This window comes from Hyperolius riggenbachi, chromosome 4 (genome assembly GCF_040937935.1).
Source record: "Hyperolius riggenbachi isolate aHypRig1 chromosome 4, aHypRig1.pri, whole genome shotgun sequence".
In the NCBI taxonomy this organism is placed as follows: domain Eukaryota; kingdom Metazoa; phylum Chordata; class Amphibia; order Anura; family Hyperoliidae; genus Hyperolius; species Hyperolius riggenbachi.
Window position 1 is genome coordinate 483,974,698 of NC_090649.1, and position 144,179 is coordinate 484,118,876.

Genomic DNA, 144,179 nt, shown 5'->3' on the forward strand with positions numbered 1-144,179 from the left:
ACTGGGACACTGGGGGCCCACCAAAGAAATTTCAACCTGGGGCCCACACATCCCATGATTGTGGTGAAAAAAGGGCGTGACCATGCACCGGAAGGTGGGCGTGGTCATGATGTATTATGGACAGGGCCAAATGTACATGATCTTAGCAGCATTGTAATTCAGAGACACTGCTGCGCATCAAAACTTTGCATAGAGTCCCCTCCTTCAATATAAAGTAATGTCCTACTTTGCAGAGGTTGCGACCGCAGAGGTTGCAACCGCATCGGGGCCCTTGGGCCAAAGGGGCCCCTAAGGGCCCTCCCTCAACTACAGTATTACCTCTCTATTGGTCCTGTGCTCATAATAATCACTTCTATAGATACTTTGAACAGTGGTAATAATTAACAAGCTATTTCCCATCCCTTTCTTGCACATCTGACACTGTAGTTGCCATTGGCAGGTTTTGGTGCGTCATTTTAATTGTTATGTATAGAGTGCTTGGGGGGACCCCATTGTAAAATTTGCATCGAGGCCTACAGCTCCTTAGCTACGCCACTGCTCTCAGCACGAGTGATTACAGCACTGAGAAGAGAATTTTTGTGCTGCAGGCAGCAATTGGAGCTCTGTCAGACAAGGGGGGGCACCAGAGACCTGGAGGGGGGCCCACCGAGGGAAAAAACTGTACTACTGTGGCCCAGTCCAACCCTGGTCTCAAGACGCCACTAGATGGCATCATAGATATGAGTAGAGTTGGGCCGAACCTCCGATTTTCGGTTCGCGAACCCTGTTCGCGAACCTCCGCGAAAGGTTCGGTTCGCGAAAAAGTTCGCGAACCGCAATAGACTTCAATGGGGAGGCGAACTTTCAAAGTTTTAAAAAATTCTATACACTGCAAAAATGATAGAAAACATGTTTCAAAAGCTCTAATGCCTGGAGTCACACCTAATTGAGTGAAATACACTTCACTGCTCGAGGACCCACCCTCCCTCCCTCCTCCAAGCAAGGTCCTTTATACCATTTGCCTACCTACACTAATTAGTTATGGAACAGCTGCTACACACTCTGCTAGGGAGTTTTTACTCTCCCTCCTCCCTCCTCCCTCCTCCCTCCTCCCACCTCCCTCCTCCCACCTCCCTCCTCCCACCTCCCTCCTCCCACCTCCCTCCTCCCACCTCCCTCCTCCCACCTCCCTCCTCCCACCTCCCTCCTCCCTCCTCCCACCTCCCTCCTCCCTCCTCCCTCCTCCCTCCTCCCACCTCCCTCCTCCCTCCTCCCACCTCCCTCCTCCCACCTCCCTCCTCCCACCTCCCTCCTCCCTCCTCCCTCCTCCCACCTCCCTCCTCCCTCCTCCCACCTCCCTCCTCCCTCCTCCCACCTCCCACCTCCCTCCTCCCTCCTCCCACCTCCCTCCTCCCTCCTCCCACCTCCCTCCTCCCACCTCCCTCCTCCCTCCACCCTTCAACCCTTCAACCCTTCAACCTATTCCCTCCTCCCTCCGGGAGGAGGGTGTCTTCTGGCAGGGAATTATACTTTTTTAAAAGCCAGTATATATCATACCATAGCTGGGAATCGAACCCAGATCACACTGCATGGTGGACACGTCAGTGCATCACCCTAAGCACTGTACCACTACAGTAGTAAGTGAAGCTACCGTAAAATGTACCATTAATGCTCAATGCAATAGAACCATTAGGTTGCTTAAAGGAGAACTGTAGTGAGAGGTATATGGAGGCTGCCATATTGATTTCCTTTTAAGCTATACCAGTTGCCTGGCAGCCCTGCTGATCTATTTGGCTGCAGTAATAATAATAATTATAATCCAAACATTTGTATAGCGCTTTTCTCCTGTCAGACTCAAAGCGCTCAAGAGCTGCAGCCACAGGGACGCACTCAAGAGGCCACCCTGCAGTGTTAGGGAGTCTTGCTTTGAACTCCTTACTGAATAGGTACTTGACCTAGCCAGGATTCGAACCCTGGTCTCCCATGTCAAAGGCAGAACCCTTAACCAGTACACTATCCAGCCACTGTCGTGTGAATCCCACCAGAAACAAGCATGCAGCTAATCTTGTCAGATCTTACAAAAATGTCAAACACCAGATCTGCTGCATGCTTGTTCAGGGTCTAGGGCTAAAAGTATTGGAGGCAGAGGATCTGCAGGATAGCCAGGTAACTGGTATTGCTTAAAAGGAAATCAATATGGTAGCCTCCATATACCTTTCACTACAGTTCTCCTTTAAAGGGAACCTTAACTGAGAGTGATATGGCTGTTTCCTGTAAACAATACCAGTTGCCTGGCAGTCCAGCTGATCTTTGTGACTGCAATAGTGGCTGAATCACACCCTGAAACAAGCATGCAGCTAATCCAGTCTGACTTCAGTCAGAGCACCTGATCTGCATGCTTGTTCAGGGGCTGTGGCTAAAAGTATTAGAGACACAGGATCAGCAGGCGATTCAGGCAACTGGTATTATTTTAAAAGGAAAAATCCATATCCTTCTCCGTTTAGGTTCCCTTTAAGGATTTGTAGCATAAAAGCCAACTCACATTGGCTGGGATTCGAACCTGGGTCTCTCTGTATGGTGGACAAGCACACTATCCACTATACCAACTGAAGCTGGCCTGAAAATGCTGGCCTGAAAATGCTGGCCTGAAAATGCTGGCCTGAAAATGCTGGCCTGAAATTGCTGGCCTGAAAACAAGCTGCATGCTTGTTTCAGGGTGTGATGCAGCTTGTTTTCAGGCCAGCAATTTCAGGCCAGCAATTTCAGGCCAGCAATTTCAGGCCAGCTTCAGTTGGTATAGTGGATAGTGTGCTTGTCCACCATACAGTGAGACCCAGGTTCGAATCCCAGCCAATGTGAGTTGGCTTTTATGCTACAAATCCTTAAAGGGAACCTAAACGGAGAAGGATATGGATTTTTCCTTTTAAAATAATACCAGTTGCCTGAATCGCCTGCTGATCCTGTGTCTCTAATACTTTTAGCCACAGCCCCTGAACAAGCATGCAGATCAGGTGCTCTGACTGAAGTCAGACTGGATTAGCTGCATGCTTGTTTCAGGGTGTGATTCAGCCACTATTGCAGTCACAAAGATCAGCTGGACTGCCAGGCAACTGGTATTGTTTACAGGAAACAGCCATATCACTCTCAGTTAAGATTCCCTTTAAAGGAGAACTGTAGTGAAAGGTATATGGAGGCTACCATATTGATTTCCTTTTAAGCAATACCAGTTACCTGGCTATCCTGCAGATCCTCTGCCTCCAATACTTTTAGCCCTAGACCCTGAACAAGCATGCAGCAGATCTGGTGTTTGACATTTTTGTAAGATCTGACAAGATTAGCTGCATGCTTGTTTCTGGTGGGATTCACACAACAGTGGCTGGATAGTGTACTGGTTAAGGGTTCTGCCTTTGACATGGGAGACCAGGGTTCGAATCCTGGCTAGGTCAAGTACCTATTCAGTAAGGAGTTCAAAGCAAGACTCCCTAACACTGCAGGGTGGCCTCTTGAGTGCGTCCCTGTGGCTGCAGCTCTTGAGCGCTTTGAGTCTGACAGGAGAAAAGCGCTATACAAATGTTTGGATTATAATTATTATTATTACTGCAGCCAAATAGATCAGCAGGGCTGCCAGGCAACTGGTATAGCTTAAAAGGAAATCAATATGGCAGCCTCCATATACCTCTCACTACAGTTCTCCTTTAAGCAACCTAATGGTTCTATTGCATTGAGCATTAATGGTACATTTTACGGTAGCTTCACTTACTACTGTAGTGGTACAGTGCTTAGGGTGATGCACTGACGTGTCCACCATGCAGTGTGATCTGGGTTCGATTCCCAGCTATGGTATGATATATACTGGCTTTTAAAAAAGTATAATTCCCTGCCAGAAGACACCCTCCTCCCGGAGGGAGGAGGGAATAGGTTGAAGGGTTGAAGGGTTGAAGGGTTGAAGGGTTGGAGGTGGGAGATGGGAGGAGGGAGGTGGGAGGTGGGAGGTGGGAGGAGGGAGGTGGGAGGAGGGAGGTGGGAGGAGGGAGGTGGGAGGAGGGAGGTGGGAGGAGGGAGGTGGGAGGAGGGAGGAGGGAGGTGGGAGGAGGGAGGTGGGAGGTGGGAGGTGGGAGGAGGGAGGTGGGAGGAGGGAGGTGGGAGGAGGGAGGAGGGAGGTGGGAGGAGGGAGGAGGGAGGAGGGAGGTGAGGAGGGAGGAGGAGGAGGGAGGAGGGAGGAGGGAGGAGGGAGGAGGGAGGAGGGAGGAGGGAGGAGGGAGGAGGGAGGAGGGAGGAGGGAGGAGGGAGGAGGGAGGAGGGAGGAGGGAGGAGGGAGGAGGGAGGAGGGAGGAGGGAGGAGGGAGGAGGGAGGAGGGAGGTGGGAGGCCAATTAAAATCTCACTAGCAGAGAGTGTAGCAGCTGTCCCATAACTAATTAGTGTAGGCAGACAACTGAGTCAAATGGTATAAAGGACCTAGCTTGAAGGGAGGGTGGGCGGGGTCCTCAAGCAGTGTGTTTGACCATAACATGTCTGCTGACAGTGAAATGGAGGGTAAAAATTTTGTTTTTTGATGCGAACTGGGCGAAGCGAACTTCCGCAAACGTTCGCCTGCGGGAGGCGAACGCGAACCACCGAAGTTCGCCAGGAACCGTTCGCCGGCGAACCGTTCGGCCCAACTCTAGATATGAGACACAACGATTGCCACACAGGAAGAATCCCCGATCATTGCACTGCTGACACATTGCTTGCATGCTCCGCTCCACAAGCCGGGGGACACGGTAAGTCTAAAGGCAGCGCACTCTGTATGCCATGCTGCAGGGGATGCGAGGCACAGACACAGCAGGGAGGCAGCTGGCAAGAGCAGGGTCACTAGTGCACAATCGTTACACTCCTCTGCCAGTAACAAAACCTGCTCCACCATCCCTTCCGCTCCACTGACTCGCATATAAGCCAAGGGGGTAACTTTTCAGCACATTTTTTATGCTGAAAAATTTGGCTTATATGTGAGTATACACAGTAAATTAAAAAGTATAAAATGAACCTTCCAATAAGGGAGGTTCATTATACAGTGTGCCGTGGGGGAGATAGGCATTACTTACCTACAGGGGTTGCCTCTCTAGCTCTGTCTGTATGGGGTTTGTCATCTTCCCCAGGGAGCGATCATAGCGGACGCAGTTTGAAGCTCCCGCGGTGGTGTCATGGCCGCACTGCATGCCGGGAGATGTAGTCCATCAATGTGAGTATCTCTCCCAGCTGGGAGATGTACTTATATCCATGAACGACATTTCCCAACATACACTGTGACAGCCAGGAACGTGCAACACAGCTGAAAGCTTAAAGAGTGTCTGAAGCGAGAATAGATCTCGCTTCAGACCTCATATATAGCAGGGGCACTTGTGCCCCTGCTAAACCGCCGCTATCCAGCGGCTTAACGTGGGTCCCTGTCCCCCCAAATCCCCTCCGTAATGCGGGGGAGCGCTTCCACATTGGGGCAGGGCTAGCCACCTCAGCCCTGCCCCATGCGCGTCTGTCAGACGCGTATCTTCGCCTCTCCCCCGCCCCTCTCAGTCTTCCTTCACTGAGAGGGGCGGGGGAGAGGCGGCGATGCGCGTCTGATAGACGCGACTGGAGGCAGGGCTGCAGCCGTTAGCCCTGCCTCCAGGAAGGGAAATTCTATGACCAACCTAGCGACCAACTTTTGCGGGGGGGTGGGTTGGGGGTGAAGGGACCCCCGTTTAGCCGCGGGATAGCGGCGTTTTAGCAGGGGCACACGTGCCCCTGCTATATATGAGAGCTGAAGCGAGATTTAGTCTCGCATCAGTGTCTCTTTAAAGCTGGGGTTTCTGCAGTTGCTTCCTGGGGAAGATGTTAAACAGGAACTCCAGTGAAAATAATGTAATAAAAAAGTGCTTCATTTCTACAATAATTATGTATAAATGATTTAGTCAATGTTAGCCCATTGTAAAAGCTTTCATCTCCCTGATTTACATTCTGACATGTATCACATGGTGACATTTTTACTGCTGGCAGGTGATGTCAGTGGAAGGAGATGCTTCTTGCTTTTTTGGCAGTTGGGAACAGCTGTAAACAGATGTTATTTCCCACAATGCAACGAGGTTCACAGACGGGAACCTGCCAGGACCATGGTCCTCACAGTTTCCTGTGGGAGGGGTTTCACCACAATATTAGCCATACAGAGCCCCCTGATGATCGGTTTGTGAAAAGGAAAAGATTTCTCATGGGAAAGGGGGTATCAGCTACTGATTGGGATGAAGTTCAATTCTTGGTCACAGATTAAATGCCGTATGGATGGGTGTCTAGAAAATCAGTTCCCCGTAGGTAAGTAATGCCTATCACTCTCCCCCCCCCCCCCCACACACACACACACATACACATACAATGGTACATTCTAACATATACCACCCTTATGGGAGGTGGCTAAAAATGGGACTTTAAGGTGTAAAAATATCACCTAGGAGAAAACTTGTGAGAAAAAGTGAATTGCAGTCTTTGTTTGTGCCTAACCTTAACCACCTCTAAAGTAAAGGCCTTCCTGACTCCAAACCATTCGCATTGAAATCAGGGATGAGCAGAAACTACGCTAGTGCGAATTTACGCATCGTAGTTTGCTTCTACGCATCGTAGTTTGTAGGTGAAGTTTCAAAACTACGCTTACGAATTTACACGTAGCGAAGTACTGCTATGCGTAGCTTACGGCAGCAACGCGTAGGTAACATGTGTATTGCGTAGTGAACTACGAATGCGTTACTCGCTTCTAATTTTCTGCGTGCGATTGTATGCTTACAAATTTATTCATTGGAAAGGGGAATGTACGCATAGAAGAGTTCCCAGTTTAAGCATTTAAAGAGGAATTAATGCGTAAAATTTTCTGCATAAGCATCCGCATAAAGTACGCTTCGCACTACGCGTAATTGCGTATTTTAACGCGTAGTCATACGAAACGAATATTTGATTTCGAAGCTGTAGTTTGGCGAAGCGTAATTGCGTAAAGTATACGTAGTTCCAGCGTAGGGAAGTTGGCTGACTACGGCCATCCCTGATTGAAATTAGCAGTTTCACGAAAATACAGGTGAAACTCAAAAAATTTGAATATCGTGCAAAAGTCTATTTATTTCAGTAATTCAACTTAAAAGGTGAAACTAATAAATGAAATAGAGTCATTACATTCAGAGCGAGATATTTCAGGCCTTTGTTATAATTGTGATGATTCTGGCTTATAGTTTATGGGAACCCCAAAATCTAAATCTCAGCCCATTAGAATATTGTAAAAATGTTAAATATTATCGGCTCAAAGTGTCCGACTCTAATCAGCTAATTCATCCAAAACACCTGCAAAGGGTCCCTATTTCATAGATTAGTCTCACCTTTTAGATGAGTTACTAAAATAAATGGACTTTTGCGCAATATTCTAATTGGTACTTATCCGTTAGCCGGGCGCATCCGGCAGGTGGCGCTAATTACTATTCCCCATCCAGGCCGACATGGATAGTAGGAAAAGCTGTAACTCTGGTGGAGTTTTGTCGCCACCTAGAGGATGCGCCCGGCTAACGGATAAGTACCTTCTAATTTTTCGAGTTTCACCTGTATAATGAAATATTTGCATTGTGCTAATTTTGGCAAAAGTGAGAGATTTCTTAAAAATGTGCCCACCCATTGACACATGCGTGTGGTGAAAATGAATTTTTGCATTCATAGCCAAAAAATGTTCGCACTTTTTCTCATCTGTGCGAACACATGTTTTTCTCATGCCTGCCTATTTACGTAAATGTGTCATCTTCCACAAAAATTATGATGAAACAAAAATCACCATATTAGCTCATCGCTCAGACACTACTATAGCCAAAGAGATCAGCAGGGCAGCCAGGCAACTGGGATTGTTTAAAGCAGGAGCAGTGGCGTAGCAATAGGGGGTGCAGAGGTAGCGACTGCATTGGGGCCCCAAAGGGCCCTCCCTCAACTACAGTATTAGCTCTCTATTGGTCCCGTGCTCATAATAATCACTTCTATAGATACTTTGAATATTGGTAATCATTAGCAAACTGTTCCCCACCCCCTTCTTGCACCTCTGACACTGTAGTTGCCATTGGCCATTGTAAAACTTGCATCAGGGCCCACAGCTCCTTAGCTACGCCACTGAGCAGGAGGATTAGTCATACTATGCCAGGGAAAAAAACACATATATAAGTAGATACATACTTGATCTACTTACAAAACACATGTGTTGTACTGTCCACGTTTTTATTTCAGTGAATTTTATATAGTAAATGAAGAGAATTCTGTTCCTGGTGGGGGCCATGTCTTTTGCCCACCGTTTGAGGCTAAATAGTGATGTCATTTCTTCCCTTAACTTTTTTTTTCTTTTCTCCTCCAATCACTGAGTCACCTCAGCCTTGCTTGTAAACTCAAGTGAGCAGAGGATCATGTTTTAGCTAGGCAGCTAGGCAGGGAAATAAAGAGAAGAGCGGGAATATATTATAGATAAAAAGAACCCCCCAGCATGCAACTTTTTGGCAATGGCTATTAAAGGGCCAGTGCTCCTAAGGTGTGTGATAACTCCAAACCATAACAGCAGAAAAAGTTTTGAAAGTTTTGAATGCAGGATTAGCATCTTTATTACTTAACACACTCAGACCTGTTGCTGTTGAAATTTGATTTTTATGGTGACAATGCCGCTTTAAAAGGAAATAAATATGGCAGCCTCCATATCCCTCTCGGTTCAGATGTCCTTTAATGAGCACCTTTAATCCCTCCAAGTGTTTCCAATTCAAGGCAAAAAGGAGAAAATTAGGCATGTATTGAGCTCTAAGCCTCTCAGTCTGACGCAAATGTAATTACAGGCCAAGCTCTTTACAGCCCATGAGCCAATTTCTCAGAGAGAGTCTTTTTGCGGCCAGCGAGGGATTGATGTGTTTGTTTGAGAAATGAAAATTGTGCCAAACTGGCCCCGAATCCGTCTTAGCTCAGAGTATGAAGAGCACAGCTGTGCAGGGAGAAACGCAAATACCATTTTTAAAGCAAATAATTGGTCAGTCAAAAGGATTAGTGAGGTTATTAATTTTAAGTCCCCCCCCCCCCCCCCACCACCACCCACCAGCGAAAATACTGAATCAAGCTCACGACTGAATGAAAAGGGCTCTTTTAGAAACCAAAAATTCTTTATTTTCGATAGCACTGTGATGAAAACAACCTGAAGTCAATAAAAAGTGGGCAGTTTAACCATTTCAGCCTGCGGTTTTTTTTTACCTTATGCATCGGAGCAATTTTCACCTCCCATTCATGTGCTAATAACTTTATCACTACTTATCACAATTTATTGATCTATATCTTTTTTTTCCGCCACTAATTAGGCTTTCTGCGGGTGGTACATTTTGCTGAGAGCCACTTTACCGTAAATGCATTTTAACAGGATTAATAAGAAAAAAATGGAAAAAATTCATTATTTCTCAGTTTTCGGCCATTATAGCTTTAAAATAATCCACGCTACCATAATTAAAACCTATGTATTTTATTTGCCCGTATGTCTCGGTTATTATACCATTTAAATTTTGTCCCTATCACAATGTATGGTGCCAATATTTTATTTGGAAATAAAGGTGCATTGTTTCCGTTTTGCGCCCATCACTATTTACAAGCTTATAATTTAAAAAATGTTTGTAGTATACCCCCTTCAAAAGCATATTTCAAAAGACCCCTAGGCAACTAATTATGTCTTTTTTTTTTTTAATTGTAATTTTTTTTTTCCCAACAAAAATTTTATTTGGGGAATATTTTGGTGTGGGACATAAATAGCTAATTTTTAATGTTTGTATGTGTGTAAATTGTAATAAAAAAAATGTGTAGCTGTAGCTTTACTATTTGGCCACAAGATGGCCACCTTCGTTTTTGGTTTCCCTCCTTGTACTTCTCCCTAAGCAGAAGTACAAGGGGGATGCGGAAATTCTTCCGGGCAGAAGAACTGAAGCCTCACGGGTGTGAGCGCTTCGGTTTTTCTGCAGGGAAAAGGGATCGGTGATCAGGAACCATGTTCCCTTTCACTGATCCCAGGGCTACCGGGGGACACAACGGGGATCGCGGGCGGGAGCGCGCCGAAACGCGACACCGCATCAGAGCAGCCGCCCGGACGTGAGCTTCACGTCCGGGCAGCAGAAATAGTTAAAGTGACACTGAAGCAAAAAAAAACCTATGATATAATGAATTTTATGTGTAGTAGGGATAATGGATAGAACATTAGTTGCAAATAAAAGAGTCTCATATTACTATTTTGAGTTAAATAGCTTTAATAAACAAACAAACAAACAAAAAACATTGCGTAATTCTGTTTGTTATATTTGCAGTTTAGAAACCACACTTTGGCCTCGATTCATAAAACTGCCTGCGAGCGGGGAAAGTCGAGCGGGGAAACACCGCTGTCGGTATTTCCGCCTTCAGGGTGGTAATTCATAAAAATTTAGCTACTTGTGATATACGTGCGGAGATACTCCGCTGTAGGCAGGCGTTAGGCTGTCGGGAGACGTGCGGAAACAGGGGAAGCAGGCGGAATCCCTCCGTGCGGTGTTCTCTCTGCAGCTGCTTGGGAGGTCTGTCCCATTCACTGCAATGTATTCCGCACGCTTCTCGCCACATCAGAGGTAGCGGTAATACCCGTCCGCATACCGCTACCTCTAATCTTTATGAATTGACATTTGTTACTGTTGCTGTGATAATCACCGCGCAAGGCGGTGATTGATCACTCTGCTCGCAAATGTCGGCTTTTCATGCGGAAAAAGCCTTTATGAATGCATATTTTGGTGTGTGGTCGGTAAAGTGAGCGTTTTTTTGCATTTCCGAATGCGGGAATGCTTTATGAATCGAGGCCTTTGTCTTTTAAGCTATAAAACAGAAATAATGACCCTTTGAACTTTCCTGCAGTAAAACCTTATCTCAAGCTGTCTCTCACTTTTTCTTTGCTGTTTTTGTGCTTCAGAAAACAGGACTGTATTCAACCCAAGTTGGGTCAAATACCTCAGTGGAGCTCTTTTGCATAGATAACAACTGACGTTTTTTTTTTTCACTCTCCCTGTACTGGAAACAATATGAGACTCTTTTCTTTGCTACTAATGTTCTATTTCTTAGCTGTACGACACATACGATTTATTATATCATACGTTTATTTTTGCTTCAGGTTTGCTTAAACGTGCCTGGGGTTTCTTCCAGCCCCTGCAGGCCTCCTGTTCCCTCGCCGTCATTGTGCGATCCTCTGCTCAGCTGCAGCGCCCTTCTGACCGTTTCCGTTCGCACTCCAGTGAATGGGAGCATCCTGTCCTTGCGCAGTACATGAGCATTGCTACTGTGAAATGCACAGGACTGTTCCGGCCATGAATGTGAGTATCTCTCCCCAGGGCCGGTCCTGGACTCTCTGCTGCCTGAGGCAAAGATCGTGAAGGCACCCCCCCCCCCCCCCGGCCGACCCCCCCCCCCCCCCTCCCGGCCGACCTCTCCCCCTCGACCTCTCCCCCACCCCCGGCATATCGGACTTCAAAAATACAAAAATACGGGGTCTGCAGCACAAGTAACTATTTTTGATTGGTTTATTTAATTTTTGTGGGCTAAGCACAGCTATTACTGTATATATAAATGATTTATGATGACCATTATATGAAAAATAGAACATTTTATCATATTGTTTATTTTAATTCCAGTTTAAATTCATTAGGAGTGGGAGTCGGAGTATTTTTTCCCGACTCCAGGTACCCAAAATTACTCCGACTCCAACTCCACAGCCCTGATGAAAGGACTCAAATTAAGGACCATTTAATTTAGTAATTCTACACACAAGTGAAATGCTGTCATCTGGCATGGCATTAACCCCTGCAGAGTGACAAAGGCTGTTGCAGAAAGTGTAGGCCCTACTGTTTGGGGTTCAATGTGGATGTACCATCCTAGGGGTTACCTTTACACTGGATCTGCTGGTGTGTGTCTCTGCCTCCATGCTCTGCTTGTTCTCCCTCCTGTCTATCTTAGTGGAATTAAGCCTGAGACACTTTCAATTACGATTAGCCAATCATTGACCAATTTTACCACCTGCCTCCATGTACTATAAGGGATACCTGCATAATCTGCTCATAGTCTTCAATATCTGTTGCCCCTCATACTACATGCAGGTGGTAAAATTGGTCAGTGATTGGCCAATCATAATTGAAAGTGTGTACCAGGCTTTATGACAATAAACCCCTAATCTAAGTAGGTGCTATGTAAGCATAAGTGCAGTCGCAGGTTGCAACCTGTGCTTAGATGAGCTCTTGCGGTGAAAATGCAAGATCGCTGCAAAAGTGTCAGTGCATGGAATAAAGTGCAGAAGTGAAAGAGTAGAAATCCTTACCCGTGTGTAGGTCAGGAGGGCGGGAGACAGCCTAATCAAAGCCCAAAAAATAAATAACAGCAACAGAATGATATATATCCCCCTGCAATGCAGGGCCCCAGCCTGTATATGCAGCCTGGCCTGGGCCTGCACATACCAATACCACACACCCACTAGACATTACCAGTCTGTCTACCACACATGACAATCATTCCAAAATAAATACCAGTCTGACTCAGACTACGGCTACCATATTTATATATATCAATATGATTGATGACGTCACTCACATACATTCACATACAAAAAAAGGAATTCGACCCGACCGTGAAACTAAGGCAGAGCGGCCTGAACCTCGGGCAGCAAACTTACTCACCGGCGATGGTGGGGTCTGGCGGTAATGATGGCGGAGGGCAGGGGTCGGGCATGATCCAGGCCCAGCATCCATAATCTTGCGCTGGCGGGCAGCTGCAGGCGGCGAGCTTGCTCTTCCATCTCGCCGGGGGGGCAACGGCGGGCACATCGTTGTCACGGTCACAGCGGCACTCAGTGACCGTGACTACTATCATAGCGGAAGGCAAGCAGCGTGACTCTCACTTCCAGTCCTGTATTCTGCCTGGCGCCCACCATCAAGCAGGCGGAGGCAGCGACAGCGTTCAGGTGCGGCCTCACAGTCACAGAGGCCTGCTAGTAGGCGGCAGAGGCAGAGCTCGGAATCCGGCATGGTGGGTGGGATGCGGGCGGCACGTCACGTGGCAGGACTGGGTACCGGGTCAGTCACTCACGATTGACGATTCTTCGGCGCAGACTTGACTGCAGTCAGAGTCTGCAGCCAAATTGAGGCTTTTAGGCGGGCCGGGTAACCAGCACACACTCCAGTCTGAGCAGTCTCTCCAGAAGGCAGCAAACCAGGCCAGTCACTTCCTCTTTATGGCTCCTTGTGCTGCCCCTCCACTTCCTGCCGCCTGAGGAACTCGCCTCACCCCGCCTCATGAGCGGGCCGGCCCTGTGTGGATCCCATTATAGGTAGGATCGCACACTACATTAAAGCAGTTAAAAAGTCTGTCCTCGTTCCTGACCCCAACCCATATGGAGATTACCTAGATACTGGGTTGTTTGAACCGCCATTTGCCTCATGGGAGATTGGGGCCTTGTTGGAAGAGTTTGATTTCGATTGGAAAGCCTTTTGCGATTTTTATATCGCAAAGAGCGCGGATGACCTGAATGATTGTCTCGACTCTATGTACCTTTTGATCAATTCTGATGAATGTGATAAGTGTGATGTGGATCTGGTGATTTATGTGTGGCAGACTATTTTGGACGAATTGCACACACAACAACCAATTATTTCCAATAAAGAGACACCATTGTCACATGATTATTCCTGTCTTTCTGGGGTAAAGCAAGTGAGTTTGGACACTGTGCGACCTGAAATGAATGGGTGTGCCTCGACTGTGGACACCTGCGTGATTTCTGATGGAGTTTCTCCCGTTTGTTTAGAGGTTAAATCTGTGCGATCTGATGCCTGTTTCTCAGATGTTCCTGTCGATTGTGATCGGCGTGAGTGTGTCAGTTTTGTCTATGATTTGTGGGATCCCTTGTCATGTAAAAACAGATCTTCTTCTCTCAGTACTACTTTAAGATCCTTCATCTATGATCTTGCTATGGGGAAAATTCCTAAACTATGCAGTTTCAAGAGTAAAATTAATATGATTCCTCATGTTGTTGTCACAACTTACCCTAACATCGTTCAGTATGAATGCTCAGACCTAGTCAGGTGTGAATGGGAGCCCCCGTTCCAGAAAAAACAGCTCGAAGCGTTGGCGTATGAATTGGAGAACGATTCAGAGTCGTTTTGTGAGTACTACATTGCCAGAAGTGAATCTGTCTTGAGAGCATGTATAAGTTATGCTTCCGCCGTAAGAGAAAAAAAGGGGTGTGAATTTGACTTTGTGAGTCCGCTGATTTGTATGTGGAAAATGATTCTGAATGAATTACGTGTACGTCATTCAGGTGACGTTTGTAAAGGTACATTGTCAGCTGGCGTTTCTGAGATCCAGCAATCCAGCCTGGAAACCTCAGAATCCCTGTCTTTGGAGTGTTCGGTTTCGCAACCTAAAGCGATTGTGGATTCGCAAATTTTGCGTTCTGTCTCCTCGGATTCGACATCGTTAGCCGAGTCTAAGAATGAGACAGCACTTTGGTTTTGTGAACCTGATACTGAAGCACCTTTGCTCTGTCCAGAGAAGATGTCTCTGAGCCTGCCCTGTATCATGAATAAAGACATTATGTCCACTCGCATTGACATTTGCGAGTCTGATTCTGAAGTAAGTACTGACTCTCCACCCAGTAATCTGGATGAGTCAATATTACCTTGTTTAAAATCTCCTGCAGTGTCCCTAGAGGCTCGTCTAGGTATTGCAACCATTGTTACCTGTTTCTCTGCTATTTTGGAATTGCAGTCTGGTTTGACTGCTATGGAGGAATTTCCCTGCAGTGAAACGAAACTCAGAAGGCCAGAGTTAGTTTCACTAGATATTTCTGTGTATGCCTGTCCTGATGATGAAATTCAGTCTCAGTTTATGGTGGAACCTTCCTTGGGACATCTGCCCTGTCTGCAAGATAAAGTTCCAGTTTTGCCCTGTAACATGGATAGTTCAGAATCCTTCCTAGAAAACTTGAAAAATGATGTTCCTGAGGTCTTGTTTGATGTTCTGGGGGTCTCCGAGTTCTTCCCAAAGGGTGCAGAACTTGTAGGAGATGTCTCCTGCCCCCCAAGTCCTTCTGAGGTGTTACCCTCTTCCGTAGGCATTGCTGCCTTGCTGGCTACCTTTTCAGCTCTGATGGAGCTTCACTTATATGTAGTCAATGATGATATTATTGTCACAGAAATTTCTGAATTTGTATCCGAGTCTTCTTTTGAAAGTCCAGTGCCCGTGACCTCCACTCATGATGATTCTCTGCCCGGTACTGGTTTTGGTCTTGTCGTGCCGGACTCTGAGGTTGGCAGTTCCCCGACATGTCCTGAGGTTTCTCCTGTGCTGGTGTACCCCAGTGTGCTCTGTGACCCAGAAAGCCCAAGTGTGCCTCGGTTACCAGCGTACTCAGATGCTTCCTCGGTGGAGACATGCTCTGATATGGCCTGCCTGCTTGCATGCCCAAAAGTGGTCCCTGAAAGTCTTGATCTTGATGGGTGTCCTCGTAATTCTAAATCCGGAATTGTCATTGGTTCTATGGGGGTTCTTGGTAATTCTCCATGTGAGCCTGGTGATTGTTCTGCCCTCTTGGGATCTCTGTGGAGCTTCAAAAGGTTCTGGGAGATTCCGGGAGAAATTTTGCTTGGTACCCTGGATAAGATCAACGGTGGCTTTTGTGTTGTAAGGGACACTTCGAACAGGTATTGTGGCAGGTTTGGTATTTTCGGATGCTCCTTGGAAGGTGGTGGGTATTGTCTGGAGGGTGTCGATGGCTTCTTCTCTGGCGTTCACAGTCCTGATGGGTGTTATACTGAGACTGGTAGTACTGATGGGCATGTTTCGGTGGCTTCTGTTTCCGATGAGGTCGGTTTCGAGTGGACTGACTATGGAATTTGGGAGCTGTGATAACAAACGAAAAAAACCACAGAGACACAGGGAGCCCCTATAGTGTATTAACTTCGCAAATCAGTCTAGAAGTAGATAAAAAACTACTCACAAGTGTGGGTTGCTGATAGGCAACCACTTAAGTACGCATGTGGGGAAGTCCCGTCCCCACTCGGTCTTTGGGATAGAAGGTCGCAGCTCCTTAGGAAAAAGTTTCTTACCACAAACTTGTGGCAAGAATAGCACTCCAGCTGAGTGGGATGCTATACATATACAGGAAAATTGTAGGAGGCGCCCTTGTTGTAGGTAGAATGTTGTTTGTACACAGTGCAGAGTATAATGGTTAAGTAAAACCGCCTACCTTATGAACCGACACTTCACTCAGTAGGGGTAACGAATAACATTTATTGGTAGAATGCACTCAGGACACGGCATAAACCGCTTCATCAGGTCTATATATGGTGCTTTGGGAAAAAGAACATAGCAATAATGGACACTCAGTACGCTACCATAGTAAAAACATAATCTCATTAGTCAAAAAATAAATAAAATTACAATTCAGATGAGTAGAGAGTATATGGATTAAATAAGTAAAATATAAATAAATACATTGCAGTTATATTTGCTGTAGATCCCAGGTTTAAAACCATGTAAACAAAATACCATTAGTGTGTGTATATGTATATCTATATCGTTCTAGGTTTGTATTCCCCTTATCAGTAATTGTGACATGTACGGATCCAGGCTTCCCCATCCCGTTCTTTATATGAAGGGGTCCTAATGTGCTAGGTACATTTGTACCTCTCCGGATACAGTCACGGCCAACTCCCGCCCGCTGAGGCGAGACTGGCCAATCACATAAGTGCAGACACACCCCCAAACCAGTTAGAGATACGAGACAGCCTATGTTGACAGGCCTATCTACCTATCCACGATTGTATCACAGGGCGGACAACCCACCCCCTCATGTCCACGCCGCTCTACCATTCTCTCTCTACCAGAAAAGGGATTACTATATCTAGGAGCGCTCAGCCGCAGTTCGGCTTGGCGCCCAGTCCGTTTACTCCTAAGATCAGGTTAGTGTCACTACCTTACCATTTCAGCCCGCACTGTTCTATAACTGACTTTTATACATAGGAGGATAAGAACAGCGCAGAGGGATTCTTCTACCCACCACCTCACTCATATTGCTCTCTACAGGCTCTCTCCTTTATTTAGCTAGTACATTGGAGTCACACTACTTTTCCACATTAGGACCCCTTCATATAAAGAACGGGATGGGGAAGCCTGGATCCGTACATGTCACAATTACTGATAAGGGGAATACAAACCTAGAACGATATAGATATACATATACACACACTAATGGTATTTTGTTTACATGGTTTTAAACCTGGGATCTACAGCAAATATAACTGCAATGTATTTATTTATATTTTACTTATTTAATCCATATACTCTCTACTCATCTGAATTGTAATTTTATTTATTTATTTATTTTTTGACTAATGAGATTATGTTTTTACTATGGTAGCGTACTGAGTGTCCATTATTGCTATGTTCTTTTTCCCAAAGCACCATATATAGACCTGATGAAGCGGTTTATGCCGTGAAACGCGTTGTCCTGAGTGCATTCTACCAATAAATGTTATTCGTTACCCCTACTGAGTGAAGTGTCGGTTCATAAGGTAGGCGGTTTTACTTAACCATTATACTCTGCACTGTGTACAAACAACATTCTACCTACAACAAGGGCGCCTCCTACAATTTTCCTGACTCTGGAATTGGACCTTGTCGGGCTGCCCCGACCTTCATGAGTCTTCTGTTAGAGTGGTTTGGAGATATCAGTTTTGAGGGTCGTCTGGAATTCGACCCTAGAAGGGGGGGTACTGTGAGAATCTGCTCAGCTGCCTGTGCAGACAGGCAGCGTTTTGACCACTGTTCACGTCTGCATTCTGCAGGTCTCTTTAAGAGAGACCTTCTGTCAGTTGTGCAGCTTGTGTTGCTGAGGAATTTGCATACATTAGTCATGCAAATCCCTTACCTGCCTTATTTTGATGACTGGCACTATAAAAGCATTCTGCTCCCAGAATGCTTTGCTGGACATTTCCCTTTCATGGTCTGTTCCTGATGGACACTCCTGGAGTGTCAGCCATTCCCGTTTGTTAAAGTTATCTTAGTGTAATTCGTGGGAATGCACTAGGCAGGTTCCCTAGTGCAGTTAGGATTGCATTATCTGTTTTGCCTGTTCCGTCTGTCTTGTGTTTGGATCGCACAAGCCCTAGCGTTAGCGGCTGTGGATCCTTCTGATTGAGTCTGGAGTGTAGATTGGAACAGCGGTTGTTTCTGCCTACCTCATCTGTTCTGTCTGCCGTGTGTTTGCATCGCACTCGCCCTAGCGCTAGTGCTGTGGATCCTTCTGTTCTGTCTCCTGGGATCGCGCTAGCCACTTTTCGCTAGCGCTGTGGATCCTTCTGTTCTGTCTTCCTGGATCGCGCTAGACACTTTTCGCTAGTGCTGTGGATCCTATCTCTCGCTTGTCCCTGTTTTCGTGTGTCTGTCTTGTCTGATACGAACGCTTGCTGTAGGCTCGGTGAGATAACCGTTAAGCAAGCGCTCGCGTTCTCTGTTTCGTGTTTGTCTGTCTTTGGTTAGTTAGGCGTGCTTGTCTCTGTTGTGCGTAACACGCGGAGACCGCGCACGAACGCGTGAACGCGTGCACTGTTGCGAATGAGTGCGGTGTTCGCGTTCAGCTAGCGTTTGTTATTTTCCTTATCTTTCTCTTTGTATGATTTTCTGTGCCTTTGCTACCCTTGTGTGCTGTCCTGCTCTGTCTTGTGTCTCTATCGGCAATCGCCAATCTTGCGATTGCGTTCCCACTTTGTTTCCGCTGTTGTGTGTTCACTGTCGTGTTGGGTGGCGGCTGGTTTTGTGCACACACATACATCCTGTCCCTGTGCTCTTTCTCTTTAAGGGCTCTTCAGCCCCGTTTATCGGGTTCTGTACAATTCCCATCTGGCATCTGTGGCTGTGCAGCGGCGGTGTTCGCCTGCACTCCGCAGCGCCATCTGCCGGTGGGAATTGCCCTCTGCGGGTGCATAGCACCTAGCCTGGGTTTCCCTAAATTATACGCTGGTGGAGGGTTTTCGTTGTGTCAGTGCGCGTCTTGTGCGCTGACCACGAAAACGACCCCGCCGTCGTTACAGAATGTCCAGCCCAAAATTCCCAGGGCACACGGAACCTTCGATTTGTTTCAGATGTCATTGCCTGAGGCAAAGGCATATGTGGATCCAGGGCCGGTCCTGGACTCTCTGCTGCCTGAGGCAAAGATCGTGAAGGCACCCCCCCCCCCGGCCGACCCCCCCCCCCCCCCTCCCGGCCGACCTCTCCCCCTCGACCTCTCCCCCACCCCCGGCATATCGGACTTCAAAAATACAAAAATACGGGGTCTGCAGCACAAGTAACTATTTTTGATTGGTTTATTTAATTTTTGTGGGCTAAGCACAGCTATTACTGTATATATAAATGATTTATGATGACCATTATATGAAAAATAGAACATTTTATCATATTGTTTATTTTAATTCCAGTTTAAATTCATTAGGAGTGGGAGTCGGAGTATTTTTTCCCGACTCCAGGTACCCAAAATTACTCCGACTCCAACTCCACAGCCCTGATGAAAGGACTCAAATTAAGGACCATTTAATTTAGTAATTCTACACACAAGTGAAATGCTGTCATCTGGCATGGCATTAACCCCTGCAGAGTGACAAAGGCTGTTGCAGAAAGTGTAGGCCCTACTGTTTGGGGTTCAATGTGGATGTACCATCCTAGGGGTTACCTTTACACTGGATCTGCTGGTGTGTGTCTCTGCCTCCATGCTCTGCTTGTTCTCCCTCCTGTCTATCTTAGTGGAATTAAGCCTGAGACACTTTCAATTACGATTAGCCAATCATTGACCAATTTTACCACCTGCCTCCATGTACTATAAGGGATACCTGCATAATCTGCTCATAGTCTTCAATATCTGTTGCCCCTCATACTACATGCAGGTGGTAAAATTGGTCAGTGATTGGCCAATCATAATTGAAAGTGTGTACCAGGCTTTATGACAATAAACCCCTAATCTAAGTAGGTGCTATGTAAGCATAAGTGCAGTCGCAGGTTGCAACCTGTGCTTAGATGAGCTCTTGCGGTGAAAATGCAAGATCGCTGCAAAAGTGTCAGTGCATGGAATAAAGTGCAGAAGTGAAAGAGTAGAAATCCTTACCCGTGTGTAGGTCAGGAGGGCGGGAGACAGCCTAATCAAAGCCCAAAAAATAAATAACAGCAACAGAATGATATATATCCCCCTGCAATGCAGGGCCCCAGCCTGTATATGCAGCCTGGCCTGGGCCTGCACATACCAATACCACACACCCACTAGACATTACCAGTCTGTCTACCACACATGACAATCATTCCAAAATAAATACCAGTCTGACTCAGACTACGGCTACCATATTTATATATATCAATATGATTGATGACGTCACTCACATACATTCACATACAAAAAAAGGAATTCGACCCGACCGTGAAACTAAGGCAGAGCGGCCTGAACCTCGGGCAGCAAACTTACTCACCGGCGATGGTGGGGTCTGGCGGTAATGATGGCGGAGGGCAGGGGTCGGGCATGATCCAGGCCCAGCATCCATAATCTTGCGCTGGCGGGCAGCTGCAGGCGGCGAGCTTGCTCTTCCATCTCGCCGGGGGGGCAACGGCGGGCACATCGTTGTCACGGTCACAGCGGCACTCAGTGACCGTGACTACTATCATAGCGGAAGGCAAGCAGCGTGACTCTCACTTCCAGTCCTGTATTCTGCCTGGCGCCCACCATCAAGCAGGCGGAGGCAGCGACAGCGTTCAGGTGCGGCCTCACAGTCACAGAGGCCTGCTAGTAGGCGGCAGAGGCAGAGCTCGGAATCCGGCATGGTGGGTGGGATGCGGGCGGCACGTCACGTGGCAGGACTGGGTACCGGGTCAGTCACTCACGATTGACGATTCTTCGGCGCAGACTTGACTGCAGTCAGAGTCTGCAGCCAAATTGAGGCTTTTAGGCGGGCCGGGTAACCAGCACACACTCCAGTCTGAGCAGTCTCTCCAGAAGGCAGCAAACCAGGCCAGTCACTTCCTCTTTATGGCTCCTTGTGCTGCCCCTCCACTTCCTGCCGCCTGAGGAACTCGCCTCACCCCGCCTCATGAGCGGGCCGGCCCTGTCTCTCCCAGCTGGGAGATGTACTTATATCCATGAACGACATTTCCCAACATACACTGTGACAGCCAGGAACGTGCAACACAGCTGAAAGCTTAAAGAGTGTCTGAAGCGAGAATAGATCTCGCTTCAGACCTCATATATAGCAGGGGCACTTGTGCCCCTGCTAAACCGCCGCGATCCAGCGGCTTAACGTGGGTCCCTGTCCCCCCAAATCCCCTCCGTAATGCGGGGGAGCGCTTCCACATTGGGGCAGGGCTAGCCACCTCAGCCCTGCCCCATGCGCGTCTGTCAGACGCGTATCTTCGCCTCTCCCCCGCCCCTCTCAGTCTTCCTTCACTGAGAGGGGCGGGGGAGAGGCGGCGATGCGCGTCTGATAGACGCGACTGGAGGCAGGGCTGCAGCCGTTAGCCCTGCCTCCAGGAAGGGAAATTCTATGACCAACCTAGCGACCAACTTTTGCGGGGGGTGGGTTGGGGGTGAAGGGACCCCCGTTTAGCCGCGGGATAGCGGCGTTTTAGCAGGGGCACACGTGCCCCTGCTATATATGAGAGCTGAAGCGAGATTTAGTCTCGCTTCAGTGTCTCTTTAAAGCTGGGGTTTCTGCAGTTGCTTCCTGGGGAAGATGTTAAACAGGAACTCCAGTGAAAATAATGTAATAAAAAAGTGCTTCATTTCTACAATAATTATGTATAAATGATTTAGTCAATGTTAGCCCATTGTAAAAGCTTTCATCTCCCTGATTTACATTCTGACATGTATCACATGGTGACATTTTTACTGCTGGCAGGTGATGTCAGTGGAAGGAGATGCTTCTTGCTTTTTTGGCAGTTGGGAACAGCTGTAAACAGATGTTATTTCCCACAATGCAACGAGGTTCACAGACGGGAACCTGCCAGGACCATGGTCCTCACAGTTTCCTGTGGGAGGGGTTTCACCACAATATTAGCCATACAGAGCCCCCTGATGATCGGTTTGTGAAAAGGAAAAGATTTCTCATGGGAAAGGGGGTATCAGCTACTGATTGGGATGAAGTTCAATTCTTGGTCACAGATTAAATGCCGTATGGATGGGTGTCTAGAAAATCAGTTCCCCGTAGGTAAGTAATGCCTATCACTCTCCCCCCCCCCCCCCCCACACACACACACATACACATACAATGGTACATTCTAACATATACCACCCTTATGGGAGGTGGCTAAAAATGGGACTTTAAGGTGTAAAAATATCACCTAGGAGAAAACTTGTGAGAAAAAGTGAATTGCAGTCTTTGTTTGTGCCTAACCTTAACCACCTCTAAAGTAAAGGCCTTCCTGACTCCAAACCATTCGCATTGAAATCAGGGATGAGCAGAAACTACGCTAGTGCGAATTTACGCATCGTAGTTCGCTTCTACGCATCGTAGTTTGTAGGTGAAGTTTCAAAACTACGCTTACGAATTTACACGTAGCGAAGTACCGCTATGCGTAGCTTACGGCAGCAACGCGTAGGTAACATGTGTATTGCGTAGTGAACTACGAATGCGTTACTCGCTTCTAATTTTCTGCGTGCGATTGTATGCTTACAAATTTATTCATTGGAAAGGGGAATGTACGCATAGAAGAGTTCCCAGTTTAAGCATTTAAAGAGGAATTAATGCGTAAAATTTTCTGCATAAGCATCCGCATAAAGTACGCTTCGCACTACGCGTAATTGCGTATTTTAACGCGTAGTCATACGAAACGAATATTTGATTTCGAAGCTGTAGTTTGGCGAAGCGTAATTGCGTAAAGTATACGTAGTTCCAGCGTAGGGAAGTTGGCTGACTACGGCCATCCCTGATTGAAATTAGCAGTTTCACGAAAATACAGGTGAAACTCAAAAAATTTGAATATCGTGCAAAAGTCTATTTATTTCAGTAATTCAACTTAAAAGGTGAAACTAATAAATGAAATAGAGTCATTACATTCAGAGCGAGATATTTCAGGCCTTTGTTATAATTGTGATGATTCTGGCTTATAGTTTATGGGAACCCCAAAATCTAAATCTCAGCCCATTAGAATATTGTAAAAATGTTAAATATTATCGGCTCAAAGTGTCCGACTCTAATCAGCTAATTCATCCAAAACACCTGCAAAGGGTCCCTATTTCATAGATTAGTCTCACCTTTTAGATGAGTTACTAAAATAAATGGACTTTTGCGCAATATTCTAATTGGTACTTATCCGTTAGCCGGGCGCATCCGGCAGGTGGCGCTAATTACTATTCCCCATCCAGGCCGACATGGATAGTAGGAAAAGCTGTAACTCTGGTGGAGTTTTGTCGCCACCTAGAGGATGCGCCCGGCTAACGGATAAGTACCTTCTAATTTTTCGAGTTTCACCTGTATAATGAAATATTTGCATTGTGCTAATTTTGGCAAAAGTGAGAGATTTCTTAAAAATGTGCCCACCCATTGACACATGCGTGTGGTGAAAATGAATTTTTGCATTCATAGCCAAAAAATGTTCGCACTTTTTCTCATCTGTGCGAACACATGTTTTTCTCATGCCTGCCTATTTACGTAAATGTGTCATCTTCCACAAAAATTATGATGAAACAAAAATCACCATATTAGCTCATCGCTCAGACACTACTATAGCCAAAGAGATCAGCAGGGCAGCCAGGCAACTGGGATTGTTTAAAGCAGGAGCAGTGGCGTAGCAATAGGGGGTGCAGAGGTAGCGACTGCATTGGGGCCCCAAAGGGCCCTCCCTCAACTACAGTATTAGCTCTCTATTGGTCCCGTGCTCATAATAATCACTTCTATAGATACTTTGAATATTGGTAATCATTAGCAAACTGTTCCCCACCCCCTTCTTGCACCTCTGACACTGTAGTTGCCATTGGCCATTGTAAAACTTGCATCAGGGCCCACAGCTCCTTAGCTACGCCACTGAGCAGGAGGATTAGTCATACTATGCCAGGGAAAAAAACACATATATAAGTAGATACATACTTGATCTACTTACAAAACACATGTGTTGTACTGTCCACGTTTTTATTTCAGTGAATTTTATATAGTAAATGAAGAGAATTCTGTTCCTGGTGGGGGCCATGTCTTTTGCCCACCGTTTGAGGCTAAATAGTGATGTCATTTCTTCCCTTAACTTTTTTTTTCTTTTCTCCTCCAATCACTGAGTCACCTCAGCCTTGCTTGTAAACTCAAGTGAGCAGAGGATCATGTTTTAGCTAGGCAGCTAGGCAGGGAAATAAAGAGAAGAGCGGGAATATATTATAGATAAAAAGAACCCCCCAGCATGCAACTTTTTGGCAATGGCTATTAAAGGGCCAGTGCTCCTAAGGTGTGTGATAACTCCAAACCATAACAGCAGAAAAAGTTTTGAAAGTTTTGAATGCAGGATTAGCATCTTTATTACTTAACACACTCAGACCTGTTGCTGTTGAAATTTGATTTTTATGGTGACAATGCCGCTTTAAAAGGAAATAAATATGGCAGCCTCCATATCCCTCTCGGTTCAGATGTCCTTTAATGAGCACCTTTAATCCCTCCAAGTGTTTCCAATTCAAGGCAAAAAGGAGAAAATTAGGCATGTATTGAGCTCTAAGCCTCTCAGTCTGACGCAAATGTAATTACAGGCCAAGCTCTTTACAGCCCATGAGCCAATTTCTCAGAGAGAGTCTTTTTGCGGCCAGCGAGGGATTGATGTGTTTGTTTGAGAAATGAAAATTGTGCCAAACTGGCCCCGAATCCGTCTTAGCTCAGAGTATGAAGAGCACAGCTGTGCAGGGAGAAACGCAAATACCATTTTTAAAGCAAATAATTGGTCAGTCAAAAGGATTAGTGAGGTATTAATTTTAAGTCCCCCCCCCCCCCCCCCACCACCACCCACCAGCGAAAATACTGAATCAAGCTCACGACTGAATGAAAAGGGCTCTTTTAGAAACCAAAAATTCTTTATTTTCGATAGCACTGTGATGAAAACAACCTGAAGTCAATAAAAAGTGGGCAGTTTAACCATTTCAGCCTGCGGTTTTTTTTTACCTTATGCATCGGAGCAATTTTCACCTCCCATTCATGTGCTAATAACTTTATCACTACTTATCACAATTTATTGATCTATATCTTTTTTTTCCGCCACTAATTAGGCTTTCTGCGGGTGGTACATTTTGCTGAGAGCCACTTTACCGTAAATGCATTTTAACAGGATTAATAAGAAAAAAATGGAAAAAATTCATTATTTCTCAGTTTTCGGCCATTATAGCTTTAAAATAATCCACGCTACCATAATTAAAACCTATGTATTTTATTTGCCCGTATGTCTCGGTTATTATACCATTTAAATTTTGTCCCTATCACAATGTATGGTGCCAATATTTTATTTGGAAATAAAGGTGCATTGTTTCCGTTTTGCGCCCATCACTATTTACAAGCTTATAATTTAAAAAATGTTTGTAGTATACCCCCTTCAAAAGCATATTTCAAAAGACCCCTAGGCAACTAATTATGTCTTTTTTTTTTTTAATTGTAATTTTTTTTTTCCCAACAAAAATTTTATTTGGGGAATATTTTGGTGTGGGACATAAATAGCTAATTTTTAATGTTTGTATGTGTGTAAATTGTAATAAAAAAAATGTGTAGCTGTAGCTTTACTATTTGGCCACAAGATGGCCACCTTCGTTTTTGGTTTCCCTCCTTGTACTTCTCCCTAAGCAGAAGTACAAGGGGGATGCGGAAATTCTTCCGGGCAGAAGAACTGAAGCCTCACGGGTGTGAGCGCTTCGGTTTTTCTGCAGGGAAAAGGGATCGGTGATCAGGAACCATGTTCCCTTTCACTGATCCCAGGGCTACCGGGGGACACAACGGGGATCGCGGGCGGGAGCGCGCCGAAACGCGACACCGCATCAGAGCAGCCGCCCGGACGTGAGCTTCACGTCCGGGCAGCAGAAATAGTTAAAGTGACACTGAAGCAAAAAAAAACCTATGATATAATGAATTTTATGTGTAGTAGGGATAATGGATAGAACATTAGTTGCAAATAAAAGAGTCTCATATTACTATTTTGAGTTAAATAGCTTTAATAAACAAACAAACAAACAAAAAACATTGCGTAATTCTGTTTGTTATATTTGCAGTTTAGAAACCACACTTTGGCCTCGATTCATAAAACTGCCTGCGAGCGGGGAAAGTCGAGCGGGGAAACACCGCTGTCGGTATTTCCGCCTTCAGGGTGGTAATTCATAAAAATTTAGCTACTTGTGATATACGTGCGGAGATACTCCGCTGTAGGCAGGCGTTAGGCTGTCGGGAGACGTGCGGAAACAGGGGAAGCAGGCGGAATCCCTCCGTGCGGTGTTCTCTCTGCAGCTGCTTGGGAGGTCTGTCCCATTCACTGCAATGTATTCTTGCACGCTTCTCGCCACATCAGAGGTAGCGGTAATACCCGTCCGCATACCGCTACCTCTAATCTTTATGAATTGACATTTGTTACTGTTGCTGTGATAATCACCGCGCAAGGCGGTGATTGATCACTCTGCTCGCAAATGTCGGCTTTTCATGCGGAAAAAGCCTTTATGAATGCATATTTTGGTGTGTGGTCGGTAAAGTGAGCGTTTTTTTGCATTTCCGAATGCGGGAATGCTTTATGAATCGAGGCCTTTGTCTTTTAAGCTATAAAACAGAAATAATGACCCTTTGAACTTTCCTGCAGTAAAACCTTATCTCAAGCTGTCTCTCACTTTTTCTTTGCTGTTTTTGTGCTTCAGAAAACAGGACTGTATTCAACCCAAGTTGGGTCAAATACCTCAGTGGAGCTCTTTTGCATAGATAACAACTGACGTTTTTTTTTTTCACTCTCCCTGTACTGGAAACAATATGAGACTCTTTTCTTTGCTACTAATGTTCTATTTCTTAGCTGTACGACACATACGATTTATTATATCATACGTTTATTTTTGCTTCAGGTTTGCTTAAACGTGCCTGGGGTTTCTTCCAACCCCTGCAGGCCTCCTGTTCCCTCGCCGTCATTGTGCGATCCTCTGCTCAGCTGCAGCGCCCTTCTGACCGTTTCCGTTCGCACTCCAGTGAATGGGAGCATCCTGTCCTTGCGCAGTACATGAGCATTGCTACTGTGAAATGCACAGGACTGTTCCGGCCATGAGAGGGCTCAGTAGCCCCGCCAGTGACTGGGCGAGTCGTCCAGTTTTCAGAAGGGGGCTGAAGCTGACCGAAAATAATTTTTCAAAAAGACTTTATAGTTTTTGAGAAAATCGATTTTAAAAATACAAAGAAAATGGTTTTTAAACTGTCATTTTTCTGAGTTCAAAAAACAATTTTTCTTGACATTTTTAAAAACGATTTTCTCAAAAACTACAAGGTCTTTTTGCAAATTCTTTTTTTTTTTTACTTGTACCTATTCTCCTTAACATATGTAGCAATTTTGGTGTCAATAGCATGTATGGGGACTTTGCTATTAACCACAAAGTCGGCATGAAATTACGCGACAATTACGCGAAATTACAAATGACTATACTAAATCAATCGAATTTGCAAATCACAACTACGTATGGGTGTAATTGCAAACATTTTATTGAAATTTAGCATAATCATAAATGAGCTGATTTCCACAATCACTAGCTGGGCCCGTTATAGCCCTAATGCTATCGTCTGTGCCCCACGCATGGGGCGTAACTAGAAGTCACTGGGCCCCCTGCAAGAATCCGGACGGTCCCCCCTCTCCCCTCCCCCCCCCCCCCCCCCCGGTGTCCACTCAGGGCCGGTTGGGGGAGGAGGGCAGGAGGGGTCGCAGCATGAGGGGAGAGCATTGGACAAATTGATTTCTAGGTCTCTGAATTTCTGGTCCTGTGACCATGTCTCACTTCTCCTTCCTCTGTAGGCTAAAGCAGAAAGCAGATATGATCACATGATCCCAGCCAGCCATTAGTGAAGAGCCAACTTTGCCGTTTGCCCTGAAAATTATAACAAAGTCAGCAAGGTGTGAGAAAAGAAGTTTTTGTAAAAATAAATATTTTCACGAAAGATTTGAACTATGCACATGTCTGATGCGATGTATTTCCATGAAAATTCCTTCTGTAGTTTTTTTAAATGAGAAAACAATTTCATGAATTTTGTAAGCTGGTCCTACAGACCATTCAGAGGGCTGGTGCACACCGGAGCCGTTCTGAAGCGTTTTTTTTAAACCCTTGCAGGGGGAAACCGCTTGGCTAATGAAAGTGAATGGGATGGTGCACACCGGAGCGGGTCGTTTTTTCCACAAACGCAAACTCGGGGGCTGCAGCATTTTTTTAGATTTGTGAGGCGTTTCTGCCTCAATGTTAAAGTATAGGAAAGTGGAAAACAGCTCTGAAAAACGCTAGATCAGAGTGGTTGTCCAGGTTTTTTTTTACATTAGCTGTTCAGTAACGGTTTTACTGTAACAATATATGAAATCTGCTACACAAAAACGCTCCAAAAAACGCTAGGCATGTTTAGAAAACGTCTCTAAAGGGGCCCATACACTCAGCCGATTTTCTGGCCGACCGATCGATCCCGATCGATCGATCGATTGATCGTTTGCAAATCGGTTGGCCAATCGACCGATCGATGGCCGATTTCGATCGATTTCGATGGATTTCCGTCGACCAGGCAGGATGGAAAATTTAGGTCGATCTGATGAAATTGCTTATCAGTTTGCATTGGCCTTAATGGAAATCTGATGGCAAAAAAATGCCATCAGATCGAATTTCAATAGATTTCAAACTGAAATCTATTGGAATTCTATCCTGGTAAAAAATGTTCTAAAAACGCATCAGATAGATCATCAGATGCATTTCTTATCTATCTGCTGCCAATCTGACGAGTGTATGGGCACCTTAATCATGCCTAGAATCGCTCTGAAATCTGCTCCAAAAAACCTCCAATGTTTTGCAGATCTGCCAGAGGTTTTTGGTGTGCACTGGGCCAGAGACTTGAAAATCAATCACCTGATCAGACTGAGGAATACCCAGACAGCTTATGGTGAACCAGACTCAGCAAGAAAGCATAAAGGGCTTAACGAGACCAAAAAGCCCTCTATTAAAAAGCAATGCTCAATGTAATTTTGCCTTCTAAAGACAGAAGGTACCGTATTTTTCAGAATATAAGACCCTACAGATTCTAAGATGCACCTAGATTTAAAGAGACACTGAAGCGAAAAAAAAATGATAATATTATGATTTGTATGTGTGGCACAGCTAAGAAATAAAACATTAAGATCAGATACATCAGTCTAATTGTTTCCAGTACAGGAAGAGTTGAGAAACTCCAGTTGTTATCTCTATGCAAACAAGCCATTAAGCTCTCCGACTAAGTTAGTCCTGGAGAGGGCTGTTATCTGACTTTTATTATCTCAACTGTTCCTGGACTATTTACTTTTCCTCTGCTAGAGGAGAGGTCATTACTTCACAGACTGCTCTGAAAGACTCATTTTGAATGCTGAGTGTTGTGTAATCTGCACATATTATAGAATGATGCAATGTTAGAAAAAACACTATATACCTGAAAATAAAAGTATGAGAATATTTTCTTTGCTGCTAATCTTCTAGTAATTATTCATAGTACACAACCAATTCACTATATCATATTTTTTTTCCGCTTCAGTGTCTCTTTAATGGGCGAAAATTAAAAAAAAAATAAAATACTAACTTTAGTGTGTCTATGGGTCAGGGGCGTCTCATACATCTTTTCAATTTTCGCAGGGGGGCCCAAGATTTCTAGTTACACCCCTGCCTGTGGAGCTGCAGGACCAGAGCGAGGGGGAGAGAAGCGTGATGGCAGGATGAGGTAAGTATATTCCAGTGGCAGGAACATATCGTACTTGCGAAAGTTCAGCTTTAAGTGAGTGACTGTGATTTCCCATGATGCATTACTCCTAAATATGCCAATCATCTCTTTATGCCCCTTAAAAAGGAACCCTAGTGAAAATAATGTAATAAAAAAAAGTGCTTTATTTTTACAATAATTATGTATAAATGATTTAGTCAGTGTTTGCCCATTGTAAAATATTTTAAATCCCTGATTTATATTCTGACATTTATTACATGGTGACATTTTTACTGCTGGCAACTGGAAAGTGATGTAGCTGCTGCTTGCTGTTTTGGCAGTTGTAAACAGCTATTTCCCACAATGAAACAGGTTTCACAGACAGGAAACTGCCAAGTGTACGTACTCAGAGTTTTTGTGGGAGGGGTTTCATCACAATATCAGTCATCAGGCACCCCCTGATGGTCTGTTTGTGAAAAGGAATAGATTTCTCATGTAAAAGGGGGTATCAGCTACTGATTGGGATAAAGTTCAATTCTTGGTCAGAGTTTCTCTTTAAAGCTAGGCTGCACATTCAGAACCGCTGGTGTATAGTGATCAGATTGATGCTATGTTTCTCCACACATGTTCCTCCTTGAAGAGGATTTATGTACAATAAATTGAGCGCCTCTATTTTTGGGTGTTAGTGGAAAGTAGAATACGACTTTGCTGATGTCATAGCGAGCCTGTGTTCCGTCAGCTCTCAAACACAACAAAACTTCAGCAAATATATTGTTTTTATACAAATGTTTGTGCAAACAAATTCCAATGTGGTTTAAAAATATATAATACACATCTATTGTATATAACAATGTATGCAACAGTAACGTCATATCATATATTGTGAGGTTTATCTGCAAACCAAAATACTGTACATGGGTCCTAAAGCTTTTCTTAAAGGGCTAAAATGAAGTAGAATAAATCCAGTGGCTGCTGTTATCTTTATTCCCTTTAGTTGAAGCAAACCTGAACTGTAAAAAAAAAAATCTGTTGAAATAAACAATTTTATCTAGTCCTTTTCCTGAATGCTGAAAAGTTGAAAAACGATCGCCTAGGTGAAAAAAAAGTTAACTGCATGTGGGCCTAGCTGTAATGTAGGTCTAACTTAGGTAGCACGGTGATGTAGTAGTAAGCACTCTCCAGCTAGGGCCCCCGATGCGGTTGCAACCTCTATTGCTACGCCCCTGCTACTTTACATTGTATCAAAGCATAGCTCCCAACTGTCCCTCTTTTGGAGGGACAGTCCCTCTTTGGGAGCCCTGTCCCTCTGTCCCTCTTTCACCCTGATTTGTCCCTCTTTCAAGACTTTGTCCCTCTTTCTATGTAAATATATATATTTCTCTACTAAAAATGTGTTTGATTGACTCTGAACTTTATTCCCATCCTTTAAATTGATAATATTACCGTACTAATTTTAAAATGTTAATATGAAGGAAAATGAACCAGGATAGAAAGGACTAGTGTGGTTTGAATTATAAAACAACATATTTTTCTTATGACATCTTTATGGTATGTGTGACTAGTGGTGTGACAGGGGCGTGATTAGTGGTGTGGCAGAGGTGTGGCTTAAGTGTCCCTCTTTCTCATCTCAAAAAGTTGGGAGGTGTGATCAAAGTGTCATATCTTCTGTGTACTCACACAAAAAGATATACTGTAATAAAATATTTACAAAAATGTGAGAGGTGTACTTACTTTTGTGAGATACTGTACTCTCATGCTGATCCCGTGTCAGTTGCACCAATATTGTATTTCATATATGAGGGCTCTTTCACACCAATAATCGCGATACGCAATCGAAAATGCAAATGTGTTTTTTTGCATTATGTGTTTTGCGATTGGAGTTGCCCAGAGACATTGCCTGATGAGTGCTAATGACTAAATAGAGTGCACCTGTGTGTAATCTAATGTCAGTACAAATACAGCTGCTCTGTGATGGCCTCAAAAGTTGTCTAAGAGAATATTGGTTGCAACAACACCATGAAGTCCAAAGAACATACCAGACGGGTCAGAGATAAAGTTATTGAGAAATTTAAAGCAGGTTTAGGCTACAAAAAGATTTCCAAAGCCTTGAACATCCCACGGAGCACTGTTCAAGCGATCATTCAGAAATGGAAGGAGTATGGCACAACTGTAAACCTACCAAGACAAGGCCGTCCACCTAAACTCACAGGCCGAACAAAGAGAGCGCTGATCAGAAATGCAGTCAAGAGGCCCATGGTGACTCTGGACGAACTGCAGAGATCTACAGCTCAGGTGGGGGAATCTGTCCATAGGACAACTATTAGTCGTGCACTGCACAAAGTTGGCCTTTATGGAAGAGTGGCAAGAAGAAAGCCATTGTTAACAGAAAAGCATAAGAAGTTCTGTTTGCAGTTTGCCACAAGCCATGTGGGGGACACAGCAAACATGTGGAAGAAAGTGCTCTGGTCAGGTGAGACCAAAATGGAACTTTTTGGCCAAAATACAAAACGCTATGTGTGGCTGAAAACTAACACTGCACATCACTCAAAACACACCATCCCCACTGTCAAATATGGTGGTGGCAGCATCATGCTCGGGGGGTGCATCTCTTCAGCAGGGACAGGGAAGCTGGTCAGAGTTGATGGGAAGATGGATGGAGCCAAATACAGGGCAATCTTGCAAGAAAACCTCTTGGAGTCTGCAAAAGACTTGAGACTGGGTGGGGGGGGGGGAGGTTCACCTTCCAGCAGGACAACGACCCTAAACATAAAGCCAGGGCAACAATGGAATGGTTTAAAACAAAACATATTCATGTGTTAGAATGGCCCAGTCAAAGTCCAGATCTAAATCCAATCAAAAATCTGTGGCAAGATCTGAAAACTGCTATTCACAAACGCTGTCCATCTAATCTGACTGAGCTGGAGCTATTTTGCAAAGAAGAATGGGCAAGGATTTCAGTCTCTAGATGTGCAAAGCTGGTAGAGACATACCCTAAAAGATTGGCAGCTGTAATTGCAGCAAAAAGTGGTTCTACAAAGTATTGACTCAGGGGGCTGAATAATTACGCACACCCCACTTTGCAGTTATTTGTTTGTAAAAAATGTTTGGAATGATGTATGATTTTCGTTCCACTTCTCATGTGTACACCACTTTGTATTGGTCTTTCACGTGGAATTCCAATAAAATTGATTCATGTTTGTGGCAGTATTGTGACAAAATGCAGAAAACTTCAAGGGGGCCGAATACTTTTGCAAGCCACTGTACCTGAGGCATCCTTCAGGCCACCGTAGGCTGCGAGGTCCCCCGGCGTCCTCCTGGCTCCTCCCCAGGTCCAGCTGGCGGCCTCGAACCGATACTTCCTGGATTAGGCCATTCTGCGTCATCACGCAGGCCGCTACGCATCATCACGGCAGCCGGCGTGACAGTCCTGCGCATGCGTGGTTTTCTAACTCTGAACCGCGCATGCGCAGGACCGTCATACCGGGTGTTTGATGACGCGGAGCTGCCAGATCCAGGAAGAGTCTGTCCAACACCTGGCCCGGGTGTCGCCGGTAACGGAGCCTCCAGCGGGAACCAGGGAGGAGCCAGCAGGACGCCGAGAGTCCTCGCGGCCCATGGTGGGCTGGAGAAAGCCCCAGGTAAGTGAATTTTTTTATTTTAGGTACAGGGTCCCTTTAAGTTATGCACAATCCTTTGAAGTGCAGCATGATATGATGGTAGTGCGACCGCGATACTTCACTAGAGTAGCGTGCGTTGGCTTGTATTAACTCGCACTGCTTGAGCGCATTATCATTAGTGAATCAGCCCCTAATAGTCTCTCCCATGCAGCAAGATCCTCATGATATCGGGAAAGCAAAAAATAAGCTATGAGTACTTTTGTTATTTTAGTTTCTATACAAGTTATGTAACCCTTCCCTCATATAATATGGAAGGAATCCAATATTTACCTCTGGACGATTTTATCCAGCCATACATTTGAGATGACAGATTTTGTTAATTTTTATATTTCCGAGACATCCAAAATGTCTGAGTCTCCATAACAACATTCAGAAGAGACGCTGCCAGGAAGTTACGGTAATATACAGCAGGAGATTGTCGGCATAAATAGCCACTTTATACTTATACAGCCAAAATGAAATACTGTTTATATCTAAATTCTTTTTCTCTACGACCAGATATTCCATAAGATAATTTTCTAATTTTCAAAATAGACAAAGCACAAAGATTAAGGACAAAGGTCTCTCCAATGCTGAACCCAATTTCGCACACCTCCTAACTTTTTGAGATGAGAAAGAGACAATTAAGCCACACCCCTGCCACACCCCTGATCACGCATACCATAAAGATTTCATAAGAAAAATATGTTGTTTTATTCAAACCACACCAGTCCTTTCTATCCTGGTTCATTTTCCTTCATATTAACATTTTTAAATTAGTAACATACCAATTTAAAGAGAACCTGTAACAAAAAAAAGTTCCCTTGGGGGGTACTCACCTTGGGAGGGGGAAGCCTCAGGGTCCCAATGAGGCTTCCCCCTCCCCTGTAGCTGCAGGCAATCCAGCGCTGGCTCCTCCGAAGTGTCCGTCAATCCTCACTCGACAAGCCTGACATGGCATGATATATTCACCTTCCCTGGCTCCAGCGGGGGAGGTGTTGCGGCTCTGAGCATGGAGATAGGCGGAAATAGCCGATCTCTGTCGGGTCCGCTCTACTGCGCAGACGCAGGAGACTTGAGCCTGCGCAGTAGAGTGGCCCGACAGCGATCAGCTATTTCCGCCTATCTCCGAGCGGAGAGCCGATACTGCGCCTGCGCTGGACCCGGGAAGGTAAATATTTACATCCCCGATGTTAGGAGGGGCACAGCAAGACCGCCGTGGGACAGAGGAGGACGGGGGAAGCCTCGATCATATCCGAAGCCTTCCCCCACCCGAGGTGAGTACCCCCCAGGGGAACTTTTTCTCCTTATAGGTTTTCTTTAAAGGATGGGAATAAAGTTTAGAGTCAAGCATATTTTTTAGTAGAGAAATGTATATATATTTACATAGAAAGAGGGACAAAGTCCTGTAAGAGGGACACAGGAGGAAAGAGGGACGGAGGGACAGGGGCTCCCAAAGAGGGACTGTCCCTCTAAAAGAGGTACAGGTGGGAGTTATGCAATTGCAGTCCAGCACTACAGAAGTCCCATCACTCCTCCTGGGTCAGACTCGTGGCCCATCTGCTACCCGGGCTGATAGTGTCCACCAATGGTGTATCACTGTTAGAATTGTTCAAAAATAACAGTGACACCTCCAACCTATAAAAAGGGGAAGATCTCTCCAATTCCTGCATGAAGTCTTCTGAATGCTTGCCAGAGATCCTTATGGTGTGAGCTGTCTGATGATTTCAATGCCATTGAGGTTACAATTGCTCCAAGCATGGCCCCTTCATTACAGTGACCAGATTTTTCTAGACTCATCCTGGGGCGGGGAAATGGACGTGTTCATGACCATGGTGGAAAAATAGGCGGAGCAAACTGTAATGTAACTCTGAGGCAGTGGGCCAGAGTTTCCTCCCAAAACACAGATAGGCAAAGTGACCCTAAAGGTAATTAGGCAATGTTCCCCAAACACATAAGAAAGCAATGTTCCCATAATGATGTGGTGAAATGGGAGATTTGCATCATGGATGTCAGTCCTGACATGACTATGTACTCTGTAAAGTGCTGCAGAAGATGCAAGTGCTACATAAATAGATAATAATGATATGGCGGGACATTAGACTTTGACGATGGCCGGGATTAGATTGTGAGCTCCACCAGGACATGACTACATTCTCTGTAAAGTGCTGCCTTAGATGCCAGTGCTTAAATACATAATAAGGGGGGCCATAATAAGGACATTATACTATGACTATGCTGGGATTAGATTGTGCCCAAAATCTGCAGAAGCTGCTGATGCTACAGTATTAGCACACCATTTAATAATCATAAGCTCCCAAAATGCCAAAAGCTGCGACAATAACCCCAAAGTAGCAAATGCAGTCTCTATGACCATCAAATAATAACTGCAGCAACTGTTACCTTTGACACATGAATGGCAAATTTGCAATAACCACCGACAAATGAAATGCAACTAACGTTACCTCTGACACATGAAATGCAGCAGAAAACAATTACTTCGACTTCACAAACAGTAAATGAGGCAAATATTACTTCATGCGGCCACAGAGTCCCATGGCTGGGACACCCGGCGGCCAAAAGTGGGACATAACCTGGGACACATTGCAGCCTGGGACAAGGGACCCTGAACCTGGGACGTGTCCCTGGTAAAATAGGACGTCTGGTCAGGGTAGCTTCATCCTTGGCCCTCCACTTTCACCAGAGCCAGGACAAGGTCCTCCAGGAGCCAAGGCTGAGACACCAAATTGCGCCCCTCCATCCCTCCCACCCCAGTTGTCACACACTGATTGCTATTAGACTAAGAGGGCCACAGGGCCCACAACCTCCCCAACACCTTAATATCTAGTTATCTGGCTTGCAGTCACTGCCATTATCCCCTTTTCTTATTTCTTTCTGCTTCAAACACAATTAGGAATGACAGCTGAATGAATTCTGCGCCCCCTCCTACACTGCGCCCTGAGGCTGGAGCCTCTCCAGCCTATGCCTCGGCTCGGCCCTGACTTTCACCCTTTCTCCACTTTCAGCCTATGGAGGGGGCGGTGAACAAAGGAAATAGGTAGAGTCTGGCCAGCCAAGCTCTTGGTGGCTGCATTCAAAAACCTAGAAGTCCACACATGCAGATGAGTGAACCGTTAGTCATATGATTATGCACAGGTCCCCTCGAAATAAAGGTTCAAGCAAATCTGAAATGAGAAAACTCCCCCATGAAGCGATGAACTAGTCAAAAACCCGTCAGTTCCGTCAGATTTCTACTACCTACTGTAAGTGACAGGAAGATAGGAGAAAAGTAATGTATAGCTCATTTTACTCTGGGGAAAAAACGCACTTATTATTTGTATGTGCTCACATGAATTTTCAATTTTTTTTTTTTTTTTAACGATAGTGGTCCTTTAACCTCCTTAGCGGTAACCCCGTGTGTGACACGGGGTAAGCCGCCGGAGGGTGCCGCTCAGGCCCTGCTGGGCCGATTTACATAATTTTTTTTTTGCTGGACGCAGCTAGCACTTTGCTAGCTGCGCCAGCACCCCGATCGCCGCCACCGCGCGCCCGATCGCCGCTATCCAATCAGTGCCAGGCAGAGCCAAGGGGTGGATCGGGTCTCCCAATGACGTCCCGACGTCGCTGACGTCGGTGACGTCATTCCGCCCCGTCGCCATGGCGACGGGGGAAGCCCTCCAGGAAATCCCGTTCTTTGAACGGGATTTCCTGATCGCCTATCGCCGGAGGCGATCGGCGGGGCTGGGGGGATGCCGCTGAGCAGCGGCTATCATGTAGCGAGCCCTCGGCTCGCTACATGATTTAAAAAAAAAAATTTTTTAAAAAAACTGCTGCGCTGCCCCCTGGCGGTATTTTTCATACCGCCAAGGGGGTTAAGAGTTTTCCCTCTTTCAATGCTCCATGGGTAGCAATGGTAGGAATGGGCAGCAATGGTAGGAGCCAGGAGGATGTGTGAAACATCTGCAGGATCCAAAGACTTCCTTCATAAAGCAGCAGAGCAGTCATACTATCCCAGTAAAAAAACTAACAAAAAAAAAAAAACACATACTGTTCATAAGTAGATAACTACTTCTACTTGCATACCACATGTATTGTACTGTCCACGTTTTGATTTCAGTGAATTTTAAAATAGTGAATAAAGAGAAAGTGTTCCTGGCATTTTCCATTTGTATTCCCTCTGACTCAATCCTGATGTAATTTCTTTTCTTAGGGCTGGTGCACACTACGGCCTAGTGCACACCAGAGCGGTTCGGCTGCGTTTTGCGATCCGCTTGCGGCTGCGGATACGCTTGGGTAATGTATTTCAATGGGCTGGTGCACACCAGAGCGGGAGGCGTTTTGCAGAAACGCATACTCCCGGGCTGCTGCAGATTTTGGATTGCGGAGGCGTTTCTGCCTCAATGTTAAGTATAGGAAAAACGCAAACCGCTCTGAAAAACTGCACTTCAGAGCGGTTTGCCTGGCGTTTTTTGTTACAGTAGCTGTTCAGTAACAGCTTTACTGTAACAATACATGAAATCTACTACACCAAAAACGCATCACAAAACCGCAAAATGCTAGCTGAAACGCTACAGAAAAAGAAGAAAAAGCGTTTCAAAATCTGCTAGCATTTTGCGGAACTGCTAGCGGTTTTTGATGTGCACCAGGCCTACAAGAGCTTTTTAAACGCTAGCAATTTTAAAAGCTCTCTTTCTCCTAGAAACTGCACTGTCTTAGTTAGCTTGCTTTTTAAACACGTGAGCACAGCATAGATCGCATTTCAGCAGCTCACTGAACTGCCCTCAGCCAATAAGTGGAAAGCAGCAATGTGGGAAGGGTGATGACAAGCTTCCTTCTCGATGGCAATACCAAATAGAGCCATGCTGACTGAGATTTATTACAGCAGAAACCTTTATGTTTATATTGGAATGCTTGCAATGCAGGGTCAGGTTGCAGGCTGCATAATAAACATAATGGGTAAATGAAATAGATTTTATGGCTGACAATCCCACTTTAAGGTAAGGATCTGTTTTTTAACTTTAGGTGCTCCCCAGTCAGGTACACTTTAACCCTATCCAATACCTCACCCAATACCCTCAGCGCTAAAACCACTACTCAGCCATGATGATCTCTGTCACATGACTACACATCTGACATGTGTGATGTAGCCAGAAGCCCTCACCTGACACAAGCAGCAGAGCCATCACCTGCTTCAGAGCGCTCTGCCTTCCACATCAATTCTGCATTCGCCAGTAATCTGTCCCTCTTGTTTGCATGCTTGTGGTTGTAGCATGAGATCTCAGACACATCCCGGCCATCATTTCACATTTCCCCTACTTAGCGGTTATTGAAGTGCGCTACATTCCCTCCCCCATGTGACACGAGTCTAGCGAGGACAGTAATTTTCCATCCTAACCTCCCCTTTGCTCTGGCGGTGGTACCTGAAGCACAGAGCATGCTAATGAAGAACCCAGGCAGTAAGCTTTGAAAGCGGATGGTTTGCTAATTGCTTCCTGCTTTACATTGGAATATTCAGACAAACTCTGCTGGGCAGCCTCTGTGCGGATTAACATGGAATGACGCTGAATAGAAAGTGGAGGCTCTCAACAAAATTAAAGTGGCACTCCAACCTAAGCTTTGAGCTTTTGATAAACCTAGGAAGGGTTAGGGCTGGAGCCCACTAACACAGTTGTGAGGAGTTGTGTCCACTTTTCAGCAACAAATCAATGTTACAGATGCTGAAAAGCGGACACAACTGTGTTAGTAGGCTCAGGCCCTCAGAGCCTGCCTCTTTGCCTTGCTACCTTGGTTATGGCATGTACAAGTACGTGTAAGGAAACGTGAAAAATCAGCCGCCTCTACTCAGCGTGAGGCGGCTGTTTCCATAGAGGGCATGGCGGAACGCGGAAAAACCGCCGGTCAGCAGAGACATTGCAAAGCAGTACTAGTGTGGCTGGGACTGATAGTCCACCTAGGTTCAGAATGACGCGCGTGCGCGCGGAGAGGCAGAACTTTTATAGCAGTCAGAGAAGGGTCAGCTGACCAGGCCGGTCAGCTGACAATTACAGCAACTTTCATTGGTCCAGCACTTAGGGGAGGTGCTGGAGAGCACTGGTGTATATATACTGGGTGCTGGGCATTCTCTGGTTGTCTGGCGTTGCGGTCACAACGTGGTAGCACTCAGGCCTTGTCTGTATCTGTGTTCTAGCATAGTTTCCAAAGGTGTTGACATCAAGGCGTTCACACCTTAGCGTTAGAAATATTACCTGTATCATTTGTTATGACCTTTTGCCTGCCTGACTATTCCTCTGAACTCTGATCCTGTACCTTGCTATTTCTGATATCCTGTTGCCAAACTCTGCTCGTTCCTTGACTCTGCATTTGCCTTCTGACTCTGTACCTCGTTATTCTGATTCTCCGTTGCCAAACCCTGCCTGTTATTGGATTCCGTATCTGCCTTCTGATTCTGTGCTTTATCTGTCTGTGTGTTGACGACCTGGCTTGGCCGACCTCGAGAACTAGCCTTACTGTTAGAGGCAGTTCCCAGATCTGTTAGTGACACTCCCTCATTTGTGTCACTCACACTCTGTCCTTCCTACTCTCTGCTTAGCTCCTCCCCCGGGAGAGTCTAGGCCTACGGAAGGAACTTACTTCTGTGTGTACTCAAAGTATTACTGTTGCACTAACACTCACTCGTTACTCAGGTGTCCAGAGGTTAGAATATATATCTGATTATCGGTGATACTGCAGATCATCAATAATCGGGTATATTCTGCATTCTCGGTGATACTGCAGTTCACCGGTAATCAGACCCTCTCTGTGTTACACCGATCGTTACAGTACGGCCATACTGCGCAGGCACCGGAAGGGTGCACCCCTGCGCAGTAGCACGGAGCTGCTTGTGCAAGGAGAAAAAAGCGGCTCTGTTTTACATCACAGGAGTGGGCCCTACTGTCAGGGGTGTAACTAGAAATCCCTGGGCCCCCTTGCAAAACTTTGTATGTCCCCTCTCTTCCCTCCATAAAAGGGGATGAGATAGTGGTGGACTTACCTTCCCACAGAAGACTTAATAGGTCGGAGTCAATGTAAAAATAACCATTTATTTCATACTCTAATAAAAGTTGTTGCAATGCGTTTCACAGGTTTCTCGTCCGCTTCATCAGGCAGAATACAAAGGAGTAGACTGTTTTCCATCAGTACAGGCCAAAGCACCTCTGTCTACATGTGTAAATGTCTCAGGTTTATTTTAGTATTTGCATTTAAAAGTGATATAAATGAGCATCTGAGCCCAAACCGACAGAAATCACCTGCTTCAGGGCTAGAAGTTCTGTCCCTCCACCAGAGGCGGGACAAGGTCCTTCAGCACCCAAGGCTGAGACAGCAAAGTGCGCCCCTCCACCCCTCCCACCCCAGCTGTCACACACTGATTGCTATTAGACTAAGAGGCGCCCCAGGGCCCCCAACACCTTAATCTCTAGTTTTCTGGCTTGCAGTCACTGCCATGTATCCCCTTTTCTTATTTCTTTCTGCTTCAAACACAATTGGGAATGACAGCTGAATGAATTGTGCTCCCCCCCTCCTACACTGCGCCCTGAGGCTGGAGCCTCTCCAGCCTCTGCCTCGGCCCGGCCCTGCCCTCCACTCTGAGTGGCGTTGTTCTTTATTCTTCTGCTCCATAGACTGTAATTTTCCTCTTCTTAGTGTCAATATTTGACCAATACCCGCAGTCTGACATTCCTCATACGTTTACAATACATTTATCCAGACGGGTTGTCGTTTACCTTGAGAGCAGCTGCGCTGAGCACTCATTGGCCCGCCAGACTCGACTCTCACAGGAAGCCAGCCACTGTTTACTGAGAAGGATGTAATAATGGCCTTTTATCTATTCAGCTTCACCAGAATGCCATTTAATACCTGATCCCTACAGAAGGGGTCACGTATGTGTAGCCATTCTCCTGCATAAGAAAACACTGCATTGATTATTATTATGGTAATTCTCATGTCAGAATTATGGCTGTCATTTGCATGCGTTCCTATAAATGTAATATTTTCTGCATGCTCAGAGCACCACTATTGTGATATTATACTTCTTCTGCTCTTACGTTCAGGAAATCAGGGCTGTTTTTAGGCATAGACAAACCAGGCACAGCCCTGGAGTGACACCTGCAGGAGGGGGAGCAACAGAGCTATTTTTAGCATACGTTGCTATAGGAAATTTATACACCACTGACAGATTGATTCAAGCGGATCCGAGATGAAAAACTAACTATAACAAGTAACTTGTCTATATATCTTATCTAAAGTTCAGATAGTTTACACAGCAAATTTAGCTGCAAACAGCTTTAATAGAATATGATTATTTCTTCCTGTGATACAATGACAGCAGCCATGCTGTTTGTAAACATTACACAGAGGCAGGATTATCTGCATCTTGAGCAAAAAAACCTAATCCCCCCTCCTCCTCCCTCCTCCCCTCTGCCTCTGAAATCTCTGGCTAGTAATACCTCCCCCTCTTCCTGCCCAGACTGAGCTCCCATGAGCCATTGGTTCTCTGAAAAACTATGGGGGGTGGCTTGTTTCTTTATAGGGAATTAGAGTATTAAAACAAAAACAACAAAAGTATTGGGCTTGAGGAATGCCTTATAAACAATAGGAAAGGAACACAATTATGCATTGAGTAAAAGTTTATCTCGGATACACTTTAAGGGCCTGTTTCCACTAGCGTCGTGGATGCGATGCGACCGCTCAAAACTCCCTGCCGGATACACGGATGGGGCATCATGCGGCTTCCCGTCGGCGACATGGGGAATCGGATGCATGTTGCGGAAAACTGCATAGCCATAAATTTCCCCACATCGCATCGTACCAGATCGCGGAGGTGAATTAGCGCCAATGGAAACGACTCCATTGACATGAATTGGTTGCATTTTCCTTGCGGCGCGATGCGGTTCAGTGATTGCATCGCACTGCGCGTAGTAGAAATGGGTAGGCAATGATTTTAACATCTAAATGGGCACTGCTGATTAGCATAACGAAGGAGATGAGAATAACACAACAATGAAATGGCTGGTACTATTAAAGACGAACTTCAGACTAAACAAACATACTGTCATTAAGTTACATTAGTTATGTTAATTAAAATAGATAGGTAATATAATCTCTTAACCACCCTGTTTTAAAAGAACAGGCAAATGTTTGATTTCATGAGGGCAGCCATCTTTTTGGTTGAAAGGAGGTGACAGGGAGCATGAGACACAGTTCCAACTGTCCTGTGTGCTGATCACCTCTCCCAGTTGCTAGGCAACGTGAATAACAACATAGGAAATCCCATCATGCTTTGCACAGCATCAGGGAAAAAAAGCCCGGGCAGTTTTCTTTGATGGGTTGAGCATAGCTAAAAATGCAGCTAAAAATGATGCTTTGGTAAGAAAAACAAAGTTCTGATGCTGTGAAACTGTTAAAGAAACACCAAGCCTTTTCAGTTCTGCCGAGTAGATTTTTAGTCCGGAGGTTCACTTTAAGCTACACACCCCGTATAGCAATTATAGGAGGTAGGGTGAGCAGCACGCATAGTCCACAGCAACAGAAGAGCAACAATACAACAAATGACAGCTGAATTCAGTGCAGGTGCATCACAAAGCAGACCCCAATGCACATCAAGACGGACTTTGCAAAGGATGGGCTTTAGCAGCAAGAGATCATCAAGAGTGCTTTTGCTATTACAGAAAAATAGGAAAAGACACCTGTTGTTGGCCCTTGCCATCCTGCACGCTTGATCGGTCTAAACTTGGTTTGAGGAACATCATTCAAAGTTTAACCACTTCACTAGTGAGTGTTTTTTCCCCTTTTGGACCAGAGCAATTTTCACATTTCAGCGCTCCTCCCATTCATTTGCCAATAACTTTATCACTACCTATCACAACAAGACGATTTATATCTTGCTTTTTTCTACACCAATTAAGCTTTCTTAGGGTGGTACATTTTGCTAAAAGATATTTTATTCTAAATGCATTTTAGTGGGAATAATAAGAAAAAAAAATGGAAAAAAATAATTATTTCTCAGTTTTCGGCCATTATAGTTTTAAACTAAAACATACTGCTGTGGATAAAACACAAATGTTTTATATGCCCATTTGTCCCGGTTATTACAAAATTTAAATTATGTCCCTAGTACAATGTATGGCAACAATATTTTATTGGGAAATACATGTGAATTTTTTTCAATTTTGCGTCCGTCACTAATTAAAAACCCTTATTTACAAAAATAACAGTAATATACCCTCATAACAAACATACTGTATTTAAAAAGTCGAGTCCCTAAGTAACTATTTATGTATTCTTTGTTAAATGTCACTTTTTTTTTATTTATTTTTTGTTTTTTGTTTGGTTTTTTTTGGGGGGTTGTTTTTTTTTTTTTTATTTGTTTTGTTTTGTTAACTAAAACCATGGCATCTCATTGATGCCAGTGATCATTGATCACAGGCACTTAGATCGGTGAATGGAAATTCCCATTCACTAATCTGTGTACTAATGGGCAGCGATGAGAACGCTCAAGAGCATGCAGAGGCACGCGGTGGTAGCCGTATTTTTACGGTTATTACAAAATTTTAATTATGTCCCTAGTACAATGTATGGCAACAATATTTTATTGGGAAATAAATGTGAATTTTTTTCAATTTTGCGTCCGTCACTAATTAAAAACCCTTATTTACAAAAATAACAGTAATATACCCTCATAACAAACATACTGTATTTAAAAAGTTGAGTCCCTAAGTAACTATTTATGTATTTTTTTTAAATATCATTTTTTAATTTTTTGTTTGTTTGTTTGTTTTTTTTGTTTTTTTTTTAATTTGTTTTGTTTTGGTAACTAAAACCACGGCATCTCATTGATGCCAGTGATCATTGATCAGAGGCACTTGGGAATTCCCATTCACTAATCTGTGTATTAATGGGCAGCGATGAGAACACGCAAGAACATGCAGAGGCACGCGATGGTAGCCGTATTTCTACGTCCCTGGTCAGGAACTGCGGGACATAGATATACGGCATAAGTGGTTAACCTGCTTCCAAGGCCAGCTTAGTCCTCTGACTTCAATCCTATTGAGCATTTACTGTATATATATCCCATTTCATTCCAGCTGCTTTTGAATTACCTTGTTTGCTGCACAATTGATTTCCTAAAAGCTGGCTGCCTCACCCCTCATTGCCATCAATAAACAGGGAGAACTAGTGGCAAACCACCTAACACAAGCAGAAAAGGCAGAATATCTCTCAGTGTAACCTCTGTAGCTGCATTTAGTGCTGTGACTCAGCGCTGCGGCGGTGATTTACAATGGGAGAATGAATAACATGGACCAGCGTGCTGCTGCTGCTGTTGTGTAACTTTCTTCGGAGGCTGGAAGCACTGGAGCATCAGAGATGCAGGTCAGGGAGTGACTAATGCGCTGTGTAATCTACTTCACAAGAACTAACTTCTGCATTACTTTGTTCACCAACCACTGCTCAGACAAAGGCCGGGATTAAAGGATGATTATTTAACAGCTTTATAAAGACATCCAAGATTATTAGAGTACATAGAAAAAAAAAAACCATTTAGTGGACTGCAACAAAAGATGAATCAAGTAATGGTGTATTCATGGTTTCAGTGCTCAGTGTTATTTCGGTGACAGTGCTGGCGTCAGGGGCATGACTACAGATCTTGGGGGCCCACTGGCGTAACAATAGGGCTTGCAGCCCCTGATCCTGCGGGGGGGGGCCCGGGCCCCTGATCCCGCGGGGGGAGAGGGGGGAGGGACTCTCCCCGCCGACTGTGGCCAGGGCTTTCCCATCATGCTGCCAACCCTCCAGTCCCCACAAAACGGCCCCAAGCGGGCCAAAAGTTTGATGGGCCCTCTAATATTCCCACCCATTCCCTCACCAACCCCTGCTTACCCTCACAGCCTGGGGGTCAATCAAGCAAGGGTCCTAAAACAAGTGTAGCCATCAGAATCTTCACATCCATAACAAGTATAGCCACAAAAACTCCTGATCTGAAGGATGGACCCCTTTAGTGGAGGGTGTGAAGTAGTAATTGTGGCCCCCTAAGAGCTCTGGGCCTCCCTGCTCCCCGTAGCTACGCCCCTGCTGGCAGTGCAGAATTCTGACAAAATCCATATTAGGGGGACTGAGAGACAGCCCCATATCCAGGTTAACAATAGTGCACCATGATTCATTAATGTCAGAAAGCCCACACCCCTCCACGGCAAAACCATTGTGGCATTTTATTTTCTAAAGTTTTCTGAGGCCACCCCCACCTGCTTGCCACAGCCTGCCCCAGGTTGACCGCCGCAGCCTAATTGGCTGCTACACAGGGGGTGGGCTACGGCAACACAGGTGAGGACTTTAAAGAGACTCTGTGAGAAAAATACAGCAAAGTCCCCATTATCCAGAATTCAAGCAACTGGAAGTCTCAACTAACCGGCATGCCTGAGGAATAATGGGGACTACACCTTTGGGGCGTTTGGGAAGGGGGGGGGGGTTTGGAGGCACAATATTTACCGATCCTCCAGCTACGTCTGGCAGTCTCCCCGTACCTCCCTGCAGGCGTCTTTACAGTGCGGTGCATGGAAGCTGCATGTCACATGACCCACGGCTCAGCTGACATGCCGACTTGTGTGGGGACGCCAGAAAACTGTTAGGAGCCCGCAAAGAGGTATGGGGAGACTACCTGACATCGCTGGAGCCCTTGTCATGAGCTTCTGGGGTCCCAGTGCTGAAACAAAGAGGTGGTGGTGGTGGGGAGGGGGGGGGGGGCAGAGGAAACCTCTAGATTATTCATAGGCTTCCCTATACTTAGGTAAGTACCCATTTGGGACACTTTTCCCTTCAGGTACACTTGGAGCAACTATGGAATGTGGCCACTATCGTAATCTGGAGAAAAGACAACCTTTTGGATTTCATGCTAGTCCTGTCGAAAGCAGTGCTGTGCTGTTCCATTTCTGTAACTGGTATTCCGCTTTCACCCTTCGTAGCCTCGCCATGCCTCTATTTTAAGACCTGGCGCCTTTGTCAGAAGTCTGGATAATTTGTTTTTCGGCTGCCTCTCATCCAGTCTTTCTACCGTGTGAGATAAATCTCTGATATCTCTTGGCTGCTCCTCAATCCCCCGCCACAAGCTGTCTCTCAAAGTTTCCTATCAGCTCGATTACCCGGCTCGCCTTCCGTGCATCTTCTATCAGTTTCCGGCATGGGCTTTTGATAAATACCGTGGAGGCAAATCTTGTTTTGTCCATCATTGTCGGCAACCATCAACAGTAACGGAATTGTCAGATTATTCATGGACAAACGGCGGGAAGGCAAGGTGCGGGCAGCGTGTTCATTACTCATGTAACAACTTGTGTCCTCTCCTCATTCACATCAATCAGTAACACTCGGAGTTCAGAGCTGCTGGGGATGGAAGCAACTTGGAATGAAGGTCACCTTCATAAGTGGAAAGACAAAAAGATTCCACAACTTGGAAGAATGTCTGTTTATTACCATAGTCTCTTCAGGTCAGGTTCCGGTAACAGAGACATTTATCAAGCAGATGGTACAAGGAAGTCTATACCTTGCTCCATGGAAACGAGCTCTTACAAAACATTTTTTCCCTATGTAATCAATGGTAATTAATGGTTATGTATATATTCGAGTATAAGCGGAGTTTTTGAGACTAAGCCTTTATCCTCCCGTTAAAAATAGGGGAGGGTAACTGGCAGCACAGGCCATGCCCCCTCCCATCACTCTGTGGCCAACCGGCCACAGGGACTGTGAGGTCACTGGATAACTTTAAAGGAAAAAAGACCCTTTTAAGTTGACAGCTATGATTATTGAGCTATGTCAGGGAGTGGGGTGGGAAGTCCTGGTAAGTGACTTTAGGGCAGAGTGACCCTTTAAAAAAGCAGGGACAGCCGTTCAACCTCAGGAAATGAAAACACCTATAAGTAGATAGATACTTGTTCTACTTACATAACATATGTAGTACTGTCCATGTTTTGATTTCAGTGAAAATTCATAAAGAAAAAATGGTTCCAGGCATTTTCCATCTTTACTGCCTCTGACTGAAGCCAATCCTGATCTTATTTACGCCCTCACTCTTTTTTCTCTCCTCTGCTTGAAATGGTGCATTGCCAGCCCTCCTCCCCATTGAGCTCTGTCTGTGAAAATGCACTGTCAAATCTAGTTTGCTTTGTAAACACATGTGAGCACAGCATAGATCGTATTTCAGCAGCTTCTGTAGAGGGGTGAGGTGTATTTCCCTTCTCAACCTCGTATCACACTGAACTACCCTCAGCCAATCAGTGAAGAGCAGGAAAGTGGGACAGGAGATAACAAGCTTCCCTCTCCCCGGCAATGTACCAGAATAGAGCCAGAGTTAAGATTCATTACAATAGACACATTTATGATTATATTGGAATTCTTGCAATGCAAGGTCAGGATGTAGACTACATAATAAACACAAAGCAGTGGGTAAATGGAATTTGATTTTATGGCTGACAACCTCGCTTTAAAAGCGTAAATTAGAATTAATCAATCGCATTTCTCACATGAACAGTAAAGCTACGGCGAGTAAGATTTTCTCCGTTCCGCTGCCTATAAATCAGGTTCTGTTTTTTCGGAGCTGTCGACCCACACTGTACTCTGCGCGATCTGATTTACCGGTGCTAGCTGCATTAAATGGAATCATGCCAAGTCCACTGATGTTTTAAACAGGTTTGACAAACAGGCTGCCGCTCTGAATGTTTTCAGCTTCACACAAAAATGATTCGTCTGGAGCTCGGGAGGCGAGAAACTTCCATCCCAGAGGCGCAGCAGAAATCTTTCGTAACGCAGCGCTGTACTGCCGCGATCTGCAGGCTAATACATCACATTAAGTGGAGAGGCTCTGTTTTTATGCGGTGATAAAATTATTTTATTCAGATGCGATGCTTAGATGTTAGTTTCCTTTGTGCCAGTTGCTTTCATTAGAATTGACCACAGTGATATATTGGAGTAGTGTATAGCCTTCAACGGAAAGAATGGATCTGTAGATCGCCTCTCCTAACTCACGGTTCCTCAGCTCAGTACCCTCCAAAAATTTTAAGGTGCAGTCTCAATTTTGGTTGTGTTCAAGTTGAAGTGAAGAATGGCCTCTAAGAGTTAAGTACGGCAATAGGTCAGCATATACATTTCCCCCAAATAACAATTAGGGAAATGGTTCTCCCAACCTAAAAATGTAATCAGGCAGCAGAATGCCCCTCAAAAATAAAAGGCTGCTCCCCCCATACAGCCCCCTAGATATAGCATACATGTCAAACTCCGGCCCGCTGGCCAAATCTGGCCCTCAGAGCCACTACATTTGGCCCCCAAGGGGTTTCCCCACTTTGCATTATGTTTGGCCCACTCTAGACCACCAGGGAATCTATACTGGAGGTGAAGTCATAGATCACCAGGGAAGCCATATGGGGGAGGTAGGGAAAAGCACTAATTACTAGGGAACTGTATAGGGGAGGATGGGGGCCATTAGACAGCAGGGATCTGTATAGGGGAGCATGGGGCCACTAGACACCAGGGAACTGTATAGGGAGGATGGGGGCCACGAGACACCACTGAACTGATTAGGGGAAGGGTGGACCACTAGACACCAGGACACTGTATAAGGGAGGAAGAAGGACCACTAGACACCAGGGAACTGTAGAGTTGGAGGGGGGCAATTAAACACCAGGGAACTTTATAAGGTAGCCACTGGCCAGTAGACATTGAGGTTGGCCAGCGGCTAAGTCTCAATGTTCAATTTCGGCCCACTCTGTATTTGAGTTTGACATCCCTGAGATATAGCTTACCTTTCTTCACACTGTCCAGCATCAAGTCTCCTGACCCCAAACTGATCTGCTCTGTTCCCTGTCCCCCACATCAAGTGACACCTGGCCTGGTAACTTTGGGAGTCGGGGCTTACTGCGCATGCACGGCCCAGCCGCATGCGCACCCCATCACACTCTCGTCGCCGGAAGAATGCTGCAGGATGCTCCAGGCCGCAGGAGCACCGACTGGCTGTATTATGTAAATTATGTAAATTGTGGAGGAACAAGATGGTGGAGGAGGACAGCGAAGGACTGAACAGCATAAAGGGGGCTAGAGGAAGCCCCAGGTATGTATAAAGCTTATTTTATCCTTCATCTCAGGTACACCCCAATCTATTTAACATAAGAGGCGCCCATGGCACGTGCCATACCTGCACCCCTCTAGGTATGCCTCTGACTCAATCCTCAGTACATGTTTTGTGCAAACCCACAGAGGTAGTTAATCAGCTCTAATTACCCTCAGACACTAATTACCTCACCGGTAGGGATGGCCCTGCTTAGGAAAACTCATGGAGAAGCATGTGATCAGTTTGATCAACTGATAGATTTGTAAGGTTCTGATTTGCTGGTCCTGATCATGTGTTAAACCAGGAAGTCATCACAGCAAATCAGAACCTTACAAATCTATCAGCTGATCACATGCTTCTCCATGAGTTCTCCTAATCCCTACATACCGGTGAATGTTTGGGGTTTTCTGTAAACAAACATGCACTGTTGGGGCTACTTGAGGAAACCCTTCCCTAACTAACCTAACTCTGCGACCAGAGTCAGAAATTATGGAAGCCCATTGCAAAATCTTGATCCACCTGAAAATAAAACATTATAAGTTATCTTTGTGCACCACATAGCCACTCTACATAGGAAGATAGAGATACCATCAGTATTAGAAAGCCCCTAGTATAGGTAGCTACAGTATAAGTAGCTAGAGCTACAGGCTGTATCGGTTGCCAGAGGGGTCCCAAGTATAGGTAGCCAGATTAGCCCCCAGTATAGGTAGCCCACCAGGTATAGGTACTGTCCCCTGTACTCCCACCCAGAGTAAGTAGGAGGGAAGTGAGATACCTTTTCGGTCTTCACCCACAATCTACCCTCTTAATGCATCTAAGTGTCTATGGTAACAGCACCCTCTGTCATCATTTAACTAACCTGATGAGAGAAGGCACAGTAGTCATGGATACAAGGACATTAGGAGAAAAGTTGATAATTGGTGGAGCCTACAGAGGTATGTTACTATCCTCCAGCATTCCGCTCGTTACTCTGCACTTCAGGCAACCACCTTATTAACGGCCAAGACCACCGAGCCCCCCTGGGCTACAGACCCCATAACAGTTTTTACTGTTCTATTGTCCCTGCTCAATGTTACATTCATTAAAGTATACCACAGCTAAAATCTATGAACTATTGACCCTTTGTATCTCATTCCTACTCTCAAGTCATTTTCTGCCAGGAGAGTGTTTTATGGCTTTAATTCCTTATCAGTGAGGATTACTATAGACCGACAACGTCCTGATTGGAGAGAAACTGTGATTTGCATTCCTGATGTTTAACTCTTTCAAGAAGAGAAAGGATGAAAAAGGAACACAGCATAGTTATTTGTGTGCTTAGCACTGTACATACACATGTCTATCTCATCTTGTCACATGTCAGTTCGGGTATCCTTCTTTAACCACTTCAGCTCACAGGCCATTTTACCCTTGCAGGCAAGAGCCATTTGAGTTTTGAAAGGGGTTCCAAACCAGAAAGTTCTCATTTTCTTTTACACTTTTTTTTGTTACTTTTGTTATTCTGTATGAAGATGGACCCTGATCGGGGTTATGTCCATTCATACCAGGCACTGCGATTGGCTCGGGGAGCGCTTGTTACCATTCTTGCATACGCGTGCCCATTTGCACCTACACTGGACACAGATACACATCCAGTTAGACTTTAGCAGCTTCTATCTGGACGACTATATTCATCCAGATAGAATGGAGTGGTTAAGCATGTCCAGAAAATCATAGCTGAAATGCAAAGGTAATTTTACATAAAGTCAATGATGTATGTCATGATGATATTTTTTTCATGAAACTGGACATTTTAATAAAATTCAGGTCACAGAAATGTAGCATTATAACTTTGGAAGTACAGTCTGACTTCCATCGGTCTACTATTAAAGCTCATTTTCATAAACTGTACCTCTGCACTGCTATTCTGACCCTTTCTAAATAACCCGATTCCTGCGGTAATACGATGTGGAAGAAGTTGGCGTCTTTTAAATTCTATTCTCCTCTGTGACTTCATTTAGATGTTATTATTTTTTTTATTTAGACAAGAAATTACATAAGCACTTTTCCAAAAGCTGAATAAGCTATTAAGAGTGTTGAAATCTTTCTGCAGAACTTCAGATCTGGGCAGATATCTTCTCTTTAATTAACCAAATAATTTGTAATCATAAATCCGCGCTATACGGCTCTTACAGGCTCAACGAGAGGTTTCTTTCCAATAATTTTTATAATAATAAAAGAAAAGAAATTAGACTATAACTACAGAGTTACAGAATAAGATGAAACTAAAACAAGGGCTGGTTTACACTGCAAGAGCTTTTTCTACGAGCTTGTGATTTTAAAAGCTCTTGCTAATGTAATGCTATGTGTGTGTTCTCACTGGAGCGATGTGATTTAGAAAAAATCCCCCATAGAATTTGGAGGAGCTTAAAGCAGTAGGATCAGCCCTACTATTCCAGGGAAAAAAACACATATATAAGTAGATAAATACTTGATCTACTTACATAACACATGTATTGTACTGTCCACGTTTTGATTTCAGTGAATGTTATATAGTAAATGACGAGAATTCTGTTCCTGGTGGGGGCCATGTCTTTTGCCCACAGTAAAGGCTAACTCGTGATGTCATTTCTGCCCTTTACTTTTTTTCTTGTCTCCTCCAATCGCTGAGTCGCCTCAGCCTTGCTTGTAAACACAAGTGAGCAGGGGATCAGGTTTCAGATAAGTAGCAGACAGGGAAATAAAGGGAAGAGGAGGAATATATTATAGATAAAAAGAACCCCCAGCATGCAATTCTTTGGCACCGACTACTAAAGAGCCAGTGCTCCTAAGGTATATGATAACTCCAAATCATAACAGCAGAAAACATTTTGAAAGTTTTGAATGCAGGATTAGCATCTTTATCACTTAATACACTCAGACCAGTTGCTGTTGAAATTTGATTTTTATGGTGACGATACCGCTTTAAAGTTTTTTTCACCAACAGTTCTTTCTTAACAAGGACGAGAATGCCCCAGGAGGGTCTTTTTTCGGCTCAGGAGTATGGACTCAGGACTAAAAGTACTTTTGTCCCCCCCAAGTCATCCCGTTATAGATGTTTTTGCCTCTAAATTGATGGAGGCGATCCAACATATGGAGCGGGATTTTCGAGGTGGACACATACGATACAGACCGAATATGAGCCATTTGGAAAAAGCAGCATTTATGGACTTACACAATAATCCGGATATTACCATCAGAAGCGCTGATAAGGAGGTTGGGGTGGGGGGTGGTGGTCTTAGATACTAGCTATTATAGAGAAAAGATTCTGTCACACTTCGGTCACACTGCGGTTTATAGAAAGCTATCTGGGGATCCCTTGCCAAACATTGGCAAAGGAATCTTGACCATTCTTGAACAAGCTTATGTAAAAAATTTAATTGATGAAGATCTCTGGAAGTTTCCCTTATGTATCCACCCTGCCACCCCCCATTTCTGTATTCTGCAGGAAATTCATAAGAACCTAAACTGGCCGCTGGTGAGACCCATAGTGGCTGGCGTGGGTTAGATTTTTGTCCCTTTGGCAAAATTCCTGGATAGACTACTTCAACCAGTTGTAGTCTTATTAGGCTCGTATTTAAAATACACTTTTATGTTTTTGGACAAACTCAACGGTGTCTCTGTTGAGTCTTTGGAGATTTTACGGTGACACTTGATGTGGAGAGCCTCTAGACAAATAACATTTATATCACGCTTTTCTCCTGGCGGACTCAAAGCGCCAGAGCAGCAGCCACTAGGGCGCGCTCTATAGGCAGTAGCAGTGTTAGGGAGACTTGCCAAAGGTCTCCTACTGAATAGGTGCTGGCTTACTGAACAGGCAGAGCCGAGATTTGAACCCTGGTCTCCTGTGTCAGAGACAGAGCCCTTAACCATTACACCATCCAGCCACCACATGGTGGGGGTGTAGAGGCCGTGGACTGGTTTCTCCTTAAACAATCTGATCTCTCTGTGGAAGAAATACAATTTGCATTTTCACCTATGCTGATTTATTCATGGGCATCTATGAGGAGGCATTTGTTTATCCTCATTGACACTTTCATCAGCAGGCTTTTGTGCTTGTTAAGGTATATTGATGATTTTTTTTTGTGTGTGGAGGGGGCCACAGGAGGCCCTATCAGCCTTTAAAGCTGACTTAGATGATATGTGCCCTTTGATCATATTGACTGCCCATTTGATTTCAGATTGTATAGCTTTTTTGGACACCGGTGATTTGCAGTGGTTCTTGCCTCGTGACTGACTTTTTTGTGAAGCCGACCGATTGCAATTCTTTGTTAGAGTTTATGAGCTTTCACCCTAAGTCCATGAAGGAACACATTCTGGAGAGCCAGTTCCAAGGCGGATTGTCAGTCACAAACCCTGATTTGAGAGAGACATGCATTCTTGAAATGAAGGATAAATTCAGACAACAGGGTTACCCAGAATATCCTCTTACTACTAGACCTTCTAGGAGGAAACTGTCAACTAGTCCGAGACTACCCTTTGTTGCCAGATACAATCAGGGCCGGATTTGTATTTCTTACCGCCCAAGGCCGACTATTACCAGCCGCCCCAACCGAAACCGTATCCTACCACCTCTCTCCACACACACCCAAAAAACTTTCGGCCGATGGTGTCCACTATTGCGGCTAATGCCAAGGTCTCCATGGCAACGTGAAGTGAATCAATCACGTCACATGGGGGAACTGGTCAATCAAGCGATCTACAGGTGATGGGCATGGTGGGAGCCATCCACCACACACGCATAGTCAAAAGTGGCTCACAATTGGACATTGGGTGGGGTCAGCAACACGTAAAAGTGAGTCCTGTACCCACTGCTGTCTCCAGGGTAACAGCGCTGGCCATCAATAATTAAGAAATGGGTACTGTGAAAGGCTGCTTTCTGTATTCTGTACTATTTGCTGGTGCTGCCCCTGGTCCTTTCATCCCCCACGCCAAGTGCGTGAGACCCGGCCTTCTGTAACTGCCTGCAGCTGCAAGTCATTGGACAAGGTCTGGCTTTTTGCTAGTCACACACTGTTCACAAACGTTTGGTTAACGGACTGCAGCTGCCTGTAGCACAGCACAGGCAAATGCCAGCTGATACTAATAGTGCAGTTATCCTGATCACTTTCATTTGTTTGGACACTTGCAAATAATGCCCACTGTCTGCAGGCCGCCCCTTGTTTATCTGGTGCCCTAGGCCATGGCCTATGTGGCCTTGCCAGAAATCCGGCCATGGATACAATACCTGCAGTCTTATCTATTGTTAGGCAACACTGGGGCCTTTTGCGACAGTGTTTTCCTCATGTGGCCAACAAGTTTTGCCATCTGCCCCTTTTGTCTTTCAGAAGTGCAGGGACAAAGTAAAATGGAGGGCTTCTTCACCTAGAAACAGCACTTTCCCTTGGTTAGACTGCCATCTTTGCAGCCACATTCTGAGGGGGGATATGTTCACGCACCCATCTAGATGTATAAAGTTTGAAATACGTGGGTTTTTTTTTCACATGCAATTCTTCTTACAGTATATGGTCTGTCTTCTTAAATGCCCGTGTGGGTTGGTCTACGTGGGAGAGACCACACAGAGGTTGCGTGATTGTATCTCCTCGCATAAATCGGCGACCAGTGCCGGCAACTTCAAACAGGTCATCTCTGGTCATTTCAGACAATGCTGTCACATGGTGTCACAACTTAGGAGGTCATATAGTAGATACTGTCCCAGTAGACTTTAAGGGTGGAGTTAGAAAGAAAGAGCTGTTAAAAAGGGAGGCAGGATGGATTAGACATTTTGGGACTTTAGGCAATGGAGACCTCAACAGAGATTACGATCTTTCGTTCTGCAAATAGTTTACATATCTGTATATCTATGGTTTCCCCTCGTGTCACTGCATGGCTTGTTTTGTGGAGTGTTTTCTATATTCCTTCTTTTGCCTCTTTGTTGGGGGTGGGGGCATTTTTAGAATGCTCGATGACGTCCTTATTTATGCATTTGTTTAGTTTTTTTTAATGCGAATTGTATTCAGTATGCAGTGGGGATTTGTAGTCTTACCAGTTTTTTCTTCCCTTGCCCCTTTCAGGATTAAAGGATACCCGAAGTGACATGTGACATGATGAGATAGACATGTGTATGTACAGTGCCAAGCACACAAATACCTATGCCTTTTTTTCTTTCTCTGCCTGAAAGAGTTAAATATCAGGTATGTAAGTGGCTGACTCAGTCCTGACTCAGACAGGAAGTGACTACAGCGTGACCCTCACTGATAAGAAATTCCCCTTTTTAACCTATTTCTTGCTCTCAGAAACCATTTTCTGCTGGGAAAGTGTTTTATAGTTGGAATTTCTTATCAGTGAGGGTCACACTGTAGTCACTTCCTGTCTGAGTCAGGACTGAGTCAGCCACTTGCATACCTGATATTCAGCTCTTTCAGGCAGAGAAAGAAAAAAAAAGGAACACAGCATAGTTATTTGTGTGCTTGGCACTGTACATACACATGTCTATCTCATCACGTCACATGTCAAGTCGGGTATCCTTTAACTCACTATTTGGTTTTGTTATCGATACGCCTATTGTTATTGGTACAAGACACAATGTAAGGGCTCTCCATAGTGTGCCTGTAACATTGCCTATTAGGTCTCTAGTATTGTGTTGCCATGACAGTATTTCCTGTGGTGGCGCGTGACCTGACCTCAATGATGCGTGACTTAATATTTTTTGGCAGGTTTTTCTTATATCTTTCTGTGTGTTACGCTTTGTTTATATGTATATGTTTATATTTTCTTTTAGTGCCCGGTTACTAGGTTACCGCTGAGATGGCGGTGCACAATCATTGACGTCGCCACTCATTCAGCGGTATCTAGGTGGATTCCTAGTTACTGATTGGCCCGCACATGACGGGGGATAAAGAGTGTGTTACGCCTGCAGTATGCGGAAGTTTTAATGCTTGCTCGTGTCAGAGCATGGCTCTAAACGCATTACGTATGGTGTATTACGCGTGACGTATGTGGAAATATCCGCACATGCGCATATCGCTAAGCCACGCGCCGTGTATGTTTCTACATGGCGATGGATGGGTGCACAACATGGAGATGGCGTTTCTTTGCTGTCACGCTACCACCTTTCTATTGGTGAGTTTAAAACTTTGAATTTGAGAGGGGTGGGTCATTATACCGACGGTTTATACCGGTTACTTGTGTCAGCTCTCCAGGCCAGGAACACTCATGATGCTGAATGAGGCGACTTCCTCAGGTGGCGAAAGTCTGGGGGTGGCGCAAGGCTGGCCATGGTGGGGGGGGGCGCCATGACTAGGTGGTCAGCGGGAGGGAGTAGCAGCGCAGGAAGGAGGAGCAGTGGGCAGTGCTGGGGAGGGGGGCCAGACTCCCCCTCCCTCACCTGGGGCTCCCCCTTCCCCACTCCTCCAGATATTACAGGCAGCGCCAGCGGGAGCATGGCAGTGGGCGGGGAATGGTCTCCTGCTTCAATGCCGCCGACTACGTACTGTGATGCATGCATGCTCACACGGAGTGGATTCCTGTTTGGAACGCGGAAGGAAAGTGAGTAATTCATTCCCCGCCCACTGCCATACTCCCGCTGACGTTGCCTGTAATATCTGGAGGGGGGAGCAGTCTGATTGGTTGATGGGTGTTCTCTAATGGGTATTTGAACACTTATGGTGGCATTTGTATCTTGAGAGAAGCCAATACAGCTTGAAGAAGGACAATTGGTTCGAAACAGCGTCTGTCACTGTCAACTACAGAAGTGGTGCTGCGGAATGCTTTGTTTCTGGTCTATGAGCCTAGAGTGTTACAGGGTCCTCTCCGCTGAGCACATGTCGTCTCCCCAGTGGGTGCTGTTGTACTACTGAGATGGAGACATAAGACAGTGCACATTGCCAAAAATTAAGCGGAAAATGCATAGGTGGACACTGGGCCTTATGGTGTTTGATTATTTTTTCTTTAGCAGCTCTTGCCATAGAAACGTTTATGGTATTCGCTCGCTTTTACGCTTGGCGTGGCACCAAATCCACTGGTCCCAAATTTGCCTACTTCGAGTCATTGGGCATTGATATTTGCTCAGTCTGTGCAATCCTTTAGCACCTATTAAATCAATTTGCTGAGACACTTTAGCCACCGCAGGGACATCCTCTCCATAATTAAAGGGTCTAAAAATATGACTTGTTTGTTTGTCTTCAGAACCATGGAGAGTGAATAAGAATAAAGAGGGGAAAAGTGATGTAAACAGATTCCATGACAGGAATATTTCGTGAACAGCGCAGTCAATTATCCATTTTTTACGGTCTGCTTCTTGGAGGTGCAGCACAATGAATGCCACTCCACTTAAAGTGAACCTGAAAATAAAATGATTTAAAATAAATTGAATGATGTACCTGCAAATGAATATTACATACTTACCTCAGTTCTCTCAGAAGCTCACCATTTTCTTCTTACAGTGATTCTTTCCATGTCTGACAAGATTTTATCAGAACTGAAATATATCAGTTGCTGTCTGAAAGGAAAACTGATGAGCAAGGTAATGTTCATGTTTCCCTATGGCTCAAGTGGGAGATGTTACATTTTGACAGTGTGCTTACCCAGAAGCTGTTATGGGGCAGTGGCCATTTTCAAAATGGAGGATGGAGAATTTCTTTGATCACAGTGGACAGACAGGACGCAGGAGAGCAGAAATAGATTAAGGAGTAGACTACATAGGAGGTAAGTATAACCTGTGTATGTTTATTTTGACTTTTAGTTTTCTTAGTAATACAGATGTACAGAGGTGTAATTTTTTTTTTTAAAACTTTAAAGCATAGGGGGGTCAGACACAAGATGCTGTGTTGTTATTTCAACAAACAATTTAATTACATACTCCAGGTAAGTGCAACGCATTTCACGGTCATGTCCCACTTCATCAGGCAATAACAGGAGCACTAAAACAACTCATGCAGTCTAATGGTCAACTTAGCGCCTCTGACCATCAGACTGACCGTTAAGGCTCATACACACATCAGACCATAGTCTTTGGAAAATGAAAGATCACAGACCAATTTTACCCCCTTTCGTGTAGTATGAGAGCCATACCTTCACAGTCTATTCTATGGAGCTGAACTCCCCATCAGATAGAAATCTTGGCAAGATGCTGCACACAAAGATGCTGTAGACATTCAAAAGATCAGTATCTGCAAAAGATCCGTTCCTGCAAGAGATCCGTTCCTGCAAATTGCAATCATAGTCTATGAGATCTGCAGATCGTCATACACACCTTGTTTAACAGACATTCATCTGCAGATCAGATCCACCAGGTTGGATCTTCAGATCTGCAGATGATTGTCTGATCTGCAGATGAATGTCAGTTAAACAAGGTGTGTATGATGATCTGCAGATCTCAGACTATGAATGCAATGTGCAGGAACGGATCTTTGGCAGGAACGGATCTTTTGCAGATACTGATCTTTTGTGTCTGTACAGCATCTGTGTGTGCAGCATCTTGCAAAGATTTTTTCTGATGTGGAGTTCAGCTCCATAGAACAGACTGTGTAGGTATGGCTCTCATACTACATGGAAGGGGGTAAGATTTCTGTCTGATGGGGAGTTCAGCTCCATAGAATAGACTGTGTAGAGTATGGCTCTCATACTACATGGAAGGGGGTAAGATTTCTGTCTGATGGGGAGTGCAGCTCCATAGAATAGACTGTGTAGGTATGGCTCTCATACTACATGGAAGGGGGTAAGATTTCTGTCTGATGGGGAGTTCAGCTCCATAGAATAGACTGTGTAGGTGTGGCTCTCATACTACATGGAAGCGGGTAAGATTTCTGTCTGATAGGGAGTTCAGCTCCATAGAATAGACTGTGTAGGTATGGCTCTCATACTACATGGAAGGGGGTAAGATTTCTGTCTGATGGGGAGTGCAGCTCCATAGAATAGACTGTGTAGGTGTGGCTCTCATACTACATGGAAGGGGGTAAGATTTCTGTCTGATGGGGAGTGCAGCTCCATGGAATAGACTGTGTAGGTGTGGCTCTCATACTACATGGAAGGGGGTAAGATTTCTGTCTGATGGGGAGTGCAGCACCATAGAATAGACTGTGTAGGTATGGCTCCTATACTACATGAAGGGTGGTAAGATTTCTGTCTGATGGGGAGTTCAGTTCCATAGAATAGACTGTGTAGAGTATGGCTCTCATACTACATGAAGGGTGGTAAGATTGGTCTGTGATCTTTCATTTTCAAAAAACTATGGTCTGATGTGTGTATGTGGCCTTAGACTGCATGAGCTTGTTTTCTGTGCTCCTATTATTGCCTGAAGTGGGATATGCCCGCGAAACGCGTTGCACTTACCTGGAGTATGTAAATAAATCATAAAGCATCTTGTGTCTACCATTGGGCAGGTAAGTCCACCAACTAACCCCCCATGTTTTAAAGAATTTTTACACTTCTGGCGCCTCTGTACATCTGCATCACTACTGTGCCCACCCCTGGTGGAGGGGATTTGGCCCTTTTCTTCCGAACTACAGAGAGCGACTTCTTAATCCTGAGTGGGGACAGGTCTAATGTTCCCCACCTGCCTATATAGTGGTTACCTGGACGGTAACCCAGATTTGTGAGTATAATTCTGTACTTACATCTTCACTTCCACCGTTCCAGCACATATTACACTATATTGGGCTCTCCATGTCTCTCTTTTTTCTCTCTTTTAGTTTTCTGTTCAGGTGACAGGTCCACTTTAAGAAGAAGAAACATTGATTAGGCTTTCACAATTTATCAAGGAATCTGTGCTCGTTTAATGTTATTTGCTTTAAATTACTCTCGAGGCGTTTGATTTAGTGCATCAAGAAAGAAAAGCGTATTGTGCATATCAAGCAACCTAGACTTGTTTTTTCTATAAGGACATTAAAACAAAGCTCTAAAATTAGGTATGTTGTTTTCACCTGCGTGGAATACTAATCTCACCTCCAGGTATCGTTTCACTTCCTACTTCCTCTCTGCCTCTCGCTAATCTTCACTGGTATATTCCACAATATAAGGATTAGTGAGATTATAAATATGCAAAATGAACTCAAAATTTCCTGCAATAGGAGCAGGATGTATGGGGGCATTTCAGGTCATTACGATGGGCAGATGTTCACTATTTACCAATGGGCTGGTAGCAGTGTAGTAGATATGCAAATCGTCTTGGTAACTGCCCATATATTTGTAGACATTGGCTACAGTTCACTAAGCTCATCTCCTGTCTTACTCTTTAATAACCATTCTGTGCCGTTTTTACTGTTATCACTAAGTATCACTAAGTATTCACTAAGCAATTTATATCAGGCAAAACTTAAAATAAGGATTGTGTCCTTAAGTTAAGGAGTGGATTCTAAACTTAAGGTTTCAAAAGACCTCCCCGATGATCTACTTGAGAACACATTTTCACGCACGTAAGAAGTTTTGTGAAAATATGTAAGTAGGAGAAAACTCGCTGTTGAAAATGCCTTTGGCAAAACTTCAACCTCATCCCTCATAAATAGATAGTTACTTGGCCTTCTCCTGGAGAGCTTGTACTGTCCTTTAGATAGGGAAAGGGTGACCTAAAGTTAGCCGAAGCTGGTACTGCCATAGCAACTAGACAAGTATTATGCCACATGGCGGGAATCCTGACCTAAAGCGCATCGACATCGGAGGACAGCTAGATAGTCACCTAAAATAATATGAATTATTATTTCAAATGACAAAAATCTAGCAGACAGCTTATGTCGATGGTTTTTGTTATTGTGTAACAACCCCAGGCTTATCTAAAAGACAAAAGGAAACCAGGAGCCCTATGGTGCAGAATTGTGTAAGATTCAAAAAAGCAAAATGCTAAGGATGTATGTATTCACAAAGGTGGGTTGCATATGCTTGCAACCACCATCAGAGCAGGCAGGAAATTAAACACCCCAGCTCGGTTTTCCAGGTCTGAAACAGGAACTGGTCGGCCATACTCGGAATGTTCTTTAGGACAAACTAAAAAAACTATCACCTCTAGAGAGGCATGACAAAACACTAAAACAGGGGTGAAGGCGCCCAATGCATACATGATAGGCTAATAAGCTGTTGATCTTATAAACAGAGAGGTAATCTTACCTTTCTTGAAGAATTTGGAGCAATTTATTGAAAAAAGATCTTTTATTTGAGCACATAAAATTGACATCGCATTTCGAGGGTGCTTACCTGCTTCCTCATGTCAGTAAAAAAACATGTACCTTAATTGCTGTGGCTATGCATGCTAGCACAAGGCTAGGAACTCATCATTTGTGTCTGAATGTACGCTTTTAGGTACATTTTTGAACAGATCTAAGGAGAAAAATATGCACATAGCAACTGTTAAACAACAAAACACAAAACAAAGTAAACATTTATTTTTTTGTTAAGATGGGATGAATAATTGCTGGGCTGGACAAAGAGACCGCGGACACACACGTACACACAAATGCATTTGTATTAAACACATTCATACAAATCCCTCATTGCAGCTGGCAGATTAATTAACAGGACCATCTGCGTCGCATAAAATTATTGATTTTTGTTCCAACAAAGTTTATTCCAAAATGAAACCATTATGGTTTTAGCTCAATTACCTTCCATTGTTGTAGAACAAACAGGCTTGTAAAGGCGTCAAATGTCCAATAGATGGATTATTGTCCCTTATGGGAATTGTTCTTTTGACGTATTTTTCTCATAGACAACCATGTTACTTTGCTGAAGTGTGAATAGATTTTTAATGGTATTATTTACTTTATAGGGATACATTTGGGTGAGTTGTATAAAGAGCTTTTTGAATTATGTAAAGTTGCATTCTTTGGTGTTGTGTTTACAAGAGACACTAAAAGACACGCCTCTCTATACTCTAGTAAGGAGCAGGGCCGGTTTTGTACTTTTTACTGCCCAAGGCCCACTATTAGCAGCTGCCCCAGGACCGACAGCATCCTATACTACCCCCCCCCAACATAGCAGGCAGGGGCGTAACTAGAAATCACTGGGCCCCCCTGCGAATATTTGGATGGGGCCCCCCCCCATAGGTGCCAAATAATCGTAATGGGGCAGCGTTTCACTGTAAATTAATTGTAAAGTGGGCAGCATTTTACCAGACAATTTCATTAATAAGCAATACCAGTTGCCTGGCAGCCCTGTTGACCTATTTGGCTTCAGCAATGTCTGAATTACACCAGGAACAAGCCTGCAGATAATCTTGTCAGATCTGACAATAATATCAGAAACACCTGGTCTGCTGCAAGCTTGTTCAGGGTCTATGGCTTAAAAGATTAGAAGAAGATGATCAGCAGGGCTGACAGGCAACTAAAATTGCTTAAAGGGAACCAGAGATGAACTGTATTAAAAAAATGAAAAAGCTTTTATACACACCTGGGGCTTCCTCCAGCCCCATAAGCCTGGATTGCTCCCACGCTGCCGTCCTCCGCTGCCTCTATCGCCGCTACCGGGTCCCGTCACTTCCGGCGGACGCGGCCAATTGTACGCAAGAGCAGGGACTCCCTCCATAGCCTTACGCATTTGCCTGCGTAGCATGGAGGCGCATGCGTAAGGATATGGAGGGAGTCCCTGTTCTTGCGTACAATTGGCCGCGTCCGCCGGCAGTGACGACTGGCTCGACTGGCCGAAAGTACGGGACCCGGTACCGGCAGATAGAGGCAGTGGAGGATGGCGGCGTGGGAGCGATCCAGGCTTATGGGGTTGGAGGAAGCCCCAGGTATGTATAAATTCTTTTGTCCAACGTCTCTGGTTCTCTTTAAAAAGAAATAAATATGTCAGCCTCCCTATCCCTCTCACTTCAGTTGTCCTTTAAGGTAAAATGGGACAAAAGCAAGGCAGTAGCTTTGGCTCCACTGACGGTCTTTTTGGGAAGCTGATATGGGACAGGAGTCAAAGAAGGTGGCAGCTGGGCCCTTTGCTCTCCACTGGGCCCCAGGCACCTGCCTAGGTTGCCTTGTAGATGATCTTGCTCCGCTTTCGGGCGGAAAAAGAATAAAAGAGACACAGCCTAGTTATTTGTATGCTTGGCACTCTCATCATGTCACCTCGGGTACACTTTGAATACTCCTGTCTTTTTCCAAGCATCACATCCAGAGGTTATGGGAGTATATTAACCCATCAGCAGCTTCAATAGCGTTATCCTGTTTGAGATAAGTGCATTGCTTTTTAAGTCACTCAGAACTTATGGGGCCCATATGCAATTCTCTTTTTCTACTAGGAGATAATTTTCATCATTGATTTTAAATAACTTTCCAGCACATTTCAACTAAAAAAGTACCAAAAAGTTGGTGAAAAAGTACTATGAAAATTATTTCGAGGATTTTCTTGCTTTGCGGTGGCTTAAAAGGCATTTTATTGACAAGTTTGAATATCATCTAGGAGAAAAAGTGAATTGCAGATGGCCCATTGTGCTGTAAATTCTTGGAATGCTTTGATCTCTCTTTCTGCTAGCACAACATATAAAAACTGAGAGCAAAAGTCCTCTTTTCATTTCTCACACTGCCCCCTAGCGACAAATTGCCATACATTTACGTTACAGCAGTACTAATTAAAAGCAAGGAAATATAACAAATAAGAAATAAAAAAGGGTAAAAATAAATTGGCCTGGAGCACTTTCAAATCTCTAAATAAATTGGCAGCTAAAGCCATTGTGCATGCATACAAGGACTATCACTCAAAGGCATCGGGACTGGTTCCCTTAGTTGACAGTTGGGGGGCCAAGTCCTGTACAGATTAGTTGTCAACCAAGTGTTTTGTTGCTATCGAAGGAGGAGCGATGGCACATGGTGCAGTGGGCAACGAAGCATCATAGACAGGCCCGGTCCTCCCATGATGCCAAGTGAGGCAACTTTCTCAGTTGGCAGAAGTCTGGTGGCACCACCAGGCAGAGACAGGAAATGAAAAGAGTGCATGGCTAACCTATACTGGGGGCAACTGTACCTGGCTAACCTATCCTGGGGCAATTGTGGGTGGGAGTTGTTGGGGAGGCGCCCAATGTATGCCGCTGTGATATCGACTTATTTGCAGCTGATTATGATTACGCAAAATTTTACATAAATTTTCGCATTTATGCTTATACGTAATTACGGTTTGATTTTGTATAGTGATTCGTAATTTCGCCTAAAATTTCGCATAATTTTCACGTAATTTCGTGCCGACTTTGGCAGTGAATAGCAAAACCCCCATATACAGTAATTACATCAAAATTGCAACATATGTTAAGGAGAATATTGGGTATAAGTAAAAAAAAAGAATTTTCCAAAAATACCGTGTGGTTTTTGAGAAAATCGTAGAAACAAAAAAATGACAGTTTAAAAACATTTTTTCTTTGCATTTTTAAAATCAATTTTCTCAAAAACACTTTTTGAAAGTACTCAATATTCTCCTTAACATATGTAGCAATGTTGGTAGCAATAGCATACAGTGGTGTGAAAAACTATTTGCCCCCTTCCTGATTTCTTATTCTTTTGCATGTTTGTCACACTTAAATGTTTCTGCTCATCAAAAACCGTTAACTATTAGTCAAAGATAACCTAATTGAACACAAAATGCAGTTTTAAATGATGGTTTTTATTATTTAGTGAGAAAAAAAACTCCAAATCTACATGGCCTTGTGTGAAAAAGAAATTGCCCCCTGAACCTAATAACTGGTTGGGCCACCCTTAGCAGCAATGTGCACCACAAACACTTCTGGGTAAATAATTTAAAGTGAATGGAGCACCATTTTTAGCCTCCAATTTTTAGCAAATCAATAGCACATTAAACATGCATGCTAACAATCTAGTTTATTACAAAAAAATACCACCTGCCTCTTATTTTAACATTTCAATGTTTGTTAGAGGCTTTTTATTGCCCTAATTCCATGGCCTGCAGTCCACGGAAACAGTGGCAGATAAGGATAAGCAATGAGCAAATAAAAGCTGTCATCAGCAGAAGGGGTGGGATGATAGGACACTGTACTACAAACAGTTTAGAGCAGAGATGTCAAACTTAAATACAAAGTGGGCTGTAATTGTACACTGGGACCAAGTTGAGGGCCAACCTCAATGTTTACTGGCCACCTTCCTCCCTTATAAAGGTCTTGGGTGTCTAATGGCCCCCCTCCCCTATACAGTCCCCTAGTGTCTAGAGGCCTCCACCCTCCCCTATACAGTTCCCTATTGTCTAGAGGCCTCCACCCTCCCCTATACAGTTCCCTAGTGTCTAGAGGCCTCCACCCCCCCCCCCCTATACAGTTCCCTATTGTCTAGAGGCCTCAAACCTCCCCTATACAGTTCCCTGGTGTCTAGTGCTTTCCCCCTACCTCCCTGATATGGCTTCCCTGGTGATCTAGGGCTCCTTCCCCACTATAGCCTCCCTGGTGGTCTAGAGTGGGCCAAACTTAATGCAAAGTGGGGAAACCACATGAGGGCCAAATTGAATGGCTCTGAAGGCCAGATTCGGCCCATGGGCCGGAGTTTGACATGTATGGTTTAGAGAGTCACACTTGATTACATTCACACCTCCCCCTAGATAAATAAGATGAGAGGGAAGGGAAGGGGGAAATGGCAGCTCCTACAGCTATTAGAAACCAGGACAAACTGCAGAAAAAGAAAAGCTGCTTGGATCCCTTTTAACGTACTTGATAAATAAAAGGGATTCTGATTCCCTTAGGAACATGCTTGAGAAATAACAAAGTAATTCCCCTTTTCTTATAGTTTTTCCAAAGCCCCTGAATCTTGCACATTGCATTCATTCCCCCTGGAAAGGGGTTATGCCGATCTCAGAAATCAGGCCACTTGGCATTCAATTCTCCGGTGTAAAGATCCACCTGGACTCCGTGCGTAAAAACATTGCCTGTGTCTCCTCCTCTCCTGGGCTTTCTTCTGTAATATGTCCTTTCAAGGTAAGGCTCTCCACATCTCCATCATAAAAGACGAAGAACTGCCGGGCCACTGGGACTCTTCCATCAATGTCCCTGATGTCCCCGAGGTGCTCAACTCTCCGTATTTCCAGTGGGTGTTTTGTCTTGTCTATGTAGGTCATGGCACCAGAGTACATCCGATCTGAATCACAAGTTATAGTACTTTGGATTTTGAAGATCTAAGTTACTTTGGCATTGTTTGTGTTTTGTTAACACTTGAAGGACTACTGAAGTGATAATATGCGGGCTGCCATTTTTTTTCCCTTTTAAAAAATACCAGTTGCCTGGTAGTCTTGCTGAACTATTGGGCTGCAGTAGTGTCTGAATCATACCAGAAACAAGCATGTAGCTAATCTTGGCAGATATGACAATAATGTCAGACACACCTGATCTGCTGCATGCTTGTTCAGGGGCTATTTCTGAAAGTACTAGAGGCAGCGGATCAGCAGGATAGCCAGGCAACTGGTATTCCTTGAGGCCGGGTACACACATGACAGAAACTCTTGCGGAGCGACGGGAAACGCTGTGTTTTATGCAGCAATGTTAGTCTATGGGACGCAGAAGGACCAGCGTTGCACTTGTGATTTATAGTAAGCATGTATTTATCTAAGAATTTATATAGCGCCGACATATTACGCGCACTGTACAGAGTAGTTAGTCTTGTCACTAACTGTCCCTCAGAGGGGCTCACAATCTAGTCCCTACCATAGTCATATGTATGTATCGTGTAGTGCATGTATCATAGTATAGGGCCAACTTAGGGGGAAGCCAATTAACATATTTGTATGTTTTTTAGATGTGGGAGGAAACCAGAGTGCCCGGAGGAAACCCACACAGACACAGGGAGAACATACAAACTTCATGCAGATGTTGACCTGGCTGGGATTCGAACCGGGGATCCAGCTTTGCAAGGCGAGAGCGCTACCCACTACACCACCATGCTGCCTGCATTCTGCAGACACTGGTAGTGTTGCATAATTTGCAGGCTGGCTGCCAAAACGCACATAATGAAAGTCTATGGTAACGCATAGGCATTGCATTTTCAATGTGTTTTTAATGTGTTTTTAATAAAAAATTAAAGATCTCTGACGTATTTCCGCTTCCTGTTGTCTTCCTATTGGTTTGCATATATGTAAATGTAAAAATGCATACATACGCATTAGTGAACCGCAAATGCAATTGAACGCATGCAAAACGCTTGAAAAACTGCGTGAAAAAAATGCAAAGTGCAAACGCACCAAAAACGCAGTAAAAACGCATTACACTAATGCAAACGCACCTGCGGAAAACGCCAGATTTTCACGCTATGTCATATGTAAACCTAGCCTCAAAGGAAATAAATATGGCAGCCTCCATAGTTTTCTCACTACAGTTGTCCAAGATAAAACAGCATAAAGAGTCGCACATCATCATAACTGGGCACTACTGTATATTTTTATTACAGTAGAGTCTCAATTATCAGGCACAGGCGGGGATATGTGTGCTTGCTGGTTACTTGAGAAGTCAAGCAGCCAGTGTTAAATATAACACTACCCTCCCCTGTGACTAAGGGCAGAGTACTGCACAGCGGTAACAACTTACAAATGCTCCTGGCGCCGGTCTTCTACTCTCCCGTAGCTCCTAGAGGTTTCACGGTGTCCGCCATGCATGGCTCACGTGACCTGATGCAGGTCAGCTGACATGCTAGGGAGCCACACAAGGACACTGCAAACAGGGAGGGATTTAAGCCAAGGCCACATAGGCCATGGCCTAGGGCCCCACAGGATCAAGGGCGGGTGGGAGGCAGGCTATACTGGGGGGAGGGATTGTTACCTGGCGACCTATACTGAAGAAAGGGAGTAATCATGTTATCTATATGGAGGGGGAGAGTCATCTGGCTTCTTATACTAGAAGGAAGGGGGGAGGGGTCATCACACAGGCGTCTCTCCCACCAGGCAGCTATAAATTTTTGCCTAGAGCGGCAGGAGGAGCCAGGAGCGCTGCTGAGTAGTAAGAGTAGAAATGCCTCTCAGCCCACTCAGGTATCAGTTTACACAGCAACAGCTAACAGCAGCGCCTGACTGGACTCATAACTGATTCACTGACTGATTAATTCAGTTCCTTCAGCTCAATGATTCAAAGAACCACAGTAATGAGTCAGTGAGAGAAGGCTCTGAGTACAGCATCAGCTCCTGAGTCCTGACTCTTCACTCTGATTCACTGATTCATTCAGTTCTTCTCTCTCTGCTACTGGTAACTGAGTGGATGTAGAGACTAAGCATAGCAGGATTGGCAGCCAGGCATGGACTGCCCCTCAGGCTGCCTTTTATTCAGTGATTTAGGGCTGGTCAGGTGTATTCAGGTTTGTTGTTGTACACTGTACAGCAATGTAAAACACTAGGCTAGCTGATAAAAGTGCAATTAGAGGACAGGCAAGCTGGTAAATATACACAGCATGATGCAGAGCTTGCCTGGAGGGTCTGTGGGAAAACATCTGTCTTGTCTCTCCCCCTTGTTATAATGACTGCATGTGCAGATAAGGTGTTAAACAGGTTGAAAAGTTTTGACAGTCCCTAGACTACAAGAGGGCTGCTTTCTGACTTTTGTGGGAGACTGGCAGGGACAGCAGTCCTATTACTGGCAACTAGTCTCTGTGTAATGTGGGACTGCAATACAGATTAGCTCTCTGCTCCATCTCCTGCTATTCTCAGTCTCCCTCCACTCCTCCTCTCGCTGGGCTAGTGCACGACAAAATCGCAATAGCAATCGCTAGCAATTTGCAAATGTGACTTGATAATTTGGGCTGAGGCTGCCATGATAACGGGCCTCAAGTCTGTTTCCCCACAGGCCAAAAGGTCCCAGTCCTCCCCTGGTAGCAGCATAGTGTGTGTGTGTGTGTATAGTGTATATCTAGTGTGTGTGTGTGTGTGTAGTGTGTGTTGTGTGTACTGTGTGCATGTGTGTGTGTGTGTGTGTGTGTGTGTGTGTGTGTGGTGTGTGTAAGTGCATGCCGCAATAAGTATTCCTTATGGTGAAGTGCTCTGCTGCATTACAACTATTTTCTGGTGAACCCATGCCGCAATAAGTGAATTTTCTGGTGAAACGCTGCTGTATTTTCGGGGGTCTTAAGGATGGGGTTCACCACAGGGGTGGTGTTCACCATGGGGGTGGGGGGTATGGGGCTGGGGGGGCAATCACGGGGGGGGAGGGGGGGTTGGGAGGAGGCCACAGGATTTCTCGCCTGGAGTGACAAAATGGCTAGAGACGCCCCTGGATCAGGCTACCTATACTGGATGGAAGGCGGGGTCATCAGTCTTAACTGTAGGGGGAGAAGGGTTATCTGGCTACCTATACTAGAGGGAAGGGTCAACAGGCTACCTATAGTGGAGGGAGGGGGAAGGGTAATCTGGCTATCTATATTGTAGGGGGGGGGGGCTGCTGACAGTGGCCTTGGGCGGTAAAGAGTACAAATCCAGCCCTGGCTGCAAAGTCTCTGGGAGCTACAGCAGAGAAGAACACTGGCACCTGGAGCATTCGATACCGTGGCGCAATACTCTGCAAACTGAGGTCGGAACGCCCCCATTGTCCCCTGGCAGGCATGGCGGTTAGTTGAGACTGCCGGATGTCTGAGTTCCGGTAAACCGGGACTCTGCTGCATAAGATAATAGTAATGAGAATATAAAGATACTATAAATAGCATGAAAGCTCTATGTACTGTATACAGTAATAATTCATGATCTACATTCCGTTCGCATGATCTGCAGTGACTTCACGTGATAATGATACTTAGCACGTGATAATAATACTTAGCACCTGCAAAGCCTTTACACGTGATAACTGAGTTATCACACTTGAATCGAGCCCTAGGACAGTCTATAACATGAACACAGGTCTGCGCACCAGCCCAGAGCTGAATGGGTTCCGCCGAGCCCGAGCAGTGCCTCTGTGCGCCTGCGCAACTACGCTCACTCTCGTACAGGGGCACCGCCATTAGCTTTGGGGATCCCATCGCTGGAACACCAAGATGGAAGGGGACAAGGGAAGCCTCTGGAGGACCCAGAGGATTCCCTCTACTGAGGTAAGTATATCAATTTTTCCTCCAGATATCTCACAGGTTTGCTTCGGGCCCCTTTTAACACTTGCCTTGAGTTACCGTTCTACCGCAGGATAACACAATGGCAATGCAAGGCAACGGAGCTTAGAACACTCACCATGCCGCGTTGTGCTGGAAGTTACCGTTCGGCCGCTGACCCGCAACAAAGACAACAGCATGTTACTGCGATGATGCAGCAGTGGCGGAATGCAAGTCAGTGGTTGACGCAGAAAACTTAAATACGTTGCCAGGAGCAGTGCGTCGCGCTTGTGCAGAATGACGCAAATATGACGGGGAAGCTGGAAATCCCAGTGATGTACTTATTGTCGGGAAGGGAGTATGTCACGCGGCGAGGGTCGAATAAAGTTTGTTGTGGAGCGATGCAATGGGCAACGCAACACTACGCATTGGCCAGGTGTAAAACCGGCCTGAAGCATTTATTTGCTTACCGATTACAAGTGAAGTTTACAACAAGTAAAACTATTTTAATAAGAATGTAATACAACATTTATATTTACCCAGAAGTGTTTTTTTTCCCCCCAAGATCTCTGGAGTAGCTAATTGGCATGGAATCGATTTGCTTGGAAGGAGATGGCTGAGCCCGAACTGCTTACCATCTGCAGAGGATAGAGCAGCGGGAACGTCTTGCCAAACGAGCGCAGAAATAAGATATTGGGATTTGGGAGAGTGATGTCGCCTTGTGACATACAAAGAATAGAAGAATTGCCAGGATGTGATATTGACAATTATCGCCCACCACCATGGAGGAAAAACAAAAACTATTCATAATGAGCATAACATTCAGAGCAATCAATAAAGCATCATATACCTCTGGGTGCCAAAATGGAGCGCATTCCTTGCAGGTTTGTGTTGCTTAAAGGACCTCTGTCGTGAAAATTTTAAAATTTAAAATACATGTAAACATATGCAAATAAGAAGTAAGTTTCATCCAGAGTAAAATAAGCCATAAATTACTTTTCTCCTATATTGCTATGGCTTACAGTAAGTAGTAGAAATCTGACATTACCGACAGATTTTGGACTAGCCCATCTTCTCATAGGGGGTTATCGGGGTTTTCTTTATTTCTAAAAGCACTTAGTGAATGGCAGTTGCTCCGTCCAACTGCTAATAAAGTGCGCAGCGAGCAGGGAGGCTGGCCAGCATCTTTGTATTAGTGTTGGGCGAACAGTGTTCGCCACTGTTCGGGTTCTGCAGAACATCACCCTGTTCGGGTGATGTTCGCGTTCGGCCGAACACCTGATGGTGTTCGGCCTTTTAAGTTCGGGTTCGCCCCGAACTTCTAATGGCCGCCGAACAGGGCCGAACAGGGCCCCTGTTCGGCCGAACAGGGCCCTGTTCGGCCGAATACTGCCCCCCTATGGGGTCGCAGGCATAAGGGGGGGAGCATGCCCCGATCGCGGGGGGGGGGTCGGAAATTCCCCCCACCCCCTCCGCTAGCGCTCCCCCCTCTGCCCGCTTCCCCATTCAAAAGTTTAAGCAAAGTACCTGTAGTGGATGGCCTGGCAGTGGGCGGCACTGTGGAGTGAGGAGGAGGAGTCCGGAGAGTGACGAGTTGAGGGAGGCCGGGCAGCGGGCGTGAGGTCAGAGAAAGGGCGGAAGTACCACAAGGGTACTTCCGCTGAACCGCCCGCTGCCCGGCCTCCCTCAACTCGTCACTCTCCGGACTCCTCCTCCTCACTCCACAGTGCTGCCCACTGCCAGGCCATCCACTACAGGTACTTTGCTTAAACTTTTGAATGGGGAAGCAGGCAGAGGGGGGAGCGCTAGCGGAGGGGGTGGGGGGAATTTCCGACCCCCCCGCGATCGGGGCATGCTCCCCCCTTATGCCTGCGACCCCATATGGCCCCCAAAAGCTGGATGTTCGGAAAGTTCGGGGTTCGGCCCGAACATGCCGAACATCTCGGTCATGTTCGGCGAACTTTCCCGAACCCGAACATCCAGGTGTTCGCCCATCACTACTTTGTATACATCTTTTTCAGGGAATGTCTTTATCTATATATATAAAATCGGATGTATGCATGCATGTATGTATGTATGTATGTATGTGTGTGTGTGTGTATGTGCCGCGATCACGCGAAAACGGCTTGACCGATTTGAACGAAACTTGGTGAACACATCCCTTACTACCTGGGATGATATGTTCTGGGGGTCTCGCGCCCTTAATGCACACGTGGGCGGAGCTACAAACAGCAAATCAGACTTCACCCATTCATGTCAATGGAAAAAATTTTAAACGCTGCCACAGTAATCAAGCCACAGTCCCCACACTTGGCACAGTTGGTCACTTGGTGACTGAAGTTATAAATCCAGGAAAAGTGGGCGGAGCATAAAACAGCCAATCAAAATTCAGCCATTCATTTTAAATTGGAAAATGTAAACTGCAGCCATTCTTAGACTGTTAATCGCAGGATTCTCAGACTTGCCACACTTGGTCACTGGGTGAATGAGATTAAGATTCAAGGAAATGGGTGGAGCCTACAACAGCCAATCAAAATTCACCTATTGCTTTTAAAGGGGAATATTTAAACTGCTGCCATTCTTACACTGTTTATGGCAGAGGCTTCAAACTTGCTACAGTCGGTCTTTGGGTGACTGGGGTCCAAATTCACAAAAGGGGCGGGGCCACAAACAGCCAATTAGATTTCTTTGCTGGATAAACTGCTTCCATTCACACATTTTTGATGCCAGGAACCTGAAAGCTCACAAACTTGGTCATTGAGTGACTGTGTGTCAAGGTTTCAAAAAGTGGGTGGAGCCAAAACCAACATTTACTGGGAAAATATAAACTGCAGCCATTCTTACACTGTTAATGGCAGGGTTCTCAAACTTTGCCCAGTTGGTCACTGGGTGAATGAGATAAAGATTTTGGAAAGTGGGTGGAGCCTACAACAGCCAATCAAAATTCAACTTTTGATTTTCAAAGGGAATATTTAAACTGCTACCATTCTTATACTGTTAATAGCAGAGGCCTCAAACCTGGTACAGTTGGTCATTGGGTGACTGGGGTTCAAATTCAGAAAGGGGCAGAGCCACAAACAGCCAATCAGATATAAAAAGTATTGATACCAAGGACCCCAAAGCTGATAAACTTGGTAATATGTCAAGGTTAGAAAAAGTGGGCGGTGCCAGACACTTAATTTTTTACATGGCAGGGTTCCCAAACTTGACACAATTGGCCACTGGGTGACTGGGATTATTATTCATAAATGTGGGTGGAGCCTACAACCGCCAATAAAAATTCACCTATTGATTTTCATGGGGAATATTTACATTGCTACCATTCTTACACTGTTAATGGCAGAGGCCTCAAACCTGATACAGTCAGTAATTGGGTGACTGGGGACCAAATTCACTAAAGGGGGTAGAGCCACAAACAGCCAATCAGATTTGTTAGATTGATTTTAGCCATTCTGTTATTGACAGGGTTTTTAAACTTGACACAGTTGGCCACTGGGTGACTAAGATTAATATTCAGGAAAGTGGGTGGAGCCTACAGCAGCCAAAAAAAATTCATCTTTTGATTTTCAAGGGGAATATTTACATTGCTGCCATTCTTGCACTGTTAATGGCATTGATTATTATACAGATAAGTGGGTGGAGCCTAAAAAAGCCAATCAAAATTCACCTGTTGATTTTCAAGGGGAATATTAAAATTGCTGGCATTCTTGCACTGCTAATGGCACAAGCCTCAAACCTGGTACAGTTGGTCATTGGGTCACTGGGGTTCAAATTCAGAAAAGGGGATAGAGCCACAAACAGCCAATCAGATGTGTTTCATTTCACTGGGAAAATACAAATTATTGATGCAAAGGACCCAAAGCTCACAAACTTGGTCATTGAGTGACTGTGTGTCCAGGATACAAAATGTGGGCAGAGCCAAAAACAAATTTCACTGGGAAAATGTAAACTGCAGCACTACTTTACTGTTAAAGGGAAGGTTCAGGGAAACCTTTAAAAAAATAAAAATCCATATCCACTTACCTGGGGCTTCCTCCAGCCCGTGGCAGGCAGGAGGTGCCCTCGCCGCCGCTCCAGAGGCTTCCGGTCGTCTTCGGTGGCCGCCCCGACCTGGCCAGGCCGGCTGCCAGGTCGGGCTCTTCTGCGCTCCAAGGACGGGCTCTTCTGCATCCCACACGGGCGCGCTGACGTCATCGGACGTCCTCCGGGCTGTACTGCGCAGGCACAGTAGTTCTGCGCCTGCGCAGTAAAGCCCGGAGGACGTCTGATGACGTCAGCGCGCCCGCGTGGGACGCAGAAGAGCCCGTCCTTGGAGCGCAGAAGAGCCCGACCGGCCTGGCCAGGTCGGGTCGGCCACCGAAGACGACCGGAAGCCTCTGGAGCGGCGGCGAGGGCACCTCCTGCCTGCCACGGGCTGGAGGAAGCCCCAGGTAAGTGGATATGGATTTTTATTTTTTTAAAGGTTTCCCTGAACCTTCCCTTAAATGGCAGGGTTCTCAAACTTTGCCGAGATGGTCACTTGGTGACTGAGATTAATATTCAGGGAAATGGGTGGAGCCTAAATAGCCAATCAAAATTCACCTGTTGATTTTCAAGGGGAATATTTAAATTGCTGCCATTTTTACACTGGTAATAGCAGATGCCTCAAACCTGCTACAGTTGGTCACTGGGGTTCAAATGCTGGAAAGGGGCAGAGCCACAAACAGCATATGTGATTTGTTTAATTTCTATGGGAATATACAAATTATTGATGCCAAAGACCCCAAAGCTCACAAACTTGGTCATTGAGTGTTCGGGCATTAGGGTTAGAAAAAGTGGACGCGGGCCAAAACCGGTCAAATACATACACGGGCAGTTCCGTGTCATTAGTGGGTGGTGACAAATAAAAATTTCACTGGGAAAATGTATACTGCAGCCATTCTTACACTGTTAATGGTAGGATTCTCAAACTTTGCACAGTTGGTCACTGGGTGACTAGGTTTAATATTCAGAAAAGTGGGTGGAGCCTGCAAAAGTGAATCAAACTTCACCTATTGCTTCTCAAGGGGAATATTTAATTGCTGCCATTCTTGCACTGTTAATGGCACAGGCCTCAAACCTGGTACAGGTGGTCATTGGGTTCAAATTCAGAAAAGGGTGTGGAGCCACAAACAGCCAATCAGATTTTTTTCATTTTAATGCAAATTATTGATGCCAAAGACCGCAAAGCTCACAAACTTGGTCATTGAGAAATTGTGTGTTAGGGTTAGAAAAAGTGGGCGGAGCCAACACTAGCCAAATACATTCCCGGGAAACGCCGGGCAATCAGCTAGTAAAGAATAAAGGCCATGCTGAGAATCCCCTATGGAGAGATGGACTAGCCCAAAACCTTTTGGTAATGTCAGATTTCTACTACCTACTCCAAGTGACAGCAACATAGGAAAAAGGTAATTTATGGCTCATTTTACTCTGGAAGAAATGTACTTCTTATTTGTATGTGTTTTAAATTTTAAAATTTTCGCGACAGTTCCTCTTTAAAGCACTAATGCAAGCCAGAAAGCTTAACGTCACATGACCACTAGGTGATGATTAGGTTTGATACACACAAAAAAAAAACGGTAAAGCTACCGCACACAAGCATCGCAGAATAAAAGCAGTGCGCACACGATACGCGTGGTCCTATCAGTGTAGCTCTGAAGTAACCCGTGTTTGTTCTAATTGCTAGAGATAGTGTTGTAGCGCCACTAGAAAGATTGGGTGCTCAATCATCTCATTTGGCTTGAGGTGTGAATAGTAGAGAGGGGTTTTCACAAGTGTCAAGATTTTATTTAATTAATTCATAGCTACCAACTCTCCGTCTTTTGGAGGACAGTCCCTATGGCCGGGCTGAGGCAGAGGCGAGAGAGGCTCCAGCCTCGGGGCGCAGTGTAGGAGGCGGCGCACAACCCACTCAGCTATCATTCCCCTATTGTGTTTGAAGCATAGAGAAATAAGAAAAGGGGATACATGGCAGTGACTGCAAGCCAGATAACTAGAGATTAAGGTGTTGGGGGCCCTGGTGTCTCAGCACCAAGGCTGAGACACCAAAGTGCGCCCCTCCATCCCTCCCACCCCAGCTGTCACACACTGGTTGCTATTAGACTAAGAGGTGCCCCAGGGCCCCCAACATCTTAATCTCTAGTTATCTGGCTTGCAGTCACTGCCATGTATCCCCTTTTCTTATTTCTCTCTGCTTCAAACACAATAGCAAGAAGTTTTAAATCAGGATGATACCATTTATTGGCTAACGAAAAAGAATAAGAATAAGCGAGCTTTTGGCTTTGCAGCCTTCATCGGGCTTAAAAAGTGTTTGCTTGCAGGCTGATGGTACAGACAGCTTTATACATGCAACATCAAAAGGGGTTACATAGATTATTTTCAAGCATACATACATGTCATTAAGATGCCTTAAGTGAAACAGAACATGTAAATGGGGTGGGAGGTTGTTAGCAGAGATAAGAATCCTTGTTTACATACACATTGCTCACAGACCTGGGAGTTGGACTGTCACAGAGCCATCATAAATTCACAAGTTTAGCTACAGGCTGAGAGAGTTTTAGTATTAAATATCATCAGTCTCATACCAATATAAAATGTTTTTGTCCTTATTCAAGCCTTTGTCCACCGCTTTTAACCAATTTTTAAATTTAGTTTCTGCTATTAATCGATCATTTGACGTTTTGAAGCCTCCCTTCAGGGCAGTGACACGAAGATCATGCATGCTGTGTCCATTGGAACGAAAGTGTGTAGCAACTGGGAGTTCAGATTCGGTATTGTTAATAGTGTTCCTGTGTCCGTTCATACGTTTGCGCAGTTTCTCCAGTTTCTCCCATGTACATAACATTGGGGCATTTAGCACACATGATCAGATATACCAGATTGGTGGATCCACAGGGAAATGTGCCTTGTACTCTGTACTCCTGTTGTGAGCCTGGTATCGTTACCCTGTCAGTGGAGTAAAAATTCCCACACCTTTTTTGTCGGCAGGGTGATGTTCCATTTTGTTGTGACCTATTCGAAGAACTCCTGACAATCATCTGTTTTAGATTGTGTGGTTGCCAATATGACAAGAGGGGAGGTTTAGGAAATATCTTTCTCAGTCTGTGATCCTTGTGTAAAATGGGATGAAGTTCCTTAGCAATCCTCCTTAAGATTTCCACGTGTGGGTTGTAGGTGACAACCAAAGGGACACGGTCCTCTTTCTGGTTTTGCTTATATTTCAGGAGTTCAGTCCTGGGGATGTTGCTGGCTTTCCTAATTTGGGCCTCCGTCATAGGAGGACTGTAACCTTGTTTAATGAAAGTGTTCTTAAGGCGATCCAGGTGCTTGTCTCTGTCCATCCTGTCAGAACAAATCCAGTTGTACCTTATAGCTTGGCTGTAAATTATAGAGTTCTTAATGTGCTTGAGATGAAAACTGTCATATCTTAGGTATGTGGGACGATCTGTAGGATTGCGATACACACAAGTTTGTAGGTTGTTACCCCTGGTGTATATGGTGGTGTCCAGAAAGTTAATCTCTGTGTGAGAGTAGGTAAGTTTCAATTTGATTGTAGGATGGAAGGCATTGAAGTTCCTGTGGAACTGGAGAAGATCAATCTCACTTGCAGACCAGATGATTAAAATATCATCAATGAAGCGGAAGTAGGCCATGGGTTTTATGCAACATGCATTGAGGTATTTCTCTTCGATTTTGACCATGAAGAGATTTGCGTACTGTGGTGCAAATTGTGAACCCATTGCCATGCCCATCTGCTGTAAATAGAGGTCCTGTCCAAAAGTGAAATAATTATGAGTGAGAATGAATTTGATCAGTCCAGCAATAGGCTTTACAGGTACGCCCTGACCCTGAAGATATTTACAACAGGCTGCAATACCATCATCATGGGGGATGTTCGTGTACAGGGACTCCACGTCCATCGTGGCCAGTATGGTTCCCTCAGGTACTGGGCCGATAGCTGTCAGTTTGTTCAGGAGGTGGGTGGTGTCCTGTAAGTAGCTGGGTCTTTTACAGACAAAAGGTTTCAAGATGTTTTCCAGCCACCCTGAGATGTTCTCTGTAAGAGTTCCGCTCCCTGAGATTATGGTCCTGCCTGGGTTTCCCTCTTTGTGGATCTTGGGAAGCATGTAAAAGCAGGCTGTTCTAGGCTCTTCAGGGATAAGGGTCCTTACATGCCCTACTGCTACTACTCAAACACAATAGGGGAAGAATGATAGCTGAGTGAGTTGTGCGCCCCCTCTGACACTGCGCCCTGAGCATAGCTCCCGACTGTCCCTCTTTTGGAGGTACAGTCCCTCTTTGGGAGCCCTGTCCCTCTGTCCTCCTCATTTGTCCCTCTTTCTATGTAAATATATATATATATCTACTAAAAAATGTGTTTGAATGACTCAAAACTTTATTCCCATCCTTTAAATTGATATATTACTCATTTTAAAATGTTAATATGAAGGAAAATGAACCAGGATAGAAAGGACCAGCATGGTTTGAATTATAAAACACTATATTTTTCTTATGAAATCTTTATGTTATACGTGACTAAGGGTGTGTCGGGGCATGATCAGGGGTGTGGCTTAAGTGTCCCTCTTTCGTATCTCAAAAAGTTGGGATGCCTGAGGCTGGAGCCTCTATAGACTCTGCCTCGGCCCGGGCCTGCACACACATCAATGTTCCCAATCTATTACTTCTGAGAGGCGAAGAGTTCTTACTTGTAATAGCTAAGCCTAGACCAGCCTCTTATGAGACCATCTGATATTCCTGAGATCCGCCAGCGACTGACTGGACTGCCAGGAGATCAGGCTGAATATTTGGGATGAGCAGCACATCCCACGGAGGTTGCCCGATTACCGAGGTCAAAAGTTGTAATAAAATTCAGAATGTAACGTTCGGCTCACTGAACGTCTCTCGTTGGAGTCTTCACACCTTGCCTAATTAGATTCTCTAACAGGTGGGATTTCTGCTTAATCATAACAACATGAAATTAATTCCCTGTACAGAGTGCATTTGCATTAATTCCAATTAGTGAGGATGCTCTGATAATTATGGTGTGTCTGAGTGCATTCCAAACTCTGTGTGCTGCAGGAGGGACTGGAAACTGTTTAGACAATAATGATGGAATTTTAAAGGTACATCAGGAGAGCTTGGCTGCCAATCGAACATCCAATTTGATGATGTTATCGAATCAGAGTTAAGTCATCGCTACCAAGCGCATGCCAGATCAATGATGTGACCAATTTTGGGCCAAAATTGGATGTATTGCATGTATCGATCGAACATGCTACAAGATGTAGGGCCAACTTGCTCGATTGGGTGTGCGAAGGTAGCGGCATGTGATATTGGGATGAGCGGTAAATGCAGTAGAACCCCAGGTGCTGTGTCCCCCCCCCCGATGTAAAATGTTCCCCCTGATGCCTGGTTCAGTGTACTTTATCTGTCCGCGGCCGCCGCTGGCTCCGTCTTGATATATGCGCCCCGACATAACAAGGGCATGTTGTCATGTCATACATGCGCCCGCATATACATCGGCAACCACGTGAGGCGCGTGTTTGAAGATGGAGCACACTTGCAATGTTCAAATGTAAGCGCTATTAAGTTCTTCCTTTTAAATTAGACCCCTTGTCCAATCTCTGGCCCTGGGGCCGGATGTGGCTTTTCAGTAGCATCTGTATGACACTGAAGACCTTCAGAAAAAGTATGAGGATGTAACAGTATCACCATACCGCTAAACTTTTTGAGATAATGAGGGACACACCTCTAACCACACCCCCACCGCACCTCTCATCTTTCATATCATAAAGAATTCAAAACCAAAAGATTTTTGGTTAAACTATCGGTACGGTAGTTTTATCATTCAACCCAAATCCCAAACTTTTCAACCCAAAAACTACCGATTCGGTAGTTTTATCATTCAACCCAAACTGGTCCTTTCTATTATTTATCAGTAGTTTTTCCTCATTTTAACATTTGAAAATAATAAATATCTCAATTTAATTGATGCAAACAGAGTTTAGAGTCGGCTAAAGACGTTTTTCAGTAGAAGATTGCATACCGTATTTTTCAGACTATAAGACTAGCAGGCTAGGTGCTAAGTGGATAAATAGACACTCTCAGCTGGCTCCAGTACAGTGGGCTAGGCAGGATCGGAGTCAGTAACAGGCTAAGGTCATACACGTTAGATCAGATGGCTGCAGTACAGTGGGCTAGGCAGGATCGGAGTCAGTAACAGGCTAAGGTCATACACGTTAGATCAGATGGCTGCAGTACAAAGGACTAGGCGAGAGAGTGGTCAGTAAAGTTAAGGTCGTAACTAAGTCAGTCTGGCAGTCGCATTGAAATACAATAATGAAAGTCGCATAGAAATACAATATATTTATCACGGAGTGATAAAGTGCCCTGCAAAACCAGCGTACTGATTGCTATTATGGGCAACGAGAGACTGCAGCAAGAGGTTTTAAATACAGGCAAAAAGAAGCAAAAACCAACCCCCAGAAGGGAACAATTAATCAGTGCAGCCTAACAGAAGTCAGCTGACCAAAAACAGTCTCCAAGCATTATGTCAGCTGACAATCATGTCAGCTGACTCTAATTACACAAAGCGCGTCTGAGAGTATAAGAACCTCTCGAGGATGCTCGCGTTCACCTGGAGGAGCGCTCAGTCACGACCGGAGGGGAGACGGGGATGCCGCTGCAGGAAGACGCCTGCGAAGCTCCGTTTCTGGGGTTGACTGTGACATCGCTTGAGCCGCTGACAGGTAAGATCGTTACAAAGACGCTCCTGACCATAAGAGGCACCTAGGTTTGGAGGACAAAAACCAGAGGAAAAAAAATATACTAAATCTGATGCATCCATGGTGAAGGGGCATCTTCTGGATTATGCCTCCTTTGTACCTCATGTCCCCTTGTACGTCTTGTGTCTCCCTGTGTCCTCCTGTGTCCCCCATGTCCACCTGGCCCCTTTGTGTCCTCCTCTATGCCCCTTTGTGTTCTCCTTGTGTCCTCCTCTATGCCCCTTTGTGTCCCCCTGTGTCCTCCTCTGTATGGGCACAGTACAGGGAGTCCCTGACATCGCGTCAGGTTGGAGGTTGGTATTGGCAGTGTTCACAAGTCAGGAACTCCCTTCATTTGGACTATAAGACGCAGTAACTCCCCCCCCCCCCCAATTTTGGGGAGAAAAAGTGAGTCTAATAGTCCAAAAAATACAGTGTAATACAGTAATACAGACCTGTACATCATTCTTGAAAGAGAGACAAATAAAGAAGAAGAAAGATAGAAAGGAATAGTGGCGCCGAAATCCAGCACTACACGGGCCCCCAAATTACCTGTTTCGCTGTCACCTCCCAACAGCCCACACTATTTACAAAACTCCCTTGGAGGAAGTTCGTTTTATATATATTTTTGTAATTTAGTGCTCAGCTTCCGTTAAGCCATCCTAAGCACACTTGCTTATAAGCAGGGATGGTCGTAGTCAGCCAACTTCGCTACGCTGGAACTACGCGTAGTTCTACGCAATTATGCTTCGCAAACTACGGTTTTGAAATCAGAAGCTTTACTACGTTTGCATTTTGTAGACTACGCGTTAAAATACGGAAGCTTCGTGTAGTGCTAAGCGTAGTGTATGCGAACGCTTATGCCCTTATGCGGAAAATTTCCGCTAAATATGCGCATTGGTGAACTAATATATGCGTACATTCCACCTTCCAATGCGGAATTGTATACGTATAGAAGGGCAATAATATTTCTGCGCATGCGCAATGATCGGTATAGACGCAGTTACGGCACGCGTAATTAAAATTCGCAATACATACGTTAACTACGCGTAGCGGGCGAAGCTTCGAATAGTGGTACTACGACTACGCGGAAATACGTACGCGATGTTTTTAAACTTCGTCTATGAACTACGATGCGTAGTTTCGCACTGGCGTAGTTTACGAGCAACTCTGCTTATAAGTGCAGTAGAATGTTGTGATAAAGTTCAGTGTGTCAAAGCTGCTTCATAAAGGAATCAAGCTAATTTATCGGGCTGCTAATGAAAATCATCCCACAGCTCTCCTTTCGTAATGATTTGCTACAGCTTGGCTATCCGAGGCACGGAGGATGCATATGTGGTCTTCATAGTTCAAGAACATCTCAGCATAATTCTGCTGCCTAATTAAAATTCATCACAACCTGTCCGGTTTCGCCACGGCTGTGTGTCTACGCCTGTGCAAATGCCGCGCAAAATGCCACCCGCCAGATACGGCGGGATAATGAGGCCGAAGAACAGCTGAAGATGACTGACTTCATGGCAAGTGGGAGGACGCCTTCTAAAGCTCATTGTAAACGTCTCGTAATGAAATAAAATGATGCCAGGTGCTCTTTAAATCTGAAACTAAATATCAGCGTTACACGTCCAGCGGTATTTTCATTTCCGAGGCGAGAAAGGTTAAGCGACAGAGATCATGTGACACGCGAGGCTCGTTTGCGGTGAGGAGTCGTGTAGCTGCACGTTAGAATGTCAAACTGATGCACATTCTATAGAGGAAAGCAAGACATTTTTATTTCTCTAATGAAGTCGATATATTATTTCTACATCACAGCAAGTACTGTTATGGTAGATGATAGATTTTTCTATGGGCTTTTTTTTGACACAAACAGCATTAGAACTTAGAAACTTAAAAATTAGAACATAGAAACTTTAAAATATCTTACAGAATACCTGTAAGGAAGACAGTGCCCCAGTTAAAGTGGACCTTAACCTCCTTAGCGGTAACCCCGTGTGTGACACGGGGTAAGCCGCCGGAGGGTGCCGCTCAGGCCCTGCTGGGCCGATTTACTTAATTTTTTTTTTGCTGGACGCAGCTAGCACTTTGCTAGCTGCGCCAGCACCCCGATCGCCGCCGCCGCGCGCCCGATCGCCGCTATCCGGTGCGGCGCGCGGCCCCCCCCCCCATACCCCGAGCGCTGCCTGGCCAATCAGTGCCAGGCAGCGCCGAGGGGTGGATCGGGTCTCCCAATGACGTCCCGACGTCGCTGACGTCGGTGACGTCATTCCGCCCCGTCGCCATGGCGACGGGGGAAGCCCTCCAGGAAATCCCGTTCTTTGAACGGGATTTCCTGATCGCCTATCGCCGGAGGCGATCGGCGGGGCTGGGGGGATGCCGCTGAGCAGCGGCTATCATGTAGCGAGCCCTCGGCTCGCTACATGATTTAAAAAAAAAATAATTAAAAAAAAACTGCTGCGCTGCCCCCTGGCGGTATTTTTCATACCGCCAAGAGGGTTAAAGGGGCACTACTGCGAAAAACTGTAAAATTTAAAATATGTGCAAACATACACAAATAAGAAGTACGTTTTTCCCAGAGTAAAATGAGCCATAAATTACTTTTCTCCTATGTTGCTGTCACATACAGTAGGTAGTAGAAATCTGGCAGAAGTGACAGGTTTTGGACTAGTCCATCTCTTTACAGGGGATTCTCAGGGATATATTTATTTTCAAAAGCACATAGTGAATGGCAGTTGCTCTGTCCAACTGCCAAAAAACTGTGTAGGGAGCAGGGAAGCTGGCCAGCATCCTTGTTTAAATCCTTATTAGGGAATATCTTTATAAAGAACTAGCTGATTGCCCGGTGTTGCACGGGTATGTATTTGGCCGGTGTTGGCTCCGCCCAATTTTTCTAACCCTAACACACAATTACTCAATGACCAAGTTTGTGAGCTTTGTGGTCTTTGGCATCAATAATTCGCATTGAAATGAAACAAATCTGATTGGCTGTTTGTGGCTCCACCCCATTTCTGAATTTGAACCCCAGTGACCCATAAACCAACTGTACCAGGTTTGAGGCCCGTGCCCTTAACAGTGCAAGAATGGCAACAATTAAATATTCAGCTTGAAAAGCAATAGGTGAAGTTTGATTCACTTTTGTAGGCTCCACCTACTTTTCTGAATATTAATCGCAGTCACCAAGTGACCAACTGTGCAAAGTTTAAAAACCCTGCCATTAACAGTGTAAGAATGGCTGCAGTTTACATTTTCCCAGTGAAATTTGTATTTGTCTCCACCCACTGATGACCCGGCGTTGCCCGGATATGTATTTGACTGGTGTTGGCTCCGCCCACTTTCTAACCCGAACGCTCACGCAATGACCAAGTTTGAGAGCTTTGGGGTCCTTGGCATCAATTTGTATATTCCCATAGAAATTAAAAAAATCAGATACGCTGTTTGTGGCTCTGCCCCTCTCCAGCATTTGAACCCCAGTCACCCAATGACCAACTGTAGCAGGTTTGAGGCATCTGCTATTAACAGTGTAAAATGGCAGCAATTTAAATATTCCACTTGAAAATCAACAGGTGAATTTGGATTGGCTATTATAGGCTTCACCCACTTCCCTGAATATTAATCTCAGTCACTCAGTGACCATCTGGGCAAAGTTTGGGAACCCTGCCATAAACAGTGTAAGAAGGGCTGCAGTTTACACTTTCCCAGTGAAATTTGCTTTTGGCTCCGCCTTTTTGTAACCTGGACACAAAGTCACTACTCAATGCCCATGTTTGTGAGCTTTGGGGTCCTTGGCATCAATAATTTGTATTTTCCCATGAAATGAAACAAATCTGATTCACTGTTTGTGGCTCTGTCCCCTTTTCTGAATTTGAACCCCAGTGACCCAATGACCAACTGTACCAGGTTTGAGGCTTGTGCCATTAACAGTGCAAGAATGGCAACAATTTTAATATTCTCCTTGAAAAGTGACATGTGATTTTTGATTGGCATTTTTAGGCTCCACCCACTTTTCTGAATATTAATCCCAGTCACCCAGTAACCAGCTATGCTAAGTTTGAGAACCCTGCCATTAACAGTGAAGAAGGGCTGCAGTTTACAATTTCCCAGAAAAATCTGTTTTAAACTCCACCCACTTTTTGTAACCTGGGCACACAGTCACTACTTAATGACCAAGTTTGTGAGCTTTTGGGTTCCTGGCATCAAAATTGTGCTAATGGAAGCAGTTTATCCAGCAAAGAAATCTGGCTGTTTTTGGCTCCGCCCCTTTACTGAATTTGAACCCCAGACACTTAACGACCGACTGTAGCAGGTTTGAGGCCTCTGCTATTAATAGTGTGAGAATGGCTGCAGTTTCAATATTCCCCTTGAAAATCAATAGGTTAATTTTGATTGGTTCTTGTAGGCTCTACCTACTTTTCCGAATATTAATCCTAGTCACCCAGTGACCAACTGTGTGAAGTTTGAGAACCCTGCCATTAACAGTGTAAGAAAAGCTGCAGTTTACATTTTCCCATGTAAAAAGTTGTTTTTGGCTCCGTCCACTATTTCTAATCTTGACATACAGTCACTTAATGACTTTATGAGCTTTGGGGTCCTTGGCATCAATAAGTTGCATTTTACCATTGAAATTAAACAAATCTGATTTGCTGTTTTTGGCCCGCCCCCTCAGAATTTAATGCCCAGTCTCCCAGTGACTGACTGTAGCAGATTTTAGGCCTCTGCCATTAAGAGTGCATGAATGGCAGCAATGTAAATATTCCCCTTGAAAATCAAAAGGTGAATTTTGATTGGCTGCTGTAGGCTCCACCCACTTTTCTGAATATTAGTCCCAGTCACCCAGTGGCCAACTGTGTCACGTTTGAGAACCCTGCCAATAACAGAATGGCTGAAATCAATCTAACAAATCTGATTGGCTGTTTGTGGCTCCACCGCTTTAGTGAATTTGGACCCCAGTCACCCAATGACTGACTGTATCAGGTTTGAGGCCTCTTCCACTAACAGTGTAATAATGGTAGCAATGTGAATATTCCCCTTGAAAATCAAAAGGTGAATTTTGATTGGCTGCTGTAGGCTCCACCCACATTTCTGAATATTCATTCCAGTCACCCAGTGGCCAATTGTGTAAAGTTTGGGAACCCTGCCATGTTAAAAATTTAGTTGTTGGCACCGCCCACTTTTTCAAACCTTGACATGCAGTCAGTCAATTGTCAAGTTTATCAGCTTTGGGGTCCTTGGTATAAATACTTTGTATATTCCCATTGAAAAATAAACAAATCTGGCTGTTTGTGGCTCCGCCCCCTTTCTGAATTTGGACCCTAATCACCCAGTGACCAACTGTACCAGGTTTGAGGCATCTGCTTTTACCAGTATAAGAGAATGGTAGCAGATGAAATATTCCCTTTGAAAATCAAAAGGTGAATTTTTATTGGCTGTTGTAGGCTCCACCCACCTTCCAAAATCTTAATCTCAGACACCCAATGACCAACTGTGCAAAGTTTGAGAACCCTGCCATTAACAGTGTAAGAATGGCTGCAGTTTATATTTTCCCAGTAAAAGTTGTTTTGACTCCGCCCACTTTTTGTAACCTTGAGACAGAGTCACTCAATGACCAAGTTTGTGAGCTTTCAGGTTCCTGGCATAAAAAATGTGTGAGTGGAAGCAGTTTATCCAGCAAGGAAATCTGATTGGCTGCATGTGGCCCCACCCCTTTAGTGCATTTGGACCCCAGTCACCCAATGACCGACTGTAGCAAGTTTGAAGCCTCTGCCATTAAAAGTGTAAGAATAGCAGATGTTTAAATATTCCCCTTGAAAATCAATAGGTGCATTTTGATTGGCTGTTGTAGGCTCCACCCATTTTCTTGAATCTTAATCACATTCACCCAGTGACCAAGTGTGCCAAGTTTGAGAACCCTGCGATTAACAGTCTAAGAATGGCTGCAGTTTACATTTTCCCATTTAAAATGAACGGCTGAAATTTGATTGGCTGTTTTATGCTCCGCCCACTTTTCCTGGATTTGTAACCTCAGTCACCAAGTGACCAACTGTGCCAAGTGTGGGGACTGTGGCTTGATGACTGTGAGAATGGGAGCCTTTACCTATTCAGTAAGGAGTTCAAGGCAAGACTCCCTAACACTGCAGGGTGGCCTCCTGAGCGCGTCCCAGTGGCTGCAGCTCTTGAGCGCTTTGAGTCCGAAAGGAGAAAAGCGCTATACAAATGTTCGGATTATTATTATTATTATTATTTTCCATTTTTTCCATTTACTTGAATGGGTGAAATCTGATTTGCTGTTTGTAGCTCCGCCCACGTGTGCAGGGAGGACACGAGACCCCCAGAACATATCATCCCAGGTAGTAAGGGATCTGCATACCAAGTTTCGTTCAAATCGGTCAAGCCGTTTTCGTGTGATCGCGGCACATACACACATACATACGATTTTATATATATAGATAAACGCATTGCTGAGAATCCCCTATGAAGAGATGGACTAGTCCAAAACCTGTCACTTCTGTCAGATTTCTACTGTCTACTGTAAGTGACAGCAACATAGGAAAAAAGTAATTTATGGCTCATTTTACTCTGGAATAAATGTACTTCTTATTTGTATATGTTTGCACATATTTTAAATTTTACAGTTTTTCGCTGTAGTGCACCTTTAACTCTTGCACATGTCAGAAGGAAAGTATAGAGAAACGCACCATGTGTGTATTTAGAGAGTTTAGCCTCTCTATTAATCCCTCCTCATCTGTGACTAATATCAAGTTGTAATTTGACCTTGCAGCTGTGTCAGCTAACTGCCATGGCAGAACAGCTAATTGGTAAACACAGGATTTTAACAATATATCTACTTCCTCAAAAGCAGGAAGTAGACACAACTGTAGATTTATTGCAGGATTAGCATCAGCTGTAGCAAAGAAATGTTTTTCTTTAAAGGTTGGTATGTTGTTGCTTATCTTTTAGATCAAAGAGGAAGTTCTGAGTTCAGGTCCATTTAAAGAGAAACTGTCACCAAAGATTTAATTTCATTGCCATCAGTAGCTGATACCCCCTTTCCACAAAATGTGTTTGCCTTTTCTTGAATGTATCATCAGGTTTGTCTCTGTGGCTGATTTTGTGGTGAAGCCCCTCCCACAGTGTGATGTCATTACCATTGACCCATTGCCCTCATTGCATTGTGGGAAATAACAGCTTTTTCCAACTGCCAAGCAAGCAGTATCTCCCTCTGTGCATAGAACTCTCAGTACTGCACATTCCGTACAGATCACCTGGCAGAACTAAAGATGTCACCACCGGTGATGAATGCCAGAATGTAAATCAGGGAGAGGAAAGATTTTATAATGGGCAAACACTGACTAAATAATTTATAAATGAATATTGTAAACAATAAGCAATGTTATTCATAAAAAAAATAAATAAAAAGAAAAATAACATTTATATCGCGCTTTTCTTCTGGCAGACTCAAAGCGCCAGAGCTGCAGCCACTAGGGCACACTCTATAGGCAGTAGCAGTGTTAGGGAGACTTGCCCAAGGTCTCCTACTGAATAGGTGCTGGCTTACTGAGCAGGCAGAGCCAAGATTCAAACCCTGGTCTCCTGTGTCAGAGGTAGAGCCCTTAACCATTACACCATCCAGCCACTCTATTTTCACTACAGCTCCTCTAAAGGTCCGTACACACGCCGGACTGCAGGCAACGACGGGTCCGTCGTCACCTCCCGCTGGGTGGGCGTTCCAGCGACAGTCCGGCGTGTGTCCATCTGTCTGCAGACTGATACGGCTGTTTCTGAGCGATCCGCCTGGCGGATCGCTTAGAAGCAGCCGTATCAGTTCAGTCTGCAGACATACTGTACACACGCCGGACTGTCGCTGGAACGCCCACCCAGCGGGAGGTGACGACGGACCCGTCGTTGCCTGCAGTCCGGCGTGTGTACGGACCTTAAGAGGGAAGCCTTACGATAATCCAGAGGTTTTCCCCGTCCCACTCGCCTCCACCAATCCAGTGCTGAAACACCTTGAATCATTTAGACAAGGGCTTGTCGAGAGCCGGGCGTGGTCATGCTCCCATCTGTGAACAGGTGTGGCCACACTGTGCAGACCCAGGATGCATTGCGCCTGCACAGCAGCATGGGGCCGTTCAGGCTTGGCTTCCCCCCCCCCCCCCCCCCCCCCGAGCCAGAGCATCTCCATGCTAATGAGCAAGTGTGAGGCATCCTATGCAGTACGACCACACTCCTTTACGGATAGGAGTGTGGGCATGAACTTTCAGAGGATCCCAGCTTTAGAACTCCTTTTAAAATAGCACTCCTGCGAAAAAAGTAAGACATTAAAGAGAATCTGAAGTGAATGTAAACTTATGATATGTAGTACAACTAAGAAATAAAACAACAGAGATATGAGTCTAATATTGTTTCCAGTACAGGAGGAGTTAAGAAACTCCAGTTGTAATCTATGCAAAAAAGCTTCTCTGAGCTCTCCTACTTTCAAAGATGCAGAGAGCTCTGTCTTCTGAAGATTATTATCTCAAGTGTCAGTCATTGTATTTTGTTTTTTCTGCAGAGGACAGGTCAAAAATTCACTAGCCTGCTCTGTAAAATCATTTAGAATGCTGAGTGTAGTGTGTAAACTGCAAATATTACAGAATGATGCAAATGTTATGAAAAAAAAACTATATTACTGCAAATAAAAATATGACAATTTTTTCTTTGCTACTAATGTTCTAGTAATTATCCGCACTACACAACCAATTCATTTTATCATAATTTCTTTTTTTGCTTCAGTGTCACTGTAAAACCTGACAGAACGACCTGAAGTATCAATTCAAAGAATATTCACTGAGTTTACCCTCCTGCTACATAGATTTGGTAAAATTGTACAGGCAAGATTGTATCGTTAGTTGGCACCGTTTATGGGCAGCCTGAAGGATGTTATACCACCAATGTCTATGTCGTTTGTATAATGTGAGTTACAATATTTGCATAACGTGTTACGTAGTTTGAATAACTCCCCAAAAACTTTGTGTGATCTGTCAGAACAAATAAAGTTTATTGTACTTTTGTAACTCCTTTATTTCTTGAACTAGGGCTGTGGAGTCGGAGTCGAGGAGTCGGAGTTGGAGCAATTTTGGGCACCTGGAGTCATAGTCGGAGTCTGTGGTTTCATAAATGGAGGAGTCAGAGTTGGATGATTTTTATACCAATTTCACAGCCCTGGTAAGCAGGGGCGCCTCTAACCTTCTTGTCACTCCAGGCAAGAAATCCTGTGGCGCCCGCCCCCCCCCCCCCCCCCCATAAAAAATAAAACAAAAATCATATACATTATAGAACACTTCACACATGATATAAGCCATCAGAGAGGGATAACTATGAAATGGGGCCCTAGGCAAGATAACACTTTGCCCTCCACTGATGGTCACCTGGCTTATTTAGTAAGATTTGGTGGGGACTAGCAACCCCCAGGCCCCTAAACTCTCTCTAGACCCTAGGCAGCTGCCTAAGTTTGCCTTGTGGATGATCAGCATTGTATGCCATACAGCACATGCTGCCAGTATGCACCTCAAATAAATACAACACCCACACTACAAGTTCCTATGGCAGTCACATTGCAAGATTGGATTATCAAGCAAGACATTCTTACTTTCAAAATAATTTTTCACAAACATTATGAGATATGCAGATATGTTACCACCTGTTAGGGTAAGACTGGAGTGGGTATATCATGACATTGAAGGGCTGATATGGTAAGGTGGTTTAAGGCACAGTGCACACCGAGCGGTTTTAGCAGCGATCCGCCAACCGCATTTGTCTGTGAAAACGCTTGGCTAATGTATTTCCATGGGATGGTGCACACCAGCGGTTTGAGGTGTGCACGTGCCTCCTGCTGGACATTTGCGGTTTGCAGAAGCGATTCTGCCTCAATGTAAAGTATAGGAAAAATGCAAACCGCTCTGAAAAACGCTAGATCAGAGCGGTTTTCCAGGCGTTTTTGCTACAGAAGCTGTTCAGTAACAGCTTTTACTGTAACAATAGTTGTAATCTGCTTCACAAAAACGCTCGGCATGTTTAGAAAATGTCTCTAAACATGCCTAGAATCGCTCTGAAATCTGCTCCAAAACCGCTAGCGTTTTGAGGATCTGCTAGCGGTTTTGGTGTGCACTGGGCCTAACAGTTTGATTCATAATCCATTCTGGAGATAAGCACAGTGTGTTTGTAGTGTAAGTGATACAAGAGAAGAGAAGTAGAATGGAGGGAGGAAGGGTAGTAGAGGGTCAGAATTGATGACATGGATGAGCAGATATCTATGAGTAGAATAGAGGCTCAGTGGGTACCACTACTGCATTTTAGTGCTGAGTCCTAGGCTTGAACATTGGCCAGGGCAAAATCTGCATGGAGTTTCTGTCTTCAGACACTTCAGACATTTCCTGCATCCTAAAAAACATACTAATAAGTCAACTGGTTTACCCCAAAACAATCCTATATTGAAAATATTAGACTATAACTATGGTAGGGATTAGACTGTGAGCTCCTCTGAGGACAGTCAGTGACATGACTCTGTACTCTGTAAAGTGCTTCAGGAGATGTCAGTGCTATATAAATAAACAATAATAACATGGTAGGACATTATACTATGACTATGGTAGGGTTAGATTGTGAGCTCCTCTGAGGACAGTCAGTGACATGACTATGTACTCTGTAAAGTGCTTCAGGAGATGTCAGTGCTATATAAATACATAATAATAATATGGTAGGACATTAGACTATGACTATGGTAGGGTTAGATTGTGAGCTCCTCTGAGGACAGTCAGTGACATCACTATGTACTCTCTACAGTGCTGCAGAAGATGTCAGTGCTATATAAATACATAATAATAATAATATGGTAGGACATTAGACTATGACTATGGTAGGATTAGATTGTGAGCTCCTCTGGGGACAGTCAGTGACATGACTATGTACTCTGTAAAGTGCTGCAGAAGATGTCAGTGCTATATAAATACATAATAATAACTAGCCAACCCGCGTCGTAACATACGCCGCATCTATCTAATAGAGTAGGCGCCTCAACCTTGAAGCAAGAAGAAGTAGGCTTTCCATGAGAAAATGTATGCGTGCTCAAACAACAAGTTTAACCCTAGCAAGTCTGGCTTTGCAAATCCGGCCTAATTGGCTATTCATGAGGCAATGCTCATGCAAATATGCATTTGCTTTCGCATGCCAAACTATGCAGGGTCCAAAAACCAATACCGCAAAGCGATCGCCCTGCGGGTATTAGTTCATGCTACATTAGCACTATCCAGGAGCGCCATGGGGAGGATTCCGAATGCCCCCATACAACCGGGGGACTGCGGGGTCCCAGGCTCTCTTACTGCCTGGGAACCACAGCGGCACCCCGGAGGGGGAGGCTGGGTGGCGCAGCTGCACCCCCCCCCCCCAAGTGTGGTCAGCGCCGGGGAGAGCCATCCGCACCCACCTCCCAATATTAAAAACAGGCACTTACCTTAACGTCCATTGCGTTCTGCAACATGCACATTAACTTGGGGGCACCACATGAGAAAGGAGTGAAGCATGGGTCACCTCGAGCTTTAGAGCTCAGGGATGGCTCACATACAACACTCCGGGGTGGGGGGAGGACAGGCGCAGACAACTCACTCCAGGGCTCACACCACCAGAGCAAGCCATCCACCACCTGCCTCCAAAGGATACAACTGCAAAAATGCTTTCCATGAGAAAAATTTTGCGTGCTCAAACACCAAGTTTAACCCTAGCAAGTCTAGCTTTCCAAATCTGGCCTAATTGGCTATTCATGAGGCAATGCTCATGCAAATATGCATTTGCTTTCGCATGACAAACTATGCAGGGTCAAAAAACCAATACTGCAAAGTGCTCTTTCGCTGCCTGGGAACCACAGCGCCACCCCGGAGTGGGAGGCTGGGTGGCGCAGCCGCCCCCCCAAGCGTGGCCAGCGCCGTCTGCACCCACCTCCTAATATTAAAAACAGCCACTTACCTTAACGTCCATTGGGTTCTGCAACATGCGCATTAATTTTCTCATGGAAAGCATTTTGTGCAGTTTGTATCCTTTGGAGGCAGGTGGTGGATGGCTTGCTCCGGTGGTGTGAACCCTGGAGTGAGTGCGCCTGTCCTCCCCCCCCCCCCCCCCCTCTGGAGTGCTGTATGTGAGCCAGCCCTGAGCTCTAAAGCTCGGGGTGACCCATGCTTCTCTCCTTTCTCATGTGGTGCCCCCAAGTTAATGCGCATGTAGCAGAACGCAATGGACGTTAAGGTAAGTGCCTGTTTTTAATATTGGGAGGTGGGTGCAGACGGCTCTCCCCGGCGCTGGCCACACTTGGGGGGGGTCGTCCACGCCACCCAGCCTCCCCCTCCGGGGTGCCGCTGTGGTTTCCAGGCAGTGAGAGAGCCTGGGACCCTGCGGTCCCCCCAGTTGTATAAAAAGGGGGCATTGGGAATCCTCCCCGTGGCGCTCCTGGAGGCCTGGAGCACACCAAAAACTGCTAGCAGATCCGCAAAATGCTAGCAGATTTTGAAACGCTTTTTCTTATTTTTCTGTAGCATTTCACCTAGCATTTTGCGGTTTTGTAAAGCGTTTTTGGTGTAGTAGATTTCATATATTGTTACAGTAAAGCTGTTACTGAACAGCTTCTGTAACAAAAACGCCTGCAAAACCGCTCTGAACTGCCGTTTTTCAGAGCGGTTTGCGTTTTTCCTATACTTTACATTGGAGGCAGAAACGCCTCCGCAATCCAAAAAATGCCTCACCTCGGGAGTATGCGTTTTAGCAAAACGCCTCCCGCTCTGGTGTGCACCAGCCCATTGAAATACATTACCCAAGCGTATCCGCAGCCGCAAGTGGATCGCAAAACGCTGCCAAACCGCTCTGGTGTGCACTAAGCCGGATAGTGCTAATGTAGCATGTAGCAGGGTGACTGCTTTGTGGTATTGGTTTGTGCATGCATTTGCATGAGCATTGCCTCATGAATAGCCAATTAGCCCAGATTTGCAATGTCAGACTTGCTAGGGTAAGGCCTCTTTTCCATGGACTGTGAATAGGCAGTGAAATGGCTCTCAAACTCTCACAACTGCTCACTGCTGCCTGGTAACTGCTCACTGCTGCCTGGTAACTGCTCGCTGCTGCCTGGTAACTGCTTGCTGCTGCCTGGTAACTGCTTGCTGCTGCCTGGTAACTGCTTGCTGCTGCCTGGTAACTGCTTGCTGCTGCCTGGTATCTGCTCACTGCTGCCTGGTATCTGCTTGTTGCTGCCTGGTAACTGCTTGTTGCTGCCTGGTAACTGCTTGTTGCTGCCTGGTATCTGCTCACTGCTGCCTGGTAACTGCTTGCTGCTGCCTGGTAACTGCTTGCTGCTGCCTGGTAACTGCTTGTTGCTGCCTGGTATCTGCTCACTGCTGCCTGGTATCTGCTCACTGCTGCCTAGTAACTGCTTGCTGCTGCCTGGTAACTGCTTGTTGCTGCCTGGTATCTGCTCACTGCTGCCTGGTAACTGCTTGCTGCTGCCTGGTAACTGCTTGTTGCTGCCTGGTATCTGCTCACTGCTGCCTGATAACTGCTTGCTGCTGCCTGGTAACTGCTTGTTGCTGCCTGGTATCTGCTCACTGCTGCCTGGTAACTGCTTGCTGAGCACACAGCTCAACAGTCCATGGAAAAGAGGCCTTAAACTTGGTGTTTGAGCACGCATAAATTTTCTCATGCAAAGTACTTCTTCTTCTTGTTTGAAGGTTGAGGCACTTAGTCTATTATATATATAGATATGGTAGGACATTAGACTATGACTATGGTAGGATTAGATTGTGAGCTCCTCTGAGGACAGTCAGTGACATGACTATGTACTCTGTAAAGTACTGCAGAATATGTCAGTGCTATATAAAGTACTGCAGAAGATGTCAGTGCTATATAAATACATGATAATAATATGGTCGGACATTACACTATGACTATGGTAGGGATGAAATTGTAAGCTCCAATGAGCAGTCAGTGACATGACTATGTACTCTGTAAAGTGCTGAAGATGTCAGTGCTACATAAATACACAATAATAGTTCCAAATGCTACTGGCTCCCCTGAAGAGTGCTCAGACTAGTGTACATAGTTGTGCACATTGTTCCCCAAGTAGCAGTTGTTTGGTCAGGGAGACAGTGGGAGAGGGAGCATGAGCAGAGGGTGAGGGCAAGCAAAGTTAAGCTCCACACTCACCACAGTGACTGCAACAACACAGGAAGATGGGTCCACCGAGGTGTCCCTCATGACAAGCGTCCAGCGATTCATCTTTCTGCCAGCGGGTATGCGAGATGTCACGTGACATTACAGGACGGGCGCAAACGAGAAGTCAAGCGACCGCAGTACTTTACTTGATCCTCAGTGACGGTCACTTTTCACCACACAACGCTAAGCGATGTCATGACATCGTGTAAATGACTCAAAAAAAAAAATTGATGAACATCGGGAAAATCGTTGGAAAAATCGTGAGGTGGTACATAGCATTAGAGAGAGGGCAAACAGACAGCATTAATGGAAATACATTATTATGCCATCTTCAATTATAAGTAGTGATGGATGTAATTACACACATTGCTTACATGTCCATTATCATTGTTTGAGCTTTAGATGCTGCCCTCCTATTCACTCACGCACAATGAAAGACAAAACCTGCAACCCCCACTGTGTCCATTACACACTTCAAACACTGTCCTGTTGAATTCAGGGAGAAGTGCAGGCTGTGTAGGGGAGAGGATCAGATGATCCTACCGCTCCATAGCTAGTCATGGCGATCCTCCTGACATCTAGACATGCAGACATTCTAGCAGAGCACACAGCTGTCTGCAGAGTTTACTGTTTGTTTGTTTGTCTCACTCCCTCTGCAGACTCAGTAACATTTGGGGGTAGGGCGCTGTCGCTGTCTCCTCTGTGGAGCGGCAGAGAACAGCTATAAGCCAGACACCTTCTTCTTAGGGAGTATCTATAATTCTGAACTCTGAATGATTCTTTAGTGACTTAGCAGAAGGCTATTTGTGAAAAGAGCAGAGTAACCAAGCAGCTCAGAGTGACCCAAGCTACTAGGAATGTATAGGGGGATAAAAGGAACCAAATGCCCTCCTACTAAAAAAGCAAAGCTTGGTGTAATTTGCCTTCTTAAAACAGAAGGAAATCTTTTTCTCTCCAGTCCCTTACAACGGTCTTTCAGGACAGGAATTTTTATTTCCCCTTGGACTGACAGTAATTTATTGCGCCTTCCCCATCAAAGCCGCTCCAAGCCGCTGCCTGGGTGGTCAGTAGGTAAAGGCGCCCCTGCTGGTAAGTAAGTATTAGACTAAAGGTAGCCATACACTGGTCGATTTGCCATCAGATCGCCCAACAGATAGATCCCTCTCTGATAGAATCTGATCAGAGAGGGATCGTATGGCTACCTTTACTGCAAACAGATTGTGAATCGATTTCAGCATGAAACCGATCACAATCTGTGGAGCTGCCACCGCGTCCCCTCCCCCGCATACATTACCTGCTCCAGCCGGCGCAAGTCCCCCAGTCTCCGCTGTCTTCTTCTCCGCTCCGGGCTCCAGGGCTGCAGCTTCACTGAACTTTTTGCTGGGGAAGTTTAAACAGTAGAGGGCGCTCTTCTGTTTAAACTTCCTGCCGGGACAGGAAGTTCAGTGAAGCTGGAGGAGCCGAGCGTGGAGAAGAAGCAGCGGAGAAAGCGGGGACTCGCGCCGGCCGGAGCAGGTAATGTATTGCCGCTAGCGCCGGTCGTCGGGCATTCGAACGCTGCTATCGACGCACTCCCGACCCGCCGACGATCAAGGAAAATCTTCCGCACGGACGGATCGACGGGAATCGTCGGGAACGATCGATTTCGGACGGAAATCGATCGTTCGGTCAGCATGTGTGCGACGATTTCACAGCCAATTCGATCACAGTGATCGAATCGGCTGTATATCGACGGGAAAATCGTTAGGTGTATGGGCCCCTTTAGGAGTCGCAAAGTTGGAGTCAAAGCAATTTTGGGTACCTGGAGTCAGAGTTGGAGTCAGTGGTTTTCACAAACTGAGGAGTCTGAGGATTTTTATACCGACTCCACAGCCCTGTCTTGAACTACTGATTAATTTGCTGTGGACTTCTCACTCCGCTGATGATGTCATAGTTCTATTGCTCTTTTTTCCTAAAGGCAGTAGGACCGAATTCTTCTTTTACTAAACGGGTTATTATTCCACGAGATGCCTTAGGAGAATTTTGTGCGACTCTCTGGTCCATTAAGTCATTTGGCTTTGGACTGTAGTCTCATTAATTCATTCACTCCTCTAAACATTCCCATCAAGATGGAAATTTATGTATTAAATTATTGACAGGAGAAAAAAAAATTAACACTAGTGGAGAAAATGTGCAGCTGAAATAATTACACATTAGACATACAAACATAATGCGTTTTGCATCTTTCTGTATGGTAACAACTATATTTTCACGTACCCTGTCATAACAACAGAGAAGTTTAGTGTTGCCATGGTGACAGCCTCTCCAAATCAGCACAAAGTGCCTTCAATCCATTTTTCAGATCTCCAGCGCTATTATGATTGCATTCTTACAACTATTTGACAGATTACACAGTAGATTTTTTGTTATTAGGAATTGTCTTACTTTAAAACTTTCATATTGGAAACTTAAAAAAAAATCATAAGTGGTTTGAAAGCTGCATTCGGGTTCGGTTAAAACAGAATATAACAATAAATGTTAATAACACTCATATAACTTTAGTGCCCAAAGCACGTTGCTCTCTCTTTTATTCCTCACATTCACTTCCTAACCAGCTCCTGCTCAAAAACATATCTTCTATGCTGCCTTTTCTCACTCAGGACACAACTAAAATATGAATACTTCTTCACTGGCTGACAATTAACCAGAGGATCCAGTTCAAACTCCTAACCCTAACCTACAAAGCTCTCCACAATCTCTCTCTCCGGTACATATCCTCACTCATTTCCAGATACAAACCCAATCGCAATCTCAGATTTGCACATGATCGTCTGTTGTCCTCCTCTAGAATTATCTCTTCACATTCACGTTTACAAGACTTCGCATGCGCTTCACCCCTTCACTGGAATGCCCTCCCACAACACATCCGTCACTCTCCAACCTTTGTTACCTTTAAATGCTCTCCAAAAACTAATTTGTTCTGACAACAAGCATATGCGCTACCTTAGGCCACTTCCCTTTGTCCTAAAACCAAATTGCACTCCTACTAGGTATCCTAAAACACAAAGCCTCTATATATTTGTTGTACACTACCCCTCCTCTTGTTTCTCCCCATTCCCTTTAGATTGTGAGCTCGCAAGGGCAGGGCTCTCTCCCCCTTTTGTGCCTTGGAAATCATTATACATTTTATTCATCATGTTACTTTTATCACGTCATTACCAATTCTGTATTTTGTATTCTGTATTTTGTATCATTTTTGTATTTTGTCACTAATTATGTATCGGGTCTACATGAAAAGGGCGCCGGTAAAAAAGGGCGCCTGGTGGAGCCCATATATATACCAACTTCGGCTACAAAAAAGGCGCCTGGTGTAGCCCATATAAACTTCGGCTACAAAAAAAAGGCGCCTGGTGTAGCCCATATAAAAACTTCGGCTACAAAAAAACTCTGGGATGTGTTAATTACTATTCCCCCTCCAGGCTGCCATGGATAGTGGGGGAATGAAATAATTCGGCTTACAGTGCTTGTAGCCCATATAAAAACATAGGCTACAAAAAAAAGGCAATAATATGGGCTACAAAGGGGCACCTTACTGTAGCCGAAAAAAATACGGGCTACAAAGGGGAGCCCGCTTGTAGCCGAAAACCTTGTAGCCGAAAAAATATGGGCTACAAAGGGGAGCCCGCTTGTAGCCTATATCAAAACTCGGGCGCCCTTTTCTACACCTTGTAGCCCATATTTCCAGAAATAACATTGATGTCTATGGCGGCGCCCTTTTCATACAGGCACCTCGGGCGCCCTTTTCAACCGATCCCTATGTATCTTGTATATTAGTGTACACCATTGTATTATTATGTTACCCCATGTTTGTTTCTTACTTTGAACAGCTCCACGGAATATGTTGGCGCTTTATAAATCAATAATAATAATAATGAATACATGCTCTTTAATATCTTGTCTGGACTATTGTAGGCAAGCAGTGGTAGGCAGCAACCAACCATCCAGATGCGACGTGCTTTGGTCGTTGTCCCTCTGCCTCCAGGAACAGCAAGCAGAATTTCCAAGAGAAGAGACCCAGCACCGTCTTCAAATGCACTCAAGCTCTTTATTTTAAAGCATCAGTAACAATGGAGTCTGGTGGAGCACACCTCGACGATTGTAGGTGTTGATGTGCCTGGTCAGTCTGTCAGCACCACAGACTATCTTCAGATATGTAGGAAACGACCGGCACCATCTGTAATATAATGCTCTTTTATTTGTTCATCAAAAGTCAGGTACAGCCTATAACAGCGGCGACGTTTCGGAGCACAGCTCCTTTCTCAAGCCAGGCATGCACAGACTGTTCATTATATCATCCATTTATATACAAAACTTGGTGGGCTATAAACCAATCCCGTTGGCCTACACACAACAGCCAATTGGTAATGTCATAAGTGGACCTGATGGGGAACTATACCTCTTGTTGCCTATTGGTCGCTATATATGGAGTCCCTCCCTCCCCTATGACACACTGTTGCTAAGCAGGACAGCGTTTCCCCGCAGTCCGCATATGCGCATAGCTCAAACCCACCTGCACCGCCCACAACCGTCTGACACGGACCTGTTGGGAAACCACAGTGCGGTGACGTCGGTGGGGGTGGCCTGCCACGCCACCCTCACGCCCACTCTGCCATGCGGCCAATGAAAGGAGCTCAAGGGAGTCAGTACACACGGGATTGGTTTATAGCCCACCATGTTTTGTACATAAATGGAGGTTTAATGATATGATGAACAGTCTGTGTATGCCTGGCCTGAGAAAGGAGCTGCGCTCCGAAACGTCGCCGCTGTTATAGGCTGTACCTGACTTTTTATGAACAAATAAAAGAGCATTATATTACAGATGGTGCCGGTCGTTTCCTACATATCTGAAGATAGTCTGTGGTGCTGACAGACTAACCAGGCACAGCAGCACCTACAATCGCCGAGGTGTGCTCCACCAGACACCATTGTTAAAGAGCTTGAATATATTTGAAGACGGGTCTCTTCTCTTGGAAATTCTCATCTGGACTATTGTAACATACAGAAAAGTCCCCGGTATCCGGCACCGGCGGGGATCGTCTGGTGCTGGATACACGTGCTTGCCAGTTGCTTGAACAACCGGCCAAAATAGCACAAACCTCCCCCTGAAAATACTTACCGAGGCTTCAGCAATGTCTGACAGTCTCCCTCTATCTGCCCGTGGTCTCGGAGCGGCTAAGCTGCAGAAACATTTCAAGGATGATCAGGAAAGCTGTTGCTGGGGAAGGCTAACTGAGGCTGCCGTTGCTATGCAAATGTGATAACATCACTCACCGTGATTGGAAGCTGTCAGAGGGGGCGGGGTGTCCTGGCAGCCAATGGACGCTGAGTATCCCTCGCACTTCAGGTGTTATTGTTAAAGTTCTTCACTTTTTGAGAAAGCAAGATGGGATCCAAGATGGGATCCCCCACCCACCCTTCCCCTTGATCAGTGGTGTATCTGGGTAATATAGAGCCTATGACAAACACTGTTTCCTATTTCTTAGGAGTCTTTTTTTTGGTCATTTTATGCATTCTGGACAAATACTGATTGGTCCAGTGCTTCCGAGTTCTGCCATTGGGCTAAAATTACCGAGTTGCAGTAATGTAGTATTTCCGCAGAAACCCGATTTCTGATTTCCAAGGAGTCTTTTTTTTTTTAGTAATTTTTTGCATTGTCCGAATGGCCAAATACTTCCGTGCTGACTCTGCATTTTCTGATTGGTCCAATGCTTCCGAGTTCCGAGTTGGGGTTATGCAGTATTTCAGAAGAAATTCAATTTCCATTTTCCGATTTTCGATTGAAAATGCAGAAAACTTATTTTCCACAAAGTCCAAAAGAGCATCCCTGGTGATGAGCAAAAAAAATTGCCTATAAATAACTGTTCTTAGAAATGTACATACTGAGGAGGTGCAATTTTTTTCAGCTGATTGGCACTTTTGTAAGAGCTAGAAAAATGCAGCTAATCTTGAGAAATTATTTCCATTTTCTTTCTAGCAAACACTGCGTTCCCTATTGCTGTTCAGATGTTTCTGCAAGGATAGAAAACAAATAAGACACTTCAAGCTTTTAGCCTTCAGCCATTGTTTTTACATGTGCAGTTTTTACACGTAATGTATGACCCTTCAAAAAATACTTTAGTACGACTTTAATAGTAGTCAAGGTCATTTTTATTGGATTTTTCAACAAAAAATAACATTGCCAACATAAGGCATCATCAGCATATATCGTAAATTATTACATTTATGACAAAGTTAGACAGGTCTATGAAACTATAGGTCTACAACAGGCATGGTCGGAAGAGCCCATTTCCGTTTCCGGGACAATTCCGCATACCGTCGTACCGAAATTCCGCATACCGGCACATTCCGGCGGTATTCCGTGGTATTCCGCGGTATTCCGCATGTATTTTACGTAATTTTTATCCGGACTTCCGTAATTTTCGAATGATTGTGTCTATGTTGTCTATTGTCAATAAAGTTGTTGTATATTACGGAAACGTGATTGAAAAGTGTTCTTTCGTAAATTTGCAATTTGTACATATTTGTTAAGTAAATACCCAATAGCTGTTGTATTTTAACATAAAGATCAGAGTTAGTTGGTTCAATTGTTATGTTGAGTGTGGAGCAGGACCTGCTGGGATACTGGGGGACGCCCTGCTAAGTACCCAGCATTCGCATCCAAAATACAATACTAATGTATAGAACTAACTCACTGAAAAAAACAAACAAACAAACTATAAAGCTATATATGTGGAGCTATTCAGTAGTTTACCTCTTGGCATGTTTATTATGTATAGATAACTTAGGGGATTCTTGAAAGAACCCAAATCTATAAACATATGAGTCTGATAACTACTAATTAAATTTAAGAACAGGGATAACAGGGAAAAAGGTGGGGTAGGAAACTGGCATTGCCCAACAGGGGCTTTGTAGTCGAGTATAACTGGTATGTACTAATTTTACGTTGTTTTAAATTTGTTGTTATAAATAGTGCATCTTATATAAGAGAGGGCAGTAGGGACTCAATGAAGGGATATTTGTATGTTTCATTGTAGTCATTTTGTATGTCTTGGTTGTGATACTTTCAATATTCAGATAGTTTGGAATTAGGAAACAATAATGGCCCTTAGTACGACTTTAAAAGGATGCAAGATATCGGTCAATTGTACAGGAATTGGCTACTATTCACATCATTCGATCGACTCAGAATCGATTTTTGCATTCAGAGCATGGAGACAGTACATCAGTCAGATCGAATGTGAAGGGAATCACATAGGATATCGTTGGTAGTGTGTTGGTCACTAGTCAATCGACTTTCGAACAACTATTCTGAAGTCGATTTTTTAATAAAGTTGATCACTCTGAAGATTGAACCAGAATCACTGGATGACTATGGCTAGCTTTAGAGCGGTGCACCTTGTTCTATCTACATTTTGGAATAAGGCTGTAACATAACAACAAGTGGGAAAAGTGATGCTCTGTGAATAGTTTCCGGATGCACTGTACCTTCAGGAAGTTTTTCCTACACCGTAGTCTCACCTTGAGACTTCACTTTTAACCAGTCCCCTTCCCCTGTTGAATTTATGAAAACTGTGCCGTAGAGAATTTCCACTTCACAGATTTTTCTAAACAACTTCACACTTCCAGAACCTGAAGCCACTCCGATTACCTAATGCTTTCTCATGCTTTATTAACGATAAGCGGTTACTGTCTTTGAAATCTGCAATTTATACTCATGCCATGCGCCAGCGGTTTCCACCCGTGCCGCCGCTCCGACTTCCGTTTATTCCATATTCATTTGATGTCTGAGAATTCTTCTCTTTGACGGTGAGTTTTGTTTGCCGGAGAAAGCCGCTTGTCTGTGAAAAAGATGGTTTGACAGTCGGAGTGCCTGACGTGCCACCGGCCTCATGCCATCATCTTGTGCTTACATAAAGGACACCCAGGGTCATAACTGCATGCTGGCGAGGAACAGAGCTCCGCTTCTTAAAATACTGTCTCGGTGATCCTTCTTCGCGGTACTTTTCTTATGCTAAGAGGAGCAGTTTTATCTCATGTCAAGAAGAATATTATTTTTACAGAAGAGACATTAAATAAAAAAAAATAATCCAAAGGCAATGCATTATTCTTTTCGTTTCCTTTAAAGAGAATCTGTATTGTTAAAATCGCACAAAAGTAAACATACCAGTGCGTTAGGGGACATCTCCTATTACCCTCTGTCACAATTTCGCCGCTCCTCGCCGCATTAAAAGTGGTTAAAAACAGTTTTTATAAGTTTGTTTATAAACAAACAAAATGGCCACCAAAACAGGAAGTAGGTTGATGTACAGTATGTCCACACATAGAAAATACATCCATACACAAGCAGGCTGTATACACCCTTCCTTTTGAATCTCAAGAGATCATTTGTGTGCTTCTTTCCCCCTGCAGTTCTCATGCACTGAAGTTTCAGGCTGCTCGTTTCTTCCTGCAAACAGCTTTGCCCTTGTCTGTAATTCCTCAGTATGTGAAAGCCCAGCCAGCTCAGAGGACGATTTATTCAGCTTGTAAAAGATAAGAGAGAAGCTGCCCTAATCTAAATAATACACAGGCAGTGTGCATAGAGGGGCCTGGAAGGGGGAGTTCATAGCAGAACCACAACACTGAAGAACTTGGCAGCCTTCCAGACACAGGCTGACAAGTCTGACAGGGGAAAGATACATTGATGTATTACAGAGACTGTGATAGTAGAAAGTGCTGCAGTAAGCCAGAACACATTAGAATAGCTTTTGGAACTTGTAGGATGATAAAAAACAGGATGCAATTTTTGTTACGGAGTCTCTTTAAAGAAAATTATATACATGGAATCACCTTTATGTGAATAATCATCTCAGCATGTTCCTCTCAGCATGTTCATGATAAGAAAAAAGATAAATGTTTTGAAGGTAAGGCATAGAAATAAATGATGGAATGCTAATTTTTTCTGACATTCTGCAAAATTGGTTGCAACTTGTAGGTTTGAACAATCAAATGCAAATGCTGGAAATTTTTGGTTGGCCCAATTACCGACTGCGTATAATCTTCAGGAACATTTGCATGATGTCAGAAGAATTTGCAATTCATCGATCATCTGTTCAACAGACATTTTAGGAAACCAACAGCTACTTGACTTTGATTGGCCAATTTTACCATTTACACGTAGTGTGAGAGCTTGTCCACGCAATCTATTCATAGTATTTAAAATCTGTTGGCCCTTATACTTCATGGAAGTAGTAAAATTGGCTAATAAAAATTGGATGTTTGTAATGATCCTTAAAGGGAACCTTAACTGTGGGCCCCCAAAAAAATTCACTTACCTGGGGCTTTCCCAAGCCTCCTGCAGCCGTCCTGTGCCCGCGCCGGTCCTTCGGTGCCCTCTGGTCTCCCTCCGCAGCTAAGTTTCGTTTTCGACCGACTGCCAGTCGTCCTCCGGCAAAGCGTCCTCTTCTTCCGCATTCCCCGTTGTAAAGAGCCGTAAAGAGCGTCCGCATGACGCAAGACGCATCATATGGACGTGCTTTATGGCTCTTTACTACGGGGAATGCGGAAGAAGAGGACCCTTTGCCGGAGGACGACTGGCAGTCGGCCGAAAACGAAACTTTGCCATGGAGGGAGACCGTAGGGCACCGAAGGACCGGCGCGGGCACAGGACGGCTGCAGGAGGCTTGGGAAAGCCACAGGTAAGTGAATTTTTTGGGGGGCCCACAGTTAAGGTTCCCTTTAAAGGACACCCGAAGCGAAAATAAACGAAATAAAAAATTGTATCTATCTTCCTTCTCCTAAAAATGACTTTTTAAGATATTCGACAGTTTTATTTTATGTTTAAATCTACTTTTTAATTTTTAACTGTGTTATTGTTTTTGCTCATTGACACATTCATTGAAGTATGCCAGTGCTAAAATCTATGAACTATTGACCCTTTTTATCCCTTTCCTGCTCTCAGAAACCATTTTCTGCTAGGAAAGTGTTTTATAATTGGAATTTCTTATCAGTGAGGGTCACACTGTAGTCACTTCCTGTCTGAGTCAGGACTGAGTCAGCCACTTACATACCTGATATTTAACTCTTTCAGGCAGAGAAAGATAAAAAGGAACACATCATAATTATTAGTGTGAGTGGTACTGTACATACACATGTCTATCTCATCATGTCACATGTCACTTTGGGTATCCTTTAAGCCTGATATTTTAATTAGCCAATGACTGGACAATTTTACCACCTCTATGTAGCATGAGGGCCAGCCCAACAGATTTACTATGAACATGTGTAGGTAAGCTCTGTGGTAAACTTCCATGTAGTTTACGACAGTTTGAGGCTCAGTTGTGTTCAGTTGCTAACCTTTACAACACATTACTTTACCAACACATCTGTTGCTATGGAGGAAGGGACAGAAGTGACAACTCACAGAACATAGTGGAGCGGCTTTGGATGGGCGGGTGAGTGGGAGAAAAATACGTTCAGTGGTTGCTCAGATTTTTAGGTGATGGTGGGGAGAGGGGCTTGGGGGAAGCACTGTACACATCTGTGGTACTGCTGTTTCCTCCCCATTTTACAGGGCCCGAAGCTGTTGCTGGGGAAGGCTAACTGAGGCTGCCGGTGCTGTGCAAATGTAATAACATCACTCACCCATGAATGCCAGCTGTCAGAGTGGGCGGGGTGTCCTGGCAGCCAATAGAGGCCGAGCATCCTTCATACTTCAGGTGATATTGTCAAAGTTCTTCACTTTTTGACAAAGGCAAGATGGGATCCCCCACCCACCGTCCCCCTTGATCAGTGGCGTATCTGGGTAATATTATAGAGCCTATGACAAACACGGAGGGGGACGCAGCCACAAGGGAGGTGTGGTAAGAGAACACACACCTCCCCATACACAAAGCGTCTCAGCTAGGTCTTATTTTCGGGGTAGGTCTTATAACAGATCTAATCTGATCTGAGGTCTGGGTGATTGGGAGGCAATGCTGGGGCACCCATGGCACAAGCCATGCCTGCACTCTTCTAGATACGCCTCTGTCCTTGATTTGGACTGTGTTCTATGACTATCATATTGGACCGTTGTAAGCTATTGACTTAATTGTCGGTGAAATGGCGGGTGGGTTAATTGTTTAGCTATATGTTATAAGTAATTGGGTCTAAAGATTTAAGTTTGTATGGATTGAAATAAAGAGTAATCATTAATTTAGACAAATACAGTTTTAGGTTTTTCTTTGAATTTTATTGTACTCAGGGGCCAAACAACAGCCCATGAGGCCCCCTGCAAAATTTTCATGTGGTTCCCTGGAATCCAAACGTCTCCCCACCGTATCCAATCCCCTCCCCTCCATGCACACCCCTTGTCCCTATACACCCATGCAGAATAGCACAGGGACCAAAGTGATACGTACCTGCTCCAGTGCTGCGGGCCTCCTCCATGCATCACAGCTGCACATGTTCAGCTCCCGATCATGTGACTCGCATCAGTCATGTGACCGGGAGCCAGCAAATGGCAGCAGAAAGTGTGCGGCTGTGATGCATGGAGGAGACACACAGTGCTGGAGGAGGTAGACGTTACTCCACTACCTGTGCTACTCTGCATGTGGGTAAGAGAGTGAGGAGGAGTGGGGCCCCCACAGACCCTCAAGGGCTTGCAGGGGCCATTGTTACGCCCTTAATTGTACTCATCATTTTTGAAATTTAAACCGCCATAAATAGTGCCTACGGTCATTTTGTATCCAAACAGGTGTGGTGGGTAATTAAATTAATTAAATAAAGGGTATTCCTGCACCTGTACTTAGGCCACATAAAATCCCACGTCCACCTCTTTATAAGTGTAGCGAAGAGTAGGGGTGGTCGCCAATGCCGATTACAGATTCTGAGGATTTCCGATGGCTGTGTCCGATTTACAAGGAGTCTTTTGTTGCATTTTCTGATTGGCCAAATACTTCGGAGCTGACTCTGCATTCTCTAATTGGTCCAGTGCTTCCGAGCTCTGGGACTGAGCTGAAATTACTGAGTTGCAGTAATGCATACCTCCTAACTTTTTGAGATGAGAAACCGGGACACTTAAGACACACCCCCATGAAAATCTGCAATTATTTATTAAAAAATGGTGGGGAGAAGGTTGAGGGTGCCCATGGGTGTGGAGGTGAAAAAAAGGATTGAGGCGTCAGCCGGCGGCTGTGGTGTGTGGGATGCTGGTCTGGGATAAAATTGTCCCTTCCTCCCTCCGAATGTGCCCCCCAGTGTCCCCCTGTATGGAGAGATTAAGGGCGCAGTGGAGCGGGCAGTCTTACCATTCTTCCTCGCGTACCGGGCATCTCTGGCTCTTCTCCGCTTCCTGCGACGTCACAGGAAGTAGATGGAAGCCAGAGATGCCTGGTACGCGAGAAGGAATGGTAAGACTGCCCGCTCCGCTGCGCCCTTAATCTCTCCATACAGGGGGACACATTCGGAGGGAGGGACAATCTTATCCCAGACCCGCATCCCACACACCACGGCTGCCGGCTGGCGCCTCAATCCTTTTTTCACCTCGCTGCCTGCCGGGACACAAGGGGGGGGGGGGTATCCCGGGACAGCAGGACCCCTCCCCCAACCCGTGACCGTCCCGGCAAAAACGGGACGGTTGGGGCCCCTGGTAATGCACTATTTCCGTGAAAGTCTGATTTCCAGAAAATGTCAATTCTGGGAAATCCTACAGAGCATCCCTAGTGATAAGCACTAACTGTTCTTATACAGTAAATTGTGGAGATGCAATTTTTTCAGCTGATTGGCACTTTTGTAAGAGTTAGAAAAAGGCAGCGAAATCCCGAGAAATGATTGCCATGTTCTTTCTGCCAAACACCTTGTTCCCTGCTTAATAGATAGACCTGTTGCTGTTAACGGATAGAAAACAAATAAGACACTTCAAGCTTTCAATCTTCAGCCATTGTTTTTACATGTGCACTTGTTGCACATAATGTAAGACCCTTGACAAAAATACTTTAGTATGACTTTAAAAAATAATTAGGAAGCTGCTAAAAAACTTGCTTTGATTGTAGATGAATGAGAGGGGGAGTCTGAGAAGCATCTGTTGCGTTGTACTGTGTGTGATGTATTAATGCATGGACTTCTTTTAATCTGGCATCTGAGAGACTGTGGAAGGTGTCAAAACCTGGATACGTCTGACCTGGGAACAAAGCATAGCCAGAGGCGAGACCAGACAGCCTTCCCCGCTCATGTGCTCTGATAGGGAAAGGCAAAAATCATATATACATACTGTGCAATCCTGGCAAGAGGTCAAACCAGGTACTGGGGATGACTTAAAGCAAACTTGTGAGCTTACTTGGACTAAAAAAATATACCGTATTTTTTGGACTATAAGACATACTTTTTCTCCCCCAAGAGTGGAGAGAAAAAGTCCCTGCCTTTTATGGTCTGTGTACAAAGAGTCCTCGACTTACGATTGCCCGCTGATACGAACCGCGGACCTTTAAAAAATAATTGCCACATGTCAGGGACTTCCTGTCTTGTGCGTCTTGTAAGTGTCCACCTCCGGGCCCCCCTTTGTGCCTCTGTGTCCCCTTGCTGCGCTACTTGTGTGTGCTTTAATTAGCATCAGCAGCCGCTTGTATTGCTCACCTAACCTGAGGGTTCCTGCGGCGAAAAGCCGCTTCTCCTCTCTCGCTCACTACTTCCCCACTAGAGCAGGTTGCATACGTAATGACGCAATCAGGAAGTGCCGGCACTAGGGGGAAGTAGTGGGCAAGAGAGGAGAGGCTTTCTGCCCTGGGAATCCTCGGGTCAGGTGAGTGGTACAAGTGGCTGCTGCCGCTATTTACAGCACACACAGGTAAGCGCAGCAAGGGTACAGAGGTACAGACGGATGGGGGCGGAAACAAAGGGGGACATGGAGGCGGACACAAGGGGGGGAGGACACAATAATTGGGGGAAGAACATCTACAAGACACTCCTAGACCATGGACGCACCAGGTTTAATAAATATATTTTCCCTGGTTTTTGCCCTTTAAACCTAGGTGTGTCTTATAGTCCAGAGTATCTTATATGCCAAAAAATATGGTACTTACCTTAGTAGAGGGAAGTCTCTGGATCCTCCAGAGGCTTTCTCATGTCCTTCTCTCTACCACTGATCCTGCGCTGGACCCTTAGAAGTTTATTGCCGCGATTCCATATGTGAACGAGCCCAGGTGCAGGAGGACTCACACCTGTGCAGTGGCCTCCCTCTAAACCGCATCGCCCCCCCCCCATCCGTCATGAATGCAGCAGGCAGACTCCTCCCACCGGTCTGTATCCACAACTCCCCTATGCAAAACGTAACTCTTCAGGAAGGCCTACCCCACCTCACCCCTGCACTAACTCTCTCTGCCGAGAACCTCGGTCTTGATGCAGCCCCGCTCCTACCGTGTCAGCAGCACCCCCTTACTCCCTTTAGATTGTAAGCCTTCCCTCCCTCCATGTGTATCCTACTTGATCTTGCACTCTGCTCACAGAAAAGTGTAAACTAATATTACTGGGACTACTACTCCAGTGTATGATCTGGCATTGTGTGTCTAACTGCGTATTACCTGTATTGTGTTATCTGTCAACCCTATCATTGTCTGTGACCTTATTTATTGTCCAGCGATGCATCATATGTTGGCACTACATGAGTTCAATATATAATAATAATAAAAGAGCCACCACTCGGGCACAGTGGAAAAAGCGCAGCCCTTTCGGCTTTGTAGACTTTGCGATAATTCGATAATTTGATAATTCAGTGGTGGCTGGAAGGTGTAATGGTTAAGGGCTCTGCCTCTGACACAGGAGACCTGGGTTCGAATCTCGGCTCTGCCTGTTCAGTAAGCCAACACCTATTCAGTAGGAGACCTTGGGCAAGTATCCCTAACACTGCTACTGCCTATAGAGCGCGCCCTAGTGGCTGCAGCTCTGGCGCTTTGAGTCCGCCAGGAGAAAAGCGCGATATAAATGTTCTGTGTTTGTTTTTGTTTGTTTGTTTTGTTTGTAGACAAGCTCTTGTTAAATATCAACGACCCGCATACAGAATAGCCGTGCTGGCACCACCCATCCACATACTGTAGAAGCCAATGAGCAGTCATTCGCTGACATCCAATTCTGCATCAGGTGAAACTGCTGTCCAACTGGATGGCAGGTTGTCACCTGGATATGCTTCACTGTCTGGTGCACAAAGACGTTCTTCAGACGCCGCATGACTGAATGGCTGCTGCTGGGAGTTCTCCTCTGGCAAGACTGGGGGGGAATCTGATTCAATACCTAGATTCAATGTAATGTTTTTCAACATCATTATGTATGTCCCGGCCCCCCAGCAGTCTGAAGTATGTTGACCTGGCCCTTGACCAAAAAAGTTTGGGGGGCCCCTGATGTAGTCGGAGCAAGTGTACTTTAAAATTGCTATTTAGTGACTATGAACCAATGTAATGCACATTGAGAGGCAACAGAAGAAGGATTACAGGCATGGGCATAAAAATACAATGGGGCGGGCGCAGGAGGATAGGGGGGGGAGGGGTTGTATTGGCAAAGCTTTGGGAGTTCCAACCTTCTACCCTCTATCTCTCTAATATAGGGGCCCCTCTAAAGAGCAGGTGAAGTCAGGGAAGTCATGGTGGTACTATATACCATTATACGTCCCCTGGCAAATGGCCCCCTAGCTGCGGGGGTCGTCATGGGGGTAGTGGGATGGGCCCACATCACAGTTTTGCTGGTGGGGATGATTTTGTATGATTGTCTCTCTTTAGCGATATAGGCACAGACTAGTAGGCTGCAGCTACAGCAGCTTAGATGTACCGTTTATAGAGTTTACAACACCAAAGCTGGCTTTCTTAAAACAGAAAGTATTTGCGATAATTCAGGTTGGAGTGAGCTCCGAAATGTCTCCCACAATGCATCACTGCTGAAATATGCAAATTATCCATTGTTCTCCCTGTGAGCTAGCCACACCTCCAGATCCGCTGGAATGCAGTGATGTGTCAGCTTGTTAATATTACAGAGCCACACTAATCCAACATGCATACAGACTGTTTTGAATTGATTGATCCTCATCAGTGCATGGCATGGAATTAATGTAATAATGTATCAAGTGAGGAATGTGACATTCTCTGACTGTGCAGAAGCCGCTCCACACAGACAGAGAGTCAAAGCATGTCTGCCTTCAATACATAATGATTAAAACCAGTTATTAATAAAATGCAAAGTCAGCTCACAAAGCAAAAAAATTTACTTTTGCGAACCTATAATTTCTAAATGAATAATAATACTTATGCACAAATGCAAATATGATAACCGTATGGCATATAAAAAGTAGGAAAACATGTTTTTATTGAATATTATGTCAGAGTTTTAAACCGCTTTAACCACTTCCACACCATGACATTTTATGCTGATCTGTGCAGCGTGGGCTCTCCAGCCCGCAGCACCGATCAGCTAGCAGCCAGGGCGATCAGACTTCCCCCCTTTTTTCCCCACTAGGGGGATGTCCTGCTGGGGGGGTCTGATCGCCGCCGGCTGCTTGCGCTTGCGGGGGGGGGCTCTTCAAAGCCCCCCTCCGCAGCGCTTCCTGGCCTCCTTCCCCTTCCCTCCCTCTCCCGTCCCCTGTGTGTGGCGCAGGACGGAAATCCGTCCTGCGCCTGATGGGATAGGCTTTAGCCTATCAGATGCCGGTGATCCCCGGCCAATCAGAGGCCGGGGATCGCCGATCTCCTCTACGGCGCTGCTGCGCAGCAGCGCCGTATACATGTAAACACCGGGGAAGATCTTCCCCGTGTGTTTACATTTACCCTGCGAGCCGCCGATCGGCTCGCAGGGTGTTCACGGAGACGCCCTCCGTGAGCTGACATGGAACGGCCGCTCATACGAGCGGCCGTTTCCATGGTATACACTTCTGGATTCAGGGGCGTGTATATACGCTCCGAGAATCCGGAAGTGGTTAAACTCTCGGTTTCCATTTGCCGACTCCTGATCACATGACTTGCATCGGTCATGTGATCAGGAGCCAGCGAATGGCATGGAGAAGACCACAGTACTGAAGCAGGTAACCATTACCTCACTACACTTCCTGTGCTGACAACAGGATATCCGCACCTTGCAAATGGAAAATTAGGACATTTGGAATGTGCTAGGGTCAATAACAATTAATATCCAAGACCAGAAAAGAAACCCTGTAACAAGCACCAATCCATAACATGTGTCATGTACAAAAAATATGATCTTTATTTAACAATGATCTACAGGTTGGTATGCTACACAAATGAGGGGGGTAAACCCCAAAACCATAAAAACAATGAAAACATCCCATAAAATGTCTCCATCTTATTCAACCTGTATACATATAAGTGAAATATCTACATAATCAGTACTGAGGGCTTCTGAATAGAGCCCTCAGTCTGTTTGAACCCGCGTTCAGTATTACCTGTAAGGTGCAATATCGTGCCTCATAAAATTGTGCAACAATGATTGATACAATGCATAACAAACAATAAAAATACATGCAAAGAGCGTTAAAGCTAATTCATTTAGTGCAAAAATTGGATGGTGAAAAACCTGTGTGCAAAAATGCTTCCACTGCTGTGGAAATAACTGCCAGCTGTATAGTAGTAAACAAGATAAGAGGGGTGGCTGGATGGTGTAATGGTTAAGGGCTCTGCCTCTGACATAGGAGTCCTGGGTTCGAATCTTGGCTCTGCCTGTTCAGTAAGCCAGCACCTATTCAGTAGGAGACCTTAGGCAAGTCTCCCTAACACTGCTACTGTCCTAGTGGCTGCTGCTCTGATGCTTTGAGTCCGCCAGGATAGAAGCGCTATATAAGTGTTTGTCTCTCTCTGTCTAGTAAACCATATCTTGAAGAGATGAGGTCTGTATGACCTTAAGAAATGAGTGACAGTGCAGCAGCCTGCATGCGTACAAAAGAAAGGAATACTTAGCCGGGAGACAGAGTAGGTGACCCATTGTGATGGAGAGACGGCAGGTCCCCTCTGGTGACCCTACCAGTTGCGCGAGCGCAACCCCGCTTTCTCAAGGAGAGGAAAGTCTCTTCTCCTGATATGCAGAGTAGCACACTTTCTGTGCTACACTGCATACCAGTAAGGAGAGAAAGGAGGAGTGGGTCCCCAACGGCCCTGGGGCCCCCAGCAGTTGCAGGGGCCGCAGGGGCTATTGTTATGCCCCTGTGACCAAGTCAGAAATGCATTAAAAATTCATGATAGATCTGTGAAAATTTGGAGTCTTATTTAAAATATTTATCCGTTCTCTTATCCTTTAAAATGGACTAAACGTTTTGGCGGTCCTAGACACGCCGTGCAGCGGTGATTAATGATAGACCTGAGGGTGAGACCGCAGACCCAGGGAACAGCTCGCATTTTGCCAACAAATGTACCTATTATATGAACTCATCCAATTACTGCGATATCTCCCAACCATCCTGCGCGCCTCCACAGGCTTTGATGCATAGCAAATTACTCTAACATGTTGGTTAAGTCATTTGAAGATGGATTTAATTATTCACCTGACTTATCTTAAAAGTTTGATGTTCGGCAATTAAACAAAGTCACCGTTATAGATAAAAAAAGAAGTTACAAGGGGCTCGATACATTAGTGCTCTCGTACTCCGTTTAATAAAAAAGGCTGAGAATGATGAATAAGAAAATGCCTCCTGCAAATTGAAGCTATCAATTAAAAGTGACTTCATCATATGAACTTCACTACTATAACTGTATTTTAATTAGAAACTAACTATGGAGTCTCGGCTCGAAAAATAAGATCACTTATAACACGTATATTCTACAGGCCTGTGGAGCTGGAGTCGAGGAGTAGGAGCAATTTTGGGTACCTGGAGTCAGAGGTGGTAGTTTCATAGGGCCAGATTTATCAAGAGTGTCTGAGACAAAATATTAGTAGGTTTTTAGAAATTTGTGCAGAACTGTCTCAGACATCCTAAGAAATCACTAGATAGTGCAGATTCCTTCTTAAACTGTAAGGAATAGGAGCTAGGAAGGTCTCTCAGGCAGTGCAGTGTGTGAGGGGAATTGCTGTTGCTGAGGTAACCAACACACCTGCTGACAGCAGGCTCTGAGTGAGGGGGGAGGAGCCCTCCACAATCTAGCCTGCACTATCTGAAGAACTGCTAATGAGCACTTCTTAATCTGCAGCAGTGTAGGAATGGATTTGCACTTTTCTTAACTGTAGTGTAGCTCTAGAAATCCACGCTAAACTGCCGCTATTACATAGGCTTTGGGAAGTTTCTTACTATCATGCAGAACTGTTCTTCTGCTGGTTAGAACAGTTTTAGAATAAAAAACTGTCGGTAATGCGTTGATAAATCTCCCCCATAGTTTCTAGTTCAGATACAAATCTGAATTCTACTGAAAATTAGATACTTACCTCAGTAGCTGGAAAGTTCTGTATGGTCCAGAGAACTCCAGAACCCCCCTAAAACCCACCATATCAGCATGCTACTCTAATGGAGCTAATTTCATTGGCTCTTGGCCCCATGATCACTGTGAGCCAATCACAGTAATCACTATGAGCCAATCACAGCAACATCACGCAATGGCACATGGCACAAATGAAAGTTCAAACAATCATGGCACTTTGCACAGGGGTCATAGAGGATCTTAAAGATCTGATCGTAATCGCCGTGTGTCACAAAATGTTGTTCGCTTAATGTTGCAAAGTCTCGGAAACGATTGCCTGTCATGCCAATAATCCCCGATTGTGATAAAAAATTGCTTCAAAAATCGTGACTTGGCTTCGTAGCTTTACCAAATGCTGCCATTCGGCTGCATGTACTGTAGTGGTGCTTGTGGGTGGCATCCGGGAGGCTGAACTCCTCGACAAACAAGCCGTTCAGCTGCCCATGGAAAAGAGGCCTTAAAAAAAATCACCGTTTTGGCGAGAAAACCGACAGATGTGACATTATCACCTGATGCAGCCGAGAACAGCAGAATTGGACAACTCACGTCAATGCATTGAAGGATTGATGCGGTAATACTGCAGTAACAGGTCCTCCTCATTAGCTATGCAATTATCCAAATAAAATGATATTGAATGTCAGTGACTTGACAGGGCGAAGCTTCAGAACCTTTTATACGGATTTTTGTTCCTTCGTGGGAACAATGAAACCATTTCACAGCCTTCTGATTTTTCATTCTCTATTTAAATAGATTGAAAAGAAGCTTTTAGTTACGTTCTTCCTGGGTCGTTCTCAGCTGTCTCCCCCGAAATGATCATTAGCAGCATCTCCGCGAGACGTCTCTTGTGTCTGGCAGAATCTTGATTGTGTAATTTTACTTTCAAGAGCTTCAATCACACGTTAACTTATAAATAACACTTTGCGAAGTTTCCCGAACTCCCGGCACTTGCCGATCCGTGGAGGATTCTATCTTGTTTACAAATATATTGCATCCCGCTGCCCCTTCTTTCACCCCGGTAAAACAATCATCATGTTCTTCCAAGCGATGCATCAAAAATAATCTCGGAGTCATCCTGTGCCTCCCGCCTGGCAATTTTAAGCCCCTACAAAGCATTAAGTATTCTTAACTGGGAGAAAAGTTATCATGAGACAAAAGAACATAAAAGAACAAAATTTCAATGCAAATTGTGATATTCTGTGGATTTTATAGCTCATGGGTAGAGAAGATCACAAGCATCAAGGGTCACAACATACCAGCCAGTGAGTCTTCTTAGGCCCGGTTCACATTAGCGGTCGCCGTCCGGAATCGCCGTGCCGGAGCCGGACCGCATGCAGAACGGACGGAACGGACGCACGGCATAGCAATGAAAGCCTATGCGTCCGTTCACATGCGTCCGTTTCGTCCGGACCGGATCCGGACCGGATCCGGACTCCGGCATAAGACCCAACATGCGCTATTTTTTGGTCCGGCTCCTCCGGCAGCCGTATCCGGAGCGGAGCCGGACTGCACCATCCGGCCAATACAAACCAATGAGAACCGGAGAGCGCACAACACACTGGCTAAAAATCCAGATGTTCTACCCCACTTCCTATGCGGATTGTTGCGGCGATTTTGGATGGGGACACATGGGCAAGCATTTTGGAGTGGAGCAGCAGTGATTTTAAACGTGCTGGAGATGTTGGCAGCATGTCGGAGGTGGAGGTGAGTGCTAAACAGCAGAGGGCCTGATTCCACAGGTCCACCTTCTGCTGACCTCCCAGACCCCAACATTTTTATTCCTTTTCTACTATCTTTTGCCAAACGGATCCGGATCGCATCCTGATGAACACCTGATGCAAACTGACCGGATCCGGATCGGATCCGGATCAGAACCGCACGGTTTCGATCCGGATCCGGTCAGGTCATCCGGTCCGTTTGGCAGAGAACCGCAAGTGTGAACGGGGCCTTAGGGTTAAAACAAAACAATATCATTCTATTGTCAGGCAAACACTGTCCAAACAGAAACAAAATACACCACACTGGGTATTCAGTAGGGTTGTAGTCACACACATAATATCAGGGGCGTGTCTGGGTAATATAGAGCATATGGCAAACACTGAAATTGCACCCCCCCCATTCCTTTCAAAGCCCCCTTCCCCTCTAAAAACAGCATTGTTTCTCATGTACATGTGTGATGTTTGCTTGCGTTTTTGGCTCGAGATATTGCTTAAGTTACTTTTTGGGAAATATCTCTTTTTATTTCCTCTCTGTCCACTTTTCTAACACTAAGCCAAGTGCGCCCTACATACATAAATTAAGTAGTCATGTTTCGTAGATAACAGAATTAACCTGATCTGAGGTATGAGTGACAGGGAGACACAGGGGCAGGCAGAGGGATGCAGTACAGGGGCAGGCATGGTGCCCATGGCATGAGCCATGCCTGCACCCCTCTAGATACGCCTCTGCATAATATACAACCTTCTGCACCAACTCTAGCTCAGGCTTCTTGCCTTCTGCAGCCACACTGTAGGCATAGTACTCTGCTTCTGTGCCAACCCTGACCTTCGGGGTTACTGCATACCTCCCCTGTTTCAATCTACAGCCACACCGGCTCTTCAGTGACCCCCTGCCGCGGGCCTAATAGCAGTCCTGGGTCACTTTTAGGGTGGCCACTTGCAGAACCCCAAAAAGGAGGCCATCACACCCTAAAAAGGAGGACATCGTACTGAGCGTGCCAAAAGTGGGTGTGGTCAAGCATAACGTGGGCATGGTCATGGGTGGGGCCAAATATACATGACCTTAGCAGTGGTGTAAATTGTCTGCCGGGGTAGTTTGAGCTCTGCCGTAGTGTATCCCTCAAAAATAGATGTAATCTGACATCATTTCACCAAAAGTACGCGTAATCTGGTAGAAGTTCCTCCAAAATACAAATATTATGGCAGTGGTTCCCCCAAAATAGACAATGTGGCAGCAGCAGTTCCCCCCAACATACACATAATCTGGAACCAGTTCCCCAAAATACGCGAAACCTGGCAGCGGATCACCCAAAATACACATAACACCCAAAATACATGTAATCTGGCAGCAGTGGTCCCCCAAACATACACAATCTGGCAGCAGTTCCCCAAAATACGCAAAATCTGGCAGCAGCCGTGCCCCTAACATACATAATATGGCAGCGGTTCCCCATAAATACAGATAATCTGACAGCAGTTACCCCAAAATAGGTACCCCCAGCATAGGTAGCCAGGTCTATAGGTGTCCCCAGTATAAGTAGTCATGAGTATAGTTGTCCCCAGAATAGGTAGCCAGGTGTATAATGTCCCCAGAATAGGTAGCCAGGTCTTTGGGTGTCCCCAGAGTAGTTAGCCAGGTCTATAGACGTCTCCGGTACAGATTGCCAGGTTTTTAGGTGTCCCCAGAATAGTTAGGCAGGTCTATAGGTGTCCCCAGTATATGTAGCAATGTCTTTAGGTTCCCCCAGAATAGTTAGCTAAGTGTAGTGTATAGGTGTCTCCAGTACAGATAGCCAGGTGTATAGTGTTCCCAGTATATATAGCCAGGTCTATAGGTGTCCCCAGTATATGTAGCCAGGTCTTTAGGTTCCCCCAGAATAGTTAGCCAAGTGTATAGGTGTCTCCAGTACAGATAGCCAGGTGTATAGTGTCCCCAGTATATATAGCTAGGTCTATAGGTGTCCCCAGTATATTTAGCAAGGGCTATGGGTATCCCAAGTATATGTAGCCAGGTCTATAGGTGTCCCCAGAATAGTGAGCCATGTGTCCCCTGGCAGGAGGGGCGAGCTCAGTGAAGGGAGAGCGGTAGGTACAGCAGTGTGAAAGGGAGGACATCTCCCCCCCCCCCTTTCCTCACCTTTGGGCTCCCCCTTCCTCGCTCTCCCCTCTAGAACTAAAGTTTTGGGGTGGCTGGCAGCAGGGGCGTATCTGGGTAATATAGAGCCTATGGCACTGAAACACTGAAAGTGCGCCCCCCATAAAAACGCACCCCTCCAGGTTAGCACATTCCTTTCTAAAAGCAGAATCCTTTCTCACGTATATGTGTTATGATTGCCTGTGTTTTTTGGCTATTTTTTTTTTACAAATAACTCTTCTTATTCCCTCTCTGTCCTCTTTTCTAAATCTAAGCCAAGTGCACCCTGCATACATAAGTTAATTAGCCATGTTCCCCAGATAACAGAAATAATCTGATTTAAGGTCTGAGTGATGGGAGGCATGGGGGCAGGCGTGGGGTGCAGCAAAGGGGCATGGATGGCAATGCAGCACAGGAGCAGGCATAGCGCCCATGCTGATGTGGCACCTATGGCACAAGCCATGCCTGCACCCCTCTAGATACGCCTCTGGCTGGCAGCGGGTGGGACTTACCTGCCTCCTTCCACGGCGAAGCAGTAGTGATGTCCGGTTTATGAGCCATTTGAGCCTGTTCTTTCCTGTGATCCGACTCATCCACTGAACCGAATCAGTTCAGTGGATGAGACAGGAACTGCAGCTGCAGTTCCTGTCTCATCCACTGAACTGATTCGGCTCAGTGGATGAGTCGGATCATTACACTCACAGGAAAGAACAGGCTCAAATAACTCATGAACCGGACGTCACTACGCAGCGCTTGGAGCGAGGCAGAGGTAAGTCCCGCCCGCTGCCAGTCACCCCAAAACTTTAGTTTCTAGAGGGGAGAGCGAGGAAGGGGGAGCCCAAAGGTGAGGAAAGGGGGGGGGGGGATGTCCCCCCTTTCCCACCGCTCCCTCTTCTCTGCGCTCTCTCCCTCCACACAGCCCAAAAAGGAGGACATCTGGCTGTCCTCCCTTGCCTTGCGCCGGACGGAGGACAAGCAGCCCAAAAACCGGACTGTCCGGCCTAAATCCGGACGGATGGCCCCCCTAGTCACTTTTCCAGGCTTCTCCTGGTTTACAAGTACTGGAGTCCAACCCCCCTCCAGCACTTTACAGCAGCTTTCCTGCTGCAACAGGCCTGCCAGCTATTGTGCTGCACAGCCTTTTAGGAGCCTCTTTGCTCTACACACACAGTCCAGCAGCTTTACTGCTGCCCCAGGCCTGCTAGCCTTTCTGCTGCCAGACTCCCAGGAGCCTCTTTGCTCGAACACTCAGCTCACTGCATACTGAGGGGATCAGTGAATAATGGCGCACAGCAGCTATGCATACAAATGGCGCCGCATTAAAAAGATACGCTTATCGCTATTTATCGTTAGTACTGCATAATAATGGCGCACAGGGGAAAAAAAAGAAAAACGGCACACACTAACGTTATTTATCAATAGTGGCACACACTAACGTTATTTATCAATAGTGCCGTTCATTTGCCAAACAGCAGACGTTATTGCCCACAGTAACGTTATTTATCAATAGCACCCTACATAAGCCAAGCTGCAGACGTTATTTAACTGCAAAACGGTGAATGGATTTATTGTGACACTGTCAAGGTTAGGGTTAGGCACCCCTTGGGGGGTCTTAGGGTTAGGCACCATCAGGGGGTCTTAGGGTTAGGCACCACCAGGGGGGTGGGTAGTGTTAGGCACCACCAGGGGAGTGTTTAGGGATAGGCACCACCAGGGGGGTCTTAGGGTTAGGCACCACCAGGGGGGTGGTTAGGGTTAGGCTCTACCAGGGGGGTGGTTAGGGTTAGGCACCACCAGGGGGGGTGGTTAGGGTTAAGCACCAACCGGGGGGGTGGTTAGGGTTAGGCACCAACCGGGGGGGTGGTTAGGGTTAGGCACCACCAGGGGGGTGGTTAGGGTTAGGCACCAACCGAGGGGGTCTTAGGGTTAGGCACCACCAGGGGGGTCTTAGGGGTAGGCACCACCAGGGGGGTCTTAGAGTTAGGCACCACCAGTGGGTGGTTAGGGATAGGCACCACCAGGGGTGTGGTTAGGGTTAGGCACCACCAGGGGGTGGTTAGGGTTAGGCACCACCAGGGGGGGTCTAGGGGTTAGAGATAGGTACAGGGAGGGTTCTGTGTGAGAGTAGGGTTAGGTATAGTTACAGCACAATATACACCACCAGGGGGGTGGCTAGGGGTAGGCACCACCAGGGGGGTGGTTAGGGTTAGGCACCACCAGGGAGGGTCTAGGGGTTAGAGATAGGTACAGGGAGGGTTCTGTGTGAGAGTAGGGTTAGGTATAGTTACAGCACAATATACACCACCAGGGGGGTGGTTAGGGTTAGGCACCACCAGGGGGGTGGCTAGGGTTAGGCACCACCAGGGGGGTTTAGGGGTTAGGTATAGGTACAGAGAGGGTTCTGTGTGTTAACGGTAAATAACGATAAGGCTTTAACGTTAAATAACAATAAGGCTTTAACGTTAAATAGCGATAAGTGGCAAACGGATTAGCGGCAACACCATGCGCCATTATTCTCAGGCGCCATTTTCAGATGGATCCATACTGAGTGATGCAGCTACTTAAGCAATTTATGCAGGTCAACCAATTAAACCCCTCTGCCAGACTCAGGCCTGGACTTGGAGGAGTGGCATGTAAGGCCCCCCCCCCCCTTCTCCCAATACACGCCAGTCTTGGGGCCCAAGCTAATCTACACAATGGTGATGTTGCTAAATTGCAACAACAGTCAGTCACTATTCAAGACTTTTCCATCCAAACCAAAAACAAGCAGACATCTGCTCTGACCATCACAAAATGCAGACACCACCCTAAGGTAATGAGTCGGATGGAGCTGCCCAATGTGTGTTTGATTTTAGTGTTTTAAAATAGAAATAAAAATAAAAAAGAGAGTTAATCACTTACTTCTCCAGAAGATATAGACACCAGTTCAACTGGAAAAATATTTTTATTCAAAAAGCAATCTGACAACGCGTTTCACGGGTCATGGGCATGGCCCGCTTCTTCTGGTCAATACAAAATGCCTTGATAGTATAGACAAGAAGTTTTAAATCAGGATGATACCATTTATTGGCTAACTAAAAATGAATAAAAATAAGCAAGCTTTCGGCCTTGCAGCCTTCGTCGGGCTTACATCCTGTTAGTTTGCAGGCTGGTGGTACAGACAGCTTATATACAAGTATATACTTGTATACTTATATACTTGTATATAAGCTGTCTGTACCACCAGCCTGCAAACTAACAGGATATTAGCCCGACGAAGGCTGCAAGGCCGAAAGCTTGCTTATTCTAATTTCTTATTCATTTTTAGTTAGCCAATAAATAGTATCATCCTGATTTAAAACTTCTTGCTTTTACTGATGGCTAACATGGTACAATACCCTACTGCTATTTGATAGCATAGGGGATAGAGTGTAGGCACCACTAATAACCACTATCAGAGGCACCTACATTCTATCCCCTATGCTATCAAGGCATTTTGTATTGCCATGACCTGTGAAACGTGTTGTCAGATTGCTTTTTGAATAAAAACATTTTTCCAGTTAAACTGGTGTCTATATCTTCTGGAGAGGTAAGCGATTACCTTGCTTTTTTATTTATATTTTACAACACTAAAATAGAACACACATTGGGAGTCTCCATCCTACCCATTCAGACCTCCATTGGAAGTAATAACTTTGCAGTTGTTCTGGAAAGTCTATCGTACTACAGAAGAGCGACGGTCCAGTATAAAGCAGGACCTGGAGTACAGAGCAAAGATGGATAACTCCCCGCAGGCCTCTACGGAGGTTGCAGGAACAGCAAACCACCTTTGTTAGTATATATCTGTATACGGTGACTGTATAGCTATATACTTTTATCCTCCCAATACCTGACGTTACTGCACCAGTGGGCTCCCGGTCTCTACTTCTCACCTAGATATTTTTGGCAGAGCCGGGACAAGGTCCTCCAGCACCCAAGGCTGAGATACCAAAGTGCGCCACTCCATCCCTCTCACTCCAGCCGTCACACACTGATTGCTATTAGACTAAGAGGTGCCCCTCTATACCACCATAAAGTGCCTACAAGCACCCTATATGTCTGATTTTACTGATCCCATACGTTTTACTGAAACAACGGTCATTATTTAGTAAGGATGAAGATTAGTGTTGGGCGAACAGTGTTCGCCACTGTTCGGGTTCTGCAGAACATCACCCTGTTCGGGTGATGTTCGAGTTCGGCCGAACACCCGATGGTGTTCGGCCAAACTGTTCGGCCATATGGCCGAACTAAGAGCGCATGGCCGAACGTTACCCAAACGTTCGGCTAGCGCTGTGATTGGCCGAACGGGTCACGTGTAGTGTTGGGCGAACATCTAGATGTTCGGGTTCGGGCCGAACATCGCCGCGATGTTCGGGTGTTCGACCCGAACTCCGAACATAATGGAAGTCAATGGGGACCCGAACTTTCGTGCTTTGTAAAGCCTCCTTATATGCTACATACCCCAAATTTACAGGGTATGTGCACCTTGGGAGTGGGTACAAGAGGAAAATTTTTTTTAGCAAAAAGAGCTTATAGTTTTTGAGAAAATCGATTTTAAAGTTTCAAAGGGAAAACTGTCTTTTAAATGCGGGAAATGTCTGTTTTCTTTGCACAGGTAACATGCTTTTTGTCGGCATGCAGTCATAAATGTAATACATATAAGAGGTTCCAGGAAAAGGGACCGGTAACGCTAACCCAGCAGCAGCACACGTGATGGAACAGGAGGAGGGTGGCGCAGGAGGAGAAGGCCACGCTTTGAGACACAACAACCCAGGCCTTGCATGAGGACAAGAAGCGTGCGGATAGCAATTTGCGTTTTGTCGCCATGCAGTCACAAATGTAATACAGATGAGAGGTTCAATAAACAGGGACCGGAAACGCTAACCCATCACAGATGTTCATTGTTCATGTTACTTGGTTGGGGTCCGGGAGTGTTGCGTAGTCGTTTCCAATCCAGGATTGATTCATTTTAATTTGAGTCAGACGGTCTGCATTTTCTGTGGAGAAGCGGATACGCCGATCTGTGACGATGCCTCCGGCAGCACTGAAACAGCGTTCCGACATAACGCTGGCTGCCGGGCAAGCCAGCACCTCTATTGCGTACATTGCCAGTTTGTGCCAGGTGTCTAGCTTCGATACCCAATAGTTGAAGGGTGCAGATGGATTGTTCAACACAGCTATGCCATCTGACATGTAGTCCTTGACCATCTTCTCCAGGCGATCGGTGTTGGAGGTGGATCTGCACGCTTGCTGTTCTGTGTGCTGCTGCATGGGTGTCAGAAAATTTTCCCACTCCAAGGACACTGCCGATACCATTCCCTTTTGGGCACTAGCTGCGGCTTGTGTTGTTTGCTGCCCTCCTGGTCGTCCTGGGTTTGCGGAAGTCAGTCTGTCGGCGTACAACTGGCTAGAGGAGGGGGAGGATGTCAATCTCCTCTTTAAAGTCTCCACAAGGGCCTGCTGGTATTCTTCCATCTTGACCTGTCTGGCTCTTTCTTCAAGCAGTTTTGGAACATTGTGTTTGTACCGTGGATCCAGAAGGGTATAAACCCAGTAATTGGTGTTGTCCAGAATGCGCACAATGCGTGGGTCGCGTTCAATGCAGTCCTAGGCCGAAGAGGTCATAGCCTAGGGTCACAAAAACCTGTTTATTTGAGCAATTTCAATGGTAGTGATGTTGACATACATAAATCTCAGCCATGGCCGTTAGCAACGTCTGAATTTCACGAAATGTCTCATGCAGGTAGAAGACATATTGTTAGACTTGGATTCCAAAGATGGGGTCCCTACATCTCTGCAAACCAGAGTTACAGGGGTCCAAAATTGGTAAAATCCCCCATAGACTTTCATTGCCTCCCTATTTCACTTTCCAAAATCTCACATCTTTTCAAAGGGCAATGGCTCAGCAGTACCAAATTTTCTAGCATTGTAGGGACCCTTAGGGGGAACATGACTGGTGAGTTTCGGGCCCCTAGGCCAAAGAGGTCATAGCCTAGGGTCACAAAAACCTGTTTATTTGGGCTATTTCAATGGTAGTGATGTTGACGTACATAAATCTCAGCTATGGCCGTTAGCAACGTCTGAATTTCACGAAATGTCTCATGCAGGTAGAAGACATATTGTTAGACTTGGATTCCAAAGATGGGGTCCCTACATCTCTGCAAACCAGAGTTACAGGGGTCCAAAATTGGTAAAATCCCCCATAGGCTTTCATTGCCTCCCTATTTCACTTTCCAAAATCTCACATCTTTTCAAAGGGCAATGGCTCAGCAGTACCAAATTTTCTAGCATTGTAGGGACCCTTAGGGGGAACATGACTGGTGAGTTTCGGGCCCCTAGGCCAAAGAGGTCATAGCCTAGGGTCACAAAAACCTTTTTATTTGGGCTATTTCAATGGTAGTGATGGTGACGTACATAAATCTCAGCCATGGCCGTTAGCAACATCTGAATTTCACGAAATGTCTCATGCAGGTAGAAGACATATTGTTAGACTTGGATTCCAAAGATGGGGTCCCTACATCTTTGCAAACCAGAGTTACAGGGGTCCAAAATTGGTAAAATCCCCCATAGGCTTTCATTGGGCCTACTATTTACCGTTCCAAAATCTCACACCATTTCAAAGGGCAATGGCTCAGCAGTGGCAAAACTCACCAGTCATGATCCCCCTAAGGGTCCCTACAATGCTAGAAAATTTGGTACTGCTGAGCCATTGCCCTTTGAAAAGATGTGAGATTTTGGAAAGTGAAATAGGGAGGCAATAAAAGTCTATGGGGGATTTTACCAATTTTGGACCCCTGTAACTCTGGTTTGCAGAGATGTAGGGACCCCATCTTTGGAATCCAAGTCTAACAATATGTCTTCTACCTGCATGAGACATTTCGTGAAATTCAGACGTTGCTAACGGCCATGGCTGAGATTTATGTACGTCACCATCACTACTATTGAAATAGCCCAAATAAACAGGTTTTTGTGACCCTAGGCTATGACCTCTTTGGCCTAGGGGCCCGAAACTCACCAGTCATGTTCCCCCTAAGGGTCCCTACAATGCTAGAAAATTTGGTACTGCTGAGCCATTGCTCTTTGAAAAGATGTGAGATTTTGGAAAGTGAAATAGGGAGGCAATGAAAGTCTATGGGGGATTTTACCAATTTTGGACCCCTGTAACTCTGGTTTGCAGAGATGTAGGGACCCCATCTTTGGAATCCAAGTCTAACAATATGTCTTCTACCTGCATGAGACATTTCGTGAAATTCAGACGTTGCTAACGGCCATAGCTGAGATTTATGTACGTCACCATCACTACCATTGAAATAGCCCAAATAAACAGGTTTTTGTGACCCTAGGCTATGACCTCTTCGGCCTAGGACTGCATTGAACGCGACCCACGCATTGTGCGCATTCTGGACAACACCAATTACTGGGTTTATACCCTTCTGGATCCACGGTACAAACACAATGTTCCAAAACTGCTTGAAGAAAGAGTCCGACAGGTCAAAATGGAAGAATACCAGCAGGCCCTTGTGGAGACTTTAAAGAGGAGATTGACATCCTCCCCCTCCTCTAGCCAGTTGTACGCCGACAGACTGAATTCCGCAAACCCAGGACGACCAGGAGGGCAGCAAACAACACACGCCGCAGCTAGTGCCCAAAAGGGAATGGTATTGGCAGTGTCCTTGGAGTGGGAAAATGTTCTGACACCCATGCAGCAGCACACAGAACAGCAAGCGTGCAGATCCACCTCCAACACCGATCGCCTGGAGAAGATGGTCAAGGACTACATGTCAGATGGCATAGCTGTGTTGAACAATCCATCTGCACCCTTCAACTATTGGGTATCGAAGTTAGACACTTGGCACAAACTGGCAATGTACGCAATAGAGGTGCTGGCTTGCCCGGCAGCCAGCGTTATGTCGGAACGCTGTTTCAGTGCTGCCGGAGGCATCGTCACAGATCGGCGTATCCGCCTCTCCACAGAAAATGCAGACCGTCTGACTCAAATTAAAATTAATCAATCCTGGATTGGAAATGACTACGCAACACTCCCGGACCCCAACCAAGTAACATGAACAATGAACATCTGTGATGGGTTAGCGTTTCCGGTCCCTGTTTATTGAACCTCTCATCTGTATTACATTTATGACTGCATGGCGACAAAACGCAAATTGCTATCCGCACGCTTCTTGTCCTCATGCAAGGCCTGGGTTGTTGTGTCTCAAAGCGTGGCCTTCTCCTCCTGCGCCACCCTCCTCCTGTTCCATCACGTGTGCTGCTGCTGGGTTAGCGTTACCGGTCCCTTTTCCTGGAACCTCTTATATGTATTACATTTATGACTGCATGCCGACAAAAAGCATGTTACCTGTGCAAAGAAAACAGACATTTCCCGCATTTAAAAGACAGTTTTCCCTTTGAAACTTTAAAATCGATTTTCTCAAAAACTATAAGCTCTTTTTGCTAAAAAAAAATTTCCTCTTGTACCCACTCCCAAGGTGCACATACCCTGCAAATTTGGGGTATGTAGCATGTAAGGAAGCTCTACAAAGCATGAAAGTTCGGGTCCCCATTGACTTCCATTATGTTCGGAGTTCGGGTCGAACACCCGAACATCGCGGCGATGTTCGGCGAACGTTCGCGAACCCGAACATCTAGGTGTTCGCCCAACACTAATGAAGATGACAGCCTACGTATTTCTCTCACTTCCGGTTTCCTTTAAATACCACTTTCTTTGCAGTTTTCGTACACTATAATTTCTGCCGAAGACGCTCTATGAAAATAATTGACCGATCACTTATTTAAATCTGCAACTTATTTTATGTGCTTCTGGAAAAGTCATTCCCTGTTGCTCTGTTTTCACAGTGCTGACGGCCATAAAGCTTGCGTCACGCCATTTCCACCGCCCTTCTAACTTATTTCTACCGAGACACCAGTGCAACGGCTAATTATCATGGAATTTGCAACCGGTGCATAATTATTTTAGCCAATTAGCACTGCGCTACATGACGGAACGAGTACAGAGAGCAGATGTGTCGCACAAACGAAAAAATACATGGATTATTAAAAAACATAGAGAAGACACACCTTCCATCACTCAGGTAGTCCACCTAACAGAATATAACCTCAAAATGGAATACCTGTTAAGATCCAGAAACAATCAAAATGTATGGCAACACATATGGTCCTTTGACTGGAATTTAAACCCATAAGGTCACCCTCTAACAATACGTAACTAAACAGTTAAAACTAGAATTCCCTTCCACAGGATAGCCAGTTCGGCCTATCTGGACGAGCTTCCTCGTCCAGATAGGCACTGCTGCTGCCGCCGGCTGGTGCGCGCGATCGGGCGCGCCCCCGCGCGCGCTCCCGCTGCCCGCCGCTAGCCCCCCGATCAGTGAATGGGAATATAATTCCCATTCACTGATCTATTTTGCTCGCAGAAATACCGACGCTTTCTCTCCAGAGAGCGCAGTATTTCTGCCCCCAGGAAACATCTCCCCTGCTTTTAAGTTCCTGGATGCGAGATCGTTCGCATCCAGGACTTTTTTCACTGTGGCCATCTTGTGGCCAAATAGTAAACTGCACCAACATACATTTTTAATAAAAAAAAAATATTATTTTACATTTAAAATTAACAGTTTCCCTCCCACACCAAAAATTACCCACAAACACTTTTTTTTATTAAAAATAAAAATAAAAAATACAATAAAAAAAAAACAAAAACAACATAAATAGTTACCCAAGGGTCTGAACTTTTTAAATATGCATGTCAAGAGAATATGTTATTATATTATTTAAAATTATAAGCTTATAAATAGTGATGGACGCAAATTGAAAAAATGCACCTTTATTTCTAAATGAAATATCGGCACCATAAATTGTGATAGGGACATCGTTTGAACGGTGTAATAACTGGGACAGATGGGCAAATAAAATACATGAGTTTTAATTACTGTAGCGTATATTAATTTCAAACTATAATGGCCAAGAACTGAGAAAGAATGAATTTTTTTCATTTCTTTCTTAATCTTCCTGTTAAAGTAGATTTAGAAAAAAATAATTCTTAGCAAAATGTACTACCCAAAGAAAGCCTAATTAGTGGCGGAAAAAAACAAGATATAGATCAATTCATTGTGATAAGTAGCAATAAAGTTATAGGCGAATGAATGGGAGGTGAACGTTGCTCGGATGCATGGGATTTTCGGACTGCGGTGCTGAACCGGATAGGCTGGTCCAAAGGGCAGTCATGGAGATCCTAAACTAATGATAAACCCTCCCACCCCCCACCTCCTTTCCGCTTGACCTAGCAGGTCCTTCTATTGGGCCAGACTAGATCTACGTAAATTCATTGAATATTCGGCACGGGCTGCAATCCTCGGCCCTACGCATCTATTAAGGCACTATGCACTCTCTACTAGTTATGTTTATGCTATTAGTTTGCATACTCCCACTTTACGTGGGTGATTGTTTCGTTATATATTAAAATGAGAGCTTTAACCTCCTTGCCGGTCTAAAAAATCCGGCAAGGAGGCAGCGGCGCACATTTTTTTAATTTTTTTTTTTTTTAAATCATGTAGCGAGCCAAGGGCTCGCTACATGATAGCCGCTAAGCGGCGGCATCCCCCCACCCACTCCGATCGCCTTCGGCGATCAGAGTATGCAGGGAATCCCGTTGAGAACGGGATTTCCTGCAGGGCTTCCCCGGTCGCCATGGCGACGGGGCGGGATGACGTCACCGACATCATGGACGTCGGGACGTCATAGGGAATCCCGATCCGCCCCTCAACGCTGCCTGGCACTGATTGGCCAGGCAGCGCAGGGCTCTGGGGCGGGGGGGAGCGACTCGGCGCGGCGGATTGCGGCGGATCGGCAGCGAGCGGCGGCGATCGGAAGTTACAAGCAGCTAGCAAAGTGCTAGCTGCTTGTAACAAAAAAAAAATTATGCAAATCGGCCCAGCGGGGCCTGAGATATCCTCCTGCGCAGGTTACCCCGAGCTGAGCTCGGGATAACCGGCAAGGAGGTTAAGTACTAACTCAGTTGAAGGTGCTCATGCCACCTGATTTAGAACTGTTCTATAATACATTATTTCTGAGTTGCTATACAGTAAATAACTGTTTTGTTTTCCAATTCTATATTCAACTAAAGAATTATTGAAATTTAATGATAGTCATTACCTATATCCTGGATTTGTAAACTGTGAAAAATATCAATAAAAACCAATTGAAAAAAAAAGAAAACAAAAACAAAAAAAAGAAAAAACAGAGAAAAGCGCATCTTGTGTACAAGAAGGAAAGGTCAGGGTTATTTTTCCCCAGCAGTTGTAGCATTAATGTGAATGGGAACCGCTTGCTAAAAATAGAAACCAAATACTTACCTAAGGAGAGAGAAGGCTCTGGGTCCTAATCAGCCTTCCCTCTCCTCTCCCGGTTCCCCCGGGAGCAATATTTGACTAAATTGGTCAAATACTGCTCCTTCCGCCAGATGAAGGTGACTTTGGAAAGTCTTCGGGAGCTCAAGTCCCCCCGAAGATGGGGCCGCTCCATACTGCGCATGCGTGAGCACCCTCTGTCTCGCACTCGTGCGTGCGCAGTATGGTGCTGCCTGTCTTCAGGAGGATTCGGCTCCTGAAGACTTCCAAATTCCTCTGCGACGAGGGACTCAAACACGGGAGCCAGCGCTGCACCAAGGACATCGGGAGAGGAGAGGGAAGGCTCATTAGAACCCAGAGCCTTCTCTCTCCTTAGGTAAGTATCTGGTTTCTTTTTTTTTTTTTTTTAGGGAGTCTCATTTACTTTAAAATATTTATTTAAAAAATATACTGGGAATAATGTACACTACTATACTCCTTAGAAACAGAAAATTACTCAAAGCCATCAAACAACATTATTCCGTTGTATGCACTACAGATTTAGGGATATGCGATGAACAATTGGCACTATATTTGTATGTACTTGCTGATTCTGAATAAAAACGTATTGTTAAAAAATATACAGTATTTAAGGCCACATAGGCCATGGCCTAGGGCACCACAGGATTAAGGGCGGGTGGGCAGCAGGCTATACTGGGGAAGGGGGGAAGGATCACCTTGCTGCCTATACTGGAAGGAGGGGGCATCATCAGGCTATCTATATGGAAGTGTGGGGAGGGTCATCTGGCTTTTTATGCTAGAGGGATGGGGGAAGAGGTGATCATGACACCTATACTGGAGGGAAGGGGAGCCATCAGGCTATCTAAACTGAAGGGGTGGAAGAGTCATCTGGCTATCTATAGTGGAGGGAAGCGTCAACGGGCTACCTATACTCGAGGGGGTCATCTGGCTATCTTACCTGAAGAGGGGCGGCTGCTGACAGTGGCCTTTGGAGGTAAAGATTACAAATCCGGCCCTGAGTATCTGACATCGGAAGCAAAGTTTTATTTAGGCTATCGGCTTTATCTGTAAGCAGTGGTAGCCCCAGCTTCACGTTTTTAGGTAAACATGATAGCTGGCTGGTGGGGGCCGTTTGTGTGATCAAAATCAATATTTGTATGGTGAGCTTCAGATATTTTTTGCCCAACTCAGGTGATAAAATTAAGGCCAACTAATTCAGCAAAGATAAGAACAAAATGTAAACATCACAAACAGAATTCTTTTGAGCAGAGCAGATTGTCCAAATGATGGTGCTATTATTGAAGAAAAGTTACCTACAGGTGTACTTTGCTAGTTGGCTGACATGCTTTAATCCTTACTTGCTAGCAAGCTGCTCCTGTGTGGACAGATCACAGACAAATCATTCCAGCCCACAGCCTATGTCTGAGGACTCTACAAGCAAGGGGAGGGGGAAGAGGAAGGAGGGAGAGAAACACTGTGTGTGCAATTCCTGCTGGAGGCTAGAGGTGGAACTTTACAGACAGGAAGTTTTGAATCTGGAAAATACCATTTATTTGCTAATTTAAAAGAAAAACAGTAAGCTTTCAGCTAGTAAGCCTTCTTCAGACTCTATTCCGGTTGACTGACAGTGTTAGAACAAACAATCAGAAGGTGGTAGAGAGATTTTTTTGCAAATATACGGTGTGTCATCCACATACATTAATTGCAAGAGATCTTGCAAGGATTGTGAGGTATTTTTGGCAAATAGATAATACCCTTAGTTTACTTAATGCCTACATTACAAATGATGTGCTGCTTTGGGCCACAAAAACCTTAGCAGCAACCCTGAAGGTGGCAGTAGCACCTTAATGGAAAGCTTGTACACTGTGGAGGGGCGGGGACAGGGTACAGAGGGATGCTTGCAGAAACCTGTCATGCCCTATAGAGGGCACCACTGAGAATATAGGTGAGCCCCAAAGGAAATAGCTTTAGCCCCCCAGTATAGTCTTTCTGGTAAGTTGAGGTAGGAGAGGGGGCAGAAAAGGTGGCAGTTAGACCCTTGACACCCACTGGGCCCCAGGCACATGCCTAGGTTGTCTTGTGGATGATCCACAGTCTGTCGGTGTACTGTTCATAATAATTCCTCTTAAAATTACATCTATGAATAATTATTTTGAAAATATTTATCCATCATTTTTTTAAATATCTATAAATGTTGTTATCTATCCAGACAACTATTTACTCTGTTTTTTTTCCTGATATTTGCCGGCCTATCCTTAATCCTCTTAACAAATACAATGTCTGCCTCAATGCTCCTCCGAAGGCTTCTGAAATACCCATAATTCCCTGCAGCCATCATTTATTATTCCTTTATTGAAGATTTTATAAAGCTGGGATACTTTGTCTTCCCTGCATACAATCAGCTTTGCGATGTAATTTGAAAAGCTTAGCAGATAGCTGGGCGGACGGCGGCGGTGCGCCTATTCATTCCTGCTGCTAATCTCGTCTGTGAACTTTTCTTGTATCTCCTCTTTCTAGTGGCGATTACGGCGCTGCTTCCACCTGCTGACGTACGAGATGCTGTTTGATTATTGCCACTGAAGTATCCGGCACAATACCACGCACTTTAAATACAAAAAAGTGTCCGCACAGGTGGGAAGCTGAGGCGGACGCCGCGAGCCGCACAATCGGGGAGATCTGGAATGCATCCAGACTAGGAACTCTGCTAGGAAAAGCTGAAAAGCTCATTGCCAACTGTGTCTCCATCTATTTCCCGCCCCTTATAGACACAGAGTTTGGTTTAAAGGGAATCTTAAAGTGAACCGGAGACGAAGCACACTCATGTATTTTACCATATATATTAGTGGGACCATTAGAGAAAACACCTACCCTGCTCTCTGTTTCATCCTTCACTGCTCAGCCTGCTTGTTAACAGCCCTGATAAAATCCCCGACTGAGCATTCAGTCTGGCTCTGCTCAGGAATCATTATAGCTGAGTCTGTATTCTCTGATGTCTTTTGAAGCCCAAGCCAGCCCCCTTCTTGCTCTGCTTTCCTGTTCTGTATATTCACAGACTCACAAAGAGCTGCGAAGAGGTGGGAGGAGTTGCTAATGTAAGGGTATATTCAAAAATGTTTTTTTTAATCTATATTTGTTAGTCATAAGAGGTTTTTAGAAATGGTGATTTGATTTTGCACACAGCCCACTAAATAATATGCTTTTCTGATGAACTGTGTTTTGCATGGAGTTTTAGTAAAAAAACCCACAAAAAACGGCACACCAGAGCTGAGAAAATACCAGGTATAAGTAAAATAAAAAAAGAATTTTAACTTACCTGGGGCTTCTACTAGCCCCCTGCGAAGCTACTGCACACACGCCCAGTGTCAGGAGCATTCACCGCATGCGCAGTAGCAAATTATGCGTACTGCTCATGCGCAGAACATTCCCGGCAAATGGGAGCACAACCAGGGTGTGCGCGGCTGACTAGGGGCCGCGCGTGCGCAGTAGCCGGTGACACCCCTACTTTGCAGGGGTCAAGCCGCAGCCCCGAGGGGATTAGGAGGACGTCGTGGGCACAGTTGGAGTCCAGTGGGCTAGACAAAAGCTGCAAGGAGGGCACACATCCTAGCAGATGGGAACATGCCTCTTTGTCCCTTTTCTACATTTAAAAAAACCACCTCCTCGGTTACACTTTAAAGCTGGCGTGTAACTATGTCTGACGGGAACCCCATGTGAAAATCTTTTCTTTTTTTACTTAAAACTCCCTGTAACTGCATAGATGTATATTATTTCCTAGCTACTGTATGTAGATAGGAATTTGATTATTCCCTGTTAAACAAATCCATTTGAAAAAAATGCGATCAGGAGCCACTTCCTGAGAGACTTCCGCTGTCATGAGCTGCAGTCTTTTTAGAGCGTACAGTCTGTGCTCCGCCCCCTTGTAGTCTTATGCTGGATACACACGGTTTGTTCCCGCACTCTATTCCCGTCGATGCACCGTTCGATTCCCGTCGATTCGTTTATTTCCGACATGTCCGATTCGCGGTTCGATGGATCGTTAGGTCGATTTGCCATACTTTACATGGCAATCGACCTAAAAATCATCGAAATGCGCTCGGAAATGTTTGGGAATAATCGATTCATCGGAAATCGAGCGGCGCATTCGATGCGGGAACGAACCGTGTGTATTCAGCATTAGCAGGATGCATGGTGATACAAGCCAAGCAGCAGCAGTCTTAAAGGGAACTTTAACTGAGAGGGATATGGATGTTTCCTTTTATACAATACCAGTTGCCTGGCAGTCCTTCTGACCTCTTTGGCTGCAGTAGTGGCTGCATCACACACCTGAAACAAGCATGCAGCTAATCCAGTCTGACTTCAGTCAGAGCACCTGATCTGCATGCTTGTTCAGGGGCTGTGGCTAAAAGTATTAGAGACACAGGATCAGCAGGAGAATCAGGCAACTGGTATTATTTTAAAAGGAAAAATCCATATCCTCCTCAGTTTAGGTTCCCTTTAAGCATGTTGAGTCTGCTGTTCAAGCAAATCTGAACAGGGAGAAAGATTCTCACCACTGTAGAGGGAACTTTCTAGCTGCTCCAAAAGGCTTCCCCGAAGATCATTGAGCCCTTCATCTTTTACCAAGACCCTCCTATTCTTATTCGTAGTAGGGTTGGCGCCTGCGCAATAGCATGGAGACACTTGTGCACAGAGCAAAAACCCAATGCTGGTATTGGGGCAACTATACTACCTATACTGGGGCAACTATACTACCTATGCTGGGGGCAACTATACAAGCTACCTAAACTGGGGCAACAATATGGGAGCAGAAAAAAAGGGTGCATATGGCTAGTGGACAAAAAGGGCGCCGCCATAGACTGCAATGCAAAATATTGGCTTTTGGGCGCCCAACAGGAAAATTGGGCGCCCGAGAAATAGCGGTTGCAGGGATCGTGTTAACAAAAGTTTTCATTTACAGAATAAGGTTTATTACAAATATCGTTTACAAGTTCGTTTTAACTGTGTGGTTTACTAATTTTTTCGTTTTTTAAACATCGTTTGTAGGAGCTTTTACTTATTTTTTCGTTTTTAAATTTCGCTTTCAGGGCTGTAACAAGTAAATTATCATTTACACTTATTTTATCATTTAAAATTCGTTTTCATACGTATAATGCTTAAATATCGTTTTCAACCTTATTTTATTACAAATACATTGCTTTTGGTATTACCTTTTTTTTTTTTTTCACTTACTGAGGCAACTATACTACCTATACTGGGGTCAACTATACTAGCTACCTATACTGAGGCAACTATACTACCTATACTGGGGCAGCTACCTATACTGGGGTCAACTATACTAGCTACCTATACTGAAGGTGAACATTTTTGGATGCTTTGTGATCATTCCAAATTGGGAGGGGGGGGGGGGGGGTTGAGTGCCGCTTCCTTTGCTTTAGGCAGCAAAAAGTCTACAACCGGCCCCGGGAACAACGCAAGAAGACAAGGGAGGTCTATGGACTATTCAGAGTCTTCTGTCTACAGAGATAAGTATCTAACTTTTTATTTTTTATCTTGCCAAGCTAATGTAAGTCATGTGGCTGAATTTTTAAAACTAAGATTTTTATTTGCAGAACATCATTTTAATTAAAAAATAAAAATGCAATATTTGAACATTGTGATGACTAAAGCTACGAACAGACACTGAATTAATTTTGGCCAAGGCAACCTGATAAAGACCCGAATTGGGCAAATATTGTGTTCGGCATGCTGAATCATTAGAGAACTCTGACACTTGAGCTACGCCGTCGCCAAGGCACATTGTTCTTCTTCCCACTCCACCTGAAGGGTAAGCTACTCCGCCAGGCCCGGCTCAGCCCTAAGCCTTTCTCCATAGCAACAAATGAGTTGCTAGCCTGCAGGCTATAGATGAGATTTTATGGGACCTGTCCAGGAACTTTGTGGTAAAATGAAGCAAAACTAATGACTAATGATGATAGAGAGGATCAGTGTGGTGTGAATTTTAAAACATCATCTTTTGTATCTGCATTCTTTCTGATATCAGTTACTAGGGGTGTGGTGGGAGGCGGGGTTAGGGGTGTTGCAGGGGTGTGTCTTAATTAAAGTCCTTCCTTCTTATATCAAAAAGTTGAGAGGTATGTATAAAGTACTTCTATGCTCATTTGATGCCATGTGAGGTGAGCTGTCTCTCTCTGCCATGAGGTGGAGGTGACGGCAGCAAAGTCACCTGCTGTGATGTCTTATTTTATCAGGGTGTGTTATTCATGCCTTTTATCCTCCTTAGCAGTTACCCTGAGTCAGGCTCATGGAGACAGCCGTGAGATCAATGCAGGGCAATGGTGCGCAGCGGGCGTTCGTTTTCACTCACCTTCCCGGGGATCCAAACACCAGCAGCAATTCCTGTCCTCCGAGGTTCTGCATTCCCCTGGTGAGATCGCCCCCGTCATCATGACGACAGCCGGTGATATCGCTATAGGCAGGGGTGTAACAATAGGGGCTGCAGCCCCTGCACCCACGTGGAGGGCCCGAGGCCCCCCTATGGCCCGCTCAGGGCCATTTTGGGGAGCAGGAGGGGTCACAGCATGAGGGGAAAGCGTGGCCGCACATGAGTGGGGAGGGGGGACAGTCCCCCCCCCCTCACCTTGGGCTCTCCCCTCATCAATAAGTGGCAGCGGGGGGCGGGCAGGAACACATACCTGCATGCGATCCATGCACCGGAGGTTCAGCTCACTGGGGGGGGGGGGAGCATCCAAAAGTTTGCAGGGGGGCCCAGTGATTTCTAGTTACTCCCCTGACTATAGGGTTACAGCGCCAACCGGAGTATGGAGGCAGAACTGCAGTGCTGGATCCCACGGAGGTGAGTAAGTGCTGGCCGGGCTGCTGCAGACTCTCTGCAATATAATTATTTCCGCATTTTAGGGTCTGAAAGCGGGCTAAAAAATTGCACCGCTAATTATATTGCCAAGGAGGTAAACAAGATCTGTTTGCAGCTCTGTACCGGCAAATATTTTACACATCTCTGGAAATAAAATGTAAAATAAACCAAAAAAGGCTAAGATAAAAACAAACTCCAGGTGCAGTATTTTCCTTGTCCTGCGTAGGCACTTCGCAAGAGAACTTGTTTTACTGTAGACATCCCAGCTTTTCCTGAGTCTATCTGAGCTTCCATCCTGTAGAAAAGTTTCCTCAGACACTGTCCACCAACAGGAGCTTGGCCTCAGCTTGATTCTCTCAGCTGGTTCAGGAAAAATGACCTCTGAAACATGTCCAAACACCTTCATTATGTCTTCATAGAAGGTCCAGCAGCAGTTCCCATGGTTAAGCAAGAGCATCCAATCTGCAGCTTATCTTCCTGAAGCACATATGCTCCATTACGGCACTCCAAATAGCCAAGACTTGGTCCCTGAGCCATTCCTGAGCCTACAGCCTACAGCTGTACTGCCAATGAGAAAGTCCTTTGAGGTAAAAAACTCTCAGCTTGGCATCACATGATACATACACTAACAAAACAGTCGTGTTCCTTTACACACAGAAGTACATGTAGATGCATCAGATTCTTGGACAGCCTTATGAATTCTATAGCTACTGAACTTAGGCCACTTACACACACAGGACTTGTGCTGACAGAAATAATCACTCATGATTGGTCAGGAGTTAGTCGTAGAGCAGAAATGCAGACAACAAACAAACAACAAATGCTGATTCCAGTAATACCTTTAGGGCTCGTTTCCACTATAGCGAATCCGCATGCGGGCACTGCATGCGGATTCGCATACTCAATGTTAGTGGATGGGGCTGTTTCCACGTGTGCGGCGGCGGCGGCGTTTTTCGGTGCGGGAAAAATCTGCACGACAGGGTCGTCAGATTTCGCGTGCGGCAGGAATGCGGGCGAATCGCCGCTAATGCATTCAATAGGGAAATCGCATGCGGCTTTGTCATGCGGATTTCCCCGCGATTTCGCATGAAAGGCAATGGAACTTTACACAGGCAGTGACATGGTTAAATTCGCCTGGCTCCTTGCCATGCGAAATCGCATGCGAAATTGCGGGTAAATCCGCATGGGGAAACGCAGCCGCATGCGATTTCTTCAGCGGTGGAATCCAGGCGATTCCGCACCGCTACAGTGGAAATGAGCCCTGACTGACTGTACATAGTTATTTGCAAGCTTTGGAATGATTAAGTTTCTTCTTCAGGCATTGATCAAGTCCTCTATAATACCTGAAGAATAAACATAATGCTTTGAAAGCTTGCAATTAACCATGAACTGTTATTACCTGAACCTGTTTGCGAATATCTTCTGCTCAGCTGAGTTTCATATTATTCAAAACCTGGAGACAGAGCCTTCGGTCATGCTGCCCCTACACTTTGATACTCCCTGCCACACCCAATCAGGACATCTCCATCCCTGAAAGTATTTGAGTCTAAGCTGAAAAGCCACTTGTTTAGTCCGGCATTTATGAACACCTGACTATTTCCTCTGTAACACAGTCCAGCCTGTAACCCTGTATTGATCTGAGGCATATCTATGCACTTTGAGTCCTATGGGAGAAAAGTGCTTTACAAGCGTTACTGTATTGTATTATTGTGTTGTATTCCTTGTTTTTGTTTTAAATCTCTGATCGGTGCAGTATTTGTGTCCCCCCTACATTTGTTTCCTCCTGTTCAGAGGTGTATATGGGTAATATGGCAAACCCTGAAATTGCCCCCTTCCCCGGTGGGTTGGGGGCACCTGTATCTTGCTAGCCTATACTGGGGCACCAGCTATACCAGGTTACCTATACTGGGGGCATCTACACCAGGCTACCTATCCCGGGGCACCACCTATAGCTGGATCCCTACTGTATACTGGGGGCACCTATGCCTGGATACCTGGAAAAGAGGGGGACAAAAGAGAACGCATAAAGGATAAGAATGGACCTACAAGTCCCTATCTCATTTGTTAACCGGGTACTACCTTTATTTTGCTAGTATTTACCCACAACATGCAATTGCCACGCCCACTTTTTTTCTGCATCATGCTGTGCATGCCACTTTCTTCAGTGTCGGAGCCATGCACATTTTTCACCGCAGCGCACTTCGCACACGGAAACGGGGGTGGGGTGGCTAGTGGGCGGGCAAAGCAACCAGTGGGTGGGCCCAGGGAGGGGGGGGCCAGGCCTGATGATGTGTGAGGGGCGCCAAAATTTCTGGTGGCGGCCCTGGGTACAGGCTAGGGCAGGGTGCTGTGCTGTGGGCAGAGTGCTGGGTGCAAGCTTGGGTTAGGGTGCTGTGGGAAGGGTGCTTGGTGTAGACTGGGGCAGGGTGCTGTGGGCAGGGTGCTGGCTCTGGCTGTGGGCCGGGTTCTGTGCTGTGGGCAGGGTGCCATTACAGAATGAGCATCCTCTCCATCCAAGTAAGTCTCAGACCTCAGATCAGAGGGTGCATATATGCTACCCACGCCCAGCGTACTCCAAATGCAAGAAGTGACCAATGACATCATTTCCCCATTTAGAGTACATACACCGATCGCAGGTAGCGCATGCACCCTCTCTGTCTCTGCTGTCGCCGCTCATCTGAGGTCTGGTACTTGAACGGAAAGACCTAGACAGTGGTGGGACTGGGAGGGGATGCAGCCAGCTCAGAAGGCAGCAGCGGTGTGGGAGCAGCCATAACATCCATGGCATGGATGGTGGTGCCCATGGCATTAGCCATTCCTGTACCCCTCTAGATACGCCACTGGCCAATAATCCTTGCAGAACATTGGCCTGAACTGACAGCATTGTGTTTTTTCCTCAACAAAAAGCGCTACTGTCATTTAAGCATGCCATGATGTGGCCGAAACTGCTGCTGATGATGACTATCTTTTTAGCATGAAGCACAAATTGATAGTTGGTAATGGAAAGCACTTCTGCACCGAAAGAAGGGCCTTAAGGAGTGCAATATACTTAGCAGGTCAATTTATTGACGCCGTGAGGGTTTCTGTGCCAGACCCCTCCAAGAGTGCTTCTATAGGAGGCTGAAGAGGAATAGATTGTCCTGGAGCACCTCTTGAGCACACAGCAGTGAGCGTTCCTACGCGAGGAATGTGAGAAGCAGCCCAAAGCGGCGCATGTATTGTGAGCAGAATGGAGAACAAATAATTAGCGGCACTGTAGGGACGTATAGCGGCATGCAATAAATGAAACCCATTTTTACGGTAATTCTTCTGGTTTCAGCATTGGAAACACTTCCTTTATTGATATACTAGTTGACCCAAGCCCGTTTAAAAACGGGCTCTAGGTCTGTTTTTGCGCAGTGCGCATGTGTGTGCACTTGCCGCTAACGTGAGCGCACCCATCCGCCCGAGCACCACTGTGCTTCCCCGCCGCTGCACCCTGATCGGTGACCTAACCGCCCCTTAACATGGAACTCATTCTAATAAGACCCTCTGCTCCGCCTTCTGTTACCCCCGGCAACTGCAGAATTTAAAAAAAAAACTTTCTTCGCGGTGAACACGGTAGAAGCCTTCACCAGATCCAGCTGGCGCGATCCTCCTTCTCGTGTCCCTTCATGCTTGCTACCTCACTGACACCCTCTCACTGCATGACCCCGGCATATATGTGCCATCAGGTTACGATGGCTGGATCAGGTGAGGGCTTCCACTGTTCGCTTTACCCTGTAATTGCCTGGGGGATCCAGGCTGGGCAAAGGGTGAGCCAAATGATGGCTGCTTCCGCTCAAGTCCCCAGCGGCGTAAAATACTATTCACCCTCCGAGTCATCACCGGAACCCGAATTACCCTTAGGCACCCCGCGAAGTATAATATTATTGCAATGGTGGTTTCGGCAGTCGGCGTTAAGCGCCGTGCACCAAAACCACCTGCTTCGACCTTCACTGTAAAAAAGTATGGTTATACTCGCAAACAAGGGCTACCGCTCAGGCAACCACTGTAAATGCATGTGGAGAGATTAGACCTTTTCACACTCAGGAGGATTAAGAAGTCATTCTCTGTAGATCAGAAGAAAGTGGTATCACCCGTCCACCTAGGGTGGACTTGTACAATATACGGATGAACAGAGGTGCCAATAGGATAAAAATTGCTAAAACTGTTAAAAGTAGAGAAGGTAGTGGTGGACTTATAGTCTCCAAGTAGACACAAAATAGTACAGATATTAAATCAATAAAGAATTTTATTAATACACTCCAAGCGCCTCTACAGAGTTGCTTGCCTCAGACCTAGACTGGTTTTTGCTATATACTCCAACACCAATGCCTGATGAAGCAGGGTCAATCCTGTGAAACGTGTTGCACCTTGGAGTGCATTAACCCCTTAGGTCAATCTAGACAGATATATCTGCTCTGCTGCAGCTGAGCCGGGCGCGCTCCCGCTGCCTCCCGCTGCCCCGGAGATCAATGAATGGAACAAAGTTCCCATTCATTGATCTATGTCTCTCTATGAAAAACCGACAGCTTCTCTGAAAAGCTGTGATTTTTCTGAGTTTCACGTCATCCCTTCAGTTCCTGTAAGCAAGAGCTCTCGCTTACAGGATGAAAAACAAAAAAGTAAAACTACATCTACATACTTAAAAAAAAAATTATACACAATCAATTACATTTAAAATGATCTGTTTACCTCCCCACTCCAAAAAAAAAACCAAATAAAATGTTTAATTCAATTTTTTTTTAAATTACAATTAAAAAAACAACAACATAAATAGTTACCTAAGAGTCTGAACTTTTTAAAGAGGAACTGTCACAAAAATCTTAAAATTTAAAACACATACAAATAAGAAGTATGTTTCTTCAAGCGTAAAAAAATGAGCCATACATTACTTGTTTCCTATGTTGCTGTCACTTACAACAAGTAGTAGAAATCTGACATTACCGACAGGTTTTGGGCTAGTCCATCTCTCCATAGGGGATTCTCAGCATGACCTTTATCCTTTATAAAGACACTCCCTGAAAAGGATTTATACAAAGATGCTGGCCAGCCTTCCTGCTCACCGTCCACTTTTTTGGCAGTTGGACTGAGCAACTGCCTTCACTAAGTGCATTTTGAAAATAAAGAAATCCCTGTGAACCCCTCATGAGGTGATGGGCTAGCCCAAAACTTGTCGGTTCTGTCAGATTTCTACTACTTACTGTAATTGACAGCAACATAGGAAAAAAGTAATTTATGGCTCATTCTGCTCTAGAAGAAATGTACTTATGAATTGTATATGTTTACATGTATTTTACATTTTAAGATTTTTGTGACAGAGGTCCTTTAAATATGCATGTCAAGAGAGTATATTAGTATAATTTTTTTAATTATAAGCTTGTAAATAGTGATGGACGCAAATTGAAAAAATGCACCTTTATTTCCAAATAAAATATTGAGGCCATACATTGTTATAGGGACATAATTTAAATGGTGTAATAACCGGGACAAATGGGCAAATAAAATACGTGAGTTTTAATTATGATAGCATGTATGTATGTTTTAAAGCTAAAATGGCTGAAAACTGAGAAATAATGATTTTTTTCCATTTTTTTCTTAACCACTTGAGGACCTAGGGCTTTCTACCCCTTAAAGAGTAACTGTCAGGCTGCAGAAGCTAATTTAAACCTCTAGTCTCCTGTGTTAAACAGTTTAGAAGGAAGCCAAAAAGACATTACTGAAGATAAAGATCTCTCTTACCTTTGATGTATGCTTATCAGCAATGCTTAGACCTAAGCAAGCCGCAAGCCGCATAACATACTGCAAAGCATTCTGGGGCCCTCCCCTCGGCTGCTAAGGAGAAGACGGGATAAAGTTTCAGCAGCTTCTAAAACTCAGTCCAGCCACAGCACAGATAAATCTCGGGGCAGCGTACACTGCAGGAGTCCGCTATTGTTCCTAGCCACATGGCTCATTAATATTCACTGCAAACTAGTGTTATTCAGTATGAGCTTTTCTGTGATCAGGAAGCAGGCAGGACATGACGACACATTTGGCTTCACAAACATGGAACCTGCCATGAGCTGTCAGGAGCATCATTCTCTGCATATACTATATACAAATTCTGTGAAATCCAAACGTGGACAGTGAAATGCATATGTAATGTAAGTACAGCCAATCTTTAGCTACTGATATATGTGTTTATTTTCTCTGAGACCCTATACCTAACAGCTCCTCTTTAAGGACCGGCCACTTTTTTTCCATTCAGACCACTGCAGCTTTCACGGTTTATTGCTCGCTCATACAACCTACCACCTAAATGAATTTTGGCTCCTTTTCTTGTCACTAATAAAGCTTTCTTTTGCTGCTATTTGATTGCTCCTGCGATTTTTACTTTTTATTATATTCATCAAAAAAGACATGAATTTTGGCAAAAAAATGATTTTTTTAACTTTCTGTGCTGACATTTTTCAAATAAAGTAAAATTTCTGTATACATGCAGCGCGAAAAAAATGTGGACAAACATGTTTTTGATAAAAAAAACCCCATTCAGTGTATATTTATTGGTTTGGGTAAAAGTTATAGCGTTTACAAACTCTGGTGCAAAAAGTGAATTTTCCCATTTTCAAGCATCTCTGACTTTTCTGACCCCCTGTCATGTTTCATGAGGGGCTAGAATTCCAGGATAGTATAAATACCCCCCAAATGACCCCATTTTGGAAAGAAGACATCCCAAAGTATTCACTGAGAGGCATAGTGAGTTCATAGAAGATATTATTTTTTGTCACAAGTAAGCGGAAAATGACACTTTGTGAGAAAAAAAAAAAAAAAAGTTTCCATTTCTTCTAACTTGCGACATAAAAAAATGAAATCTGCCACGGACTCACCATGCCCCTCTCTGAATACCTTGAAGGGTCTACTTTCCAAAATGGGGTCATTTGTGGGGTGTGTTTACTGTCCTGACATTTTGGGGGGTGCTAAATTG